Below are 144,179 nucleotides of genomic sequence, written 5' to 3' on the forward strand. Positions count from 1 at the left end.
AGATTGATGGAGCTGAGGTGGGTTTTCCAAGGCAAAGACAAGTTAGAAAGCCTAAAGGAGAAGGGCTGTTTATTCATAAATCCAAATGGAATTAACTGAAACAATTTAGTGGCAGTTTAAAAACAATGGCACCCATCGGAAGTGCTGTGATTGTCTTTCACAGTGGATTTATTAGCCAGAACTATATTTTGATTACTCTTATTCAGGGACCAGCTTTAGTCAATTAAAAATGATTTATGATTCTGGGTGTATTTTGTAGTCATTTTGGGGGGAGAGTTCATTCATCTGCATAGTAACATATCCATCTCACTTTGGACTGAAAACTTTTCAAAAATTCCATAATCTGACTGATAGACATGGAGAGGTGAAAGAGATTTAAGAGCCTGATATAATCAACATAAATGTTCTGTTGATTCTTAAAGCCAGGAGTACATTCCTTGCTGCCAAGTCTGCAGAACCACAACCCTGCTGCTCACTCTACACATTTGAGCTTCCCCCTGTGGCTCCAGAGCTGTTCCATCAATCTCCTGCTTGTTTGATATCAGGGAGTAGTGACAGACCATTCCGAAATTCAAATTAATCATGTACTTTTTAGTTAATGCTTGAGTGCTTATGGATTACAACATATTCTATATATCCTGCATCTTAAATCTGCCCTTTAAAATGAAATATGGAAAGAAAACACAATTTTTTAACCTAAAAAAAATGTTTTGAACTCAAAACATTTTGCTCTAAAAGAAAAAGAACTAAATGAATGAATGAACTAAAAAGAATTCAGCAAACCAACCCCTAGACACCTGACATCTTTTTTTTTTTAATGAACTTAACTGAATATTTAAGTTATCTCCTTTCCTAACTCTTCACTTTTCACCATCTATCCTCTGCTTAACTGTTCCTTCATATCTGCCTCTTGCTCTGTTTCCACTGCCTAGAGCAGTCCTTCATCAGATCAAGCTTGGGCCTCCATAGTGGACTTGCGACTGGTTGTCACCTGCCTACTCTATCACTCTTTTAGTGCCCCTGGAAGTCAGGACTACAGAAACCATTCAGCGATATACTTCCCTAGTTGACATAACTCCAGTACTCCCCTCGCACACAGCCATTGTTGTCAACCTGGCCCCAGGGCAGAGAGAGCAGCTGAGTAGGGGGATCCATGATGTCCTTGTCACTTTAACTAGAGCGTGTTCACTTTGATCCATTCATAGATTGAGTCTCCCTGTTTAGTGTATTAACACTTTCACTTTTATCTGTTTAATATATTAGCAAAGTATCATTTGAAAAAGCATTCCACAACCTTGAAATCTTTCCAAACCAATGACCTACATACAGAACAAAGACTGAATAAATAAGTATAATTCAAGGCTCTCCATGACCCAATCTTATCCTATTATTAGAGGCAGCCCTGCCGTGGAAGTTGAGTGCAGCTCTGATCTGAGTCAGATGGCGTGTGCTCAAGGCCAGGGTCCATCCTTGCTAGCATTGTGAACTTCATTTAAATTGTTATCATCTCAGAGCCTCTAACAATCTCATATGGAAAACAGGGATGCTGATAAGTACCTAGCTAATAGGCTTTGTATAGATTAAATAAAATTATATAAATAAAGCACTTAGAACAGAGTGGACACAAAATCCAGGGTCGATGGTAGCATCATGATTTCTTTTCAAACCTATTAATAACTCATGTTAAATCTGCTATGAATGAACAACCCTATCACCATTTCTCAGATACCCCTTGGGTTTAAATAGAACATATCTAGGCCTATATCTCCAAACTAGAAATGCCATCATTTCTGGAAGCTGCTGCTTTACAAGCAAGAGTGGAAAGGAAGTGGGAGAGGATATTGAGAAAATACCAATTAAAGCAGCTTATCTTTGAACGGCGTACTCTCCACCAGTCACTGTTCACTCAAGTGTAATACTGAGAAATTGGTGCTTTGCTGCAATGGTGGAGTGCGGGAAGAAAACAAATAAAACTGGAAAATACTCTTATTTTTACTGACAGAATCCCAGTTGCTTAAGAATCCCTAAGCATTATTAACATAAACCATCCCTAAGCTAAGTGCTTACAAAGTCAGTCTGATCTGGAAAATAATTTATATTTTAACATGAATGTTTGTTTTTAACCTGTTTAAACACTGAAGATCCCCAGGCCCCTTTCAAAGAACAGGAGTAGGGTTTCGACTTCTGAGCCAACTTTCTACCCCTTGCTTCCTTCCACTCAGTGTTGGTTTCCTTTACAAGGTAATGTGCTTTAATATTAATATTTTTATATGCTTCCCAGAGCACTCTGAGTAGGAATGTACCTTATGAGCATAAAATAATATATTCCAACAAAGACATCCTGTTTATAACTACCTATGTAGTTTTCCTTACCCTGTGCAATAGCATCCTGAATTTTGATCACTGAGAGAAGCATCATGAACTACAAGAATTGGGAATTTTGCCCTCTCTGGGATTGCATTAAGTACATGTGGGGGTGGGAGGATTTTAATCTTCTCAGATCATAACTACCACACTTAATAAATACATTTCTGTTTCAGGATGTTGACCAGTTAATGAAAGTCTCAATCCCACTTGCCATGCCAGCTTCCTTATTAGATTTTCAATGTTTGTTCCATTTGTGGTTAATCAGACAATCATATCCCTAGATGTAATATTTTTCCAGTTTTCCATTCTTTAGTAATCATGGACATGCCCTATTATGTGTCTGCCAATTCCAAAATTCAGTGCTTAAAGGGAAGGAGGGGTCTTTTGCTTTAGCTCCCCAGAACTGTAACAAGAGCACTATGGATTTCCTATAAATACATGTCTGGCTTCTTGCCTTTGTTATCCAGGACAAATCAGTTCCAGGAGAACATCCATCACTTTGAAATCTTGGCTGCATGCAGAACACCAACTGGGATGGGGTCCTTAGCCCATTCTATACTCAGATGAAAGATCAGGGTAGGACATATTGCCATATTTGTCTTTAGATCTTTCTTAGTGATGCCATACAATTGGTTTAGGATCGGCTGCTACTATATACCAGGCACTGTGCTACATTCTGGGGGATTTGAAAGTACAAGAGTCTTTGTCTTCAAGGAATTCATCACCTACAGAAGGAGACACACTCATAAACAAGCAGATAAACTCACTATGCTTAGTTACCAACTGAGGCAGAGCAAAACCAGAGGAGACATTTACTAAATGGTCAGATATTTTATCTGAAGGGGTTAGAGCACCTCCAAGACCCATGGGTAGGGCCTCCAGACATACAGTATTTGTTTCATGGATCCAGAAAAAATTAATATTCATAATTTACCCGGTTATCTGAGACATTTACAGAGACAGCTCCAAGCCATTTATGAGTATCGAGTCTGAGATGCCTCACCCTTACAAATCCAAGAGAACCAGTGATAAGAAATGCTCCTTGGTCACCAAGGGGTTATATTCCAAAAGAAAGCACTCAGGCTTCCATCTTGTGGAATGTAATATGCGTGCTGCTGATATGCAAGACATGTCACAGCTGATGATAAGACCTGCAGGGACCTTCCAACACGCTCTTAACATCTCATATGCTCCAAAAATGTAAAAAATACAAAATGAATAAAAACCAGCCCTTTGCTTTCATGAACACTGTCCATTTAGTTGTGATCTCTTCACATAGAGGGTTAGAGATAAAGTCAAGAATACTTTAAACTTCCACTGAGAAACCTATTTACTCTACTTGAATTCTTTAAAATGTCCCACGATCCTAACAACAGCATGTCTATGATGAGCTCCCTCAGTTGCTGAAGGATGTTTCCAAGAGAAAAGAGAACTTCTCAGGGAGGTAGCTCTATTGCCCGCTCAGTATGGGCTCTGTAGGTTTGCTTAAAGATGTGTAAAGTTTCATGTAGTTTGACAGTCCCCTGAGGGTTCCCATGTGTGTTGTTTATTCCACTCTGTGTGTGATAGAACATTCACTCACAATTTTCTTCCTGGACAGCCTTAGAGGGTTGGAGAGACTGTAAATATTTAGTTTCGAAAGTCAAAACTATCCACTTTTGTTCAAAATACCTCTCTTTGAGAAAGTCTCAAACATCTGTTTAGAAGATCTTATAGCCAGTTTCTAAACTATCTATAAAACACACACATAGAGTGATATCATCTATAAGGGAATAAGATGCGTAGAAGATATGGAAGTGGGAATGGTCTGGAATCCAGATGTATCAATTAGAATGTTTTGGGCTACAAAGAAAAAAAAACAAAACACTTGACTCAAAATGGCTTAATCAGTTGGGGACATTTATTTTCTCCAAAGTAAGAGGTTTAGAAGTAAGATGGTTCCAGAATTCATACATCAGTTTAACAATATCCTCAAGGATCCAAGTTTTTTCTGCCTTTTTTGATCTGCCCTCCTCAGTGGGCTGTCTTTTTTCCTCAATCTTTTGTGCTCTCGGTTCGAAGATGGTCACAGCCACCTCCAGTTTTCAGATCCTGTCCCTCAGTGTTCAGAAGGGGAAGCCAGAATGCATCTCTTTCTTGTCCCTTTTTGTCAGAGCAAAGTACACTAGTCTAAAAATCATTATGTAGAATTATCTTTATATCTTTCTTTTTTTTTTTTTTTGACTGAGCAGGAAGTTTAATTTTTTTTAATCCCACCACATCTTTGGAAGAAAATAAAGACGTAAACCTACTCCTGCTGCCCCTTCAGTCATCACCACCAAATTAACCTTTCTATAATTATGATAACCAAACACATATAGAAATTATATATGTTATATACATAGTCACATATATTTTAATCTGAATGCAGTTATGCTATATCTTTCTGCAACTTCCTTTCTTTTCTTTTAGTTTTAGTTGACATGGAATAATTGTACATATTTGTGGGCTATAGAGTGATATTTTGATGCCTGTATACAATATGTAATTATAAAATCATGATAATTAGCATATACATCACCTCAAACATTTACTGTTTATTTGTGTTAGAAACATTCAAAATCATCTCTTCTGGCTTTTGAAAATATACAATAAATTATTGTTAACTATAGTCACCCTACAGTGCTATGGAACACTAGAAATTATTCCTTTTATCTACCTGTAATTTTGTATCCAACCTCTCCCTTCCTCCCTCCCCACTACCCTTACCAGCCTCTAACAACCACAATTTTACTCCCTACTTCTATGAGCTCAACTTTTTTTTAGCTCCCACATATGAGTGAGAACCTGTGGTATATATCTTTCTGTGCCTGGCTTATTTCACTTAATATAATGTCCTCCAGGCTCATCCATGTTGCCATATATGACAGGATTTCTTTCTTTTTTATGATTAAATAGTATTACACACACACACACACACACACACACACACACACACACACACACATATATATAGATTCCATATCTTGGCTATTGTGAATAGTGCTAAGATGAACACGTAGGTGCAGAAGTCCTTTTGAGACCCTCCATACTGTTTTTCAAAATGGTTGTCCTAAATTTGCATCCCTAGCAATAGTGTATAATATTCTCTTTTCTTCAAGTCCTCTTTATGTTCTTATTGACAAGAATTGTGTCACAAGGCCATTCCTAAACCAATTAGTAGCAAACTAATGAAATTGCAGGCTTGGTTTAGACTAATCACAATTTAAATTCCTGACACTGGAGAAGTACTTAAAGTTCTTGGCTACCTAATACCCAAACAAAAGTGGAAGGAAGTGGAAATGGTTATCAGTAAACAACCAAGTGTCCATCACACCAGAAAATACAAGTGCTTTTCACTTTGCTTTTGATCCAGCTTCCCTAATGACTGTTTTACTGGGCAGAAAGGAAGGTACTATAGGGCAGTAGTTAAGACCATAGTTTCACAGTCATTAAGCCTAGGTTCAAATCCCAACTCTGCCATTTATAACCTGCAAGACTTTAGGTAAGTGACTTAACCTTTCTGAGCCTAAAGTTCCACATATGTACAATGTAAGAAAAAAAATAGTTCCTAAGCCATAGGGTAGCTATGTAAATTAAATAATGAGTATACAATGCTTAGCCAACCATCTGGCACCTGGTTTCAATAAGATTAGTAATTGTTATTAACATAATTTTACTCCAGAAACTCGCTCTCAATGCCTAAAATTTAAGAATCCCCCTTTTTATGCTGCATTAAAAAACAAAAAAGCAAAAATAACAATAACAAAAAAACCCTGAAAAATACAAGGCCACTAAAAAAGTCTGGAAGTGGGAAGGGAAGATAGCAGTTTAATCGTGTCAATAAAAGCACACCAGTGCCTAAGCAACCACTTGACTTTTAAGTTCATGTTTGACTCTTGGGCACTTAACCATTTCATCTATTTTGGTAAACAAAAAGAAAAGCATATTAGGCAATGATGAAAGAAAAGTATATTTGACATGAACTCAAGAATAAGTTAGCTATCTGTTCCAAAAATACAGAAGGGCAATGTTTTATGTTTTAAATCAAATGTACCATGTTCACAGTCCATCTCTCTCACTGCACTCTCTCTGGCTGTAATTCCTCTTTATTTATTTGGTGACTGTACCGTATAAAAATGCTTAAAATCAAAATCCTTGTGTTTTTCCCTTTCCTTCTCAGAAACACATTTGCCAAGAGACTTAAACAAGAGACCAGTTTATAAATCCAGCTTTAAAATCAGTTACACCTAAGTAAGACACTGGATGCTCAATTAGACGCTGTTTTCAAATTCCAGCTTTGTTAATTCTCAAAATTAAAGGTTCCCTAAGATATATTTAGGTGCCTTTAGACCATCATCTTCTCAATCTTTGCCACACACTAGATGCAATTAATTATTATAAAGAATGTCTAATTTACTTGGCTAGATGTTTTTGTTCTACTGTTAAATGAATTTGGCAACCTAGGAAAGAAAGCCAAACTGGATCAAAACGAAAAGATGCACAGTAACTGCTTACCGGTTGCTCTTTGCTTCTAGCACCAGCACTCTACCATCTCTTTGTTGTGTGACCAACATCAATTAGAATTTTAAATGACATTTGTAAATTTTATTTGTACTCCTCCATTTGAAATCTGCTCTGAGAAATTTTCAGTCCAACGCTAAGCTATTAGAACTTCAGTATGTTTCTGGTTTGAATATGACAAATGAAATAGTAAATCTCCCCTCACATTTTTATAAATCCCTGAAGCCATTTTTGAAGCTTTAAAAAAAATGATTTTGGAGTTAGCTCCTTATGAAACTTATTCTGTGAGTTTCCTCAGTACCAAAAGGGGCTCTTCAGCCAGATGGATAGAAAGAAAATCTAGGAAGAAAGCATACAAAATCTAAAACAAAAGTATAAATCTCTGAATCATATAATACAACATCTAGTTCTCTTTTTAGTTGTGACTTTGCCATATGAGGATAATAAGGAGGAAATTCCAAATACAATCTCCATGGATTCTTTGTCTCTGGGGGCCTAAGATGTTAGTCCATCCTTACAAAAAGAAAAACACCAAAAATAACTAATAGCATACATAAAGTTAGTTGTTAATAAAACTCAGAAGAAGAAAAATAATATTTCTTATATGAAATAGACAGTTAAGAAACCTTAGTTGTTCAATGTAGAGGTAGTACTCACCCAACACACAAACAAAATTGGAAAAAAATTCAGGGCAATATAAAAAAAATCAAACAATACTAGTTAGGGCAAGAATTGAAAATGACACCATCTAGGCCTGTTCTTGTTTAGGAATGTCAAAAGAAAAGAGCTATAATAATTCTTTGGCTTTTCTTTAAGAGAAATTTTTTTTTTACTTCTTTGTTCTGCAGGGAAAAAAAAAAACAATAATTAGAAAACCACACATAAGAGTGAGTTCTCTCATTTAGCACACCAAATATGCCACCCAAGACCACAATTGCTGCCATCTCCACTCTGCATGCCCAGTTTTTCCCTTGCTTTTTTAAAACTGTAAACCTCAAGGAAGGTGCAGTGGGTTGTCACTTGAAGTGCTTTAGGGAACCAACTAAATGAGACCAACTAACAGACTTTGAAGGGTATTATCAAATTACTCCATCCAGAGAGGCAATAAATACCTATTGTGCATCAACTCTGTGCAAGAGTCTTGGCTATACTCTGGAGAATGAAAAGTATATGAGCTAAGCCCTTGCTCCTACAGGAATTTACAAACAAGTAGGGGAAATAATGACTATATATAAAAACAAATCACGTGTGTAAATAATGAAACAAAGTTGTTTAGAAGTGCATAGTTTCAGTGGGGCTTATTATTTCTTTTTAATGAAAATAGTTTTTGTTTCCATTTGGTTATAACTATCCACTCTCACATACACCAACAGTGGAGGTGAAGAAGAATCCTGCATAGGAGATGGTAGAAGCCTAGAAAATCTCAGCACTAACAAGGCCCCCTGGATGCACGTGGAAGACTTCACCTTCATTGTTGCATTCATTGGAATAAACAATACAAAAATATTTCTAATAAGTAGTTAGAAAATCTGTTTCAAAGCATCCAATTCACAATAGCAACAAAATTTATGAACTTAACAAAAAATTGTCAATAGCAATTAGAAGAAAGCGTTACTAAAAGAAAAGACCAGAATAAATGGAAAGAGATACCATACTACCGGGAGTTGGAAAAAAAACTCCATATTTTAAAATGATCAATTGTCTCATGATAATCTATTGTTTGAATATAATTTTGATCAAAATATAACCGAATAGTTTTCATATCTGATAAACACTATCATTCATCTATCTGGAAGACTACATGCTAAGAAAGAGCCAAGAACTAATTTAAAAAAAAAAAAAAGAGTGAGTAGGAAATTTAACATACTTTAAATTATTAAAATATTATTGGTACAATAATAAATAGATGAAAAAACAACAGAGAGCAATAGGAATGACATCAGCAAGATGGGAAATAGGAGATTCTAGCCTTCACACTCCCACAGAAACATTAACTTTGAAAAACATCCACAGACAGGACTTTCTCTGTGAAAGTCCAGGAGTCCAGTAGAGAGATTCCAGCACCCCACTGGAGCAAAGCACTTTAAGGAGATGGAGTAAGGGAGGGAGGAAGAATAGTTTCACTTTATTCGCATCACCCTTCCCCCAAGGAAGAACAGCTCAATGCCAAGAGAGATCTCAGCCTGCAATTTCTCCCATTGGGGAAAGTGAAAGCAAAGTAAGGGCCTGGTTTTCCCAGCCTTGCAGGACACTGACGAAGAGGCCAACTTCTGCCTCATCCCATCCAGATCACTGAGAGGATCAGCACAGCTAAACAGTCTGGGGAGAGATACGAGCAGGAAAAAGGAGCTAGAGTTCACAGTAACCACTGAATAGATCTCAAGACAGGCCACAAATCCTACTAACCAGTTTGTAGGCTCCACCAAGAGGCCTGCCCACAAACCCCATGGATGGCCTCACCTCTGGCCCCCACATATGGCCAAAACATGTCTCCAACAGTCCACATGTACCCCTCAGATGGTTCACACAAGCCTCCACAGATAGCATGTACACGCTTCCACAAAAAGAGCCCAAGCCACCACAGAGAGCAAATGCAAGCCTCTGCAGATGGTGCAAGCGAATCCCCACAGACAGCACACAGTCATCAGCAACTATTACAGCTCAACTCATGAGATTGGGAAAAGGAGCACAACCTTGAATACTGCTGGGCAATGCCCAAGGGAAAATAAACAGGACACTCTGAGCACCCAATCTGATTTTGCAGAATTAAGAGAAGGCATTTAACCTTAAGACTTCTTACCCAAGAGGGAAAAAGGGGAGAAAAGACTTGCAGGAACCCTAAAATATCTAGCTGGGATGACTGGTGAATGTCTTTCTCCCCCAAAGCCAGTCAGTAAAAGACTAGAGGAAAAGATAGCTTCTTTAAATGTGAAGATAGTAATGCAAAACTATAAGGAACATGAAGAATCAAAGCACCATAACAACACCAAAGGAGCAAAATAAAGCTCCAGTAGCTGACTTCAAATTAATGGAGATCTATGAAATGCCTCATAAAGAATTCCAGGTAATCATCTTAAAGAAGCTTAATGAGCTACAAGAAAACACTTATAGACATATAAATAAAATTCAGAAAAAAATACATGAAAAAATTCAAGAAAAAGAAAACATAAAAAAGAACCAAATAGAAATTCTGGAGTTGAAGAATATGAACTGAAAAAAATTCAATAGATAGCTCCAATAGCAGACATGCTCAAGCAAAAGAAAGAGACACAGTGAACTCAAAGACCATCTAAATTATCCAGTCAGAGGAACAAAAACCAAAAATAATGAAAAAAAGTAAAGAATTCCTACATGACTTACAAGACATCATCAAGAGAAATAATGTATACACGATAAAAGTACCAGAAGTAGCAGAGAAGGAGGAATGGTCAGAAAGCTAAATTAAAGAAATAATTAAAAACTTCTAAAATCAGGGGAGGAAAATGAACACCCAGATCCATGGCACCCAAAGAACATCAAATAAGCTGAACATTAAAAGATATTCACAATAACCCATTAAAATTAAATTGTCAAAACTTAAAGACAAGGAGAAAATTTTGAAAACAAGAGAAAACTGATTCATATACAAGGGAACTTCCATAAGACCAAGAACTTATTTCTCAGCAGAGAGTATGCAAGCCAAAAGAGAATAAATGAAAAATTTACAATGCATAAAGGAAAAAGAACCTTCCAATCAAGAATAGTTTACCCAGCAAAGCTGTCATTCAGAATTGAAGAAAAGGAAGACTGTCCCAGAGAAACAAAACCTGAGGAGTTCATCACCACTAGAACTGCTCTACAAGAAATGCTAAAGGAGTTCTTCAGTTGAAACAAAAGGACACTCACTAAAGACCAACATCAAAATATATGAAAATATAAAACTTACTGGTAAAGGTAAGTATATGGTCAAATTCAGAATACTCTAATACTGGAATGGTTGTGCTTAGATCATTTTAAACACTAGAATAAAAGTTAAAAGGAAAACGTATTAAAAATAACTATAGCTATAATAATTCCATAAAAAATACACACTATAAAAATTTGTAAATAGTGATATAAATAACATAAAATGGGGGAGTAAAAATGTAGTTTTTGTATGCAAAATTAAGTTGTTATCAACTGTAAATGGATTGCTATAACTATAGGATGTTTTATGTAAGCCTCATGGTAATCACAAAGAAAAACTCCATAATAGTTATACAAAAGATAAAGAGAAAAAGAATCAAAACATAAAACTTCAAAAAAATCATCAAATCACAAAGGAAGACAAAAAAGAGAGGAAGAACAAAACAATCTACAAAAGAGTCAGAAAATATTAATGAAATGGTAGTAGGAAGTTTTTACCGATCAATAGTAACTTTAAATGGATTAAATTCTCCAATCAAAAGACACAGTGTGTCTGGTTAGATTAAAAAACAAGACCAAACTATATGCTCCCTACAAGAGACTCGCCTTAGCTTTAAAGACACACATAGGCTGAAAGTGAGAAGATGGGAAAAGATATCACATGCAAATGAAAACCAAATGGAGTGGCTATCCTTACATCAGACAAAATAGACTTTAAGTCAAAACTATAACAAGAGATAACTAAGGTAATGATATAATGAAAAATTGGTCAATTCATCAAGAGAATATAACAATTATGAATATGTATGCTGCCAACATTGAATTATCTAACCATTTAAAGCAAATATTAACAGAACTAAAAGGAAAAATAATACAGTAATAGTATAATACTTCAATACCCCACTTTCAACATTGGATAGATCAACCAGACAGAAAATCAATTAAAAAAATACTGTGACTTTAGTGGAACAACATTATAAACCAAAGGGACTTAACAGACATACAAAAAACATTCAATCCAACAGAAGCAGAATGCACATATTTCTCAAGGGCACATGGAACATTCTCCAGGATAGGAGACGTTAGGCTACAAAAGAAGTCTGAACAAATTTAAGAAAATTGAAATCATAACAAGTATCTTTTTCAATCACAATGGCATGAAACCAAAAATCAATAACAGGAGAAATTCTGAAAAATTTATAAATATGTAGAAATTAAATAACACTCTCCTGAACAACCAATCGGAAAAAAGAAATCAGAAGTAAAATTAAAAATATCTTGAAACAAAAAGGAAAACACAACATACTAAAATTATGAGATGCAGCCAAAGCAGTTCTTTCTACATTAAATAGAAAGAAAAATCTCAAATAAATAACCTACTTTGCACCTCAAATAATGAGAAAAATAAAAACAAACTAGCCCCAAAGTTAGCAGAAGGAAAGAAATAATACTGATAGGAACAGAGAGTAGAAAAAGAATAGAAAGATTATTGAAACTAAGAATTTTTGAAAAGGTAAATAAAAGATAAATAAAATTGACAAAACATCAGCTAGACAAAGAAAAAGAGAAATGATGCAAATAAATAAAATTATAAATGAAAGAGGAGACAACTAACCCTGCAGAAATACAAAGGATCACAAGAGAATATATGAACAATTATATTCCAACAAGTTGGATAATCTAGAAGTGAATAAACTTCTAGACATGTACAATCTACTAAGACTGATGAAGAAGTAGAAAATATGAACAGACCAATAACAAATAAGTAAATTTAAGCAGTAATAAAAAATCTCTCAACAAAGAAAAGCCCAGGACCAAATAACCTTTCTGGTGAATTCTATCAAACATTTAAAGAATTAATGCCAATCTTTCTCAAACTCTTCTGAAAAATTGAAGATTAGGAAACACACTCAAACTCATTATATGAGGCCAGAATTATCCGGATACCAAACGCAGAACATAACTCAACAAGAAAAGAAAATTACAGGCCAGTATCTCTGATGAACACAGAAGCAAAAATACTAGTAAAGTGAATTCAGCAACACACTAAAAAGATTATTCATCATAATCAAGTGGTATTCATCCCAGGGATGCAAGGATGGTTCAACATATGCAAATCAATGTGATACATCATATTAACAGAACAAAGGACAAAAACCAGATGATCGTTTCAACTGATGGTGAAAAAGCATTCAATAAAATTCAATATCCTTTCATGCTTAGAAACCCTCATAAAACTGGGTATAGAAGGAACTTAACCTCAACACAATAAAAGCCATATATGATAGACCCACAGCTAGTGTCATACTGAATGGGGAAAAACTGAAAACCTTTCCTCTAAGATGCCCACTTTCACAAATGTTATTCAAGATCATACTGGAAATTCTAGCTAGAGCAATCAGACCAGAGAAAGAAAGAAAGGGCATCCAAATAGGAAAGGAAGAAATCTAAGTATCCTTTGATCCTATAATCCATGGATTATATCATCCATGATAGATGATATAATCTGATATGTAGAGAAACCTAAAGACTCCACACAAAAACTCTTAGAATTGATAAACAAATTCACTCAAGTTGCAGAATACAAAATCAATATACAAAAATCAGTAGCATTTCTATATGCCAACAACAAACAATCTGAAAAAGAAACCAAGAAAGTAATCCCATTTACAGTAGCTATAGATGAAATAAAATTCCTAGGAATAAACTTATCCAAAGAAGTGAAAGATCTCTATAATGAAAACTATAAAACATTGATGAGAGAAATTGAAGAGGATACAAAAAAGTGGAAACATATTTCATGCTAATGGATTGGAAGATTCAATAGTGTTAAAATGTCCATACTACCAATCTACAGAATGAATGCAATCCCCATAGAAATACCAATGACATTCTTAACAGAAACAAACAAAAAAAATAATCCTAAAATTTACATGGAACCACAAAAGGCTCAGAATAGCCAAAGCCATCCTGAGCAAAAAGAATAAAACCAGAGGAATCACATTGCTGAATTCAAATATACCAGAAAGCTGTGGTAACCAAAAACACGTGGTGTTGGCATAAAAACAGACACATAGACCAATGGAACAGAATAGAGAACCAAGAAATAAATCCGCACATCTATGGTGAACTTATCTTCAACAAAGTTGCCAAGAAAATACAGCGGGGAAATGACAGTCTCTTCAGTAAATGGTACAGGAAAACTGAATATCCACACGCAAAAGAATAAAACTAGACTCTTGTCTCTAACCATATACAAAAATTAAGTCAAAATGGATTAAAGACTTAAATCTAAGACCAACCTGAATCTGTGAAACTACTAAAAGAAAACATTAGGGAAAACTTTCAGGACATTGGTCTAGACAAGGACTTGTTGAGTAATACCCACAAAGCACAGATAACCAAAGCAAAATTGGACAAATAGGATCACATCAAGCCAAAAACCTTATGCACAGCAAAGGAAACAATCAACAAAGTGAACAGACAACCCACATAATGGGGACAAATATTTACAAACTATCCATCTGACAAGGGATTAATAACCACAATATATAAGAACTCCAACAACGCAATAGGAAACATCAAATAATTTGATTTAAAATGGGCAAAGGATCTGAATAGACGTTTCTTAAAAGAAGACATACAAATGGCCAACAGGTATACGAAAAAATGTTCAACATCATTAGTCATCAGAGAAATGCAAATCAAAACTACAATGAGATATCATCTCACCCCAGTTAAAATGGCTTTTATCAAGAAGACAGGCAAAAATGAATGCTGGCAAGGATATAGAGAAAGGAGAACCCACGTACACTGTTGGTAGGAATGTAAATTAGTGCAACCACTATGGAGAACAGTATGGACATTTCTCAAAAACCTAAAAATAGAACTACCATATGACCCAGCAATGCCAATGCCAGGACTATATCCAAAAGAAGGGAATTCAATACATCGACAAGATATCTGCACCCCCATGTTTATTGCAGCACTATTCACAGTAGCCAAGATTTGAATCAACCTAAATGTCCATCAGTGGATGAATGGATAAAGAAATTGTGGTACTACTTTGATCCTTGAATGTATTTAAACTTCTGTCTTTGATATAGTTGAGATTGCAGGCTACATAGAAATCAGGTATGTTCCCAAGTCAGTGGGAAAGGCAAAAATTTGTACAGTCAAATTTTCTTTTGACTATTTCCTATGAAAAAGCTAGTGGATTCCAACATTTTCATCTTTCAATAAGCCCAATCCAGTCATAATCTTCTCCAGCATTGGGACACACACCTTTAATTTAATTCAAAAACAATGGGTTTTTAAATACTGGAATTATATTCATTATGACAAGAAACTTAGACCAGGAGAGCCTGAGCTGTCAAATAGGCTCTTTCCTTTCCTCCTGATTAGGGACTGTGTAGGTCTTAGGATCTCAAGCAAAAGACATTCTAGTGGGTTAATCCTTGCTCCACCACTTACTACTGGAGGGCCCTTGGGCAGTTTATTTAATTCCTATACCTGAATTTCCTTTTCTATAAAATAAGGACAATAATAGCATCTGTACCCAAAATTGCTATGAGACCAAAAGAGAATAATGTAGATAAGTGTTTCTAACACTGTGCCCAGATCATATCACATGGTCAATAATTATGTTTGGAGATAAGAGTCAAGTAGCCCAGCTTGGTAAAAGAGTTTTTAAATGGAAAAAGAGAGAAGAAGAGCACTGCTGTCCACTCCCCCAAAAAAATATCTGGCAGAGGGTTTTCAGGGAAAAAATTCAATCAAGAATTATAATAGATTTACTTAAAACTAGAATTTTATCTTGGGTTAGTTAAAACTAGAGAACAAGAACACCAGAAAGAAAGGCCCTTGTTTAAAGTGTTTTACTCTTTAAACTCCTATGAGAAGGCTAAGCCCCTTTTCTCCAAAAGTGTCTAATTACAGAATTCTGTGCTCAGCACTTTATTCTGAAATATTCTGGGCCTGATATTTTTACTCTAACTAAATAGAAGATATTCTGGAATATATTCGATCCCCCTTCTTCTTGAGACATTAAAATACAATGCCAGACTATGTGCTTGGGCATCTAACACAGATGAATAAAGAATTCTGACCAAAAATGCTTGTCCTGTTCTACTGCATGATTAGTTTTCTGGAATTTACATAATGAGAAACAAAAAAGAAAACAAAATGAGAGGAAATGGAAAATCATTATATTGTATCTTTGTTCCTAAATGTAGCTTGGCTGGGATTTCCAACCCCCTGCTGGATCCCAAGACAGATGGAAGGAAACCACCAACATATGTTGGAGCCTCATCATTATAAAGATGCCAGTAGAGAAAAGTCACGTCAAGGCCTGGCACCTTGGATCCCATCTGAGAAAGAAGATAGCAAAATTCCAAAAGGCCCTTCCTATGAAATAGTTTGCCTCTGAAGGTCTCCTTCCTCGTAAACCTCAAAGATGGCATTTAGACAAGTGGTGTTCCTGAGTTAAAGAAAATGAATATTGTTAATCATCAAAGATGGAAGCCTTTGTACAGCTAAGTAGATGTGCACAATTGGAAAAATGCAATGATTCGCCGAATTGGCATATATGTGTACCCTTAAATATAAAAATTTAAGATCCAGGGTGACAAAGACAGTATCTGTGCAACATGGTCACTTTACAAGTTCAATGGGTTCAGTTGTCCAGTCTGCCTTCCTCAGAGTGTTAAGGGTGAGAGAAAAGCAATAGAGTCCTTGTTCTAGTAATTATTTTCCAGGAAAAGAGAAAATGAGCATATTGTTGGGTCACAATCTTTAATAATAATAAATATTTATAGTGTTTACATTTTTACCATATTTTCATATATATTATCTCATTTGACCCCATGTTATGACTTTCAGGAAACTGAGCCTCAGAGAAGTTAAGTGACTCACGCAAGGTCACACAGCTAGAAAGTAATGAAGTAATGAAGAAGATACTCACATCTAGATCCAACTGACTTCACATCCTATTCGTGTGATTCTATATATTGTACTACTTCCCAGAATCTTCTCTTCCATTCAAGAAATAAAGAGGGAGAGAGAAGGACAAAGAGACCTGTCTCACTTGAGAAGCTGCCCGCAACCTTTTTACTGTACCCTCAGGAAGAGAAAATTTTCTGGCCTCCCACATTTCACCATCACCATGGAAGGTCTTCACAATATGATCCAGCATTCTCATTCCTGAATGTTCTCACCACTCTCGTTCACACAGGGAATTCTGCTTTCTGAAGGTTATCTGAGAAATTATTTTATATCACCCTGTCATGTCTAGTTCATAATGTTGCACTCCAAAATTAAACAACTTAAGTTGTCTTCTTAGTCTTCATTTGCACTTAGGTCAAATTGGGGGATAAAAATTTTTGACTTATGTCTATGTAGTTATTTGAAAAGTAACTCTTTAATGTTACCCAGGATGAATAGATAAATAGATAGACAGGACAGTATTCAGCTTTGGAAAGAAATGGGGGGGGGGGGGGGCGCGCGCGCGTGCACGCGCACGCACGCGTACGCACACACATCTGTGTGTACAAAGAAAAAGAGAGAGGATTCAAACTACTTTAAAGATGCAAAACTATTTTAGAATGTAAACATGAATTCCAAAGTTCAAAGTGAAAAATCACTTGTTTCTAGTAATGACAAATCTTTGACATGCCAATTACCACAAATAAGTTAAGAATTTATCATTACAGTGTGTATTTATTTAGAATAATTTTTCTTTATTGAAGTTACATTTAAATCTTTAAGGTATGTTCATAGTTTCCTTTGGTGTTGAATAATAAAATAAATATGTGTAATTATAAGCAATGGCAGAGCTACATATTGTAATTGTTATGGGTAATGACAGATTCATAATCTTTGACATAACAATTTTTATGACTTCAATGGCAACATTTACCTCCAAAACATTTCATAAACATTAGATAATTGATATTTTTAAAAATTCCTCACAGACCATATCAACAATTAAATTCCTGAAGCCCTAATGACACTTTATATATGTTCCATTAACTGACTAATTTCTTTTTAAATAACTTGAGAAACAACTGAGACCTTGTCTAGCATAAAAATAAAATCAGAAGATTATTTTTTCTGGCTTTGGGAAGGCAGCTTCTTTGTTTATTATTCTTTGCTTGAATCATCTCTATTATTTGGGAGTGTGCTATACAGACCCATCTTTTATTCTCCTCATTGTTTGGACTTGTATTATTTAAAAAAAGAATCATTAGCCTTCAACAGCCAAAGGGAGAGGTGAATTGCCATAGTGAAATGAGACATAAGCTACCAGTCCAAGTGCTCCCAAACCCACATCCCCATAAAATGAGTCATGTGGGTTAAGAGAAATAAGAAACTTTGGTATTATATCTTAATAAATTGGAAATTATTTTCCCACTTTCCATTTCTTATCTATTTATAGATAAGAATATTATAATAATAATTATTATCTTTCACACAAAATGCTAAGGATTCTATATATATTAGATTAATAAATATAAAACTCTATAAAATAGGTATTTTTATTCTCTTGATCATTGTTATGATAGCTTCATCATTATTAATATCTCCATTTTATAAATGAGGAAATTAAGGCTCAGGGAAGTTAAATAAATTACAAAAGATGAGAAAGAGCCAAGAGAGAAAACCTGGTCCATCTGATCATGAAGTCCATTATTCTAACCACAGCACCAGTTGTTCCTAAACTTTGACAAGCATCTTGAGGACCAGCCCACTCAGCAGTCTCAGCTTCAGCAACACTGTCCCTGTCACTAACAGAATTGTCATGCTTTGCATACACCCCACAGGACCTAAGTACCAGCCCACCCAACAGCACTGCCCCCAGCAAAACCACACCACCACCTCCACAAATACCCACAGACCAGGTGACTGAAGCACTGACAGACACTGCTGTTGTTGAAGAGAGCTGAAGAAACCACACAGAGACTACACTGCTGCACCCACTCGGAACCAAAGCCAAATCCTCCTACCCAAGCAACAACCTAGGGCTCATCTACATGAAAAAATCTTTCCCTGCAAAAGCTACTTCATAAAATTGGAAGAGGTGATTGTTCCACCAGATGTGCAGATATCAACATAACGACAGAAGAAACACAGAAAAGCAAAGAAACATGACACCTCCAAAGGAGTACATTAATTCTCCAGTATTCTGGAGAAAACACTAAAAAAGAGGAAATTTATGAAATGCATGTAAAGGAATTCAAAATAATGATCTTAAGGAAACTCAGTGAAATACAAGAGAATGCAGATAGACAATTCATGAAATCAGGAAAACAATTCATCTTCTGAGTGAGGAGCTCAACAGAGATAGATATCATTTTTAACAAAGAAAACCAAATAGAAATCTTGGAGCTGAAAAATTCATTGAAGGAAATAAAAAATATAATTGAGAACTTCAATGACTATATCAAGCAGAAGAAAGAATTTCTGAACTTGAAAACAGGTCTTTTGAAATACACCAGTCAGAATAGAAGGAAAAGAAAAATAATTTTAAAAGAATGAAGAAAGATTATGGGACTGATGGGACACCATTAAGTGAACAAATATTCTCATTATAGGAGTTCCAGAAGGAAAAGAGATGGAAAAGTCATGGAAAACCTATTTAACAAAACAATAGTTGAAAACTATAATACCACTAAAAGAAAACATAGGGAAATGCTTCACGACATTGGTCTGGGCAAGGATTTTTTGAATAAAAACTCAAAATCACAAGCAACAAAAGCAAAACTAGATGAATTAGATTTCATTAAACTGAAAAGCTTCTGCACAACAAAGTAAATAATTAACAGTACGAAAAGACAACCTACAGAAGGGGAGAAAATACTTGAAAACTATACATCTGACAAGGGACAAATATACAGAATATGTAAGGAACTCAAAAAACTCAATAGCAAAAAAGCAAATAATATGATTTTAAAATGGGCAAATGATCTGAATAAACATTTCTCAAAAACAGATATAACAATGGCCAACACACACCAAAAAATGCTCAACATCACTAGTCATCATGGAAATGCAAATCAAAACCACAATGAGATATTACCTCACCCCATTTAAATGGCTATCATCAAAAAGACAAAACATAACAAATGCTAGTGTGGAAAAGAGAATCCTTACACACTATTGGTGGGAATGTAAATTGTTATAACCACTATGAAAAACAATATGAGGTTTCCTCAAAAAACTAAAAATAGAACTACCGTATGATCCAGCAATTCCACTACTGGGTATTTATATATAGGAAATGAAATCAGTATGTGAAAGAGATACCTGCACCACTGATTGCAGCACAATTCACAATAGCTAAGATATAGAATCAACCTAAGCTGATGATAGCTAACTAAGACAAATGGTTAAAGAAATGTGGTATGTATATATACAGTGAACTACTACTTAGCCATAAAAAAAGAATGAAATCCTGACATTCACAGCAACATGCATGAACTGGAAGACATTATGTCAAGCAAAATGAGCCAGATATAGACAAATATTGCATGATCTCACTCATTTGTGGAATCTAAAAAAGCTGATCTCATAGGAGTACAGAGTAGAATAATATAGAATAATGTAGTAGAATTCCAGAGCCTGGGGTGGGTAAAGGGGAGGGATTGATTGGGAGAGGCTGGTCGACAGGTACAAAATTACAGTTAGATAGGAGGAGTAAGTTCCGGCATTCTATAACACAGTAGGGTGACTATAGTAAACAATATTATAGTATATATTTCAAAATAACTAGAAGAGAAAATTCTGAAAGTTCTCACCACAAAGAAATGATAAATGTTTGAGATAATGGATATGCTAAATACTATGATTTGATTATTACACAATGTATCAAAACATCACACTCTACCCCACACATATGTACAATTATTGTGTGTCAATTAAAAATAAAATAAATAAATAGTAAAAATTAAAAGTTAAAAATAAACTTTGACAGGCATCAGAATCACTGATAAAACCACAGATTTCTGGGTGCTTCAAGAATTTACATTTCTAATGAGTTCCCAAGTAACACGAATGCTGCTCAGGGACTACACTTTGAGAATCAATACAGGACACCATACTCCCTTCCATTGATGGTTCTGTCAAACAAGTAATTTGAAATAAGAATGTTTATTTATTTTAGTGGATGTTCGCCAATGTCCTTCTTGTAGGGGTGCAGAGTTGGGGGAGCCAGGGAACAGGTGCTGCTACTTCTAACAGACGTGTTTCATCACAAAAAAATGCCAGTCTTACGTAAGAATGTTTTCAGAGAGCCTCCTGTCTTCACTTATCAAACTTATAAGAGAGACATACCCTCATATTTGTGTCATTTTTAATCTTTTCCTTAAGAAATCTTTAAACATTTGTTATTCCCCTGAGGACAAGAACATCACTTATGAGTCCATTTTCTGAATCCCTTCTTTGGACTTCCCTAATTCAGATCTGTCACTAGTGTTGTGCAGCGTGTATGCAAAACCAGCAGCTGCAAGTGTGCTGCCACCCTCACAGAAACCTGCAGGGGCTTTTGCCTGTCAATTAGCATGAGTTTGCTCTTCATCTCATAAGTTTGAAAATTGAGTTTGTGATTTATCGCTATGGTAAATGTGCTTATGCTAAAAACTACGCCAAGGCTAAGCTTGGAACAAGATTTTATGGGCCAAGTAGTAAACCCCGTAAAATCAGGGTTTAAAATGGAAAATGTTATTCAGACTAATTATGGGTCATGCAATTTGGCATTGGTATAGCAAGCTTTATTTAAATGTTATCCCAAATGAGGCCATCAGAACACATGTGCTACAGACACAGCCCAAATCCTTGGTCAGTAAAGTGGAAGAAGGCTGCAGTGTGGCAAAGGGGTATGACTGCCACCACCATCCCTGTGGCAATTCTCTCATTAGACAGCCGTGTAGTGAGCCTTCTCAAGCTGTAGACAAAGGACAAAGGGTAATAATGTTTAGTGTGGAGTGAAAGGAGAGTGGGGAAAAACAGAAGAAATAACTCCAAAGTCAGGAAAAAGGGTGTCTGGTGGAAAATCTTTTAAAACCCATTTTGAACAAAAACCAATTTGCTATGAATTCAAGAGCTGAAAGAATTTAATTTCTGGGATGCAAATAAATTAAATGTATGAAAACTATTTACTGTAATGACTACAATTGATGTAATTATAATGATAGGCTATTATATTTGCTCAACTTCATTTCAATTGAAATAATATCTCCATGAACAAATGCTAAAGTCCAAGATGACTGATTACTTTCTACTCTGGGACATGAAATGAGTTCTAAATTTGAAATGCTCTCTCTTTCTTAAATTGTACAGGTGGTGTTTTTGATGATAATTCTCAATACTCATAACAAATCGGTCTAAATTTCTCCATTTTATGGTATTATGAAAGGGCTGCACTGAACATGGGGAGGGGAGTTTTGTTAAAAATAAAATGATTTAAGGGCCAAAGTAAAATCCTGATATTCAAGGCAAACTATATGAAGAAACAAAGCATTAAGGCTGTGGTCCCCAAACCCTGGGCTGCGGACTGGTACCAGTCTGTGGCCTGTTAGGAACCAGGCCACACAGCAGGAGGTGAGCAGCAGGTGAGCAAACAAAGCTTCATCTGTATTTACAGCTGTTCCCCATCACTCACATCACCGCCTGAGCTCTGCCTCCTATCAGCTCAGTGGTGGCATTAGATTCTCATAGGACCTCAAACACTACTATAAACTGTGTATGCAAGGGATCTAGGTTGTGCACTCCTTATGAGAATCTAATGCCTGATAATCTGAGGTGGAGCTGAGATGGTGATGCTAGCACTAGGGAGTGGCTGCAAATACAGATTATCATTAGCAGAGAGGTTTGACTCACAGAGACTATAATAAATCAATTGCTGGTAGACTCATATCAAAACCCTATCAGTGAGTGGCAAGTGACAATTAACCTGCATCTGGTGGCAGGATTTATAGTAGCAAGTGAGCATCTTACTTCAGTTGTACAGCTGCATCTGGTGGCAGGCTTTAAGTCAGAATCTGACACTTATTTTACCCCATATGTGGCCTGCCCATTATTTTATTTACCAGTTCCATCTGCACCTATTTCCCGCACTGCACACTTGTCTCGGTTACAGTTTTGGTAAGCCCACAAGCTAACCCTAGCAAAAATGAGTAAAAACCAAACATCCCTGGAGAGCTTCTTTGAAAAGAGGGAAAGGCCCAATGATGAGACAGCAGAAGACTCTAAGACTGCCAACAAAATGAAAATATGCATTTAAAAGAAAATATCAAGAGTTCTGCTTAAATTACAGGTTCATTGCAATAGGCGATTCACATTGTCCAAGGCCACTTTGTATAACATGTGGCCACCGGCTATCCAATGAAGCCATGAAACCTTCAAAACCATTTCTCCACAAGGAGACCAAGCACCCTGGATTAAAAGACAAGCCTTTGGAGTTTTTCAAAGGAAAAAAAACATGAAGATGAAGAACAGAAGCAATTATTGAAGGCCACGACTTCATCAAATGTGTCTGTACTGAGAGCATCATTCTTAGTGGATAACGGCATTGCTAAAGCTAAGAAACCCGTTACTATTGGCGAAGAGCTGATCCTCAGGGAGGAAAATAACGGATTAATGGTGACCTCCTGGCTCTCTGCTCCCAGAGTAGGAGGTGAAGAACATGGACAGCTACACACGAGGGCGTCGCTCTCCCCCAAGAACAGCATCATGGATCTGCAGAGAAGCAGCGCGGGACAAGCCGCGCTGGGAAAAAAAAAAAGGTGAATTGGAGAATCCACCACAAAATCTGGAGAGTGCAAGATATACGACAGGAAACAGAGCATGGGACGGCCAGGGCAGTGCGCTCTGACCCACAGGAGGACGACCCTTCCTCCACCGACCTCCTCATCCTCTCAGGCGGAGAAGCGCCTAAAGTCAGTGCCAAGGTGTGGCACGGGGTGACAGGCTACGTGAAGAGACAAAAGCGGGAACCATTTTGAACTCTCGGGTGCTGTGTGCTAGGTCCGCACTGGGCGGGGGACGGACTGGTCTGAGTGGACACTTCCGGGGTCCGCAGGTGGGAGTTTGGGGACAGGCACCTGCCTCTGGCGGTCAGCGGGACCAGAACAAAGGAGGTGAACCGAAAGGGAGTCTCCGCCCCTGGAAACCGCGGAAGAAGATTGGGCTGGCGCACGGGGGGACAGAGTGCAGGACTCCCTCCTGGACCGACGCGAGACAGTGGGTCAGGGAAGAAGCGGGGACAGCCGGCGGCTTGTTGAGACAGCCTGCCCAACCCAGCACCCGCGGCCCCCAAGCAGTTGCCTCCAGCGCCGGCTCGCTGTGGGGGGCAGCCGCCATTCTGGGAGTCGGCAGCCCAGAAACGCTGTGGCGCTTTGCGGTCCCGACGCCACCCCTTCTCCAGCCCAGCCCCTGCCCCGCCCAGCAGAGCAGGCCCCGCCCTGGGAGGAGGGCGGTAACAGCCACTTGCCTTTTTGTGCCCGCAGGACGAACCCCATCCTCGGAGGGAGGAGCGGAGTAGGGAGAGAAGCAGCTCTCTGGGCTGAGTCAAGCGGCGGCCTCAGGCGGCGCTGCTCCCCCTGCCGGCCGCTTGTGTTTCCCGCCAACAGGGCGAGCCCCGCCCACCCGCAGAGGTGCGGAGAGGCAAGAGAGGCCGCTTTCGGGGCTGGGATGCACAATGGCCTGAGGCGGCGTTCCTTCCCTGGCCCGGACCCTTGTCTACCGTGTTGCTGGGGTGAAACTCCACCCTTGGAGGTGGGGAGTAATGAGAGAAGCTGCTTTCTGGGCTGAGTCGCTTGGCAGTCTCAGGCAATGCCCCTCCCCAAGTCTGGCAGGGCAGACTCCGCCCTTGGAGGCGGGGAGAAGGGAGAAAAGTCACTTTCTCTGTGTGACTGGCATGAAGCTATGGGACCTTAGAACTAAGCAAAAGGGGAAAGACTGTTGATTCAGTCCAGTGGGCTGGCTTCTGATAAGATCATAACACTAGGGCTCACCCTTGACACCCAGGCCACTGCCCGCTTTGGGGCTTGTGGTCCGGGATGGAAAATCCTGGCCAGAGTCCTTAGCAATTGCACCATTTGACACCCCCCACCTGCAGCTGTCTCGGAAGTATGGCGAAAGAGCCCTGAATAACATATTAGCAGTTCTCCCTTAGCAGCAGATCAAGCAACCTCAGAAGTATATGCCCTCAGGCTCTCAGGTACCTGCTGCTGTTACCCCACCTAAATCAGGAACAAGGCTCAAGTAACTCTTGGGAGTGACAAGACATTTCCCAAAGATCGGGGCACTTGTATACCCCATTCAGGGGGTTAGAGCCCAACACAAAGGCATTGGAATACCTTGATAATCAACTCCTCCATGCAAACTACAAGCAACAAAAGAGAGGGTAACCCCATAGCTCAACACTGTGCCTTTCATCTCAAAGTAGTGGACAGCAGTGAAGTCACATACAAGAGTGATTCACCACCTAGGAGCTGAAGCAAGGGGTCCAAACTCCCTAATCTCCTTTGGCAAGACATGAAGACAACAGGACAGAGATAACCCAACAGGCTAAAACACCTCTAAGGCAACACAGGACCTGAGCACATCTCGCCAGCACTGTCAATGAATGTCCCTTTGGGGACTTGGAGATAAGGCCATAAACCACCCCCAGCATCCCCAGTTCTCAACAAAGTAGCCTGATGAGAAAGAATCAGAGAAAGAACACAGGAAACATGAAAGATCAGAGAGAAAAGTCACCCCCAAAAGAAAACATTCCATCTCCATCAATAGATACCAACTTACAGGATATGATTAAACTGACAGAGAAAGAATTCCAAATACAGATTGTAAGAAAACTCAATGGACTTGAAGAGAAAATAGAAACCCAACATAAAGAAGCCACAAGAACAATACAGGAAATGAATGAAAAATTCTCTAAAGAAATTGAAATACTATGGAAAACCCAAACAGAAATCTTGGAATGAAGAAGGCATTCAAGGAACTTCAAAACACAGTGGAAAGCATCACGAACAGAATGGATCACACAGAGGAAAGAATCTCAGAGCTTGAAGATAATACCTACATGCTAAACAAATCAGATGAAGAAAAAGAACACAGAAACGAGACAAGAACAGAATATATAAGAAATGTGGGATTATGTAAAGAAGCCAAATACAAGAATCATAGACATCTCAGAGAGAGAAGAAAATACACAAGGGCTAGAAAACTTATTTCACAGAATACTGGAGGAAAATATGCCTGGTCTGGCCAGATATCTAGATATCCAAATACAAGAAGCACACAGAACTCCTGGGAGACTCAATGTGAAAGGGCAATCACCACGTCACATTGTTATTAGGCTGATCAAAGTAAACACAAAAGAAGCAATCTTTTGAGCAGTGAGACAAAAACAGCAGATAACCTAAAAGGAAAACCTATCAGACTAACTGCAGACTTCTCAACTGAAACTTTACAAGCCAGAAGGGACTAGGTGCCTATCCTTAATCTTCTAAACCAGAATAATGGCCAACCTAGAATTCTCTACTCAGAAAAACTAAGCTTCATCTATGAGGAGAAATAAAGACCTTCCCAGACAAGCAATCACTGATGGAATTTGAGAGGACCAGAACAGCCCTACAGGAAGTACTCAGACCTGCATTACACACTGAGCAGCACAATAGACACTCTCCAAAGTAAAAATCACTCAAGAGTTAAAATCTAGAATCTGTATTCCACAATGGCTCAAGGAGTAAAACAAAACAATAGGAATTAACCCAATAATATGAATGGAAATCTACCCCAAATATCAATCCTCTCAATAAATGTTAATGGCTTGAATTGTCCTCTGAAGAGACATAGACTGGCAGGGTGGATAAAAATCCACAAGCCTAGTATCTGCTGTCTACAGGAAATGCATCTAACCCACAAAGATCCTTTCAGGCTCAAGGCCAAGGGATGGAAAACAATCCTCCAGGGAAATGGAAGCCCAAAGAAAGCAGGGGTAGCTATACTTATTTCAGATAACATAAGCTTTAAAATGGCAAAAGTAAGAAAGGACAAAGACAGCCACTATATAATGGTGAAAGGGAAGATCCAACAAGAAGACATAACAATTCTTAATATTTATTCACCCAACTCAGGAGCACCCAGATACATAAAGCAAGCCCTGTCCAATCTAAATAGCATGATAAACAGTAACGCCATAGTAGCCGGGGATTTCAATACCCCACTGAATGAACTGGACAGATCTTCCAAACAGAAAATAAGCAAAGAAATAATGGACTTAAACAGAGCCCTAGAACAAAAGGGTCTAATAGACCTCTACAGAACATTCCACCCCACATGCCCGCCAATCCATGAGTGGATTAACAAAATATGGTACATGTATGCAATGGAATATTACTCAATTATAAAAAACAATGGGGATCTAGCACCTCTTATATTTTCCTGGATAGAGCTTGAGCCCATCCTCCGAAGTGAGGTATCACAAGAATGCAAGAATAAGCATCACATGTACTTGCCATCAAATTGGCACTGACTGATCAACACTAAGGTGCTCACACAGTAGGAATATTCTCCAGGGATTAGGCGGTTGGGGGTGGGTAAACTCACAACTAATGGACACAGTGAGCATTGTAGGGGAGACAGGGCACACCTCAAATCATGGTTTGGGTGTGGCAAAGTCATAACATGTAACCAAAATGTTACATGTTATGTAACATTTATCCTGAAATTAAAAAAAAAAAAAAGTTGATCCTGCCTTCTGGTAACGACATTTGCCGTGAACTTTTAGGAGAGGCTGAGGTTCAAGAAGTGGCACATGTGCCTCTTTTAGCTAGCACCATAACTAGATGAATTGATGAAATAGCAGAAGATATCGAGGCACAGTTGTTGGAGAGGATAAATGAGTCACTGTGGTACGCAATCCAGGTTGATGAGTCTACCGAGATTGACAAGGCAACAATGCTTGCTTCTGTGCGATATATTTTTCAGGAGGATGTGTATGAGGATATGTTATGTGCTCTTTTGCTGCCAACCAACACCACAGCTGCAGACCTATTCTAGTCATTGAATGATTACATATCAGGAAAACTGAATTGGTCATTTTGTGTCACTACATGCACAGACAGAGCGGCTGCCATGACTGGATGGTTTTCTGGTTTCACTATTCAGGTCAAGGAGGTCACTTCTGAATGTGAGTCTAAGCACTGTGTCATCCACAGAGAAATACTGGTTAGCCAAAAAATGTCACCTGAACTAAACAACATTTTGCAGGATGTGATTAAAATTATCAACCACATTAAAGTACATGCCCTTAACTCACATCTGTTCACGCAGCTCTGTGAGGAAATGGACGTAGAGCACACATGTCTTCTCTTTTACACCGAAGTGAGGTGACTTTCTAAAGGTAGATCACTGGCCAGAGTTTTTTGAGTTATGAGAGCCACTCCACAGATTTCTTTTAGAAAAACAGTCATCACTGGGAAACACATTTCAGTGACACAGAATGGGTCACAAAACTTGCTTACATGTGTGACTTATTCAACCTGCTCAATGAACCCAATCTTTCACTTCAGGGGAGAACGACAACTGTGTTCAAGTCGGCAGGTAAAGTGGCTGCATTCAGAGCCAAACTGGAATTATGGAGGCAAAAGTGGACATTGGGATTTTTGATATATTTCAAACATTAGCAGAGATTTTGAAAGAGACTGAGCCAGGGCCTTCTTTCTCCCAGCTGGTGCATGATCACCTATCTCAGCTTTCAAAAGAGGTGAGCATTACTTCCCAACCACAAAAGACCCCCAAATTGGGAAGGAATGGATCTGTGACCCATTTGTGAATAAACCAGGTGAATCGACTTTGTGCTAGAAGAGGACCAACTGCTTAAGAGCACAAATGACAGTGGCCTCAAAAGTGGGTTGGAGACAACTTCAAATCTCCATACGTTCTGGATTAAAGTCAAGGCAGAATATCCTGCGATTGTGACAAAAGCACTGGAAAGCCTGCTTCTATTTCCAATATCCTATCTTCGTGAAGCAGAGTTTTTTGCAGTGACAGCAACCAAAACAAGATTATAGAGTAGACTGGATGTAAGCAATACACTTCAGGTGTCACTGGTTCCCATCACCACCAGATGGGACCATCTAGTTGCAAGAAAACAAGCTCATGGTTCCACTGATTCTGTATTATGGTGAGTTGTATAATTATTTCATTATATATTACTATGTAACAATAATAGAAATAAAGTGCACAAGAAATGTAATGTGCTTGAATCATCCTGAAACCATCCCCCGCACTCCCCAGTTCATGGAAAAATTATCTTCCATGAAACTGGTCCCTGGTGCCAAAAAGGTTGGAGACCACTGCATTAAGGCATTTCATTCAACAGACTTATATCATTAAACTTTATTTCTTTCCATATCCATTTTTTAAACAAGAATTAGTATGAGCCTCAATCTTCATCCTCTCATTGCACATCTTAACAACAAAAGAATACATACTAAAATAAAATAAAGTTAATATGCACTTGGAAACAATGAAATTAAAGTTATCACAACATTTGACTTCAATACATAATAATACACACTTAATAGAAAGTGAAAACCACATCCAGAAACACGGCACAATCTACCACAAACACATTCAAGGTTCAAATAAGAACTCAAAATGGAGGTGGTAAGACATTTAGTATTTGGCTAAAACCCTAAATCTAAACTTTAAAAAAATGAATTTTGATGCTATTAATTTTGCAAAGACAAATCACTTAACCATTTTTTTGGAAGGTGTCCACTTTTTCCATTTTATATAAAAATATTGGTAATATGAAATAAAGCACTATTAAAATGCAGGAAAAAAAATATTAACCCAAAGAATCATCATTAAGTCAACCATATACCCAAGAGCCACAAATCTATTTTTTTTCAACAGATATGTTTGATCGCTACTAGGTGCCCAGCACAGTGCAAGAATAATAAGATTTAATACATGCCCTTAATAAATGTAAAATCTAGTAAATGGATAGAGTGACATACACAGTAGAAGTAATGAAGTGATGTAGCATTGATGACAGAAGTTGATGCAGTGAAATACAAAGGTGGGAATAGTTAATTCTTCCAGATAATGGATGAGGAAGGTGAAGAAATGTTCCAGGAATTTTCAGCTTCACAAAGAAGGGGACCTTTGAACTAACCAAGATGTGTAGGTGTTCACCAGGGAAGCAGGATGTTCTCCAGGTAAGGAAGGAGAGGAAGGTTGATGGGCAGCATAAAAAGGCAAAAAGCATGAAATGGAATGATTTATTTAATTAATTCCAAATAGTTCAGTGCAACTACATCACAGTACACAAGAAAGGACACAGCAAGGGATGAGACTGGAGAGGTAAGCTGGGGCCAGGGTGCAGCATAGTCTATGATAGGAATTTGGGGCCGGGCGCGGTGGCTCACGGCTGTAATCCTAGCACTCTGGGAGGCCGAGGCGGGTGGATCGGTTGAGGTCAGGAGTTCGAGACCAGCCTGAGCAAGAGTGAGACTCCATCTCTACTAAAAATAGAAAGAAATTATCTGGCCAGCTAAAATTATATACAGAAAAAAATTAGCCGGGCATGGTGGCGCATGCCTGTAGTCCCAGCTTCTCAGGAGGCTGAGGCAGTAGGATCGCTCAAGCCCATGAGTTTGAGGTTGCTGTGAGCTAGGCTGATGCCACGGCACTCATTCTAGCCTGGGCAACAAAGCAAGACTCTGTCTCAAAAAAAAAAAGGAATTTGGGTGTTTATCTTAAGGACATCGGGTAGTCATTGAAAGGTTTTAAGCAAGGAGAAGACATGATCAGATCCAGGTTTTATAAATATCCTTCTAGCATCTTTTGGAGGCTGGATTGGAGAAATCAAATCTAGAGGCAGGGAGGCCAAAGGAGGGTGTTGGAATAACCCAGGTTGGAGACAACGGGAGAAAACAAGAGCCAATCCAGGGCAGTAGTTTGAGAACAGGGACTAGAAGAAGGTCCAAGAAATTGATTTTAGCATTTGATCAGCTAAAGGAAATGAGGACTAAGGAAAGGCAGGGTCAAGAACAACTCCCAAGTTCCCAAGCAGATGGTGGTTCTGTTTCCTAAGATGTGGACTTCGAGAGGAGGACAAGCTTTGCAGTAAAATGCAAGGGGGTTAGGTTTGGCCATCTCAAGTTTGAGAAGGTTGTATCTTAGGAGGCTGAGGTTGGGCATCATTACCTCTAGGCTACACTGTACCTCAAATGTCAGGCATAATCATTCACAGTTAAGATGCCAGGGTTAAGCTGGTCAGCCCAACCCCACTAAAACCAGAGTTTCTTCTATCTTACTATTGAAAGAAGATGGATAGCTAAATTCACTGAAGCTGAAGAGTAAGGAGGTCTTGCTCAAGAGCAGGTGAGGCAGAATGGAAAATATGGCCAAAACGTTCCACAAACAGACCGTTACTCCTATATTCTTTCCTTGGCTGATGTAGTCACCTATTAGTTACTTTAATAAGGGTTGGGGAACCTGCAGCCTCAAGGCCACATGTGGCCCTCCTGATCCCCAAGGGCAGCCCCTCCACTGAATCCAAACTTCACAGAACAAATCCCTTTATTAAAAGTATTGATTCTGTAAAATATGGATTCTGTCAAAAGGACACACTCAAGGATCCAGAAGTTCACACATGGCCCCAAGGTTACAGAACCCCATCCCTTCCCCACCCTCACGCTTTAGCTGGGTAACTTGACTTTCCCAAACCAGTCATCTGCCCACCAAAGCCCTTTGTCCAGCACCACTCACGAGCTTAACATAACCAGCATATTTCATCATTAAAAACACCTCTTGGCCGGGCGCAGTGGCTCAAGCCTGTAATCCTAGCACTCTGGGAGGCCGAGGCGGGCGGATCGTTTGAGCTCAGGAGTTCAAGACCAGCCTGAGCAAGAGAGAGACCCCGTCTCTACTAAATGTAGAAAGAAATTATACGGATAGCTAAAAAAATATATAGAAAAATTAGCTGGGCATGGTGGCGCATGCGTGTAGTCCCAGCTACTCGGGAGGCTGTGGCAGTAGGATTGCTTGAGCCCAGGAGCCTGAGGTTGCTGTGAGCAAGGCTGACACCACAGCACTCTAGCCAGGGCAACACAGTGAGACTCTGTCTTGAAAAAAAAAAAAAAAAAACACCTCTTAAAGGCCATAGCACAAGCTAGTTGTGCTCCATCAGTAGAAAAGCAAGCTAACTCTGATACCGTCCATTAGAAGTTTGTAGACAGATGCAGCACATGTAGGCAAATGAAGCAGCATTAATCAAATATATACATTAACTGTGTACAATAAAAATTGCTAAGGGGACCACCTATATCCAAAGACCACCTTCCAAAATAGGTAATGGCTCTGAGTATGTAGTTTATTTCCCATCAGAGTAATGTGTTTTGAGCCTGCCTTACGAGACCACCTGCCTAACATGAATGCAGGCCCTTCACCCAGTACATTAGGCTATTTAAAAAAAAAAAAAAACCTTTTAAGAAAGAGTTATGCAAAATGTATAGCCCAGCCAGCTCCAGCTTCACATATGCCTGTCTCTATAAGCAATGCTTCCCTTGAAACCACCCAACATGGGGTTTTAAGCTTCCCTACTGAGTTCTTAGACCTCTGAGTACTGAGACAACAGGCTTCCAGCTATTCCACAAGCTGAACTTGCCCAGCAATGGTCCTACTTAATGGTTAATGATTCATGGAGAGGCTATGTCCAACCTTGTTGCAGGTTTCCTGAGATCAACTATGGAGACCCCACTCTGTACAAGATCATTCCAGAAAATCTTTGGGATAATTTGGGGGATGTTCAGGGCCAACTACATTGACTCCAGCATAATTATAGGTTATGAGGCCCCAAAGAATCATTCTACGTGTGTTAGCAGCATAAACTATAGAGAGCACTGTTAAACTGAAGACCACCTGCCAGAAAGACCACTTAATTTTAGAACCCAGGGTGGTCTCCATATGCAGATTTCATAGTTTTATATTATGAGCAACAAAAGGTTAAATACATTGTGCTGGGTGGTAAGTTCAGAGTGGAGCATTTTGAATAAAAGTGGGGCCAGGAAGAAAATTCCACTTAATTATTTAGAGAAAGAGACTACAAGCAATGCACAGCAGCAGGCAAGAGCAGTAAGCAAGCCTATGAACCACCAAAAATCAGAGTTTCTGTAGAGCGAGTGAATTAGGCGGGAAAAAGGTGCAGGTACTAGAACAAGAAACATGGCAGGCCTTGCCTGCCCGAGCATCACTTGTTGAAGAGAAGCATCTCTGTGCAGTCACCCTTCTGACAATTCTCTCTCAGGCCAATGGAATGCCACAAAAATGCACACGTAAATGCTGAATAGGCTGTCACCTTTAAAGGCAAAGACAAATATGGCTGCAGGTACATACAATAGTAATAAGCCATTATAAGTCAATTTAAATTAATAATAGGCAAATGGGCAAGAGGTGTCTGTTGGTGGTCCTCTTGAATCTGGAATGTGTACACTACAAAAATTTTTTTTAAAAAGAATCTTACTAGGTTCTTAACAAGGCTTCTTTTCCTAGTTTCTTTCTGCAGTTATCAAAGCTTACACAGCCTGCACCAAAGGAATGAAGAAAACCATTCCTCCCAGGCTGCTAGAATAAAAGGAGCAGAATTATCCTCTACAGGTTGCAGGAAGGTTTATCATTGCTCCTTCGTGCATGCTGCCTGGGCTCTATAATGAGCATGTGGTGAAAAGGTTTTGTTGTGGCTAGGATGACATACCTAAAGGCCCAACACATTAGGTTTTATAGCTGATCTTTGCACATTGTTAACAAATACTGTGAAATCCAGGAACTCTACTTTTAAACAGCTGTGAGAATTCACTGACTTCCAATATCTCATCCTAAAAGAGGAGAATGGTTAATGAGATCCAAGCTGAGCACTTTCTGAAAACCTAATTTTGAAGTTATGGACCCTAATAAAGATATATTAGCACCTACTTGATACACTGTCTAAATTTTGCTTTCAACAGTCGAAATTGCATATCTTAACTTTCAGCCTGAGACCAGGTGGCTTATTTTGGTAAATTGATGGTTTTAAAGAGTTTTAAAACATACCATAACCTTTTTAGCTTCATTTGGGATGTTCTTTGTTCAACATTAATTGGCTAATAAAACTCAATTCTTTTGAATTCACCTTTTAAAAATGGCCCTATTTTCTGATAGAAATGACAAGCCACTATTAAATGCTTACAGCCTAGTGTCCTAGAGACGTGAGATATTCCAACTTTTGTTCGCTTGAAAACAATCACCAAAAACAAAAAAACCCTAAATTGCCTGCAAAGTACATGTTAGTGATCAAAGTCCCAAATGCTGTAAGGCATATTGCAGGGTCAATGAAACCAGTGATTTTGGTATTAGCAGTTGCTGTTTCTGAAGCATTACCCAAGTTCTCTCTGGGAAGACCAGATCGTAACAGTGGTTTGGGTTTTTACAAATCCCTGGAAACCTCGAAATAAGTTTTAGAGTCTATAAAAATTTAGTTTAATGTTCTCAGGTCAGGGATGAGAGAAATCAAGGCCTTACTAGATAAATGACTTGCCTAAAATCAAACTAATACTGTTAAGTAACCAATACTTTGTATGTGTATCATGTGCTGAGTACTTGACATGGATTGTCTCATGTGTACCTCAGAACAACACTAGGAAAAAGTGTACTTATCATTCTGAATTAGTTTTCTATTGCTGCATAACTAATTACCACAAACTTAGTGGCTTAACAAAACTCAAATTTATTATCTCATGGCGTCCATGGGTCAGGATTCTCTGCTGAAGATTGAAGTCAAAGGCTGAAATCAAAGTGTCAGCTGGCTGCATCAGTATCCCAAGGGTCACTTAGGGCAAGATCCACTTCCACACTGAGGGAACTGAGGCCCCCATTTTCTTGCTGGCTGTTTTCACATTGAGTAGAAATTGGAAATTTTTAAAGACCTAAATTTTATTTTCATTTTTTTCTAAATGCAAAGATGAAAGCCTACACAAACTCTAAGTTGGAGCATGATCTATGAATATGGTTGTATGAGTCTATTTTCTTTTTAAACATCTATTTTTCATGTGTAAGACACTTCTATTTCCTGCTAATGCTGCTATTGTTTAGATGCATATGCTCATTTCTAATGTAATAGGAAGTTACTGGCCTCATCATTTAGTCAGCATCCAATTCCACATTGCCCTGAAGAACTGGATGGGATAGACCTCAATAGTTTATGGAAACATGGAACATATGTTAAATAAACAGCAAAATAAAGCTGTAAAATCATTATGTGAATTAATGTAATACATGCTTTTAATTATGACAGTCTTAAGAATAAGCCATGTTAAGGTTGAGAAGCAGAGAAAGTACACCAGAGGTATTTCCTTATCCTGGAACATGCTTGCCTGATCCTTACCTATCCACCCAACTCCTGCAGTCTAACTCTATTCACCTCTCAGATCCCAGTTTAGGTATTATCCCTTCCACAAAGACTTCTCTTACCCTAGTCTAGGATAAATGCACTCCCCCAAGTATCCATACTCATCCTATCATAGGATTTACCACACTCTATGGTAACTACCTATTTTTAAATAGATTTTCCTAAATTTCCAAATATATACACTGCAAAAAAGATCCCCATGAGGGGTTTCTATCTTGTTCTCCATTACATCCTCAGCACCTAGTAAGTGTCTGGCATATAGTAGATAAAAATTAAACATATACCCAATAATTGAATTAATTTGGGCCTGGTACCCAGGGGAAATTTGTGATCTGATAGAGTGGGAAGTAAACAATCAGTTCTTTGATCAATCCAGAAACTCCTAAGAGTAGAGATGGGGCTCCAGAAATTGCCACTGGCAGTGTTCTATTTGATTAACACATTCAATGCGAGTCATTGTGATACACATTCACTGAGCACCTGCCACCTGATGGCAGAGACTACGTCAGGCAATGGAGCTCAACAGAAGTGGTCTGGGACCCACAGTGCTGCTGATGAGGTCAAACCTCCATCTGGTCTCTATAGCAGTCATCACAGTCCCTTGCACTCCCCTGACCTCACCCTGACCTCAAAAGAGAACATTCCTGCAGTAATCTCACGCCTTCTTGATGAATACTTGGGACTATAGCCTAATTGCTTACCTATGTCTAAACAATTTTAAACCTACACCCATCGTGTCTCCCAGCTCTGTCACCACCAGATTCCAAGTCTCCAAGGTCATCCATCAGCACAAACCATCCCCACCACCACCAAACTCCACTTCAGCCACCCACTGCCAAGGTCATGGCCTTCATTTTATCTCAAACAATCGCAACCCCTCTGAGATCACAGTTTCAAGCATCTCACTCTGACAACCATCTCCAAACTTCCCATCTCACTTATCTATTAATCCCATTCCAGTAATTCTTCAAACATATGAAGAGCTTTAATCCATCACCACTTTATTACTATCCATTGCTCCTTCTCCTATCTTCCCAGACCTAAAATTAAGTTTTAGTATTATGTGCTGGCTTGACATCTGGGAACAATCTGGAGGGTCTTGAATGGCCCAACTGCAAATTTCCCTCCCCACTCTGCTCTCACAGATAAAGTCCCCTAGCCAAACAACCCTCCTTATGAGCACCAGGAACAGTTTCTACTTATCCCTGAATAGGAGACTTTTCCCTGTTAGCCCACAGAATTATTAAAATAAGCCAATCACATCCTCTGGTGGGAACCAGAGGGTACCACTACCCTCTTGAAATTACAAAGTCTGCTTCCTACAATCCTGGTTGTTTGCTCTGTTCCTGAGTGCAAACCCTGCATGGCCCAGCATGGCACCTGGTGTCCTTCTCCCTCGGGCCATAAGTACATGTGACTAATAAACTACCATCAATCCTATCTGCCCAGTATTGGGTGTCATGTGTCCAGCCATTCTACAGCCCTAGGGCAGGAATCCCTCCCTCACCAACAGGATAAAAAGATGATGGAAATACAGGCCCTGGTAACCCATCCCAGATCCCACGGTTGATGGTTACAATCATTACTTAACACTTGTAGCCCCCTCACCCCACATTTCGACCATCAAACCCTTGGGGAAAGCACAGCTGGTGAAGCCCACCTGTCGGCTCCACATCTACAGCAAGAATGCTTTACTGAAGGAAATGAAACAACAATATTTCCTGATCTTAATTTTAAAAACATGAGCACAAATTTTAAATGCATACCCACTTAGTAAATCACTTAGTAATGTCCCACTCTCTGAGATTAGTATTTCATGCTCATAGCCTACGGTCCCCACCCCCCACCACCCTCAACTCACTACACTCCAGCCAGACCAACCATGTTGTTTCCTGAACTCATTAACAGTGTTTCCACCTCTAGGTCTTTCCACTGGCTGCTCTCTCTACCAAGAATGCTCTTCCTCAAAATATTTACATGGCTATTGGCCATAACTTGTCTCAAATGTTATCTACTCAGAGAGAAGACCTACCCTAAACACACCAGCTGCAGGAGCCCCCTATATACCAGTTCACTCTACCACATTATCCTATTTTATTGTTTTCAAATCACAATCTGAAATTATCCATTTAGTTGGTTTTTTTATAGTCTGCCTCTATCCCACCAAAATGAAAGCTTTATGGAAGTCAGACATTTTTCACCATTCTCTTCCATGAATCTAAAACAATTCCAGGTACACAGTAGGTGCTCGATAAATATTTGTTGAATTAATGACTAGGAATTTATTTTTACATGGAAGAAAGAGAGCGTAAAATACTAATATTTCACATTACGTCATGGCAACTATTTTTTAAATGGACTTTCTTATAATTTTCAATCATTTACAAACTAAGAGAACTTAATTTAAGCAAACTGTCAGGCCAAACTACTAATCATTTATATCTCCTTAAAATTCACTGATCTTTCAGAGCTACTATACATGACCAATGGCAAAGCCTAATCAAGAATTTGAATCCAGACCTTCATATCAGTAAAACCAGATACGTCCCATACCTTCAATCACTTGTGTTATACTGATTTGGCTTAATGATGATTAGCATATTCACAATAAGAGGAAGTAATTAAAGTTTTCTAACATAAATTAGTTTTCTTTTAATATCTTGGTCTCAGATGTTACCTAGAACCAATATTCTCAGCTCCATGGATTCCTTATATTACTCTAAACCTACCACTCTACCACTGTATTCCGTTATAATCCACTCAAATTCATGGCATGTGGTTAAACCTAAGGGAGACTCTGCAGCAGGAAACAGTATTGAAAACCCATTTAATTCCATGAGCATTTCATGGTGGCAGTCCCTGTGCCAGGTGCTGCAGGAGACTCAAAGGAGAGGGACGTGCAGCACCTGCTCTCAAGGCGCTTACAGCCACCAGCAGCTGTGGTTTGACAGATACAAAGGACATCACTGAACAATTCCTTCCACTGGGGTTATCAGATGGACTAAAACCACCAACCATTTGATTTAAAAGTTATGTATCTGATGACAGAAACTTGTAACAGCCAAAGGTTAAGTGTAGCTTGACACCCATAATTTACCGACTAAAATTACCTTGTCTTTTTATATGTTCTTTTAAAGAACTTCAAGAGAATAACCATCTTTGGTGTGGGTTTAGACCCTGGATGACTCTGAATATTGTTCTGCAGCATTTATAAATTTTTCTAATGTTATTTTTCTACATTACATTCTCCAAGAAAGATGATTGTAATACATTATAAGTTATATTATAGCCATTTGTATTATAATAATATACATTATTACATTATATGCTTATTTAGTTATAAATATAACCAAGTAAAATCAATTTCTGAAATGCAATTTTGGCCTAAATCTTAGTTTGATGTGCCCAATAATTCAAGTTGCCTCCAAAGCCAGCTACCAGCAGACCATAGTTGACAGGCTAGACATCACGTCAAATTCCTCCTAAAGCTCTTCAACTATTAGTAGCTAAAAGTATTTTGCAAATATTCTTCAATATTCTTCAAATATTTTGTTAAATTGTTTGGGAACAACATGCAAAGAGAGAAAGGCCTTTTGCAGAGTTAGGTCAGAGGACCGACAATAAAGGCAAGATCTGTTGCTTTGACTCTGTGATGCGATATTGCATTTACATAATTGTGTCAGGAATGATTTATCCTACACAGCAACCTCAGCCAGGTCCTTGGTCCCCAGATTTTGCAAGTCTGTCTGTGTTGGATCTATATCCCCACTTATGGAAAATCAGGAGGATGGTGGCACCCACTAGCTCACCAATAATGCAGACTTTAATTCTAAGATGCTTTAATGTATTAACATAAAACATATATGTTATTTGCACAACACAGGTGTTTACTTAAAGCTGGATATATTTCTCACTGCTTTTCCTTAATGGGAGTGGAGGGATCTAAGAGGCTAAGGATGAGTGAGATAGACCTTTTCCAAAGGGAGAGGATTTTTCTTCCTTTACTTCTCTATTTCCCACATGTAAATCTCTATAGCTAAGGGGAAGTGTCCGAGAAAGTCAGCAATTAGAATGGCAAATAGATTTCAACGCTGATGCTAAGACACTGGGAGTAGCTGCTGGAAACAGTGTGCTGAGAAACACAGTTGCCATCACAGAACTGGGCTCTGCTCAACCCATACAAATCTTGACTCAAGTCAGCATTTAACAAAGGAAGCACCTTGGCCCCACCTGGCAGGAGGAGCCTCTGGGCCCCATAGTCTCACTCTTGGTCCTCCCTTCTCTCCTCTCTGCCTGTGTATTCCCTGTTTATCTTTTAAGGGCCAACCCAGACTCCAGCTTTCCCAGAAGCCTCCCTGACTCTACACATTATTCTTTCCTCATAACATTTATTACATATAGTATATGTTACACAAGTGTTTTATTAGATATTGTTTTCTAGCAAAAGCTTAACTTTAGAAAAATAGACATGGCTTTGTATTTTTTTCTTTATGCATTATAGGGTCCAGTACACTGTTAGCCACACAAGATATGCTTTTTAAATGTTTTATCTTATTATTGAAAGAAAGGTCTTGAATGCCAAGCTGTTGGCAAACTGCTCTCAGAATGATCAAAATCCGGTTCATCTTAATATGGTCATTCATAGAGGAACCCATAGACAAGTTGTTATAAAAAGAATAACATGGCTTATCTTCTCAAAGGGGTTCATTCAGCAAAGTACTGATAAAGCAAAGTAATCTTACTTTTAAGTTAGGACCACATTTTCCAAATGACGTCAAAGGCTTTGGTTACAGGCTCTCTTCCTTCTTCTCCTGCAACCTCTTGTCTCACAGAGAACCCCACAGTCGGCTGATCACTTTCCTTGTGACACGGTCCCCCTGGCTACCCCATCTGTTATTGATGGATGCAAACGAGACTTGCCTTTGGGCTCATTGAATGCAGAAATTAGGACTAAGCTTTATCTCCAGCAGGGAGGAGGCAAGTCCTTCTCAGGACTGGAAGTCACTGCAAAGTGTGGGTAAAAATATCCATCCCATAGGCTTCTAGGAGGCTTAACCATGGTGATCAGGGGTGATGGGCCCCTAGTTGGGCCCCTAATACTATCAGGTCGTCACTCCATACCTGGAGATCTTGTTGCCATTTTTATAGTCGTGATTTATTTGTCCTTTCTTAACCTCAGCTTAGAGTTTTGGGAATCCAATTTGTTCTGCTAGTTCTTACCATTTTTTGTACAGGCACTTTTCTTGTCATTGCCATTCTCTACCCCTATAAATCCCTCTCCAGATGATTCAGAGCCCATCCTATCAGTGTTCCAAGGCTGATGGTTCACACCTAACGAGGCAACTCTCAGATCATGTCCAATTTCCATATCCTTATTTGTCCTTCTTTCTCATAAGCTGCTTTTGGGTCTCTGTGCATCTTTTAAAAACCACATCACTTTGAAATAAAGAGCTGAAAATCAAAATTATGTTCATGAGCTGTTTGCTGCAATTCTGATAAAACACCAGGTAGGATGAGGGTGATTAGAATGAATGGATGAAATGAAGTAATGAGGCTTGGAAATTACTTGTTGGTACCAATTATCTATATTCTTTCATGCTCTCCTCCCCACACATTGTCCTTTTCCCATTACTGTGGATAATTAAAAAATGAAATTTGCGAATTCTATGTTATCTAATTCGGAAAAAAAAAAGAAGAGTTGTACTAAGAAGTTATATTATGACAAGGGAAAATGTCCTGAAGGCGTTATTTTCTCACTCTAGAATATCGTTTTTTTCCCCCTCTCCCTCTGCCTATCATCACTTCTTATCCAGATGCTCTGTCAAGAAAGAGATTTTTTTCCTTGTGTTTGACTTCTGTCTCAATCTATGTGCCACTTAAGGATGAAGGGACATTTACTCAAGGACCAGTTTGTGTCTAATGTCAATAGTATGAGTAACTTTTTCTGATGCCAAATAAAGAACAGAACTTCAACCTAAAAAAATTGAAAATGTTCTATCTTGACAGTTTAGTCAAATTGAATTTCAATTCTGAGTTTGCTCCACTTTCTAAGGCTTGTGTATTCCCTGTATGATTTCCCAGAGTGTCACCATGCTTTACCTCTCCTTGCTCCTTCAATTTACCTAATAATTGAGAAATACAATATTGTCAACTTCAGCTAAATACAAGACAGCCCCTTGATAATTTTTTTTTGTTATATTGCATGTGGCTTTCTCCAGAGAATCAAACAAATAAACAAACATAATCGATAAGTTGGAATTTACTAAACTTAATTTATGCTCACTTCATGATTTCTCTTTAGCCCTCCATCATTCAAGTGCAATCGGCACTTTGATGAGCCCTACACTACACCCCAGCATGCATCAAGGAAAATGAAAACCATTCCTAACCATCACAAGCAATAGCATAGCTGGGATTTATTTTGTTTCTGCCATGTGCAAAGCACTATACTAAGTGTGTTCACATTATATTAAGTTATATAACAGTATACAACAGAATAGTAGGGTTTAAAAGAAATGACTTCAGATTCAGTCCCATCTATATTCATTCAAAGACAGTCATCAGTCACTTTACCTGCCATACCCAATATCCTCTTCCAGTTTTCTAACTTAACTGATTCCATCCATGTCTCATGAAAGGCACAGCCCTACTTTACGGCATGATTCCACCTGCCTCCAACAAGAACTGATTGGCTCAGTAGAGGACACTTGACCTTGACCAGTAGAAGCAATCTATAAACTAGGGGGAGCCAATCGTCCATGTCTCTCTCTCTCTCTCTTTCTCTCTCTCTCTCTCTCTCTCTCTCTCTCTCTCTCTCTCTCTCTAAGAGATAAAGAGACCACAGTCAAATAGTCAAATTGTAGTAGGCACTGGACTTGTGAGTAATTCACTTATAGTCAAGACAAAGCCAAGTGTGAGGAGGAGGCAAACAGAATGAGCATTGTGTTACATTGCAAAAACAGCCAAGATTCTTCCCTCCCCTGTAGGCAAGCACCTTTGCAAGAGCAATGTGACTTTGCAGCTCCTCACGTCAAGATGAAGTTTATTTCTCTATCCATTGAATCTAGACTTGGTCATGTGACTTGCTTTGGCCAAGTGACACAGCTTTCTTTTTTTGGATATAACACACAAAATTCTTCACATAGATATTTATAACAGCTTTTTTCATAATTGCCAAAACTTGGAAGCGACCAAATGTCCTTCAGTAGGTGAATGAATAAATTGTGGTATATCCAAGAAAAAAAAAAGAAAGAAAGCAAAGCTAAGAGATAGGAAAAAAAGAGAAAAGAGAGAGATCAATTTTTTATAACATGATGTGAACTCCTGGATCCAACCACACCTGAAGTTCCTGAACTTCCAGTTACTACTATGTTTAAGCAGGTTTTAGTTGGTTTCTGACTCTTACAACTCAAAGCACCCTAATGTACTATGTCACCTCAATCTGGTTAAAGTGCATGATCTGTATATGATCTCCTCTCCCTCCATTTCACAGAGGTGGAAGATGTAGTCGCTTGTGTTTCTCTCTCAAAAGATCAAGGCATCAAAGAAAATGTCATGACAGCACTTGGATACCCATGGAGAGAGAAGCTCCATGGGCAGTGGAGTCATTAAGAAAGATAACAATTTATGATCTCTGAAGAACAACAATAAGAAAATGAATACACGGTGATGATTATAAAAGCAGTTACAATATTGTCTGACTTTGCAGAAATCTGTCATACTTTCAAAAAGTTACAGTTTCCAATCTAATATTCATCATACTTGGTAAATGGTGATCTTCATGATATGAAAATTGGCTTTATTTTCCTTTCTTACCTTAAAATTGGCATCTGCCGTGGAAGATGGGGAATGGACATTTGCTACTTTGGCTGCTTTGAATTTGTTCCATTTTCTTTGGTTACTGAATGTTTTCCTTTGAGGAGTGATCTCTGGATATGGTGTGAGGACGAAGCAAATGACCCAAGCTAAATTAGTCAAATATTCCTCCTGGAAATTTGAATATTGAACAGAAGTACAAAAGAATTTGTTAAAAATTTTGTTTTCTTATTTTGGAAGCCTCATCTTGACAAAATCTGTGGGTAGTTTCTGCATGCAGCTTCACCCCACAAATGTTCTCATTTGTTCTTAGAGGCCTCCTAATAAATTCATTTTACTGTCAAAGTTCACCAGAATCAGTTTCTATTGCTTACATTAAAGACTGTTGTAACAGAGCAGCCTAACTCTCTAGCAATTATCTGTGCTCCCCTTACAGAGTACAAAGTTATTTCTGGGAGGCACTACCAGCCAGGACTCTATGTCCATGTGTCCTGCCACCCTTGTGAGTTCATGTAACTCGTTCTCATTTATAGACTATGAATGGCAGTGATCAGTGTCATTTGCAAAACCAAGTGGTTGAGAAATAAGTGTACCCTCCCTACCCTCTCTCTCTTTGCATGGATAGACTAGATGTTGTCACCCAGGGCGACCTTGGATGTCATATGTTGAAAATGGTAGAAGCTTCTTCAGCTTGGGTCCCTGAATAACAGTGTGGACAAGACAGCCACATCCTTACCACCTCCCCTCCCATGACCCCTATTCTCCACCACCTCTTGGACTTGACAAGAAACTTCCATTATGTTAAGCCATGGAGATTTCAAATTTTACCTATTATAGCAACTGACATTACTTTTACTAATACAATCCCAGCTAATACAAATGAAAATGCAAAAGCATTTTATTAGCATTTTGAAGACTGAAACAACTGGAGAAAGTCTATTTGGCAGGGGCAAGAGTCATCCGACACTTCTCCCAGGGATCCAGCTGTCCAGCCGCCAGACACTGACCCTCTCACTCTCCGTCCCTGACTCCATTCTCTCCTTACCAGCAGAAAATGACATTTTCTCTCTCCTCAGTAAGAAGAGAACACGCTGCTTGATACGTATGCTGCTCAAGATGAATTAAGTTCTGAAGTCTGCGTTGCCTTATTAATGACATCATGGAGAAATCTTAACACTGCTGCCTTCTGACTACTTTCGGAGCCTTCAAAGGGACTCTGAGCCAGAAAGATGCAGGTTGGACAGGCTTAAACAAAGAAGCCAGTAATATGTCCTCTGAGACAAAGAGCTTGGAAAGAGGCTGGAGAGCTATGGTTTTTATTAGCGTGTATAATCATGCTTTCACAAGACTAAGAACTTTGAGACATATTCTTCAAAAGTTCTAAATTTTCCACAGCTGACTACATTAACTACATTAAGTGAAATGGTTGTCCTCATTTTTTTGCCTACAGTTCTTTCAATAATAGTAAATTATCCTATAGAAATGTGCAGCCTTGAGAGGGTGTTTGTGTGTTGTGTGTGTGTATGTGCAGTATGTCCAGAATCAAAATGAGTGTGAAATGTTCACCTAAAGACCTTTGCAGTGTTGTCTGGGCACCTTGTCAGTAACCCTCCCTCAACCTGACCCTCAGGCCTGGGCCCCACTCTCTGGCATTCTTCAGAGGATGTCTCTTTGAGGGAAGGCTGTGGGATGTGGGTTAACAGGCTGCAGTGGAGCACAATGTCCCTCAAACCACAGCTCTGCAATTAACCATATATGAAACCATAACCTCCCTGTGGACACTTTCCTAGCTGGAAAATGGTGCTATAATATTTTCCCTGCCTCCCCTAACAGAGATTAGGAAAGATTATACTAAAATCCAGAAGTGAAAATTCATCTTATTCCAAAAGGCAGAGCTGTGAGGGACTTGGAGTGAGAGTACTCTCACTCTCCTCATTTTATATGCCCATGTAATCATTGCCCTAAAGCTTACATCTTCTTACCAACTTGTAGCTGGATGTTGAATCCAAAAGTGAATCTACTTCTCCCCATTTTCTCAACTATAAACTAAGGAAAATAATAAACCCCTGGCTGTTTGTTGAACCCCTGGCTAGTTTATTGTACTCAGTTGAGTCTAAGGTACTTAGCACAGTGCCATATACATAATACCTCCAGAGCAATTGCAAATATTATATTTTGCCTAAGGCCAAGAAACATCTTCATGAGTCTAAGTGCAGAGGATGTCCATATTTCTAACAAGGTTTTTCACTGTCTTATACACTCCAATTTCATTTGTCAACTCTAATACCTCAAGATTTTGTGGGGTGTGGTGTTATTTTAGACTGAAGTGAGGGAATTACCAACATGGCCCCATTACCTTCCCTCCAGAGTGGCTGAAAAGTACACTCTTATAAGCCCAAGCTAATCAAGTCCTAGTGCTGGAATAACCACGTTCATAATCATAATTGTTCTCCCTCAAGTATTGTTTACCTTTACATAGTTCTTTGCAAATATTTTTCTCTTCAGAGTAAGATACTCTCTGGCGGACTTTTTCTTTTGCACTGATTTTTCCTACTTTTTCCATAGAGTGAAACCTAACTATTTACAGTTAGTTCTATATTCCAGTACCAGAGATTTGTAAGTCTCTGAGTTTGTCTATTTTATAACTTTCTATCAGCATGGAAAATGGTATTTGAAAAATTCCTTCTTGTGAAGTTGGTATTTAGAGTTATCTAAGACATGTTGGGAAAAGATTATTAGCAACATGCAAAAGTAAAGTGACTTACCTTAACTATGTGTAATTATGTGTTTGATTTTGGATAGATCTTAAGATATTAGGTCCTTAAGAGATCTTAAGCTGACATGTAAGGGGGATCTAAGAAAAAAAGAGAGACCTTAAGAAATATTATCTGATGTTAACTTTGATGATTTTGAGGTCAATTACACAGTCTAAGAACAAAAGGTAAATTCTCGTCCCATAGATGCCATATGTCTCCCTTTAAGCCACCTTGTCAGGATTCATTTATAACCTTCTTACTAAATTCATAACACCTTCTTGCTACTTGGAGATTTCCTACCCATTAGAGACCATAAATTAAAGTACACCGAGATAACCATTTGAAGAACATACCTCTATTACGAAAGTTTCTTGGATAATACCCAGGATCCTTGTCCCGGATTTTTATACAGTTCTTTTCCTTCTCTAAAACCTCAAGGCCCCAGTTCACCTAACTGGTCAATGCCCTACACATTTTTCCATTTTCTAACACAATTCTCCTTTCAAATTATAAGGTTAAAAATCACATATATTAATATAGTTTCTCCTTCAATTTCAAAAGTTAAAGTTCTGTGTGATGTTTAATATTATATAGTACAAGGTTTTAACACAAGTCATCGCTAGCCTAAGAGATCATGACCTTGAAAGGGCCAAGGCTTAATCTTAAAGGAATTTACTTTGAATTTAAGTTACAAACCTCAAAAGAAAAATACACTGAAAGACTGCTATGACATATATACCCTGCTTTGTCTGACCATTTGCGTCATATCTCTATCAATAATATGTGGAAGGGGAGAGGTAGGGAAGGCAGGAGAGGGAGAGAGAGATTGAGAGGGAGAGGAGAGAAAGAAGGGAGGGAAGAAAGGGGAAAAATGGAAGGAAGGGACAGAAGGAACAATGAGAGAAAGAGAAGGAGGGACAGAGAGAGGAAGGAAGGAAGAAGATGAAGATTATTATCTAATTTGTCAGAAAAGTGACCTGTTCATCTCTCAGTAGATGAGTGGGCAAGCTCATTCCCATAGTTTCTAGTGCTGCTCAGGGCCTTGGAGTCCATGCAGTAATATTACTACAGCACAGTTTCCCAGCTGTAGAGCAGTTGCTTCCAAATCTCCACTTTGGGGAAGAAAAATTGAAATTCTTTTGTTCTATAGGGGAAAAAAATATGTTGTAGGAGTTCACAAGTCTATTCTTCCCTCCATATATATGGAATATGATTCTCTCAACCTAGATGGGGGATTTTAGCTGCTCTGATTCAATAATATAAAATGAAAGACACTACCCACACTATACTCTGGAGTTGGACAGTCAGTAATCTGCCGTTTTTGTGCTTTTGTCAACATACACTATCTAGCTCTAAAGTACACTCAGAGAGTGGAATTTAGTTAAGCAAAATCTTCATTTGTTTTTGTTGCAATAATAATGTAATAAGCCCAATTTCCACAAGCCAGGCAAGAAGAAGAATCTTACATCTTAGTCATTCTATTCCGTGCAGATACCACATAAGTGGCTAGGTTGAATTTTTCACTGTGAGCTTGTAACATAACCCTTGTAATTCTTCCTGGAGTACGTTTGTTCCAATGCACAGGCACACTGAGGACATCGACATTTCCTCACAGAAAAGACCATTTGCTCTGCCACTGAGATCTGTTTCTCCATATCGCCAGAAGAAGGGGGAATGGAGAGACCCTATAAACGTATTCATAATGTTTATCAGGGTGTATAGGAATGGATTTGTTGAGAGGTCACTGACTTTTCCGTTCCTACTTGCCAGCCTGACTAAACCAACAAATTCCTCTCCTCTCCTTCAAATGCATTCCTCATGTTGCCTAGACTTTGAAAAGTCAGTGGATATTAATATGTTTGGCTCTATTTTTCTGGCAAAGTAGACTCTCTGAGCTCAACTCTGGAAGAAACCTCTTTTTCTTGCCTTCTGACAGTCTGTAAGTAAGTTAAATCAACGCATACATTTTTTAAAAGTCAATGTTCAACTGATATTCTGAGATCCTGATTTTTAGAGCTGTAGTGGAAAATATATTAATTTCTCAAATCAAAAAAAGGTAATTTTTTACATTTTAAGAAAACACCTTTAAGATACAGTAAAAACATAATTTCAGTTATGATACTTGAGCTTTCAGCTATGTTATATTAATAAGAAATTTTAAAGTTTAAGAATCTCACTGAAGTAGAAAATAAATTTTTAATGGGAATAAAAAGATTACAAGAATCTAACAGAAGATATACATAGATTTTGTAAACATCAATAATTATAAATAACACAAAAACAAATGTTCTCTAAGTCACAAAAAAAAATGGTATCCATGTAATATTTTCAAAATTATCAACTTTTTTCCCTTTTCTTCCCAACTGTAGTCCAACATTACAGCTACTTCTTTCCCTCAGTAGCTATTAATATTTTCTATCTGTTTTCTAGGTTATTGATGCCCATCTCTTACAAACAGAAGCAACTACATCTTCAATCTGGTTGAGAATTAATAGGGCCTTACCTCCGAGCTGTGCGGAGAATGCAGGAAGTGTGAACAGTGGCTCAGGTCAAATCACTGCAGGCATTACGGCACCGGAACAGAAAATTACATGATGAAACAAGGTAAGGCACACAATTAGCCATCCTTTAGAACTTTTAATATAAGACCATTGTAAACCTTGTGCCAAAGAGGTCAGAGGTGATGCTTATTCCACCTCTTCACTGGGGAAAAAATAAGAGAAAGAAAAATAACCACCAAAGGAGAAAGAAATACAATGCTCACTTTGCCTGCTTTTCCCACATTCTGAGAGGATCTAGGAGTATTCTTTCTTTCCACTCTGTAGGATGCTTTCTTTCTCTAGATCAGTTGACTGATTTCATGACTTGTCTTGAAATGTTTTCTCCACTCTCAACACCCAGCTCCATTTTTTCTGACTTCTCCTTAGCCTTCCTTTTTTTTTTTGTTAAATTTATACCATGCTGTGCAATATATCTCAAAAAACATATTCCTTTTGTGTAACTGAAACTTTGTACCCTTTGACCAACATCTTGCCATTTCTCCCACTACCTGCAGCCTCTGTAACCACCATTCTACTCTCTGCTTCTATGAGTTTTATTGTCTTAGATTCCACATGTACATGAGAACATGCAGGATTCCTTTTTCTGTGCCTGGCTATTTCATGTAGCATAATGTTCTGTAATTCCCTCCATGTTGTCATAAATGACAGAATTTCCTTCTTTTTTAAGGCTGAATAGTATTCCATTGTGTATACAGTATAGACCACATTTTCTCTATCCATTCATCTGTTGATGGACACTTAGGTTGATTCCATAACTTGGCTATTGAGTATAGTGTTTCAATGAACATTCAAGTGCAGACATCTCTTCAACAAACTGATTTTAAATCTTTTTCATTAAAAACTACAAGTGGGATTGCTGGATCAGATGGTAGTTCTATTTTTAGTTTTTTGAGGAACTTCCATACAATTTTCCACAATGGCTGTACTCATTTACATTCCCACCAACAGTGTACAAGTGTTCTTTTTTTTTCTACATCCTTACCAACATTTGTTATCTTTTGTCTTTTTGATAATAACCATTTTGCAAGTATGAGATGATGTCTCAGTTGTATTCTCCTAATGATTAATGATGTTGCCCATTTGTTAATTGAGTTATCTGTTTTCTTGCTATTGCTTGAATTCCTTAGATATTTTGTATATTAACTCCTTATCAGATGTATGGCGTACAAATATTTTCTCCCAATCTGTAGGTTGTCTCTTTACTCTGTTAATTGTTTCCTTTGCTGTACAGAAGCTTTTTGTTTGATGTAACCCCATTTATCTATTTTGGCTTTTGTTGCCCGTACTTTCAGAGTCAAATCCAAAAAAATCATTGCCCAGATCATGTATTTTTCCCCTATGTATTCATCTAATAGTTTTACAGTTCATGATCTTAGCTTTAAGTCTTTAACTCATTTTAAGTTGATTTTTATATATGGTGAGAGATAAGGTTCCAATTTTATTTTTCTGCTTGTGAATATCCAATTTTTTTCAACACCATTCATTGAAGAGACTATGCTTTTCCCATTGTGTATTCTTGGCACATTTGTCAAAAATCAATTGACCTTACATGCATGGGTTCATTTCTGGGCTCGCTAATCTCTACCATTGTTAATGCATTTATTTTTTTTAAGTCAGTACCCTGCTGTTTTAACTATTATAGCTTTGTAGTGCAGTTTAAAATCAAATCATATGATGCCTCTAGCTTTGTTTTTTCTGTCCATGACTGCCTTCCTTGGCTGTTTGGAGTTTTTTGTGTTACCATATGAATTTAAGGATTGCCTTTTCTATTTCTGTGAAAAATGACATTGGAATTTTCATAGGGATTACACTGAATCTGTAGATCACTTTGGGTAGTATGGACATTTTAATAATATTACATCTTCCAATCTATGAATGTGTGATATCTTTCCATTTATCCCTATCTTCAATTTCTGTCATCAGCATTTTATAGTTTTCAGTGTACAGGTCTTTTACCTCCTTCATTAAATTTATTCCTAAGTATCATGTTTTTTAAGTTATTGTAAATGGGATTGTTTTCTTGATGTCTTTTTTAGATAGTTTGTTAGTATATAGAAATATTATGGATTATTGTGTATTGATTTTGCATCCTGAAATTTTACTATATTCAGTTATTAGTAGGATCTCTCAAGTTTTTGGTGGAGCCTTTAGGGTTTTCCATCTATAAGATTATGTTATCAGCAAACAACAATAATTTCACTTTTTCCTTTCTTCTTTGGTAACCTTTCTTTCTTTCTCTTGCCTAATTGCTTTTGCAAGGTCTTTTAGTGCTGTGTTGAATAGAAGCGGCAAAAGTGGGCATCTTTGTCTTGTTCCTGATCTTAGAAGAAAAGTTTTCAATGTTTTGTCATTGAGTATAATGTTAGCTGTGGGCTTGTCAAATATGGCCTTTATTGTATTGAGGTACATACCTTCTATTCCTAATTTGTTGATAGTTTTTATCATAAAAGATGTTGAATTTTGTCAAATGCTTTTTTTTGCATGTGATGAGATGATCATATGTTTTCTTTTCCTTCATTCTGTTAATGTGATACATCACTTTATTGATTTGCATATGTTGAACCATCCTTTGATCCCCAGAATAAATCTCTCTTGATCATGGTGAATGAGCCTTTTTAATGTGTTGTTAAATTTGGTTTGCTCACTGTTTGTTAGCCTGTAATTTGCTTTTCTTATAATGATTTTGTCTGGCTTTGGTATTAGGCTAATTCTGGCCTTATAAAATGAGTTTGGAAGTATATTTCCTCTTTCATTTTTTGGAGGAGTTTGAGAAGAATTGGTGTTAGTTCTTCTTTAAATGTTTGGTAGAATTCACTCATGAAGCCATCTAGCTGGATGTGGTGGCTCAAGCCTGTAATCCTAGCACTTTGTGGGGCTGAGGCAGGAGGATTGCTTGAGGCCAGGATCTCAAGACCAGCCCAAGCAAGAGCGAGACCCCATCCCTACAAAATATACCAGAATTAGACAGGCATGGTAGCACATGCCTGTAGTTCCAGCTACTTGGGAGGCTGAGGCAGGAGGATCTCTCAAGCCCAGTAGTTTGAGGTTGCAAGTGAGCTAGGCTGACATCACTGCACTCTAGCCTAGGAGACAAAGCAAGACCCTGTCTCAAAAAAAAAAAAAAAAAAAAAACCATCTAAAGAGATTCAAGATTCAACTAATGCATTATGACCGCATGAGAGAAGGAGTCAGTTTCTACTCAGGACCAAGTAGAGAAGGCTTTACAGAGCAGGTTAATTTGAGCTAGGCCTTGAAGAGGAGCTAAGAGAGATTAAGTTCTATGCAAAGCAAAACTATGAGCAAAGGAACAGGGCCCATTTGGAGAATGATGAGTGGCTTAGCATACAGTGTGGAAGAATGCAGTAAGACTTTAACCTGACAAAATTAAATTAAAGTCAAACAGAAGTTTCTTATGGCCATGAAATATACACAATTATTTTGCTAAGATGGTAAACATAGCCCTAAAATAAACTGAAGGGGTTGTAAAATGTTGCTGAATAGTCATTCATTCAATACGTATTTATGGAGCAACTGTAATTGGGACTGTGCCAGGGGCTGGAAATAGAGCGGGAAGCAGGGAAGAGGCTCTAGTGATGAGACTGATTGACGGGATAAACGGGTAATCACAACACGGTGTGGCAGTGGTACACATAGGGTGCTAGCCCAGTGGGAAGTCAGTAAGGGAGGGGAGGAACAATCCAGAAACTATGCTCCATGAGGAAAAAAAAAAACTGGTTTGTCTTATTCGTCTATCTCTAGTGATAGGAAAGGACCTAATTCATTGTAGATATTAGATAAATATATCGATTGAATGAATGATGAATGACTATAACATGAAGTCCTATGTGTCTTGAACCATAAGAATGAATAGAAATAGCCAGATGGGATATTACGAGAAGGTAGCCTATTTAAAACTTTCATAAATATATACGAGTGAATTTTTTTCAGTCCAAATTCATTAATTTTCCATTTACCCACACCAATTTACTCTTGTAATTTGCGGACCCTCCATTGTTGCCAGTAGGACCAATCCAATAATGCCTTTTCTTCTGTAAGACACAGGTCCTGGCACAGAACTTGATATAAAGTACTCAGTAAGAATGTATTAGATGAATCAGTGGGAGGACAGATGGATGGATGAATGGAGGAATGAAGGAGTGTGTAAGTGAATGAGTCATTCACACCCAAGGAGCCTGGACATATTGAAATACCTTTATATAATGTTACTTCACTTCATACATTCTTCTGGTCCATTGAGGTGACTAGGAAAATGTAGTCAACAAAATTTCAACTTCATTTTAAACAAAGATATACAAATGTTAATGATGTGGACACTTGTCCAAGATTTACTGCTCTTATTAAAAGAAAAGGGCAAAAATGCAAATTATACCATTAAAATACAACTAAATATATTACATAATAGTACCATAAATGAATAGTGTTAAATAATTCAAGTACCATTAGGAAAGAACACCCCACTAAAAATTAACTATCAAAACCACGTGAAGGATTCTTTTCCTTTAAACATACGCCTTCTTGTTAAAAAAAAATATTCTCAAAGATACTAGTCTTATCTACATAGTTGAACACTCCAAATACATAATTTAACTGTTATCAATATAAGGCATCTGTTTTCCACATATGCCAATTTTTTTAAAGTTCTTCAAATATCAGATTTTAGTGATATCTAAGCTTTCCACATGTTCAACACTTAGGCTGGCGGTCAATGAATTTGCATGACATTCAACTAGACTCTCAAAAGAGTGTGGATTTCAATGATAATAATTATATTAGTAACAATATATAACATGTATTCACATCTAATATGCTTTAGTCGAGGCTAACCACACAGCAAACATTACTTCTAAAATTCACAACCTGCAATTCATAGTTGTCACCAAAAATACTTCCTCAGAATTTCCAAGCTAATCTCAGCCCATATATACCAATAACAAGGGTGTAAATTGGTAACTTCTCTAGAGGACACTATATACTGTGTTTCAAAAGTCTCCAAATCCACATTCCCTTTAATCTAGAAATTATAAAAATAGGAACTTAACCTAAGAAAATAAGGATAAGTTCAAAGTTTTCCTAAAAGGAAAATTATCCTAGAGTTTTCATAATAGCAAAATGTTGAAAAAAAAAAATCTTGTATGTCCAACTACAGCCATGAAAAATTATGTCATATTGGATGTTACTATCATAGTCACAGTATACAATTAAGTAGAAAAAGCATGTTACAAAATAGCATGTTGAATGATCTTACTGTGTGTTTGTGTGTACACATGTACACTGAGGACCTGGGAGTACATACCCCAAGGTATTAATCACGGCTATCTCCAGGTTGTGGGATAATAAACGACTCTTAATTCCTCCTTTTCATTTATTTGTATTTTCTATTTTACTTTTTCACAATGAGCATCACTTTTACAACTAAAAAAAAAGGTTATTTTGGTTTTTTAAATTATAGTTTTAGCTTTTAAAAAATTTACTCATACCTTAAAAGGGGGAGCCCACAATTTAGGTCTGCTGCCATCAGGTGGTGGGATGCTTTACCCATCTTGTTTGAATAAAGAGACCCTAGCCAGGCGTGGGGGTGCACCCATAGTCCCAGCTACTCAGGAGGCTGAGGTGGGAGGATCACTTAAGCTCATGAATTCGAGACCAGCATGGGCAACATAGTGAGATCTCATCTCTTTAAAAAAAAAGAAAAAAGACCAAGGGTTTCCTACCTCCATATTGTATATCTCTGCAAATTCACAATGTGTGTTTTAAAAAAATGAGCTCAAAATATTCGTATCTTGAAAAATTATAATATTCCTTCCCTTCTTTCTATTTTTCTTGGTCCTGTCCCTCTTATATTTGTAATTGTTTGAAGAGAGTTGGGCTAGCTGGACTCTGAAATCTGCCAACTCTCCAAAGCCTCACACACACTCTCTCTCTCTCTCTCTCTCTCTGTTTATAATTGGGATTTTTCCCACACATTATTTAATAAAATCATTTCTAACTAAATATTTGAGCTCAGTTTACAATATCTAACTATCAGTTTCCAGAGTAATATTTGCCACCTTAAAAAAAATCCAATATTTTCTAATATTTAGGTTGTATCTTTCTTATTTTTCTATAATTGTCATCTCCCATTCAAAAGAAACAGATGATGCCTCAACATATCTACATGTAAATCCATTTTAAGAGCAAACTTTTCAAGTAACAAAACTTTCATAAATGTTCATTCCACCCTCTTTTTTAGTTTAGAGGGTTGTGTTTCCCAGAAAATGAAGAATATTGGAAGTTCAAGAGAGACCAGGACAGTGTTACTATATGTCATACACTTTTAAATGGAGTTCAGCTTCCAAGTATTTCTATTTTGAACCTTTTAGTTTGTTGTTTCCTTAGATATATAACTAAGATCTCTCCAAAACGATACCACAATGAGAGAGGCATCTTTGATCTGTTTGCAGATAGGACAATCAACCTCACTGTTAAGATCTCATTTTTTTGTTTTTGAGTCAGACCATTTATTTGCCTAAGGCTGAGATGAAAATTATAGCCACATGAAGTTTCAATCTATAAAAATACTGAAATAACAGAAGTAGGGGGAAAATCATAGGTATGTATGCACAAGAATTCCATCTAGCATAATGGTAAAGAATATGGCCTCTGGGTCAGAGAGAAGTAGGTTCATAATCCTTAATTGACCAATTTCTAGCATTGTCAAGTTGGGCTATATACTTAACCCCTGAAAAGCCTCAGTATCCAAGGCAGTTAAAAAGGCCTATAAATTGACCTACCCCACGGGGTCGCCATGAGGATTAAATGAGATAATCTATGTACAACCCTTGGCAGAGTGCCTGGCACACGGTCAGCACCCCGCAAATGCAGGTCACCATCCTTTCTAAGACATCGCCACCTGTTGTGCAGGCTGGTTATTATGAATATACTGGATATAGTTATAAGACATGGAAAAGACGGCAATTCCAATTAATTGCGTAATATATTTGGTGGTGAAATAAAGTGCTGTTCTGCCCTCTCTGTACCAGAGGCTGACCTTGAAACTGTTTTCCAGCTTCCAGAGAAAGTCACAGGAGCTCAGGTCCGCAGCAACAAAAGGAATGTGGCTCTTAAAAGCTTAGGACAGACCACAGATATGGGGCTGTTAACTTATCAAGAGGAAATGGGCTCTGGTTTTCTTTGCAGTCCTCAGATTCAGGAGCTGCAAAGTTGAGTCACCAGCTTGCTATCTGACCCCAGGCCGGCCACTTAACCTCTCCCCGACCCCATTTCCTTACTTAAAATCAACTCTCTGCTCATGTTCCATTGGAGTCATTATCTCTCCCCACAAAAATTCACAGTGAGTAAGGAAGGTATCCTGTAGATTTTGAAAATTAATTATTTGGTGTGGTGGGTTTACAAAATAGAACTGTGAAAGGTTTGGAAATGAGTAAATCCAGCTATGCTTTTTGGTGTTTTTTGGTATTATTTTAAGACCTCTCTTCCTGGAATAAAATCACCAACCCAGACAATAAGCTTTGTCTGACACTGTGACCCTGGTTCCTGATGAAGCTTTCTTGTGTTGGTATTTCTGGGAGTGACAGAATGGAAGAGAACAGGAGCCCCTTTGTCAGGAGGTAGTCAAGAGGGAAATAAATTTTAGTTATTTAAAGACAGTTTAGGACAAGCAAGGCGGCGTCATTTGTTAGAGAACTAAACCAGGAGCTTGGAATAATTAGGTTTTACACTCAGCCACTGTCTCTCTACTTGAACTAATGAACCGTTCCAACTACCCACTTGTACAACATAACTGCACTCACACACCCGGAAATACTCAAGCAGACAAACTACTCACAGTCCTGAGATCTACTGTGGACACCTTGAATGCAGAGGTGTACCGTGCGTGTCCTCATTCACACACTGCTTCACTCAGTGAATCCTGATGCCAGTGGTGGTCGTGAGGAAATGAAGGGGTTAAAGTGTCAAGTCCAAAAGCCCCTGAAGTTTGCCTTGTCAGATTTTTAAAATTTTAACCATGTTCAATTAAAAAACTTTATGAAATATTCTACAGTCTACACCTTTCCCTGTCTTCTTGTTGACATGAAGTCAGCCACATCACCATTAATTGACTCTCTGGCCTACAATACTTTTTCTGTTTCTTCACTGGCAATCAGAAGCAGCCCTTCCTGATTCTAATTTGGTGCTTTTAAGCTACTGAGAAATCAAATTAGGAAGGGGTATCAGTTAGGGTTAGGTTCAGCTGTGAGTAACAGAAACCCAACTGCAGTAGCTTAAGCACAAAGGTGTGTTGGCTCGTGGAAAGGAAATGCAGAGGTAAGCAATCCAGGTAAGAGGACGCCATGGGACTATGGGGCCCCTTATGTCTTTGCTCTGCTATGTGACTGTGACTTTTTCATAGTCTGAGAACCCTGCTGGACCTCTAACCATCACAACCACGTTCCAAGCAGTAGAACAAGGAAGGGAAGAATAACAAAAGCAAAGTCTCCTCTTTTTACACCACTGTGGGGAGGGGCCTCTGCAGCTAGCGAGTGCATCAGAGCAGGTTTCGGAAATTGAGAGAAGAGGCGAGAGGCAGCAGGTAGATGAGACGTAGTCTTTATTGTCAGGAGGGCGCCACACGCAGCAGCAAGAACATGGCGGGCGCTTATATATGGCTCACAACAATAGTGGCAACATGCCAAGCGAAAGCGTGATCACATGGGTTCACACAGGAGATAACACCTTGGTTACATGAGTGTGTTGACTCATGTTTTACTGGAAGGCCAGCTTGCCAGAGGGCCGGGCCGGAAAAAAACACTCGGGCAGTCATCTTAGTTTGGCCTAAGAAACTTATTGCCTATACAAATGAATTTTCCCTTACACCACTGTCCTATTAGTACTGCCAACATCTTGTGGGCCAACACTGAGCCACATGACCACACCTGCTGAAATGGAAGCTGGGAAATATCTCACTTTGTAGCTGATGAATACATTGCCACCCCAAATAAAATTTGACTTACATGTCTAAAGGGAAGGGGAAAATGAATATTGAGGATAGCCAGTGGTTCTCAAAGCATGATTCTCCAGACCAGCACTGCCTGAGAGATTGTTAGACATGCAAATTACCAAGCCCCACCCAGACATAAAATTTGATAATCACGGGTTAGATAATAGCAGATCCTGTCCCACTAGGTTGTTGGAATTTTGTACAACATTAGAGTTAATGGGCTCTGTATGAACACAAGCAGAGTATGGAGTAAAATTTTGCCTCACTAGCTTTAATACATGTATTCCAGAGACTCTAAAGGCTCCTCTTTGTTTTTTCTTCAATTATTTCCTGTTTTCAAGATGTAGAGATTGCTGGAAATCTCAACTGATAAACAACAAAGTTACTGATTTATCAGAAATGCATCATTAAAAGTAGCATGTTACCACTGTACGACAGTGCTAGGTGACATCTGTAATGCAGGCCAGATCTCACCCTCTCTCTCTAAATTCCAAGGCTGTATTTTGCAACCTCTTAAAATGCATCCCTTTTTTTTACAAACATAAAGGTCATATGCCTTCCTTGGATGTTATATGAAATAATCAAATTAAATATTAAGATTAGAAATGTCAGACAATAATAATTTTAGAACATACTTTTCAAAATATACACTCACATGAGCCACACCACCACCACCTGCTTTGAGAATCACCATTCAAAGGCAGAAGCTATAACAAGCAAAGGATAGACACAAAATGTTAGTAGATGGTTTCACAAGAGGCTTAGGAAGACTGAGAAGATGAATGGACTGATGTCTCTGGATTCACATCTGGATATTTGGCCTGCTGATTCTTTGGTCACCAAATTAGAGGGGTAAACTGAAGATCTGATCCAAATTAACTCGTGTTTTATTGATTCAGCCTGACTAAAATAGACATTAAGGCTAATGAGTCACCATTAAATAGATAACACATTCAAACCAAATGCAAGAAGACAGCTTATTTACTGGAGAAGAGAGTTGTGGGAATGCATATTTAGAGCTTCCAATTACATATAGTCAGCTCCTTGTGCTTCAAGGGTCCCATAACTTTGTTGAATGAATAAGTAGACTGGACATACCGGTGGGCAGAAACCAGGAGATGGTCAGGAGGGAACATCAAATGCTTTGTTGCTTTCCAATCTGCAGATAGAAGATCCCAGAGGAAGATATTATTGCATATGTCTTCAACTCCTTATGTGCAATGAGCACTCTGCTATACATTAAATAAAGTACAACCACTATCATGGCAGGGTATTAGGGGGTGCCCAAAAATGCCTAAGTCCATAATGCTACTGCAAGGAAATCTCACAAAAGAAAATCTTCCCAATCTCCCAGGAAAACATTCAGACTCTAGTAGGAAGGGGATAGCTTCAGGCTTCTTGTTCTATGGAGCATTCCCCGTGCACAGTACTCTCCAAAGGTTTCTACCAAAGTAGGCTTTAAAACAGAGAAGAGAGATTGCCAGGCCCTGGAAGGTTTGCTAGCATATCCCAAAGCAGTGCCTGATGTCAAATTTGGAATTTCTTTGAAGTTTTCACTTAAACATGTATTCAAATTGCATTTTACCCCATAGATAGTGTTTCCTTTCATTTTCTAATTTTCACCAACATTAAAACGTGATTGCTATGTCCTCTATCTTCTTATATCCTTCATATCTCCTAGTATCCTGGGAGTACACATAGCCCAAATTAAAAACTGAAAATCTGACCTACAAAGAACCCAGAGGGTTACTGTGCTTAACCTTGTTTAAATGTTTTCATGTGCCACTTAGATAATTTTTAATGGGGTTAAAAAACACTCAGCCCTTGGGTATTTCTAAATTACATTCTGCCAACACGCTTAGCTGGACTCTCCCCTCCTCACTTCAGGAGCTGAGGATGAAAATACAGGAAATCTTAACCTGTTAGATGACAGTTTCCACCAACACAAAGGAATCGAAGGAAAAGGGATTTTATAGAATAGCTTCCCTGAAAGATTACTGACATAGAACCAGAACTGTCTCAAATACAAGTAATGTAGAAACTCCTTTTAAAGGAAAATTATCCTATAATTTTAACAAAAAGTACAGACCTCTCCCACTTTTGACTTCAATGGCTTTTACCATAATGCTACTAAATGTAAATAATAAAAGCATAAAATTTGATGTTAACTATTTCTGCTGATGTTCATATACCACTACACAACCAAAACAAATGTTCAGGCCAGGCCCAGTGACTCACGCCTGTAATCCTAGCACTCTGAGAGGCCAAGGAGGGAGGATTGCTTGAGGTGAGGAGTTCAAGACCAGCCTGAGCAAGAGCGAGACCCCGGCTCTACTAAAAATAAAAAGAAATTATATAGACAGCTAAAAATATATACAGAAAAAACTAGCCAGGCATGGTGGCGCATGCCTGTAGTCCCAGCTACTTGGGAGGCTGAGGCAGAAGGATTGCTTGAGCCCAGGAGTTTGAGGTTGCTGTGAGCTAGGCTGACGCCACGGCACTCTAGCCTGGGCAACAGAGTGAGACTCTGTCTCAAAAAAAAAAAATAATAATAATGTTTATATTAGATAAAATTGACCTTCTAGACAACAAAACCAACGAATTGTGATTCATACCTTTAAAATAATATGACTAATGATATTGTTGTACTGAAAATAAATCTCTCAATGTGATAAGATTCTGTTTATCATAACTGATTTCTTGAATAAACATAGATGCACACTAGAACACAGAAATTATAGGATGTCAGTTATAAAGGAGTTATCAAGATGACCAAGATGCTTGAAAACTTTTTTAATTATCATCAAAGTGAATTTAAAATTTTTAAATTACCATAGAAAATACAGACTTCAAAGAGTAAATTCATAGACTACCACTTCCCTGCCCCAGTTTTAGATGCATTGATCTAGCGGGAAGAATAAAGAAATACAAATGTGATGAGAGTTCTTACCATGCCGTATTGTGCTGTTTATTTGCCTGTCTCCACCACTAAACAGAATGTCCCATAAAGAAATGAACAACCTGGTTCATCATTGTATTACTAGGTCCTGTGTAGTGCCTGGCACATGGCAGGGCCTAAAAAATTTATTTATCAAGTGAATGACATTCATCAAATGCTATGAAAGTGTTATGATCTAGGTGCTAATTCAAAGAGTAAGGAAAAGCTATTCTAGAAGTCAAAGAAAGAATGTGCAATGATCAAAACTTTGAGTATTATCAATAGGGACTTGTCACTTTTCCAGGAGGACAACCTGTTGCTAGATGATGATTAGTATGTAGGAAAGGTCTGGGAAATGACTGGAGTTAATTGTGTTGTCAGAAGAATCGGAGAAAATTATGGTCCTGAAGACTGAGGCTACCAGTTACTTGGATTGGTTTATCTACTATTTTCTTAAAAAGCTCTTTCTGAACCCAAGGAGATCTATTAAACTTTAAAGGAAGATGAACTAGTCATTTAAGTCCATCATTAAGGTATGAATAATAGCATAATTATGAAATATGATGATCATATGGGACTTATGATACTAATTTCATTTCCCTGCCAACTGAAGAGTAGCTGAGAAAGGCATTAATTAACCAGGATGGCAGAAACTATTTTTTTCTTTTTTTGTCAAAATTTCTTGAACATGGAAATAATCCTATATTTTTCTAGGCGTGAATTATAAAAATAAGTGAAAAAACTCTCTCCTTTTAAGGAAGGTAAAAGGTAAGTTATTGTGTGTACTAAAAAAAATTAGAATTCAATGTGTATTTTGCAGTCTTTTCCCCACCTCCTAAAAGATAAATAGTAATCCATTCTCCATGCAAAACTCTAACAACTGACAGCACGGCTCTTTTTATCTGTCCTCAGGGCCAGATGTGACAAGAGAGACTGATCATATGGTCTGCTAAGAATGGAGGAAATTACATAAAAATACTTTCCTTCTCTATGTAATTTAAGATACAAAGGAGAATTTGTTTTAACTAAAAGCTTTTCATATTGAGGGTTTATGATTTAAATATTACTGTATTTCATGTTACACCTTTCTCAAATTCCCCTTTTCTTTTCATAAAATGTGACCTAATTACACCGGTACATGCCTAAAGTGGAAACTCAGAGATCTAGGGTGAGGTGACTGAGCCATAATTTTCTTGTTGGGTTGCTACTTGATCAATCAATCAAAAATTGTTTTTGAGTACTTACTATGTGACTGACATGTTCTTGTCTATATTTTCTCTGATTCTGAAATTTTTATTTTTAATTTAACATTTCAATAGAGTATGACCTGTAAATTCCCTCCTATCCTTGGAGGAATAATGTAGAGAATGAGTGGATAGATGGGTGAATGGGTCGGTGGATGCAAGAATGGATCCAAGTATGGATGGATGGACAGACAGATGAATGAGTGGATGGCTATACAGAGAGAGAAAACCAAAATACTGTTAGCATATAAAGCAACAAAGAATATACGACAACATATAAAAAAGTATAAAAGTGTACAACACAGACAGCTTTTAGTGCAGCAGGAATTCAGAAGAGTTCAATAATAGATGAGATTGACAAGAAAGTGTTTGCCTTTTAGTCTCACACACTCCAAAAGACTCCAAAACCACATCAATCATCTAGATTTTTCTTCCCTATGTCAAGGTTATAGCTGTAGAAAAATTGCATGATCTCTGCCTGCCCTTCCCCTCAGTGAGTCATCAGACTTTTTACCACTTTTTTCCGGCCCTCTGCCCTCCCTGCTCACTCTCAGAAGACAGCATCTCCTACTTCACAGAGAAATTTGCAGAAATCAGATATGAATTTCATCGATCTCTTTGTTGTTAAATCCAATGAATGTGTTGTGATCCTTGACTTTCTTGACCTCTCTGAGGCATCCAACGCTGCTGACGACTTCTTCCCTGTTGAAATACTCTCTTAGCACCCACAACACTCCTTGCTCCTGAGTTCTCCCTCGCCTACGTGGCCCTTCCTTCTCAGATCCTTTCATAGGTTCTTCTTCAGTTTACATTTGCTGTTTGTAATAGTCAGCAATTGCTACAAGAGCGCTGCCTAACAAACAATCCCAAAACTCGGAAGCTTACAAGAACAAGCATTTATTCTCGTGCTTTTCAAGTCCCCAGGTGAACTGTAGTTCAGCCAAACCAGGGTGGGCTCAGCTTCAGCCTGTGTGTCAGCTGGGCTTCACTCCAGGTTGCAAAGTGGGCTCAGGTCCACTTTACCTGCTTCTTATTTTGGGCCCAGACTGAAGGAACAGCAGTCATTGGGGGTACGTTTCTCTCACAGCAGGTCACCAGATCATAAGAGGGGAAGTCCAACTAAGCACACTTCAAACCTCTGCTCACACCATGTCCACTAAGATTCCATTAGACAGAGTAAGTCATGTAGCCCAGGCTGACATCAAGCTGTAGCTGCACACCTCATCCATCATGAAGCCATGTGAAGGTGTGGATGTATAATTCAATTACCAAAAAGTAAAGGGTTTGGTATAATAATTCAATTTTGTTTTCCAAGGTTCTTTCCTCAGCCCTTCCCCTACTTACCACTTCCTGATTTTTTTATCCATATCTAATCTATATTAATGGTTCCCAAATTTACATAGCTTCCACTAGATTGCTCTGCTGATCTCCGGACCTGTGGAACCACTTGTCAAATCTCAAACATCTAGTTGGAAGTCCAGTAGGCATCTGAAATGCAAGATAAAATCAAAATGTAAGGAACTGTATATCTTATCTCTCCTTATCTATAGATAAGGAGCCCAAACTTGTGACTCTATCCATTTAATATTTAGTGAGGGGTTATTATGTGTCAAGCACTATTCTGGGGACAGAAAATAGAGCAGTGAAAAAAATATTGCTACCCTACCGATTTTTACATTGTAACAATTATTATAATAAGCGTGCTTACGCTCTCGCGCTCTCTCTCTCTCTCTCTCTCTCTCTCTGGCGTACTGTGTTTAAGGAATTACCATCTCTTTCCAGAAATGGTTTGAATAACGTCTTCTTGGAAACCCTCACGTAGTTTACATTTCACATGCTTGTTAATAAATCTAAATTTCTATGTATTTGTCCAGGTTACACAGTCATTACCATATCACTACAAATAATATAGAAAAAGGCTTTATTATAGATGTTAGGCCATATGCCATCGTGGGAGCAGTATATGCAGGCTGATGGAGGGGTCTATACAGGCTGTGATCTCTGTGACGAGGGATGATCCACTATAGTCAACTCATCATAGTTCAGCCACACTGGCAGCTGGGAGGGAAAGTTGACATGGATGAGAACAAGGACAAACTGGAAACCCTGAGGATGAGCTGGGATCTCTGTCTGTCGCTCACCCTCTCAGCCCTGATGCCCTAGGTGACCTGCCGGTGCCCTTCCCCAGGGAGCTGCACATCTACTTGCCTCAGCACCTGGGGAAGCTGATGGGGCCATCTCATGAGAGCTGCAGGAGCCACAGGTCTGGGAGCTGCCCTCCACCCGCCAGGCGGGCCAGCAGACTGCCACGGAGAGTGCGAGCTGCCACAGTGCCTGGGGCCCGCCACCCACCTCTGCAATGGCGTAGAGCTGCAATGTCACTTTGACTTTCCAAACCTTGGGCAAAATGCTGTGCCCAATGTTAGCCCAAAACCATATGGAGAAAAGGATTCTGGGAAACATAGTTACAGAGAAGCCAAGTTGACACAGTACAAAGCCATCATCAAGTTCATTAAAAATATGTATGTATGCATGAGATATGACTTAAATGGGACCCAAATGGTGTATAGAATTGGGAAAATCCTAGAGCTGAGCAGATTCACCCGAAAGACAAAAATAAGTATAACAATTTTTCATAGTAAACAGTGTGTCCTAGCTTCAGCGGTTTATCCTTTAGAAAAATGTGATTAATAATGCACCCGCCTGCTACGGACCTTACAAAGATCTTATGGAATCGGATGAAAAGATGCTGGTAAACCAATAAATAAATCCTAAGTGTTATTATTTTTAATCATTATTATTTGGAGGAAAGATATTACATAGAGACAAGGGAAGCCATTCTGTACATGTACAATGACTTCAGGCCACACAGGGGCAATTTCAAATGTACTCTACTGGCCTAAAAAAAAAAAACACGAATGCACCAACCTATGACTAACTTACATGCAGGTAATAATTCACTCTCCTGGAAGCATCTGGCTCTCCACTTCTACTACAGTTTCCACACATACTCTGAACAGGGTGCCAATCACTTGACTATCTGGGTACAGTTGACATAATTTAGAACAGATGTCACATCTCAACAATGGAAAGAAGGTTCTATCTGCAGAACTGAAGGGTGCAGGCCTTGCTGCTGCTGGCAGGCCCTGAGGCAGAGCCCACAGGCGTGACCCCAGCCTGGTAGTTTTCAAGCAGACATAGTTGACCTGCAGTACACCCCAAATACTCACCTTCTTTACCCTTTTCCCCTTCTGCCCTCTCTCCCATCATCTACTCATTATTCTCCCTTGTTCTCAGGAAAGAAGCCAATAAACTAATTCACACTAAGGTGTAAAAACCTGATAAGACAGCTACAGGGTACTCACAAGGCCATAAGCCAAGGAAAAACACCCTAGCAATGGGATTTCAGGGAATCTTGAGCCAGTAAGGGAGGAAATAACCTCATCCAGGTTCCCTACGATTAATGTCTGCTCGTTTAGAGCTTGCCTTACCCTCTGTCTACCACAGAGGACTCACAGATGGTGAGGATGACGACTGTTCCTCCTCGGTGCCAGCGCTTCACCGTGGACTCCAGATGTAGGCGAAACTTCAGCCCACAACTTGTGCTTGTTTCTTATGAACAATTTAGGTGTTCTAACTACTAACAGGCCAGCACTGTGTCCTCCCGTACACTGCTTTTTCTACTGACTGAAACTCCTAAGCAGAATGCTCAAAATAGCTTTCTCAATGTGTCTTCCTCTCTCTCACTACTGAAATCTCTCTCCAAAACTAAATGATAGAATAGAAGATAGATAGACAGCTAGATAAAAACCTATCATAAGGGGGAAAGTGAATTTTCAAACAAAAGAACAAAAGGAAATGAAATACAAAGTAGCCTGGAAAGATTTCTATTGCTAATACCAGAGAGGCTTCCAAACCCATGCTCTGGATTACACGCTGAGCAGAACTGTACCTCTAGTCTTCAAGCTTCCTAAAGAAGTATCTACCTCGCTGAGGACACCCCTCCTACCCTGTTGTCTGCCCGCCCTCACTGCGCCAACCCTCCTCCTCATCCCCAGCCCCTGAGCAGCTCAGATCATTTTAATGCCAAGAGAGCGCTGCATGGGGGCCCCAGTTTACCGGAGCCACGGGCAAAAATAAAGCTATGAAATTGTTTGCTTAAAATAACTAGTCTGGCAAAGCTAAGCTACACTTTGGGAGAGACAGCAGAGCTGCGGAAGAGAGAATTCTAACCATCCAGCTGCCCATAAATGACCTCCCTGCTTTGCCCAGCGGGGCACTTCCTTCCTATGAGAACATCTGCCCCAAGGCAGTGACAGTCATTCAGCTTTTTATCTTTCACCCACCTATCATCTTTTTAAATGTCTAGCTGAATAGTAAAAGACTCATGGCAATGAGAGAAACGCTTTTAATGTAATTTAATATGACTTCAGAAAGCACAGCCAGGAGACAAATACATCAGTGGATGCAGGTTCCTTTTAGAATGACCAAAATTTACTCATCGTGAAATGCTATGTTGTAAGCATGTCCCAGAGGATTGCAAAACAAAAGCTAGATTCACCAGCTTCTTTCTTGCTAAACAAGATTCACCCTGTCCCCTGGGGCAGCCGGCAACCCAAAAGGGTTTGTGCCCTGCCCCACAGAGCAACTGACTGAGAGCAAGAAGTGACCTAAAGAGGGGAAGTCTGGGCAGAGGAGGTACCGGCACCAGGCAGGGCACTGAATCAAGCCACTTGGATGGAGGTCTAACATTTGGATGCATGTTAATCAACACCAAGCTTGGTGTTTCCCTGCAGTAGGCACAGAACCAACATGATGCACCAGCAGGAGCACAGACATTTGCGTTTCTGCCAAACCCTTGGGCAAGCTGGATCCAGTCTCCATTGTCTAACTTGATTCTGGGCCCCTGGCTACAACGGTGGATGAGGGCTAACCCCTAGTAAATCTCCATGCCCTCAGTGGTTCCCAGGAACTTGAGTTCTAGCACCTTCACAGAGGCACTGCTCAGACTACATACCCACCCCCTCTCCTCCACTAGCAAACAAGCAGCTTCCAAGCTGGGCCCCGGAGGTTTCCAAACTGGAGCTAGCCAGGAAGGAGGCAGCAGATTCTTAAGCAAACCTGAGCAGAAGCTGGCATTAGCAGCAAGCCAGGATTTCTGAGGTGCAGGGAGCACCAGCATATTTCCTAAGTATGCAGACTCCCAGGTTAATTACAAAAGTTTCAAAGTTTTATATATCTTCCTTACATGGTCATATTAAAGATTAAACTTGTCTTAAATAAGTAAAGTTCATCCATTTATTTAGCCATCACCCATCACAAGACATTTTTTTTTATTTCAGCTTATTATGGGGGTACAAAAGTTCAGGTTATATATATTGCCCATGCCCCCCCATCTCCCCAAGTCAGAGCTTCAAGCGTGTCCATTCCCCAGACAACACGCATCACACTCATCATGTAGGTATACACCCATCCCCTCCCGCCTCCCCCCATCGCCCCGAGTCAAGACTTTTTTTAATCGTAACTCTGGCTATCTGATAAATATTGAGGGATTAGAATCAATTTTTGGTTCACCTTAGAATCCCCATAACCCAGTACTGAGTCTGGCACACAAAGCACAAGCAACAAAACTTTGCAAGGAATTGTCCTTGCTGGTGATAAGTAAGGTACATGTCACGGACAACATATCCCTTGTGTTAAAAGTACTTGTGTGTTGCATTCACTTTTATACCATATGATTAGCTTGTAGAGGACTGGAGGCATAGTAGAGGACCAAAAAAATATGTGTTCATCAAATACATGAAGTCAGAGAAATTATAAATTTCTCAAAACCAGAATGTTTTTTTCAAAAACTAATTTGGGTTTATTATTTCAAAATTATCTACCATCAATTTTTTTATCAGCATTGCTAAGAAGTTGCAGAATGAGATATACTGACTTTAACCACCTCTTCTAATCAATTATAATGGGCACAAAGGGGAAAGGAATGACAGTTCTCCCAAACCCCCAAAAAAGTCAAAGTCTTAGTTTAAGAGCTGAAGAATCATTGTCTGGCTAATTAAGTATTTTCTGTAGTGGCAAGGCTACTTAGTAAGCTCTCTGCAATGGGAAAGGTTCTTGTGGTGTTAGTAGTAGCTCATTGTCATATCTGGTCTGTGGGGTTTGTTGCCCAGCAGTCTGGAGCTAGGGACAGTCCCATCTCAAAGCGACTTTACCTCTCTCTCCCAAACACACGAGGCATTTAGCCGATTGGGCCAAATGGTTCCCATGGATACTTCTCATATCACCTGCAATTGATGTGCAAATCAACTTCCTACGAGATACAGATCATGATGCGATTCATTAAATAAAGAGTATTCTTCAGTGAGTCTAGAAAAATAGAACTCGGATGACATCTTAAATACATACCATTCTAATTTTACCCAAGCTAAATAATTGTATGTTATTATAATAATACACACTATTACTAGGTAATAATAGGGTTGCATTCATGTACTAAGGACTCTACAAACTACAAGTACAATGGTATTTGCAGTAATGGCTATCATCAAGTTTGCGAAAAGTTTATTGCCTCCATTTTCACATGTTCATGTGCCTTAGTACAATCGAATTTTCCAAAATCCCTAGGGATAAAAGTCACAAAGGGATGAGATAAGTGAATAGAAGAGAAAAGTGAGTGAAGTGTTTGCTATTTGCAAAGGATCTTGGTTTATTTTAAAAATAAATAAATAAAGCATGAATTTGGGAGAGCATCTACTGTGGATTTGAATCTTGGCTCTTATTTATAAGCTGTGTGACTTTGGGCAAGTAACCCTCTTTCCTAATCTGTAAAAATGGTGATAATAATACCCCCTCAAAAAGCTAATGCAAAGATTAAGCCAGATAATGCATGTGAAAATGCCTTGCATCATGCATGGAAGATAGTACATGTTTGTAAGTATCTAGTTTTCTTCTTTACGTGGAATTAATTATTTGCTTAAAATTCGCAGCTGACCCTGGGAAGCACGAATAGTTTTTCCCCTCTCCCCGCCATTTTCCCCACATTCTCCTAGGTTTTCAGGCCCCTTCTCACATTTTTTGCCCTCCATTCTCCCCTCATTCTTCAGCTCAAATGAAATTCATGATCTCAGATAACAGAGGGTTCAATGAGTTAAAATGGTGCCTTCCTACAGACAGGGGAAGTTTTTTAAGAGGGTCTAGATTTTTGTTCAACATGGTATCCTAAAGCACCATCAGGTAAAGGAAATGGTCTGTGAGGTCTTTAATCTAGAAAAACAATAAAATAAAACACAAGCTGAAAAATCCGAGTTGCCCTGTTCTGGAGACAGGCATGGTAACCGGTTCAGTGGATGCTGTGAGGAAACTTTTGTATATTAACCTTACTAGGTAATAGCACAGGGTGTCTGTCTTCCTTCCAGAGAACTCAGAGCCCTTTAATATCAAAAGTTCCTCCCGTGCCGAGAATAGGTTTGCCCTACTTTAGAAGTTCTGGAACTCTCTCAGGCCCCTGAAGGGAACAAAAACTTTAAAACTGAAAGGTTTTCATATGGTTTCCCTTTAGGATATGTTTAGTTCAATTGGGGAAATGTAATTTACCTGGAAGATTTATTAGGCATTTCCCAAAGGTAGACATTTACTCTCTCCTCATCACCAGGATTAGGCACAATTATGTCATTAACCTTCCAAAACATTCCTTTTGGATGGTGGTGAATTTTCTAATAACCATTATGGTCAAGCTGAGGTCAGAGGTAAAGAAAAGGTTAAGTATCACAGAGTCTAGGGTCATATGACTTCAAAGGCAAAAACCCTGATTGAAATCCTCTGGCTGGCTGCCTTGCTACCATCCAGGCTGGTGTGCTCCTCCGATGTCTACAGAGACTTTTTGTGCCTGATGTTCACAGATCATGAGGAAAGCCCAAAAGAGATGAAAAAATGGTCAAGTAACTGTGGACAGAAGGAGAGACTTTTCAGCCTGCTTGCACGTGGTTGTGGCCAGTGTATCCGGGATGAGGCTTCACACAGCTAGAGCTCTACAGAGAAAAAGATCTAGAAAAAATGAGTGGGTATATTCAACAAAGTTCAACCAGCCTGGACCAGAGCAGCATCCACCAGCGCAGACACAAAACTGGGTTCTTGCGACTGAACTTTTTCCTGCACTCCTAGGAAATAAACAGAAAATTCCTCTCTTATTATTATGTGAATCATCCAGTTTGCAGCTCAGATCCTAAGTTCACAAAGTCAAAACAACTGAAATATCCTGAAACTCTACTGCATGCTATATACTATGCTAGGCATTTTGCGTATATTTTCTTATTTAATTTTTATAATAACCCGCAAGTTATGTATTATGCTTCCATTTTACCAAGGAGAACACTGAGGCTCCAAGAGACCAAGTCATTTACCTAAGTGAAGTAACAGAGCTGGGACTCTTACTTAGCAAAGTTTAGCAGACTCCAAAGTCTTTATGTTTTGTTTTAACTTTCTGGAAAAGAAACTCTCTGTAAAGCCTGATCACAACGTTCCTCTCTCTCTGCACCACTCATCTACAACTTCTGACAACCTTCGTTAGCTGGCATTGATTTCTTTGAAGTGAAATCAGTTTAACCTCCATAATCAATTTGCCTCCTGCTATACATGTCAAGGAAAGACTACGTAGATATTGACCACAATACCTGGTTGACCATAGCATCCACAGGAGATACCCAAATTATGAACTTTCATAAAAGGAAAACGGTGGTTATATGGCTGCGTGGAATGGCCATATTCCTGTGCTCCCTCGGATATAGCATTTAATGTTATACTTACTAGAAATGTAACAAAAGCATAAATTCTAAACTTTAAAATGAGCAGGACTCCTGTCACATCCTTCTCTTGTTACTTTTTTTCCTATATTCCTGCTTTGGGACCTGCCTTTTCTCTCTAGAATGTAGAGACTTCTCTACGTCAACACTATTGACATTTGGGGCCTCAAAATTTTTTATTAGGGGGCAAGGGGGAAGGCAATCTGTTCTGTGTGTTGTAAAATGTTTAGCATCAAGCCTGGCCTGTACCCACTAGATGCCAAGAGCAAACCCCCTCCCCAGTCACGAAAATCAGAAATGTCTCCAGATGTGGCTGAATGTCCTATGGAGGACAAAATTGCCCCTAGTTAAGAATTACTGGTCTCAATCATGAATTTAGTTACAAAAAAGCTCTAGAAAGCCGTAAGTAGAGTGCTGTTACTGCAGCTCTGAGATCATTTCCAGGAAGCTACTAGTCTTGCTCATCTTAAAAGGCTGGTAATCCAGACTCAGACAAAAGTAGATGATATTCTCTAGGTGTCGTCTGTGGAGGAGGAGAATAAAGAAGTTCCAACCTTACAGAATTTTACAGGAAATAGCCATCCATTTCCTAGGTGGTGAGTGGACCAAAAAAAGAAAAAAAAATCTCTAAAATGGAAAGGATCAGTAATTAAAATGTATGTTTGTGTGTGTACATTTTCAATTTAATCTTAACAGAGAATATATTATGGTAATGGGAACAATACTACTTTCCATTTCTACCTACTCATAGAGCTATTTGGTTTTTTTTTTGGTGCAAATAGATCAGAGAATAAAACTTGATATGCAGATGGCTTCTCTTCTCAATTGTACTTAGCACCAATGTGAAAGAAATGATTTTCTGAAAAAGAAAGAAGGAAATGTCTATTGGTAATACACTATTTGAGTCTTGCAAAACTGTTTAAATTCTGCAAAGTTTTTGTCTTTGTTCCTTGGCTTGAATAAAGTTATACAAAATGAGGAACTAGCTGTACAACATAGCAATATAAATATCAGTTTAGGTATATTTGGTCTTCTTTCTCACCTTTTTCTAATTTAAAAAATTGTTTTAATCTGGCTAGAGTCAGTTACACCAGGGACTAATCAATGAGGTCTTTGTTTGGCTGTTGGATTTGTCTGTGACTAAACACTATGTTAGAAGTGAAATGCAAGCAAATGTTTCCACATTTTAGTGCAAGACCAGCAAGGGGAGGGTTGGATTGGGAGGAGCTGGAGATGGAATGATCTTAGGTAACAGAAGACATAAACTATGCAATCACCAGAGGAGTCATTTCCTATTGTCACATTTCATACTGGGACCCTAGACATATTAAAATAGAGACAGAATGTTCTAAATGCTTGGAAAAGATACAGAGGAAAGCAGTGTATGTAGCTATAAGCATACACATACATATTGATTTAACACTCACAATAGCCCTAAGAGGTAGATTCTGCAACTGTCTCCATTTTGGGATGAGAAACTGAGGCACAACGAGGTTAAGCAGCTCACAGCCAAATATTTAGCAAGAGGCAGAGCTGGGATTTGAACCCTGGCAGCCTGACTCCCAAGCTCGCATTCAGCTATTATACAGAACTGCCTCTTTAAAAGGTTAGAAGCAAGGATATCTAGGCAAAAAATGGGATCATTTGGTCCAAAGTACAAAGTGATACATCATTTAAAATACAGCCACATTGGAGAAAAACCTGGCAATTATTCAGTTAATTTGGTCCCTATAGAGAGAAATTCCTTAGGGGTTGAAGACAGAAGTTACTGAAATGTCCCTTTCTGCTCTCTATACTCATTAAATTAACCGTGTAGTTGCCAAATGCCAAACCCATTTGGTGGAAAGAGCCCATAAAGTTATTCTTTGAGGATAAACAATTTTGTAAATAAGCATCTTCCCGCTCTCACTCCCACTGAGGACCAAACAGCAGCCGTGTGTGGAAGGCTGAGGAATCCCTTCAGACTTGGAGTGAGGTACTCCAGACTCACCAAGAAACTCTCCATGCTCACCTCAGAAATGCCGCTGGGGTGGGCACTGCCCCGCTCCCGCCTGCTGCTGCCATTTCTCTCTCCTCGAGTCTTCAAGGCACGCTTGCTTTCTCCTCTCTCCCCTCCGCTGTCTCCCCTTCCTCCACCTACCCTGTCAGCACAGGTGTTCCCAAGATTCTGTCCTCAGCCATCACCACAGATCCCAACATGTCTCCCAGAGCAATTCTAAAGCTCGCCTCCAGCCTGCCCCCCCCCTAGATTCCAGAGCCACCTTCCTAACTTCCTGCTGGACAGCCCATTTATTTGTCCAGAACAGGACTCACATGTGTCCCCCTCCAAAAAAAGAAAAAACCTCCATGTCAATGATTGCAGCTAATGGCCATTGTCTCTGTCACCCAGGTCTCCCTACCACTTCCCACCACATCCCGCCATTTACCCAATGTGACTCCAAGTCAGCACCAGGTACTTGAAATGTGCCTAACCTGCAACAAGATGTGCTGCAAAGCCAACACTCCATTCAAAGACTCAGTAGGAAATTATATATATATATATTTATATAAAATTAATAACATGCATATCGATTACATGTTAAAATTATAATACTTTATATATTGAGTTGAAGCATTAAATCATTGCACCTGTCTCATTTTAGATTTTTTAAACGTGGCTGAATAATGACCTCCCAAAGATACTGACAACCAAAGCCTGAAACCTGTGAATATGCTACCTTAGATGGCAACAGGGAGTTCGTATGTGTGAGTAAGTGAAGGATGTCGAGATGGGGAGGTTACTCTGGATGACGGGGATGGGCACGATGTAATCCCAAGGGTCCTTCTGAGATGGAGGCAGAGGGAGCTAGAACTGCAGAAGATATGAGTCTGCTGGCTTCCCAGATGGAGGAAAGAGCCACACACCAAGGAATGTAAGTGGCTTCCAAAAACTGGAGTTGGCAAGGAAACGGATTCTCCCCTGGAGACTCCAAAGGGAAAACAGCTGAGCCAACATCTTGATTTTAGACTTTTGACCTCCAAAACTGTAAAGGAATAAATTTGTGTTGTTTTAATCCACTAAATTTGTGGAGACTCATTACAATAGCAATAGGCAACAAATAACGTGGCTACTGGGAAATTTGAAATTACATGTGGCTCACATTTGTAGCTCACATTCTATTTTATAGCACAGCACTGCTCTAGAATCTTCTCCCTGTCAGTCCATTCCCCTGAGTGATCTTATGCTGTTGTTTCCCTGCTCAGCTGCTGTCAATAGCAACACAGGTGGATGAAATGGAGCCCAAATTCCCTTTCAAATCTGTCTCCATTACTTCACTATTTCTAGCCTTTGCAGTCTCGTCAGCACTGCACCAACACTACCCTCAAAAAGTACTATCTTTTAACCAATCTGACCTACCTCTGCTTCCACAAATACTACTCATTTTTCTGTTTTTGTCCTTTTTCCCAAGGTGTTCCCTCTATCCTAAATGCATTTTATTTTCATTTATTCCACATATTTTCATTTTTTAAATCCTGTCCATCCTTCAAAATTGAGTTTAAGTCTCAATTCTTCCAGGTAGCCTTCCACAGCTCCCAACAGGAGTTAATAGAGCTCTCTTCTACATCTGCTACTGCATGTTATCACTTGTATCATAGCATCACCGAAATCTGATGGAGTAGAGATGCTGCTGCACTAGGGGCTTCCAAAGGCAGGGGCCTGCCACACTTTTCCTGGTTCTGTGACTTGCATCCCCATCAAAGTGCACATGGTGAAGCCCTAACCCCCAATGTGATTGATATGGTCTTTAATTAAGGTCAAATGGGGTCATAGGGTGGAGCCCTAATCCAATGGGACCATGGTCCTATAAGAAGAGGAAGGTCTCTTTCTCTCTGTCTCTCTTTCTCCTTCTCCCCCAACCCCTATGCCCCACTCCCCACTTCCTACCATGTGAGAACATAAAGAGAAGGTGGCCATCTCCAAGCCAGGAAGAGAGCCCTGCTGGCACCTTGATCTCAAACTCTCCTGACTCCAGAACTATGAGAACACAAATTTCTGTTGTTTAAGCCACCCAGTCTATGATATTTTGTTACGGCCAAAACGTTGGGCCTCTAGGGGCAACTCTCGGTTTCTGCTTCACTGGGGTAGTGTGGATGCTGAGGACTGACCTGCGGGCACCATGGAACTATTGAAAACAGGACTCAGGAAAATGCTGGACTTCCTTTGTATGCAGGTGGTGACTCAGAGCCAGTGAGATTGGTGATTAACTCATGAGACTACCTCAATCGTGCTGACAGGCTGCTGAAAGCTGGAATAGACTGGAGTCAAAGAGATAGGCAAGAGAATCCATGACACCAAATACAAAGTTTTAAACAGAAAGGATGTGCTTCTCAAAGGGCTTAGATGTTATTTACACCAACTCCTCATTTATGACAGAATCACAACCAGAGCACAGGTCTCAAGGCTCCTCATCTAGCATCTATCCACACAGTCTACCTTGCATAGCCACTGTTCTGCAATGCAGCCTTCGAGATTTTTCTGTTTCCATGAATAAAATAGTTTAATAAACATTAGCTTCAAACCATTCATTTAAAAATATAAATTGGGAAAAAAAGGCAAGATGAAAACTGTTATGCAACCCCAATATGAAAGGTCCCTTGATTATATTTGTAAGTGATGAAAGTTCTCTATTTTTAGTTCCCTGAGTGTCACCAGCTGTCTACCATAAGAACTCTGGAACATCTCCCCAAAGAACAATGTGTTAAATTATGCCACTTTTACCACCTTGTGAGAGAGTCGTATTAGCCCCAATGCTCATGGTTTAAAATATGTCCAGTGATTCAATTCAATTCTGACATTATTATTTCAGAGTTAGCCCAGACCCTACAGGTTGAGGGCTCAGTTCCACAGGATGGCCCCCACTTCAGACGCCAGCTGCAAATGGGGTGCCCACCCCTACCCACATCTCTACCTGGTCAACTGCAAATCCAGAGGTTCCCAAGACCCCTCCCTCAGGTTCAACAGTTTGCTAGAACAACTCATGGAACTCAGAAAGCACTTTACTTCCTATTACCATTTACTGTAAAGAATACAACTCAGAAACACCACGTGGAAGAGGTGCATAGGGCAAGGCGTGGGGGAAGGGGCACGGAGCTTCTGTGCTCTCTCTCTGCCATGCCACCCTCCCAGCACCTTGATGTGTTCACCAGCCCAGAAGCTCTCCAAACTCTATGGTTTAGGGGTTTTTATGGAAGTTTCATGACATAAGCATGATTGATTGAATCACTGACCACTGGTGATTGAACTAAATCTCCATCCCGTTGCCCTTCCCTGAAGGTCGGGGAGTGGGAATGGAAGTTCCAAGCTTCAAATCAAAACTTGCCCTTTCTAGTGACTGGCTCCCACCCTGCAGTTATCTAGAGGCCTGCCCAAAGTCCCCTCAGTAGAACAAAAGAAGATCCTTGCACCCCAATCCCTCAGGCAATTCCTTGGGTTTTAGGAGCTCTGTACCAGGTTCTGGGGACAAAGACCGAATATATACTTACCATTACACCACAACAACAAAAGTGTCTTTCACCCACGGAGTGATATACAGGCCATATTATTTTGGCCAATCCACACAGTAACTTTGGAAGATTGGTAAAAGAGATATTTGTATCCCTATTTCATAGATGAGGAAGTTCCTAAAGCCCTAGCTTTGGGATCCTAATCGTGATAGAGGGGAAATTCACACTCATGTTTTCACACATGATCAGAAAACATATTCTAAAATGCAGACAACTCATGGACTGTTAGATTTAAAAAGAAATGAAGGAATCATCTAGTTCAACAACCTAGTTTTCGGACAGATGCAAGACTAGGAAGTCCTTGTTTTCTCTCATCACTGTGTTTTGGCCTTGCTGGTCCCACTTTCTAAAAATGCTTTGCCATCTACCTCTCTGCCCCAGCCCAAATCCTCACATACAGGTTTGTTCTTATCCAGGAAGCCTCCACTGACCTCCCTGACTGAGCTAGATTTCCCCATTCAATGCCATCCCCACACCGACTTCTCCATAGCACTTACCACTCTGGTAATTTTACATTGTTTATGTAATTCTTTAATTACATGAGGTGGTATAATCAATTTTAATATCTCTCTTCCCCACTAGTCCATAAGCATCATGAAGGCACCACTGTAGCCCCAGCATCTAGGAGAGTGCTAAATGTGAACAAATATTTCCTGAATAGATTCGTTTATCTTGAACTCGTCTCCTGACTCTAGTCCAATTATTTTTATCTACTACACAATGGAAACCAGATTTAATCCTTCTCCACTTATATTCACAAACTGGTTAGAATCTTAAGGGAGGATTCTGTTCAATGTGGAGTTTCTTAATTAAAAGGAAGTGAAAATTCCACATAAATGCTAAAAGTGGATGCCTTCCCTCCCGCAGCCTCAGGCCCCTATGCCTAATAGAACCTGCCTGTGGAGAAACTCTGGCTCATTAATCTTGTTACCCTAGTTGTCTAACCCAAGAGTCTCAGGCTTCACTAAATGGTGAATACAGCACCAATAGCTAATTGTCCTTGATTCCAAAAGGTGTGTAAACATTTAGAACGTCCTCCTTCTGCCACAAATATGTCAAGGACTCTTCAGGACAAAGCTACCTGACCGTTGTTTCCCACCACTCTCAGGTGACTCAGGACCACACCACTCCAGCACCACTACCCCCAAATCTCACAGAAGTCAACTGTGGATCAGAAATTCTGCCTCTGTGACATTGCTCCTCAAAAATTCTCTGCCAGTGAAACTGGGGTACTACATGAGAGTTGAGTCAGAAGAGATGATTCTTTCTGCATCACCTTCCCTTGGGTCCACAGCCCTGTGGCTTGATGGCAGTCTTCCCCTCCCTAGGTGGCCCTTTTTCACAGGGTGTTTCATTGGAATGAATCCCATGACAGATAGCTGTCATGCTTCTCACTCTGACCTCCAGGAGGAGGCTGGGCCCAACTCCCTGGGCCAGCCTCCCTATTCCACTATGGTGAGCCCTCCCCAGAGGTCTCTGGTGTCTCTAACTGGCTCAAACTTGAACTCCACTTGGGTTACACTAGTCCACCAGACATATTTTTATCAGTCTGGCTGCTCAACATTTCTTCCCAGTGGAGTCTTTGTACCCTGTACAAAACAAGGCAGGCAAACATGTCTGAGAAAAGAGCTTACCCCTAAATCCAGTCACCAGAAAGATCCACACATCAGCTTCTATGCCACTAAAACACCTTGTTGGAATTAGAATGAACAACTAAGTCTTCCGGCTATTAGAGACGCTTGAAAAGCTATCTAGAGTAGTGGGTTACATCCTAAGATTTCAGTAACAGAGACCTTTCCTTAAATTTTAACTACCTCATTTATTATCTGGGTTACCTCAGGAAATTTCTCATCCTCTCTGGGTCTTGATTATCTTATCCATAAATCAAGATCAAAAAAACCTATCTCACATGGCTGGTGTGAATATGAAAAATGAAATAGCGTATGTAAAAGGGTCTGGCACAGAGAAAGTGAAAGTAAAAGTTACTGCCCTGCCACCTTCCTTTCAAATGCATGGAAACTAGAGTGAAGAGAGAGGGATGGAGACCTGTTTACAGATGTAAAAGAGCAGGAGATTGAGTCTAGGCCTCAATACTAATGTCCATTAATTTTCTCAGTACAAGAATTATTTCTTCCAAAATCATTCACATCTCACCATCAATTCAGCATTTCTGCTTCCCCAAGAAATTGGTTAATGATTATCTACCAGTTCTGGAGAAAATTGAGGCACCAAGGAGGTGACCTTCAAGGTTCATCCAGAAAGTCAATAGAAGAAGTATAAAATAAAATCAAATTAATCCAAAAGTAAGAGAAAAAATATACAAAAGAGCTACATTTTTAAATTTTTTGGTATTGTAAAAGATCAATCTACTAGCTAGTACTTAGTACCTAGTGCATGTCAGACAATCTGCTAGGTGTGCAGTATTTTTACTCAACAAATGTTTGTGAAGCATCTTCTATAAGCTAGACACTATCCTAGATGCTGAGAATATAATGTTAAGCAAAAAGAAATATACTTCTGATCTCACCGAGTCCTGTGCAAGAGCCAGACACCAATCAAACAGTTGCACAAGTAAATGAATAATTACACAATGTGATAAGCACAGTGGAAGAAAGTCATACAGCGTGAATAGAGCGTACAACCGTGTGTAAGGGACAGCTTCCCGGCAGAAGTGCCATTTGAGCTGAAATCTAAACAATGAAAAGCTGTGGCCTAGGGCACCGAGAAAGAGGGAGAGAAGTTTCTGGACACGGGAAATAGCAAAGGCAAAGACCCTGGACCGGGACAGAGCAGATAACATTGGAGAAACCAAGTCCAGCATGCCTAGTTTCCGGAAAGAGAGGGAAGAATGAGGCCAGATGTGACCAGAGAGACCCTGAAGTCTCTAGTAGTCTATATTGGAAACTTGAGGCTTTATCCTAAAACAACAAGAAGTCATTGAATCAACCAATTGACTCATTCATCTAGTAAGTATGTGGGGATTTTTCAGGGATATCATCCTACCACAAACATCTACATAATATCTAGCATAGAATTCAAATCCACTAAACCACTAAATAAATACTTTCTGCATCTGATTCAGAATCCAATAGCTTTTGTGAATGAATAGCTGACAGATAGGCCTAAACTTTTTGATCCATAAGCTCCATTACAGACTTTTAGAACCAAGCAGGTGTAATGTTACATCTGCTCTGTCACTCAACACATGGGTTCGGCAGAGACAGAAAACTTATTCAAGATGCTCAGACAGATCACTGCTTCTCGTATATGTTATTATAAGAGCAAGATGTTTTGAGGTAAAAGCTGTATTTTGGCTTCAAAGGTTCTCAAGACAGCTACATCTGCACCACTCAACATAGCAATCTGGAAGTTCACATGGTGAGAATTAAGCATTTCTCGCTCAATATAAACTGTGAAATGCATTTGAAAATAGAGTTTTTTATTAAAATTAGCACTTTTTCATACCTCGCCGGCAGCAGCCATCTTGTTATCGAGGTACTTTATTTATAGCTTGAAGATTATTGAGGTGGGATGGTGCTCTGATCTCCATGAGCTGTCACAAGCTTAGGGAGGCACACAAAATGAGGACAAGCTCACCTCGGCTCTCAGTACAACAGGTGAAATGACATAAAAGCAGAACATAGTCCATCAGAAGACTGCTTTAAGACAAGGTTTGGAAAAATAGACATTTAGGATAAAGTTTCCAGATGCAAAAATACTCCACAATGAGTCCATAATTCCTCAAAACTTTTCATCATCCTACCCCATATGCCAGGGATTGCAAAGGCAAGCCCAGTTATCATTTGTTACATTTAATAGCATCTCTCCTTTTCTATTAAATTTATTTGAGGCCAGAAGAAGAACATGGTGTGCTCACATAGACCCATCTATTCGGTAGGCTGAGGTGGGAAGATTGCTTGAGCCCAGGAGTTTGAGGCTGCAGTGAGCTATGATCCCACCACTGCTGACTCCTTGGAATAACAGAGTACCGGGGAAACGATAGTATGTGACTTCCAAACTAGTTTATAAGACAATCCAGCTTCCACCTGGCTCTCTCTCAGAACACTTGCTCTTAGAAGGCAGCTCCCATTTTGTGAGGAAGCCCAAATGGCATGGAGAAGGCCACAAGGGAGGAAGCCAAGCCCACAGTCCTCAATCCCATCCAAGCTCCCAGCCAACCTCTCATGCCTATTTGCCAGGCACGTGTGTCACCTTGAAGCAGGTCCTCCAGCCTTCAATCAGCTATTCTAGCTGACACTATGGAGCAGAGACAAGCTTTCCTTTCTGAGCTCTGCCCAAATTACAGATTCATGAGCAAAATAAATGATTGTTGTTGTTTTAAGCCACTAGGTTTTCAAGTGGTCTGTTACACAGCAAAAGGTAATTGAAACAGTAAATGCTATGGTGAGAACAAACCAGAAGGGCTAATTTGGTTTTTCAATTAATGCAAAATGAAACCTGAGATCCACATACATTTAAACACTTCACATCTTAAAAATGTTTGTGATAATTAAAAAAGAAAAAAAACCAACCTGACTATAGGTTTACTTTTTAATGGAGTCTTTGTTATGCAAAAACATTTCCTATCTTATTTCCTGCTATTTGGGGTCCTAATGTAGCAAAGTTTTCTAATTTTATCAGTCCCTATATTTCTGAACTCTATTCCTTTTTATTTCCTTTTATAAACAAGGCAATGTTTGCCTGGGTTTTATCTCTTATTTTCTAATACTTTTTAATTTCAGCCAGTAATAACCAACACAAACTACTACCATTCTGTTTGCCTGCCACTTCCCCAAGAGGTACAGGCTACATGGGCACTTAGTCTGCCTTTCAAATTATCACAGACAACGTTTTACCAAATGTGCCAATGCACAACATGAGTCTCTGTTTTCCTGTCTCTGATATCTGTCTCCTTGACGCCCACCCCTTGCCACCTTCTACCCAACCACTAAACCAATTTCACATCTTTTAGGCTATGTTAAGGCAGAACATCACTTCATGTCACGGTATATATATAAATTATGATAATGCCACCTGTATATAAATATTGATAAAATTTACAGTGGCTTAATCAGTGACATGCTGGTAAAATGACTTCCTGAAATAAAAGCTCTGATTTGTAGCATCTGGAAATTTCTGTATTGTGAGTGCTCTAGTCATGCTGATCCCAAGCTATCAACTTGATGTCAACTGGCCTATGTAATTCCTGAAAATTTAACAGTCAGCTCCGGCCAGCCAGTATGAGCCAGACGCAGCTCACCAGTGGGCTTAAGCAGTGTATGAAATCCAATCAACAGTGGGAGGGACTGAGAAGGGAAGTTTGCTTCACAGGGAGCCAGGGTGATGAAGGCTCTGCCACGTTCAACACATGGTTTCCAAGGTCATTTTGATGCCAAAATCCATCCAGCAGACAGGGAGGAAGGAGAATGGAGAGGTCCAAAGGGAGGATATTTTTAGGCCAGGCCTGGAAGTGGCGTACATAACTTTCAGTCACATCCCATTTGCCAAAATTCAGTTTATGGTTACACCTAACAGCAAGAGAGACCAGGAAATGTAGTCTAGTCCTGGTGGGAAGAGAAACAGGTTTGTCCAACACCTGGCCAGTCTCTGCCACTCACCTTAGACCCAGTTCCAGCCCATCACCGTACCATGAATATCTTATCAGGTGATCCTGTACAACACAGGTTCATTAGCCACAGAGGAGGAAATTAAGGTCATCACAGTGTAAAGCATGGCCTAGTGTTGCCAGGAATTATATAATAATTGTAGCTGCAAGCACTAAGCAGACATAGCTCTGACTGGCATGTTCTACCAGGTTCTTGGTAAAGGTGACTTGTCCAAGTCACAGTAACAGAACTACCAGCCTTTGGATCAGCTCATGTGACCTTGGACACCCAGGATGACAGGGAAAATATTGAATTTGGAATCCAGAGGAAGCTTCCTAATGAGTTCCAATCTTTAAAAAGAGGCAGTTTTGGTTCAAGTGGTCAGAGAGTCCTATCCCAGCTTTGTCTCTGTCAGCTCTCTCTGATGTAGGTTCCTTTTGTGAAAATTGAATAATTATACCTAATTCACAGAGTAGTGATGAGTAAGCTAGATAATTATTACAAAATGCTGGCACATAGTAGGTACTCAATAAATGTTACTTCTTTCTCCCCTCCCCACCCAATAGGGAACACATTCAGCCAAGTTCTAGGAGGCAAAGTCAGTTGCTGGTGCTCCACCACCAGCACCTCTACATTTTTAGCACCTCTACATCTTGACATGGTCTACCACATGCTCTCTTTTCCCACGAAAATTTCTGTGACCTTTCCATCTGGTTCATGCATGGCTCTCTACTAACCTGGTTAATGTGTTTAGTAATTTTTGAGCATTTTGGAGGCATTGTTGCTGCCAAAATAACTGGGGAAGAGAGTCGGAGATGCTAAACATCCTGCAATACCCAGGGAATAACATATAAGAAAAAAATTACCCTGCCCATGATATCAATAAGTGCCTTCCACTGTAAGGAATTATTTAATGGTGGAAATTTGAAAAGACTGATAGTGGGGAAATGGAGGGAAAAGACATCATACAGTGGCCATTCTTCTGCCCATGTCTAGTCTTTGACTCACCCATTTCCCCTGGAGTGTTTCTACAAGAAAGAGAAAGTCTTGTGCTTTTCTCTTTCCCCAAGTGGCTGGATTGCTCTTCACCCCAACCTCACCCCAGGAGTACTCTGACCACTTTTTCTATGCATCTGACCTCATGATCCAACTGCATATAATAAACTCTGTGGGAATCATCTCATGGGTTAAGGCCATTTCTTTCCACTTAAAATGGTGATGATTGACCTGGGAAACAATCATTAAGTCTGGGTCTAGATAAACAATACGCAAGCTTGCACAACCAAATTCCTCATTACAATCAGGTCAAAGTTAAAACTAATGACAAGTTGTGTCAAAAATAATGACACACAAAAACCCCTTGCTCCAGTGTGTTTCGTTCAAAGACAGTCACTTATAAGTAAAAAACAGGCCTCCTATTCACTTGGATTCACTTTGAAATTACAAAGTTTATACTGTTTCATTTGGAAAACTGTTAGCCGGTGCATATTTATATTTCTGTTTAAAAACCAGAGTGTTAAATCTCTTCCCCTAAAGAGACTTTGAATTGGTCAAAGATACAGGATTGTCCTAATTCTTTTCAAATGTAGACTATCTTTTAAAAGTTAGAGCATGGAACATGACTATGATTAAATAAAATCAGGACTCTTATGATGCTTGCAATTTAAGATTCTTATCTTTTTGATGGGACTAATCTCAAAGCATTTTATTGCTGGGTCAAGTCCCTTTTTCCATAGCATGGGTGCTGAGTCCCGGACCCAGCAGGTCACAAGTTTGCCTTTTCCAATATACATCTTATGGAATAAAACTCCTCCTGAAAAGCACAGAAGGCTCTCAAGTGCAGCAGTCTGTTTTAAATCCTGTGTATTCACAGGCACTGGGCATCTGGCCCTCTGGCTCCAAATCAAGGAAGTTGCTCAAGACAGAACTGGTTCATCCCTGGGGTCATTTAACCTTCACTCCTCAGACAGAGCTTATTTAAGTGTTTTGCTCTTCAGATCCAGTTTTTGGCCCGTGGTTCTTGAGGGGCTTTCTAAACCCCTGGTTTCTTGTCTTATGACCCACAGAGGACCTCTCTGATTAGAATGGAAGAAGCAGATGAAGTTGGACCTAAGCACTTTTCCATGAGCCTGAAATCTCTGTTGACATCTCCTCTACCTCTCAGCCAGGACATTTTGAATCAGTCAGAACTGATCTGACTTCCCCATTTGATGTGATTCCCTGAACACAGTGTATCAGGAGACCTAGACAAAGATGCACAGGGTAGTTGGGAAGTAAAAATCTCCTCACTCCTTGAAATGAAGAGATACGTGGTAATTCTGCTGCCCGAGGCCTGAAGCATCAAATTTCTCTCAGTGCAGACTTCCCCCAAATTGGAAGGGAACTGTCACTAAAAACATTATTAAAGATCGTCTATTTCCCAAAGGGGTCCAATGCCCCCTCAGTCAGAAATACGTGCTTTTCTGCTTCCTGGAAGCCCTTTCTTTTAGAATTTAGATACCATCTCCAGGCAAAGGAATATCTCTGGTCATACATAGGCTCACTGGGTCCCTTCCTAACATAAACTCCCACCACGATGCCCGGTAAAGCGTTGGCAAACATCAGTCTTCTCTTCCGTACCAATGACTTGATCACGAAGAGCATTGTCTCAAACCTTATCTGCCTCACACCTCACGATTGGCTAAGGGATTTACATTATTTCTTTCATTTTCTAGACAAGAAAACTGGGGTCCAGCTTCCTTAAGTGACCAAGGCTCTAAGGAAGAGGACGAGCCAAGCGAAGGGTGTCACCCAAATTGTCTGGCTCTGAGACCAGTGTTCCTGGCGTGCCCACACCCCGCCTGGCTTCTCTCGAAGCCTCCATGTCTGCAGCAGCGGAGAGCACTCAGCCATGCCTGACTTCTTGTTGACTGAGCGGTGCTGGTGAGTTGACTGCAAGAAAGAAGCCAGCAAGCATTAACTTGCAACTAACGTGGGTCTCGTCAGCTTTGCATGTTGAGTTTTTTAATCGGGCAAATCTAAATAGGACACTAGTGTGGGTATTTATTTTAATTCAGCCTCCAGACCACAACTGGAGAGCAAGTTGCTGCCGGTTCTTAGCAGGTCAATTAGTGGGTGGATGCTGGCATCCTCCGGGAACCATATCCTGCTTTACAATATTTAGCCTACACATATGCCTTTCAATTATAGGAATTGAAATATAACATATTATATGCCCAGGTCCACACAATCAAAGGGAACCACCCTAATTATGCTCAGTCAAAAATGGCCCAGCTCGATCCTGAATTGTTTAGGTAATTAAGGGCAAGCCAAAACTATTTGTCGGAATTAACCAGTTGCATGCGATTTTTCTGTGCTCTATGGACAAACCCTATAAACTTAAGTCATCCTTTTGTATCCTTTGTATACTTTCATATATGTTTATCTTTACAGGTTTATGTGAATTTTCATATTTTACAGGCTAAGTTATTGCCATGGATATTTTCGGTCTTAAATGCTTATTGCACAAACCACAATTTCAACAATTACAAGGTACATCATTAACGTATCTTATACTTTAAACAACTTGAAAATAAATAAAGTTGTCAGTTCACTCTTCTGCCTGGAATATTAACTCCACACCCAACCAGCAGCATGTGCAGACTGTGTGAGGCGAGCGTGAGACACACAGCAGCCCCTCCAACGGCAGAGGGAGGAGACCCTAATGGCTATTTCAGGGGTCTTGGCCGTTCATTTCATGTCATTACTCTCGCCACCAAGTCTCAATTTCCTCCTTTCCCTGCAACTAAATCATTCTGAATATGTTAACTCTAAGACACTAATTTCTTTTACATCCAGTGGAAGGGAGAAATATACTAAGGTAGAAGTGAATGGACCTGCTCTTCCCTTCTATAGGAATGCAACAATGGGATGTGTTAGATATTACTCTTTGACTCTTTTTGTTGTAATGTTTTCCTGCATCTAGTCATTTTTCCTTCTGCTACCTGCAGCATAACAGACAGCTGGAAATCAGCTGCATAGCGTCTAGTGTAATCAGTTTTTAAATGTTTCACTGCCTGTTAATTGTGTGACATTGTCCCTCATTCTGTTTTGTGAAAGGACTGTGCTGTATGCTAGAGCTAAGCAGACAGCTCAGCAATTGCCATCATTGCTTTACTAGAGAGGAGCAAACTTTGCCTCTGTTATCCCTGCAGTCAAGGTTAGAAAACCAGGCAGCAGAAAGTTGAGAGAAATCCCAACTTTCAGGATCTCCCAGAGCTGAAGTTCTAAGTGCCTCCGTCCCAAACCATCAGAGCTCTCTGCAAACCCAATGTCCAGTCTTGTCCTCATTAATTGTTTTGATCACCCACAGGAATTCTTTTTATTGCCCCTTCCAAAAAAAAAGGTCTCCATTTTTATGATTTTATAACCCAGTCATTAGAAATGTTTGAAACAGCATCACACCCTCAGGTCACATTGTGTGGCTATGAACTTCGTTTGATCACTGTTCCGCCAATTCCACGTTAACTGCTGCAATTTACAACTGCTGCAGCTTTCTGCTTATTATGGTACCTTCTAAAAGAGGAAAAGGAAAAAAAGGGGGGGGTGGTTAGGGGAGACCTTTGCTGCCCAGGGGAAGTTTAAAAGAATGTGATGGCTTGTTAAAATCTGACAGGACAATGGAAGGGAGGGGGATCTCTGCAGACAGCAAACCAAAGCGTGGTAATGAATAATGCCTCGCGCCCCGCTGTGAGCACCAGCGACCTGCGTGTCCAGCAAGGCAGAGGAGTGAATAATTCACTGTAGGAGTCATAGGCCCCCTGGTAGTCTACAGCATTGCTTTGTCTTACAAATATGTTCTCCCACAGAATCAGACCTGACAGGCAGGTTAGTTTGAGAAATGTTTAAACAAAAGCCTTGTGTGACAGAAAGAGCACCTTGTGATTTTGGCCCACAGCTCCCAGCGCTGAGGTGCCCGGTGAGCACTTGGCTGGCTAATAAATCCGCCAGCATCAAAGCAAAGGTAATCAGAAACGCAACAGGTCAGAAGACGCTGAGGCCCCGCTCGTGTCTGATGAAAGTGTGACGAAGTCAGACAAGAATCCATTTTCACCACACACGCAAATTGAAGTCACATTAATTGTCTGACTTGAACCCACAAAATGAAGGAAGTATAATGCAGCTGGGAATTCCAGATGACTTCTTAACCTTGACTCTTGCGATTTAATTTAAAATAGAAAAAAATACATATATTACTCCTTGAAGGAAGAACAAGATAGGCATCAAGATTGTTTGAATTTACTCTTTTTGGTGGCTTGAAAGTAGACTACAGAGGTTTGGGAGATTTTTCTGGAGAGCAGGGCAATTGGTTGGTTCTCTTGGCTTATGGAAGAAGCAGATTGTCTGTGTTAGGCCAAAGAATAAGTACTCAGATCCTCTTTGTCCTGTTTGGGGATCAGGCATGAAATGGGAAGAAGTTAGAGCCAGCCTCAGGAAAGAACATTCCATAGACTTACCCATTCATGAGGTTTCCCTTTCTACTGATCTGAGGAGGTGAAATTCACAAAGAACTGGTAAAATACTGAGAGGTTGCCCCCAGAAGGCTTCTGATACCCACTTCCTAAATATCAGTGTGTGCAGGTACTTCAGCTGATTTCTAAGTACAGGACTGGGAGTATATCCTGTATAAACAAAGTTTTACTCAGTTTTGAATTGAAACATGACCATAACTAAATTGCCCATTGGTATGCATGGTAAACTACAAACTGAGCTAAACCAGCCTTAAAGCACAGACTCCACAGGCAAAGCTCTGGAACTTAGAGCAGAGATTCAGATCCAACTTGTGGGAAAGGGCTCTAAAAATCGTGACAGAAGGATAACGCGTGCTTGGCATGAACACCTCACCCCTCCTTACCTCCCTCAGTCAGCTCCAGTACGGAAGTGTCATGAATTAGCACTGGGAATCTTTCCTGCTGTTCAGAGTGTCAGAGTTAGTATTGGCCCACATCTTTGCCAACCTTTGGCATTGCCAGTCTTCTTAATTCTGCTGTGTAGTGGTTTCTCACTGCAATTTTAATTTGTATTTCCCTGATAAGTAGGGCAACCATAAAATGTATCATCTCAACCAGAAGTGAAAGGTGTGCTTTTAATAATTTAGCAACCAAAGCCAGGTAAACTAGGGCTTTTACAAGAAAACTGGAATTTGTGGTCCCTCTACTGCTGACTAATGAGGTTAAGCACTTTTGCACAGGTTTATTGGCTATTTGGTTTTCCTATTTGAGATTTTTCTCTATTGGGTTGTCTGTCTTTTTCTTACTGATAATAGGAGTTTTTTACATACTCTCCTTGCATTTATGTATGTATGTGTATATAGATATTTTATATATACTCATATATATTTCATAAAGAAAATATATCCTTATGAAATAAACTATATTAATAAAATACCACTCATCTGTTTTATATATTGAGGTTTGGCATACTGTATTGCTAAACTACTTGAAAATCAGTGCTTTAGAATGTTAAACACACTCTTACTTTGCTTCTAGAACACATGGGGAACCTATCAGTCCATGGTATGACATATTAAGACTTCAATTAAATCTCATTCAAAGACTTTCTAATAATGTTTGCCTGTTTTGTTGTTATACTTTGCTTTGTTTGGAATGAAAACATTACAGATATAGTTGAAAATTCCAGCATGTCATTCCCCAATCCCATTCCATTCCTTCCCTTTCAGAGAAAACCTCTATAATGAATTCTATGTTTACCATTTTCATACAGCTTTTATAATAATACAACTTATATATATAGTTACATATAGTAATGTTTTACTATGTATAGATATATAAATATAACATACATATTACATGCTTTTTATGTAATAATCATCCTGTACTTTTTCTTCTAACTCATCTGGTTTTTTGAGATCTATCTATATTGATACATGTGGCTGTAATTATTTTTAAACTGATGAGTATAAACTGTATGAATATATCACAATTTATTCACTCTCATATTGATAGAAATTGAGGTCATCTGTCTCCTCTGTTTAAAAAAATGCAACAATCACTGTAGTGGTTCACACCTGTAACCTCAACATTTGGGGAGGCTAAGTCAGGAGGATCATTTGAGGCCAGGAGTGTAAGACAAGCCTGGGCAACAAAGCAAGACCCTGCCTCTACAAAAAATTTTTTAAAAATTTGCCAGGCATGGTGGCATGCGTGCCTCTGGTCCTAGCTACTCAGGAGGCTGAGATGGGTGAGGGGGGCTTGAGTCCAGGAGTTCAAGGCTGCAGTGAGCTGTGATTGCACCACTGCACTGCAGCCTGGGCAACAGAGTGAAACTCTGTCTCTAATAAAAAATATAAAATTTTAATACACCAATAAATGGGACTCCTTGTTCAAAAGCATAAGGTTTTCTAAGGAATATATCCATTCTAATAATAGAAGTGGAATAACTACTTCATAGAAGATACATATTCAGACACAAAATTACAAGATGTTATGGAAAGTACTCTTCAAAATGCTCTTCCTAACAGTATGTTCTTCTCCTCATTGTATGAGAGTTACAATTGCTCTACATCTTCAATAGTACTTTGCATTGTTAATTTTCGCCAATCCGAAGCAGGTGAAATCGTATCTCACTTTTATTTTGTTTCCCCTATTACTAGTTAGTTTGAACAGCATTTCATTTGCTTATTATCCATTTTAATTCCTTCTTCTTAGAATTACCTTTTAGTTTCTTTTTCCCATTTTCTTCTGGGTTATGTCTTTTTTTCTCATTAATTGTAAGAGTATCTTATGTAATCTCTTTAATAATTTTTTATCAGTCATGTGCATAACAAATATCTCTTTCCATTCTGTCATTTGTCTTTTAACTTTCATATAGTACCTTCTGTTGAACATTTATCTTAATGTAGTCCAATATATCAACCTATTTTTTTTACTTTTTTATTGATATATAATAGTAGATATTTGGGGAATGCAGGTGATATTTTGATACCTGTATTGAATGTGTAATGATCAGATCAGAGTAATTGAGACAACTATCACCTCAAACATTTATCTTTTCTGTGTGTTGGGACCAGTACAATTCTTAGCTTCTAGCTTGAAATATACTAATAAATTATTATTAAATATAATATCCCTGCTGTGCTATCAAATACTAGAACTTATTCCATCTAACTGTATTTTTGTGCCCCTTAACTAACTTCTTTTCATCCTGCCCCCTAAATATATCAATCTATTCTTTCATGCTTTTTGTGACATTTCTAAAAATTCCTTACCTACTTTAAGATTTTACAGGTATTTTCTACATTTTCATATAAAACTTGATTTTTTTTTTTTAATCTCAGAGTTAAGTCTTTCTTGTGCCTGGAATTATTTCTGTATAGCTTGAGATAAGAATTTACTTTCTACATGAAACTAACCAATTGTCTCAGCATCATTTATTGAATTGAATGTTCTCTTCTTCCTTCTACTGGTGCAAAATGTAACCCCTGTCACATGTGCCCTTGGGTCCATTTCTGGGCTCTTTCTTCTTTTGATTGGTCAAATTGTTCATTGTTACTGTGTATAATAGGCTTTGAGATTTGATAGGACAAGTCCCTCACACTGTTATTCTTCACAATTTTCTCATTCTTCACAGTTTTAGAATCCAGTATGACAAAACATTCTTATAATTTATTATTTGATTAGAATTACACTGTGTGTATGGATTAATTTGGGAAGAATTGCCCTCTTTACAATATTGAATTGTCTTAGTCAGGTAGATTGTCTGTCTCTCCATTTATTGTTTTCTTTTATGTCCTTCAATGTTTTGTAATTTTCTCCTTGAAGATTCTGCACATACTTTACTAGATTTATTTCTAACTACCTTCTATTTTTGGTTCTTCTTGTAGAAAGGATACTTTGATTTATTCCATTTCTTATTTGTTATACAAATGTTATCAATATTTTTATGTTGATCTTACAGCCAACAACCTTGCTAAACTCTTTTATTATTTCTATGAATTTACTTATAAATTCTCTTTGTTCTTCTAGGTAGTCAGTCCTATAATCTGCAAGTAAGAATAGTTTTAATCTCTTCTTTTTAATTCATCTCTCTTTTACATGTCTTATTTCATTGACTAGAACCACTACAAGGTTGAAAAGAAATGTTGACTAAGGGCACCCTGAATTCTTCTTGACTTTAATCACCATGTTCCAAAGCCTTACCATTAAGTATGATATTTAATGCAAATGTCTGATAGATATATCCTATGGGGAAAGGAAATATCCTTCTATCCCTATTTTATAATATTTATAATCAAAAATTATTATTGAATTTTATCAAATGCTTTTTTTGCATCTTTTGAAGGTCATTTTGATTTTTTCATGTAATCTATTAATTTATATATTTTATAAAAGATTTTTAGATAAAAAATGATCTTTATATTTTGGGCCACGGCTTTGGTTTAATTTTTACTACTGAAATCAGCTTATTCAGGGTTTTCTTTAAATTTGAACTTTTGTACATAAATAAAAGTGATATAAAACTTTCTTTTTTATGCTGCTCTTGTTCTGACTTAAGTGTCAAAATTCTACAAGGGTCAAGTTATGGGCAAAGTAGGTTTTCTCTTTTTTTTATTCCCTGAAACTATTTATGTGATATAAAAGTATCTGTTCTTGAACATTTTGTTACAAATTGTCAGCAAAATCATCTGGACCTCTTTACTTTTGAGAAGAGACTTTTGACTTTGATTGAACATCTATAGTAATTAAAATTTAATCAGGTTTTCTATTTCCTTTTACATCAGTGTTAATAATTTATATGTATATGTGTGTGTGTATTGTGTGTGTGTGTGTGTGTGTGTGTATATATATATATATATTTTTTTTTTTTTTTTTTTTTCCAGTAGAGACAAGGTCTCTCTATGTTGCTCAAGCTGGTCTCAAACTCCTGGTCTCAAGTGATCCTCCTACCTTGGCCTCCCAGAGTGCTGGGATTACAGGCATGAGCCACCTGCACCTTGTCCTATATTTTTTTAAAAAAATTGTAATTTTGCCAAAATTTTCAAACTCACTGACACAAACTTGTTCATGGATATTTCCTTGAAATAATACAATAATTGTGATTATGTCCCTTTTTGTTCCTAATAGCATAATGGTTAAAAGCTCAGGTCCTGGAGTCAGACTGCCAGAAATCAAAGGCTGGCCCTACTATTTATTAATGTTGTGGCCTTCAGAAAATTATTTAACTATGCTTCATTTTTCAATGACATTCTAGCTTAGTTTTAAATACAAATAATAGAGAGTTACTGTCCCTCTCTCTTGCTCCCTTGGCTTCTGGCATCTGTTGTTGCTGAGGTAAAGCCAGACTTTGTTACCAGACTTTGTTTCATAATTTCTTGCCCTTTTAAAAGAAAATCATTCCTTTATCTATCTCTTCAAGCATTCTAAACATATTTATGTGAATATCTTATTCAGACTCCTCCATGGAACAAACTCATGTTCAATTTGTTACTTTTGTACCTGTATTACTGAACTTTTAATTTTTTTACTTCTAATGGAAATTCGGTTTGCAGGCTCCCTTTGGGTGGGTGGAGATCTGCCCCCTCCCACCTCTCCCCTTCTATCTCAGTGTTTGTTACGTATCCAGTAAAGAGGGCGTGTATCAAAGCTTCACTACACTAGAATTTATAAAATACATTTATAGCACTAGAAATATTTTTAACAAGTTATAAGATCTCTGCAAAATGTTTATGCCAAAAAGAAGTATTTTATTACAAAAGAAAAATGTTTTAAAACAACCACTATAGTTGGCTAGAATCTCCAGTCCCAGAAAATACAAATTTTCCTGCAAGAACTCTCTCTAAGAATGCCATAGTTCGTATTTTAGACACATTCCAGCTACTAAGAGAAGCTGAAAGTCTCTCCCACCTGGACTCACTACCTCCTGAGGAGGGAGTATGCCAACATTGATATGGTTCGATGCAAAGCAAGGTCCATAGGAGAAGCTGGAGATTTCTACAAGGCCAATCTCATGCCCTTTCTCATTCATGTCCACTCATGAATGTATCATGTCTGGAAGACATAACATTTTGTGGGGAACAGAAGTCTGGTACATTCTCACTTTCAAGTTAGTCTTTAGGACTGCATTCACATCTCAGCAAGGGGCTCACCGCTGACAAGCACAACCACCGTGGGAAAGTTACTCAACCTCTTGGAGCCTCAGTTTATCCACTTGGAAATGGAGCTATCAATAATATCTACTTTATAGCATATCTGTGAACATCAAGAAGGATGATGTACATAAAGCACAGTGCCTGGCACATAGTAAGTACTTAATAAATGTTAGCTACTATCTTTCATTGCCATTATCGTTATCATCATTATTAATCAGGGCTTCTGCCACCTGTCTGTGATGAATGAAAGGCTCCAGGCACTGGAAAGAAAACCAGCAGGAGCAGGAGAGGACTCAGCTGAAGAGGGGGTAGGGCTGTAAGTGACCCTGAGTAGGAGTCAGGCACCTGGGGACAAGAAGGAAGGGGAATGCAGAGACTGGATGAGGAAACAAGGGCAGAGTATCAGAAGCCCAGTTTTCAGAGCTGGGGCACAAAGTCTCAGTTAGACTCAAAGCCAGACCATCAGAAACAGGGACAAGCTGCTGAGCCTCAGACTCTGGGGTGGAGCTCCTTAATGGGCCAGCTTAGAGATGAGACAGGACTGGGCTTGCAGGGGACAGGGAACAGCTAGAGAAGACAATAGAGGGGAGAGATCAAAGCAGATCCACCTCTAGGGGAACCTGAGAGACAGGCACACTCTGGGCTGTTGCTTCCTCTCCTGCACAAGGCGCTCATCGTGCAACTGGACTCAATTACCCACGAGTGATAGAACAATGGATGTTCAGTATTTTTTTCCCTGGGGACACGTGTCACAGGATTTCAGATCAAGTTTTACACTAATGAAGCAACTACGAAAATGTGGTTGTACCAGACTTCTGTTCCCCCCAAAATGTTATGTCTTCCAGACATGATACATTCATGAGTGGACATCAGAAATTCATTTTAAAGTGTGTATTTACTTGATTCCATGCCCACAGGAAAGCCTGTGATTTGCTTTAAAAGGTTTTGAAGAGTTCCAAGGACATAAGCATTTCTCTTAGAAGGTCCTGTGTCTCTAATAGATGGGGTTTGTAAACAGCCCCAGGCAAATGCCTGGTGCTGGTGAATCCTGAGGCTTTCCTTACAAAGTGTCAGCCTGCTTGTGTCAAGTCCTCAAGACAGACTTCAACATAATTATCTCTGGCATGATGCTATTTCATTCCAATACCATATATAGCTTTGGGTTTAGGCTTAGAAGCGAACACGCAATGGTTTGAGGCCCAAAAAGAGCGTGTGATTACAAAAACCACTCCCTTACACCTTTTAACTTTTTTACAATTCCCCAGAATAAATATATACTGGTTTTCTGGCTGTTTAGCAAGAAACCTGGTGCCCCCTAAGCTATCCTGGCACAGCCTCTGAAAATGTTTAAGATGAGCTGAAGTCAAGGAAAAACTGATCTGGGTAATTAAAAGACACATAAACAAAAGATCACTTATCAAAATGACTTGAAACCCTTTAGCAAAACCATTGTAAATTGTGCTTTGGGAAGAACAAAACAACAAAATATTACAGCAAGTAAATGCTCTATTGCATTAAAAGTAATCTCAGAGCTGTGGACTTTCCCGGTTCTACTTCTATTTCTTGTAATCTTTGCTATTTTTAGCTTGACATAAGCTTCGAGAAGCCAGTCCTCAAAACAATGATCCTGTAGGGACAATGACATAATGCAACCAGTTAAAACAGCAGCCAATACAAAGTCCAGTGAGAAAACTCTCTTTGTTGTACGCCATGTACATACATACATGCACGCACGCACGCACACATACACACAATCACGTAATCTCCCCTGCATTTTCCACTGAGCTGAGTATATTGGTTTGGCTAACAGGGACAAGCTCTTGAGCAGGAAGGGAGGATGTGGTCTTTGTGGGACAAAGGAAGAAGCAAGAGGCATGGCAAGAGAGAACAGCAAGGGGGCCTGGCCAGGAGCTGGAGGACATACTCAAATATCGGAAAACGGAGAGACACACAAAAGCCTGTTGCCCCCACCCACTCATGGGCTGTTGCCCCCTCACCCTTCATGGACCTTGCAAAAATCATCCTTTAGATCCAGCATTGCCCAGGGTCACCACTGGCTTTCAATCCACCATTGGGTAGACTAAAGCCAACACAAGATTTAGAAGCGTGAGGCCAAATTGGATCTCACTGATGGAGAGAACCCTTTTTTTATATGGAGAGAACCCTTCCCAAATCATTAACATCCTCAGTGAGAAGTCCGATGGCAAAATCACCAGGAACAGAAACACTAAGCTGGGTTTGGGAGGCTTGCGAAGGGGGTGGTAAAACCAGCCTTCGTGAGACTCGATGTGAGCCATAGACTATGCTGTGCTGGCCCCTTTACACAGCTGTGTTATTTAATGGCTACGTTGTTCTATAGTTGTGTTATTTAACTCTGAAAGGGGGACCAGATCCCTGTATTCCATTAGAAAAGGACAAAAAAAACGTACAGGTTTCCTCAAGAGGAAGCTAACCCCAAGCCCTGCTCAGGAAATGCCAACCCCAATAACATGTTGGCACAGTCAAATCATGTGCCAAGATCCCCTGTATGTAAGTTATAAATATTCCCCATCTGCCTTTTTGTGGGGTCAGAAGTAAATACAGGAAGTCAGAGCATGCCCAAGATCAAGGAATTTCTAGTACCATCAAATTAAAGAACCAGACTTCATAGATAAAATCATTTAACGTAACAATTCCTTACATTTGCATTATGTAATTCTATTCATTCAGTAAATATTTATTAAGTGGGATACAAAAGAAAGCAAGCTATTCTCCTGCCCCTCCCAGAACCATTGGCTTGATGTGAAATGTTACACACAGAAGAGAAAGCAGAAAACGACAATATTGTGCAAAAGAGGAAGGAGAGGCTGGTGGGAAAAAACATTGGCGAGTACCCAACCCAGACTTCCCAGGGGGCTCCCTATGAACTTCCAAAAACCTTTTTAGCAGCAGGTGTCATTGTCAATTTTACAGATGAGGAAACCAAGAACTAGAGAAGCTAAGTGCCTTGCCCAAGTCAAACACATTATTCAAAAAGGGAGTCTTGATCACATTACACCATACAGCATCTAGGCATGAAATTTTTTATCCCTAAAGCAATAATTTATTGAACAAAACACAGAAGACTGGAAAGAGCTGATGTAGTTTTCAAAGGTCCCTAACTTAATCTCAGGGACTAGTTTTAAAACTGAAAGAATTTGGTTCAATAATTTTAAGTCTCTATTTTAGTCTTACCTTTTAACCCCACAACATTATGAGCCTGGTTCAAATTCCCTTTGAAGAAACTGCTGGGGACTCGGCCTCCTTATCTGAGGATTTTTTTCTATTAATACAAACTAGAGTTGACCCTTAACATTCACAAAGGTTAACATCATGAGAAATTTTGAATACTCATATTTGCAAATGCCTCTGCAGCAAATAATTTTCTCTATAAAATATAGTCTATTATTCACTCTTTCATTTAAGAAACATTTTATTGAGAGCCTGTTACATAAGCCAGGCAGTAAAATATAATCAGACAATTTAAGCAACCACTTTACAGCAGAAAACAAGACAGCGAGGCTGAGATTAGATACCAAGTGGTCAATTAGGCTCATTCACCAGTAAGGCGACTCATCGCAATGTATCAGCATCACTTCACATGCATTCAAATCCCTGCTTCAGCAAAATTACAAATACTACATGTCACGGATTTTAGGTCATTGGTATGTAATTGAGACCACAATGTTAAATCTATAAGTGCCATGGGTCCTACACCCACTCCTGGAGACTTGGATTCTAGTGCTGTTTGGCTGTGTGGCACTGGGTCAATCACCTGACCTCTCCGTGTCTTAGTTTACTCATTGGAAAAACTAGAGTTAAGGAAATGCTCTCTAAGATTTCTCCTGGATCTAAATATTGATGCTATATTGTCTAATTGCAGTTTTGGAGTTGTGAATTTTAATTTTAAGGGCCCTTATTTGTTAGAAGTAATGTGCACATTATCACCTCAATTCATTTTCATAAACCATATATTTTTATTCTCTTCAGGAAATAATCTCTTGAACTTTGTCTCTATTATGCAATTATAAAATCTAGAAAGCAAGTGCTTATGATTGTGTATAATAGAGAAGCAACAGCTGCAGCAGCCATTACCAATCAAGCCAATAAACGCCACTGCTTCTATGAAACCAAGTAGCCAAAACATATATTTTTATAATCAAACCATACTAGGGCTTCATGGAGTGCAAGTTACTCAGTACTTCAGTCTATAGAAACTCAAAAACTATTTTAAAATAGCCTGGCCTTTTGACCATGGTATAATCATATTTCTCTCTTACTGCTTTATAATTGCTTTTAAGTGTGTGAGTGAAATCTAATTCTATATCATCATTTTCCAAAGTAGTCCCATGATTACTGTTGCAGGTTTGCTACTCACTGCTCTGTGGTGCCTTTCTCAAGCTTGCATAATGGTGGTGATAAAACTGCTGCTAATGATTAATATTCATTGGCTGCCCACAATATGTCTGTAAAACCATATGTGCAATGCAAGCCTTCCAGCATCACTGGAGACAATATGTTTCACATAGCAGGACAGCCAACTACAAATGCTGCAATCACATTCAAAGGTTACTTGAAAGCATCCGTGACAAACTGAGCCTTCTGCAAACTGAGTGCAGCTCACAGACGTGGGCCTTACATTTTTTTTGGGTTTTTTTTGGTTTTTTTTTTTGTGTTTTTTTTTTACTTAGTTGCCAACATTTACAAACTGGGATGTGCAACATTTTAAAAATCTGGATTTCTTGCTGTATTTTAATCAGAAAATCTAGCAACAGTAATACCCATGTTTTTACATGCCAACAATTGACCTGACTTTGCTAGCCCCTCAGATGGGCTTCCCCAGGTCCTTATTTCAAATTTGGACCATTTTAGATCCCTCATATAAGTGAAATCACGCAGTGTTTGTCCTTCTGTGGCTGGCTTATTTCACTCAGCATAATGTCCTCAAAGCTCATCCATGTTGTCCACTATTGCAGAATTTTCTTCTTTTTTAAAGCTGCATAGTATTCGTTGTATGCATACACCATATTTTCTTTAGCCCTTTATCTGTTGATGGACGCATCTTTGCTGTTGTAAATAATGCTGCAGTGAACATAGGTGTGCTAATATCTCTTTGAAATGCTGATTTCAATTCTTTTGGGAAAATACCCAGATGTGGGATTGCCGGATCCTACAGAAGTTCTATTTTTAATTTGTTTTAGGAACCTTCATACTGTGTTCCATAGCAGCTACACCATTTTACATTCCCATCAACAGTGTGAAACTATTTTTAAGTAATCTTTTAGGAAGAAATATGAACATCATGGCCTGAGTTAATTCAGAGGAGCATTTCCTTCACATATGGTTTATAGCCTGGCCTGGCATGGAATAGGCATGCAGAAATGTCTGGCGGAACAAACTGAACTGAATACAATATACGAGAGGGAAATTGGATGCCCATGGTTAGCATTTTGTGGCCTTCGGAAACAAAGTTGGAAATAGCCAATTTCTAGTTAGACTGTAACCATGGGTGTGGACTCCTTTGCCCTGCTGGTATCGGGTGGCAGTGTCTTGTTGCCCTCCCTGCCCCCCCATCTGACATGCTGTGCACCAAAGGGCCCGGGTACAACACCTAGGACAGAGTACTCCCATTAATCTAGTGGCTTCCCCCAAACATCCAAAGTTCTTCAATCAACAGCAGTTTCAGAACCATATTGGTAGCAGCAGGAGCCCAGGGGTTTGGGATTGTATTTATCATCTGCTCCCTACAGCAAGCAGCACCTGCCATGTCACAGAAAACCAAGGGAAGTATTCCAAGCACTGTCGCCCTAGCTACTGATGGGACCCACTTGATCTCCAAGTTCTAGAGACTTGTCGCTTTCATGGGTTCCTCCAGCCTAGTGCAAGCAAGCACGAGTGTGTTTGCACACACACATTCACACCCACTGAGGTATGCACTTGTGAGAGTGAAATGATGGCACAGAAATGGGCCATATAGATGCTCTGCTCCTATCTTTCCAGCCATAAAGCTTCGAGAAAGAGGGTAGTATGTTTATTACATACTGTATAAGCCAGAAATGTAAGTCTAGGTAAAATCTCCATATTTGCAAGCAAAAATTGAATAAAGACACAACATCTCTCTGGGGCTCTATTTCCTCATCTGTAAAAAGATGGGACGAGTGGTTTTCAAACATTTTAGTGGGAAAAAAAAATGGCAGAACGCTTGTTCCCTAAAGAAATCCTACTCAGAACCACAATATATGAAACAGATGTGATCAGTTCTTGTTGCGAGAAGTTGAGCCTTCCTTCCTGTTCCCTTCCCCAACACCCATACCATGGGAAACTCTGAAACCTACCGCATTAAATAAGCTCAAAGGCTCCTTTTGGCCCTAGCCTTCTAGGACTCTACAAGCTAAACTTGTTTGTATATATTTGTAGCTCACATAATACAGGATGTGATATGGCTAAACAGTAATATCTTTTAGCTGCTGCAGTCAGGTGTTAGCAGGAGGCTTCTTATGACTTTTCATAGAAAGTGTTAGAGCTTTGAGGCTTTTGTCCAATGGGGGACATATTTCAGCTCACTTATCCTACTGCCAAAAACAGGGCATCACGAGCCTTCCTACCACCAGAGCACAGGGACAATGGAGAACTGACAGAGCAGGATTCGCAGCTGGGCAGAGCACAAGGAGACTAGAGAGCAGAGCCCAGAATGGGCCACACAAGGAGACAACATGTCACATAAAATATTACTTTATCAAGACATTTCTGTCTTTATCTCTGCCACTCACACATTCACCTATTTTCTGTGAAAACTAAGACAATGTAAGGGGCGTCCATACATATGCTCGATGCTCAATAAATAGTATTCCAATCTGAATCTCCCACCTTTGGAGTCAGGGTAGAAGTGGCATGCTTTCATTGTCATAGGAAAACCTAAAAATGTTGCCATCTGTTTGCTCAAACGTGTAGAGAATCAAAGGTCAGCTGAGCATACCACATGAACATAAAGACTCCAATATTTTTTTCTGCAAATGGAAAAACTGCTCTTGGAATACCACTGAATACTCCCTTCTTCTGACAATAGCTTCGACGTGCAAAAAAGGGATAGCTGAATGTATTCTTTTTGAGAACACGCTTGAGTAGAGACTTTTAAATACAAAACCATCTTCAAGTCAAAAATGAATTCTGCATAAAATATTCATTCCACATTCTGAAATGTATTATAAATGCAAAGCGGAATATTTTTAAGTAATTATATTCCAGATATTCCTTTCTATACTCAGATACCGTTTTCTGAGATCCCCTGTAATCAGCTGAAAACTAAAATATGAATTTCTAAAGATAAAAATGTTGGAGTGTAATTTTCACCATCATTCAAAACATGCTTTGAGCCCTAAAAACTAAGAGAAATGTAAATTGTACTGTATATTGCAGTGGACTAATAATCAAAATAATTTAACTGCAAATATTGTAATTAAAGTAATAGCAGATTCTCCCATCTTGAAATTGCACTGTGGTCTTTACATTGCTGCTCTGCTTATCTGCTTGATAAGAATTCCTAATCATTCACTTTGAAAAATGCTGTACTTTAAAAGAATAACAAATAGAGGAGATCATTAATGATGAAAAGAAAACAGGGAAATTTTGAAGATGCTCTCTGACTTTGAAGTATAATTACAGAGACCTAAAAAGCAATAACATTAGTTTTATGAAGATTCCCAGGCAGTTATTTTCTTCTCTCTTTTCCCCTAATTTAATCCAATCACTTCTTTTACGTCCTCTCAAACTTATTTGTTATAACTTTCAAAAAGTTGCCCTGAAATAGGTTCCAGTGCTGTGATTTTCAAGGTTATGGATTTGTGGGACACCCCTAGGCACATGGCGTAGAGTTTGGAGGTTGTTGTCACAATCAACAGACTGGAGGCACCACGCTAGGTCCCCACCCTGCTGCCTGCTGGCTCTGCCCTTCCAGCCTCAGTGGCCAGGACCAGCATTAATCGTCTCTGCTAATGGTACTTGCTATTAAAGAAAGCTTTCAAACTCACAAAAATAATACTATGAAACATATTATCCAGAAACAACTGTTCCGTGCTCCCCACGTTGCCTGGATGGAAAGCAGCACATGTGTCCTGCGTAAATACGACCAGTCTAGAGCAATTCCAGAGAACAGGTGGGTTAATGGCACTTGGTTGAACTTAATGCTGTGAATTAATTCCTTCCAGCTGGTCACTTATCCTCAGGAAATGTCCTGATTCTCAGTCACTATTTTCTAAATCTTGGAACAGATTATCTCTCCTAAAATCTTTGAGCTGTCAATGCATGGACGTTTTTATATGGTTTTTGGAGAAGCGTTGCCAGATTTTTCCAGATCTAGGAAAAAAATCTGTTTCTCCTCCAATCTTGTTGGCACCAACCAAGATTCACAGCAAATCTCATCAGTTATATTTGATAACTCCAGAAGAATACATGTCCAGTCTAATAGTTATTTGTTTCTGGAGATTTTTTTGCCAAGGTGATTGATCACATGGATATTATTCCCAACAATATGCATAGCTTTCCTTATGCAGGACCCATGTGATAAGATTTTCCTTCTCACAGGATAATGTTAGGGAAGCTCATGAATCCTTACCACTTCTAATCAGGACTTACAAGAATCCATTTTGGGGCAAATTCAGGAGCCTAAAAAAAAATTAGGGAAAATTTAATAAAGAACAAGTTAAGACTTTTCCAAGATGCCTGAAAACAAATCAAACTTCATGTCAGAAAATTTGACAGTTGCTACTCTGTAATTTTTTAAATATTTACTATAAACAGCATTAAGAATAGACTTCTCTTCTTTTTCCTCTAAAGGCACATTGTGTTTTTGGTAAATGTCATTAGCACCAATCAGCAGGTTCTGTTACTGATGCGCTTTAGGTGTTGTGATGTTAGGGTTTGAGAATACGGAGAAGATGGATTTCTAGGAAGCCAAAAATATCTTAGAAGAATATGATAATATCATCCCTGGAGTCTACCCCATTAAGAAACCCCATTGAAGGGCCTCCTCACTACCGCTTCCTATTCAAGCCTCACTGACAAATTCTTATTAGACCTGTCTTTTCTGAGATAATTCTGTCTTGCTCAGATCTAGAAAATAAACAGTGGCCTTGTTTTATATAAATCCTTAATTTTTATGTCTATACACATTAATGTGTATTTACTATTTGCCTCATTTGCTAAACGTTTCATCATCATGATGCCCACATTTGTCCCACAGGGAAGCAGCAGACAGTATCCCTAACTTTCTTCCAAGTCCACGCAGAGGAGGAAGAGTTTTTCCTGAGAAGACAAGAGGCTTACAGGATTAGCAGGAAAAAGATTTTCCTTCTAAAGGGTCCTCAGAAGAATCCAAACCTGAAGCCCAGCAGCAAGCTTGTCCTCATCAAATGGTGCCTTGATTGGAATTCCCAAGCACAGTTGTCTAGCCCTTTTGCATAATAGGACTGCCTGCAAGGAGAGGAAGGCCAGGTAAAAGCTGTCAGTGAATGGTAAGGAATCTTCCTTGAGCACCAGAATAAACCTCATGCTGATTAGCTACTTTGGTGTTGGGCCAGCTGACTCTGCCACAGAACATGCTGGGGCTGACTGTCGCGTGCTGTCGCCTGCATGCCTGAAAGAGAGGAGACTGTTCTGTTCGTCTAGTGGTTTTTTGGAGACACTGTAGCCAAGAGGTAAAGTGTCAGAATACCTTCCCAAAATAGATGGTGCCCCTGCCAAGGATAAATGCTTGCAAACCAAGGCTGCAGTGCCGGGGCTCTAGACAGTTGTTGGAAGCATCTGCTCACATCTTAAAGAGGAATGAATATCAATCCTGATGTGTGAGTGTTCTGGGGAGCCATCCTATGACAGGAGCACACAAGTTAATCATAGTTATCAGAGATTATTCTATATTAGCACAACAGCAAACCTGTTAGCCTGGTATTTAGCTCTGCTAGTCACAGAGAAAGTAGTCCCCGAATGTATCACGGTTGTGCGAACGCACGAAGCTTGCCAGAAACACTTTAAAGACAAAGTTCAGTGTGTAAAGCTGGCTGATTTTTGATATCTGGGTCTAAAGCTTCAACAAAGCCTCTACTAATAAGAAAAGATTATGTTCAAAGTTGCAATTTGAAAACCTGAAGAGGAGACAATGTCCTACCGTTTGAAAGACGAAACCTTTTCACCCCAGTGTGGCACAACAATAATCAGAGCCTAAAGTATAAATAGCGTGCTGAACTCTGAATGCATAGCAAAGATTGCCCTCATGATTGAAAAATAAGGATAAAAACTACGTATTAGAATGCTAAAACACCCAGAGTCGAGTCGTGCCTCTGACAGTGACCCAAAGGGACAATTGGTGGAAGTCAAGGTTCGTTTTCATGAAAAAATAATGGTGGTGGGATGGGCACTTAGGAGTCAGATACTGCAGCCTCCTGTCTTCCACCTTCACCCCAGCCTTACTTTGAGGAAACTGAGGCACGAAGAGCCAAGGGATTTGCCGCTGTCATATAGCTAGCTGGGGCCAAAGCAAGAGCCAGAACCCAGGTCCACTGACTCCTGGCTTACTGCTCTGATCACCCCCCAGACAGCAGAGAGGCCACCAATACTGTCCTAGCTTTTACGGAGACTTCTTACAAATAAAACTGTTCTGTAAAATATGACACAAACCCAGTTTCAATCCTTTTCCAACAATGAATCCATTAACAGTTTTAACGTGTATAATATGGATAACTAGTTATTACACACGGTTAGCCTGAAGAGAAAAGAAAATGGAACACTGATGCCAAAATATTTTTTTCACACAAAACTCCAAGATTAAGGTGAAGCTAAAAGCAACCCGTTGAATATTATAAAATCCTACCATTTTTCCAGCTTTAAGTTTGAAAAGATAAAAGGAATTTCAAAAAGTGTGACCACGTGGCAGGTGTCGAAATCACGGTAGTACAGACCTGAAAATTTAGGGATGGTGGATCGGGAATGAGGGCCAGTTTTCCTTCCAAACCCAGTGCAGCTCAACCCCAAATCACAGGGAATGAAGCCATATCCCACTAATGCCAACCCAAATCAACCCAGAGGGTGAAAGGAACAGTGCCAGGTCATCCCCCCACATGCAACCAGATTCAAGCCACAGAAGAGCCCAAGCGGAACAGGTCAAAAACTCTAAAAGTAGCAGATTTGGCAGAAATGAAGCAAGCTCAGATTTTAACCAAAATTGAAAAGTGAATTGACAACATGGAATTGCAAACCTGGAATTCACTGCCCTCTGATGCTATCATTGCTGTGATACAGAGAAGTACAACACGGACTGGGCCTATTGTGGTGCCATCATGGATTCAGCATGAACATGAACATGAAAGGGCTGCTCTAAGCAAAACTGTGAAGTTTGCTTTGGTTCTCACCCGCCTTCCATTCTAAGGGCCCTCTTTCCTTCTCAGGGAAATTGCAATTCCTGGGCGTCTCCACCTTCATCTCCAGCCTGGTTTTCCCAAGTCCTTGGGAAGGCTCTGCCTCGAGCCTACCACAGTCTCTGAACCAGGTCCAGCATCCTCCTCAGTGTCACTTCTTAGCTTCTCTGTGTCCTGCTTGCTGCACCCCCCACACCTATGGAAAGATGGTGACAGATATCTTAATTAATGATTAATCTTGACTAATGATTAAAGGTGATTTAGTGCTGGGTTGACAACATTCTAAAGATAGAAAAATGTGGCAAATTCTCCTGTGAAATCCCCAGGTACTTGCCAATAACTGTCAACTCTCAAAAATCAGAATGGAAGTGCTGGGCTCGGTGGCTCACACCTGTAATCCCAGCACTCCGGGAGGCTGAGGCGGGAGGATTGCTTGAGGTCAGGAGCTCGAGACCAGCCTGAGCAAGAGCGAGACCCCGTCTCTACAAAAAATAGAAAAATGAGCCGGGCGTGGTGGAGCACCCCTATAGTCCCAGCTACTTGGGAGGTTGAGACGAGAGGATCACTTGAGCTCAGGAGTTTGAGGTTGCAGTGAACTATGATTACACCACTGCACTGTAGCCTGGATGATAGAGCAAGACTCTCTCTCAAAAAAAGAAAAAATAAATAAAAAGAGGAAGAAAAGCACAGCCATTTTGTAGCAAGTGTCCCAGAAGTCAAAAACAGAAGGTCACACAAATCAGAAACCAGGCCAGAAACAAAAGAGATGGAGGAATGTAGATTATTTTGACCTTTCCCATGTTTAATTGTGTCTAAGGCATTGCACAGGCATTAGCTCCTTTCAGCAGGGAAGCAGAAGAGCAGGGAGTGAAAGGTTCAAAATCAGACCTCGTGAGTGTGAATCTGGTTGTACCCTTACCAGTTGATTGCCCTTCACCAAACTGCTTAGCCCCTCTAAGCCCCAATTTCCTCATAGGATTATTTTGGGAACCACATGAGCTAATGAATATAAGGTGCTTTGTGCAGTGCCTTGCATAGAGTGGATGCCCACTCGTGTTAAATCATTACTACCATGCTTTTTAGCCTGAGCCATCCTTGTCATTGCAGCAAGCCTGTGCACTTGCTATCCTGCCATGCTTCCTCCACAGACAGCAGTAGGAGCCTTATGCCACCAAAGAGGGAAATCATGTGGTGCAGGCTTTGCCGTCACACGAGCTAAGTGTAATTGCCCACTCTGCCACTGACTGTGTGTCCCTGAACAAGTCACTTAACCTCTCTGAGATTCCTCAGTTTCCTCATCTGAAAGTGGAAGTCATAACATCTACCTCCTAGGTTTCCTGCAAAGATTGAATACAATCAAGCATGCAAAATGCTTAACACACAGTCTGGTACACAGGAAATCTCAATAATTACCATAGCTCTTAGTAGTAGCAGTAGTAGTGCTCACAGGCATGTGTGCCTCAAATGACTCATCGCTCTGCCCCAGTTCCAGTCATGACCCAAAGACCTTCATCCATCAATTCTCAGCTCGAACATCACCTCATGCAGCAGCTTTGCCTGCCCTCCCCCTTTGAAGTCAGCCTCTCCACACATTACTTTGTTTATTTACTTCATTGCAATTGTCACAATCTGTAATGAACTTGGGGATTTTGGTTTACTTGTTTTCTTTTTCTCTTTACTGAAATGTAACCTCTATGAGAAGAGAGAGCTCTTTATCTGTCTTGTTCATCCTAGAACAGAGTCTGGCTAATAGAAGATAGTCATAAAACATCTGAGGAATAAAAAAAGGAAAATAAAGAGAAGATGCTGATGGAGGAACTCTTTCCAGGTTCCTTTAACTGTATGATTAGACTGTGTGATCCACAGGGGCAGGAACTGTGTCTGTCTACATAACTCCCTGTCATATACCTGTGCCCAGCAGAGTGAACTCATAATTAATGTTTGTTAAGTGAATGGATGTAAGAATTCCACATCTGGCCCCTGTGGCCCATGAGGAACTGTTCTGACGGTATCCCTGCGGCATCAGTGGCAGGTTGTGCAGGCCAATCATGAGCATCTGTTTTGTGCCTATAAGGCTGTGGTTCTCAAAATTTAGTGTGCATAGGGATCACCTAGGGACGTTGTTAAACACCATATTCTTGGTTCCCAGCACATCCAATCCACGATTAGTTAAGATTTCCCAAATGTTTCTGCTGTAGGACCACACTTTGAGAAAGACTCTTTGAAGCATCCACCTCCAGAGATGGCATTTACGACTTAGTCTCTTCTCTCGAAGGAGATGAGATGATCTGGTTGGGGAGATAAGACGGGAAGCCCTTAGAGAGCAATGCAAGGCATACGCAAGGGTTAAAACGAGTGTAGGAACGCATTAGTACTTTGGAAATACATAGGTTCTAGGTTTACTCTTGTGTTTGAGAAGAGGGGAAAAGGCCATTCCCCTATTGGGCCAGAAAACTAGAACTAAAAAAGTTTCCCCTGCATATCAAGCCACTTAACTGAGCAGCGAGTTACCAGTACTATTGATATACTCAACATCTCAGAAAAAAAGTATCCTGATACAGATTTTGCAAAACAGCACAGGGTTAAATATTCTGCAGATCTCAAAGGGAGGCAAAGGTTATTAGGAGCCCACTAAGGCTCTGGTGACCGTTGCTTTCTGCCCAGTGCCATTGCCTTTGTTAGACAGTTTTGTTCAGTTCTGAAGTCTACCATGGTGCATGAGATATGCAGTTTAAAGGGCTTTGGGGGAGAAAGGGGCATGAAAAAGTACTGAATGAAGAATAAGGAGGCTGGAGTCCCCATTTGTCACAGTAAGCTTTGTGACCTTGGGCAGGTCCCTAATAAACATGATTTTTATGATTATTCATTGGGTGTACACCTATGGCAAGTGCTTTTCTGTATGTAAAAAATGAGTTCAATGAGAAGAAAAATACCACTCAGGGGAAAAAAATAAAATAAAATAGAAAATATATCCTGATTTCAGAAGTGTGAGACAGAGGTGCAGCTAAAGGAGTTTCTGGAGAAATTAGTGGATGGTGACTTTTTTTTTTTTTTTTTTTTTTGGAGCTAGGGTCCCACTCTGTCACCCAGGCTGCTGGAGTACAGTAGCATGATCATAACTCACTGCATCCTTGATCTCCGGGGCTGCAGGGCTCCTCCAGGGTGGTGTATTCTTTAAAAACATAAGTGATAAAGCAAAACAACTTCAAAAATCCCATTTTATAGCTTGCTTTCAAGAGCTGGTTGAATGTGGGAGACATGGAATCAGGATGGATACTTAAGAATTACATAAAGAGAATATGACAGATTTGAGGGGGAGAAGTTCTTACTTCATTAGAACAGAAACTGTCAGTTCAATTAGTATTTATTTCATTTCCGCAGGAGGTAGGACATTGCTCTATGCAATCAACATACTGAAGAAGAGGTTTTTATTTCATACATTAAGTAAATTCAAGCTAATTAGCGATTGTATTCACTTCCTTCCAAAACTGTACCATACTATGGCACATAATATATTACAAAATATGTCATATTCCACAATTGGAAAGTCCCTTGTCAGCTCCAAGAATTATGTTGCCACCCAACCTCAATGCTTTTACTTACAGGAAAAATCACTTTCAAAATCATAGTCAAATCTTTTTCTCTGTGTATAATCATTGTACTTCATTTTGCACAATGAAAATTTGAAGCATGACTAGGATGAGGGTGGTCTTTCTCATTCTGTAGTTTTTTAGTAGGTTATTTTAAAGATATGTAATCCACATAAGAGAAAGGAAATAGACAATGTTGAAAGTTTGCCTGGTCAATGTGAAATGTTGGCAAAATTCCACTCTCGGCTCTGCAGGATTCTAAAAAGATGAGCTCATGTATTTAGTGTAAGATTCAACCTGCACTTCTGTCCCCTAAGGGATTCTTCCATTCATGGAGTTCCTTCTGAAATCAGGACAACAGATGAGTTTGGGCAACAATCCCTAAGAATGTATTCAGGTGAAAGTGGGTGGTATTGAATAATCAGCTTGTTAGGTATTCTCGGGATTGTACTAAAGCTAGTTAAGTCTGGCTTGATGGAACGTTGGGTTAAAACAGGTCAGATTAGACAACTTCACATAATTGCCTTGTGCTTTAAAAATAATGTCAGTCTCCATGCTGGATGCCTGGGAAGCAGAGGAGGAACAAGTAGATTTGCCACTCCGTACATGACTCCAATCAACACGTAGGAACTAGTTAGCGACGTGGAACAAAAACAAAGAAAGGAGGAATATAGACATGTGTGTTTTCCTGGACTCTAGATGAGATGCTTAAAAATCAGAGAAGAGAACCCATGGAGGACAGAAACTATAAAAAGAAATGCATCTCAAGAAACTCTAAAAATCATAATCTCTGCTAAAAATAAAACAACTGAGTGATCTTGAATTGAGGTACAGGAAGCACTGAATTAAAGATGGTGACTGCACAGGCTGCTGTGTGATGAGCTCCAGGTTTAGAAGAACTTGAATCTGAGCAGTCTGGCTGACTCCACAGCCTGGCGCGTGCCCGGCCTGCCAGAAGGCCCCTGGTGTCCCACATCCTCACTACACAGCTAAGGACTTTTACTAATTCAGCAGGGCAAGGTGTTAACCACTTCTACATGTCATTTCATCCTCACCATAGCCTAAAGGTAAGACAGCTAAGGTTCAGAAAGATCAAGTAAATTGCTTAAATCACATAGTTAATGAGCAGCAGAGCTGGGATTCCTCTAAATGGGTTTACATTGTATTTTAAATAACCCATGAGGAAGGTATGATGGGGAGATGACATAATCTTTGCAGAGGGCAACAATAATGATGAGAATTAAGTCTTACAGTGCATTTACTCTATATGTTTCATCTCTACGTATCTAATCTATGTCTATTTCTCTATATATGTTATCTCACTTAATCCTGCCAACAACTCTATGCAGTAGGAATTCTTATTACCCCATTTACACAGGGGGAAACAGATTAAATAACTTACACAGGGTTACACAGGCAGAATTTTGAGCCCATGCTTTTAAGCAGAAGGTTATAAAGCCTTGTAGAAAAAAGCAGTACTGGCCAATTCTTCTTTACCTTCAATTAGTCATTCAATAAATATTTGTTAACCACCTGCTAGGGGCCCTGCACTTTTCTGAGCACTAGAGACACAGCAGTGAGCAAAACAAACAACACAGACAAGTAAGAACTCCTACTGTCATGGAGCTTAAATTTTTGTGGGAGAGTCAGATACAAAACAAGATAATATAAAATAGATAGCATGTTATTAATAGATAGTGATAAGTAACACTAAGGAGAAAAATAAAGCAAAGAAGCAAACAGAAAGTGTGTATAGATGAATGCACTGGTGACCTGGACAAGAACAGTGGAGTGGAGAGGTGAAAGACTGACCACAGCCATGGAGGCCTCAAGAATAGACAACACTTTCGAGGAGTCTTCCTATGAAAGAAAAATGGAGCAGTAACCGAAGAGGGAAATGGGGTCTAAGGAGGACTCTGTTTAAGATGAAGGAAATAATGCCTATATTCTAATGGGGATGATCCAATGGAAAGGCATTATTTGGTGATAAAGAAGAGAAGAGGGAGAATTCCTGCAGCAATGTCCTCGAGTTGGCGAGAGCAGTGAGATCCAGGGCCCAAGTGGAGGGAGCACAAGCAAACAGAAGGCGCAGCACAGGGACACAGACACAGCGGGCGATTAGGTGGGCTGGGAGGAACTACGGAAGCTCCCTTGTGATGGCTTCAATTTCTTTGGCGAAATGGAAAGCAAGGTCATCAGCCGAAATGAGTGAGGGAAGAAGGAAGAGGAAATGAAATCATTGTCTAGGAGAATAGAGAACTGTAGGCAATAAGGAAATATGGTATAACTGCTGTGCAGAATTATGGCTCACTTAAGGCTAGCGATTGTGCATTTAAAGTGAGAACAGGCAGCACAGTTAAATGTTTTTTTCCTTAGCTGTGTCTGAAAGGGGTAAAAGGGGCTGAAACCTCCTCTCAGAGAGGTCACCTTTTCCTAATGCCTCCACCCCAAGGGGTTGCCTCTGGTGTTTGACTAGTGGAGACATCAGATGCAAGGTCCCAATGGGGCTGAAGGATTGTTGCAGTTAGGCTACTGCAGGAAGTGGGCTAGAAAGATGGAAAAGGTGGTCCGAGAACTGAATGTTTGAAATGAAGATTCTGATGAGGTTCAAGTTAAAGGGTAAGAGCAAAGTCTACTGGGGTGTGATGATGTGAAAGTTGTCAGAATCAAAATGGAGTCACTACTGTTCAAAAAAAAAAAAAAAACCCTGACACATAGAGCCAGGGAAGGCCATGGAGAGAGGTTTCTCCCACCTATATGCATCAAGAACTATCATAAAAGACTCTGTAAAAACCACAACTTTGCACAAAGGCCATCTCAATCCTACACACACAAAAAACATACTTCTTCAAGGACATCTGCCTAACAACTGCCTGTCCAACCTCAGACTGGCATCACCCTTATTGTTGGTCTTTGTAGCCAAAGATAATTATTTCAAAACAATTATTTTATCCTATTCATTTTTTCCTTTAAAAACCTTTGTTTTTTGGATTGCTTGAGAACACAGGAGTTCAAGGCCAGCTACATAGCAAGATCCTGTCTCAGAAAACAAAAACAAAAAACCACCTTTGTCTTCCTTTACCTTACCTCCCTGAATATGCACACAGTTTATTGTGGCCCATGGATTCCTACTGCAATGCTATATTCTCAAATAGATATCATATTTTTTTAGAAAGCCTCTCTGTTATTTAGGTTGACAACTGATTATGAGAGGGAGTTACTGAGATAAAACAGAGGACAAGATAATTGGAGGAGAGAAAGTCAAGAATCGGCTACATGTATACTTAAATTGCTAACAAGAAGGAAATAATGATGAGGGAATGGGAGTGAGCCACCAGCTAAAGTCTTCGAGAGATGAGGCAGAGTGATCAAGGTGTGCTGATCACAACAAGGGAGTGGGGAACGCAGAGTGATCTAAGTCAATAACATGAGATTTATAACTGAGTGATTTTAGGGAGGAGAGAGAGGGAGAAAGGTTTAGAGGTGGAAATGAGGAGGAAAAGGATTCACCCACCTCCCCTTCAGGTCCAGCAGTAGCAAGAGAAAGGGAGGGAAAATGGCAATCTCTCCGCAGAGCTTCAGAGGAAGCTATGTCTTGGGAAGAGAAGATTCGGTGAAGCAGTGAGGATTGGGGGATGGGGGACTATGCTGACAATTGACTTTAAATTCCAAAGGGCCAGAGAAGTCCTTTAAGAGAAGTACAGAGTCACAGGGCAATTCAAGTCTGGGCATGAAGATAAATGGTTGAGCAGTCCTGGGCTTCATATGATGAAGGGATGAGAATGGTCCTGTGGTCCCAAGGCAGCAGAGGAGGCAGAGAAGACCTAACTGTCGACATGAGAATTGTCTTTACAGGAGCCTGAGGATGTCTACCCTCTTGACTTCTACTAATGGAGACCTCCAGGCCAGACAGCCAAGGGTGGTCCTAGTCTTTTAACTACCTAACACAGATCTAACACACTCCCCAGAGTTTTCCGTGATGATGGAAATGTTCTATACCTACACTGTCCAATATGGTAGCCATTAGCCATGTGTGGATGGGCACAGATCCAACTCTAATCATTTCTCCGGGTTTTTTGACCATTCTCTTCATTACTAACAGGAAACCTACTCTTTATTTGTTCACCAAAGAAAATGTTCTTCAAATTTAAAAGCACAGAATGAGCCACACAAAGCAAACTAAAAACCCAAGGCAGCAAACACATATTCCCTTTGAATAAATTGAGGTCTACAGTTCAGAAAATTATTAGAGGTGACAATTACAAATCAGCACACATTATCATAAAGCTTAAGCTTAACTAAGTTCTAGAACAGATTATTACAGAGCTGATTTCTGCCACCTAGAATGCTCTCCAGAAGCCAGCATTGGTGCACTGAGACAATGTCCTGGGAACCTCTCTAGGGACCATTTCATAATCACTCAGTAAATGTTCTCTGCTGATGTTGAGAGTATAGTTTCTCCACAACCACAAACACTTATTATCCCAGAAACAGCCTGGAGTCCAGGGAGTCACAAAAGAGGAAAGGTGGCCTGTGCCTGGGGAACTGCCACCAGCTGGGCTGCATGGACACTAGGTACCTCCTAACCCAGTAAGCAAAGAATTGAAGCACATAAGAAGGGATTATGAATAATGCAGTCACATATACCAGATGGAATAACTTCCATTCGCATCACTGCATACATGGGACACCAGAGAGAGAAAGGAGAAAATAAAACCAGTTATTTCAAATGCTTCATTGAAAGAGACAAAAACATCCTTTTTCCTCCTTCCCCAGCGGGTTTCATTTCTGTCCCAGCAGTGGTCCCAGGAGCATTGCGTGCAGGATGCTCACCATCCTAGATACTGGATCCAAAAACTGCTTTTCAGCAAATAGGCAAAATTCAAGAACAGGGGTAGAATTTTGAGATCTCCTATCAATAAGTCACACAGAAAAAAGCAAGAGGTTTTCTTTCCTAATCCTTTAAGAAAACACATATTTTTCCTCATCCCCAGGGACCAGGGCTACCTGAGCTTGGCATGAGTGTTGCGTCACCCGTCTTTCTCTCTATGTGGCGTCTCCCTTTGCAAAGCTCTGGTGACAACTTGCTTGCCAGGGTTAACACAGCATCTCCACTTGTGACCCCAGGCAGACACAGCTTAATGAGTCAGTAAGGTCTAACCTTCAGGAGCTATTAAGTCCCAGAGAACGGAGGCTGAGAAACATCTGTCTCCACTGCTTGATGGCGGTGTCACATGTGGGACACGTTTTCCTGGTTCCAGGAGTTAGCCATGCAGCTAATAAGCTGAATTCCGGTGAAAGGAAAGTCTGCAAGACTCGATAGAAAGCACTCTCTTTCTGTCACTCAGTCACAGGGTTATACCCATAAGTGAAAAAAAGTAAGTATTCATATATTCTGCCCGCTCTGGGAAAGGCACCGGTTAAGATTTTCAGCGGTGTTCTACTGGCAGTTTCTTTGTGAAATTTTCTCTTAGCATAATTAAATTCATGGCTACCATTTATTGAGTTCTTACTATGAACAAGGAACCATAATAAGCACTTCTGATGCACTTTCTCCCATAATCCTCAAACTGCCAAATACATGCGAAATATTCTTGACACCATTTAAGTGATGAGCCAGCTGAGATTCAGCCCAAGGTTCCAGCTGTGTCCTTACCCAAGCTGGTAAATGGGGTACCCCATTTGGTCTGATCCCAGAACCTCTTAGTCATTATGATACTACTGCATAAGGGATGTCCAAGGTGAAGACAACTTTCAACCACCCTAATCTCAGCAGCAACCCCTGCTTCATGCTGAATGTTCTGTCATCAACTCTAATAAAAAATGTCTTGTATAGTCTTCCATTTCTGTACACTACGTGTTTAACTTAAAAAAAAAAAAAACTATTGTCTGACTTTCAGGTTTGATTCTCAGCTCTTATGGAGTCCCTCTCCCCAGCACCCAACTTAACGATATTATTTGCATTTGCCACTAGGCTAATCTTGTGCTCTACAGGAAGTCATAATTGCTCTCAGTTACTACTTTAAACAAATTTCTAGGCTCATTTCAAGATCATTGCCAATTCACTCTTAAGAAGTCTTCAAAATAAGGAAAACTCCAGAAGACCAAAGATAGGAAAATATTGAAACTAAGATAATGCAATTTCAGATCAACTTTTGACAGACTTTGTGATAGTTAGTGGATAAGAAGGATAAATGAAGTAAAATGTTAAATACCTGATGTTTTTTAAATGCTTGCTGTTTGTTTGACACTGTGATAAACCTTTTACGTAATTTATCTTAGCCCTCACTTCTTCAAATCTTGTAGTTGGATATTTCTCTAATTTACAGATGATGAAAGTGAAATTCAGAGAGGTTATATAACTTTTCCAGTGGCACCATGCTAATAAGAGAAGAGCTTCAAACTTGGTGCTATGGGCTAAATGTTTGGGCCCCTCCCAAACTTTGTAGATTGAAGCCTGAATCCCCAACGTGATGGTGTTTGGAGATGGGGTCTTCAGGAGGTTATTAGGTCATGAGGGTGGAGCCATCATTATGGGATTAATGCCCATGTACAAAGAGACACAAGAGCACCCCCCCCCCCGCTCTCTGCCATGTGAGAATACAATAAGAGATGGCCACCTGCAAGCCAAGAAAAGGGTCCTAACCAGGACCTGCAGTGCCTTGATCTTGGACTACCTAGCTCCAGAACTGTGAAAAATAAGTTTCTGTTGTTTAAGTCACCAGTCCATGCCATTGTGTTATAGCAACCCAAACTGACTAAGACACTTGGGTAGTGGCTGTGGATTCTGACTCATAGGCGAAATCAGCCGGTTGAATCCAAAGTAAAAGAGTGTTAATTAGTAGATGAATATATACTAATCTCAGAGTAAAATTTGTGGTGGGGTGCTGGAGCATGTTGTCTTTGCCTTTTCTTATTTGGTCTCATGCTCATCAAAATTACAGATGCCACAAATATCTCTAACTGGCAAATTCAAAATTACATCAGAGGATAGGTGAGCTGAAGTTAAATTAAATTGTTGCAGGTAGATTCCCAAAGTCAATTACATAACTATGGTGTGGGAAAAAAAATGGGTGAATAATGGCTCATTTAAAAATTTCCTTTAAATGCTTTAACCAGTCTTAGGGTCCACTAGTAGGTATAAAGCATCAAGGATACTCTTATTCTACAGGTGGAGTTTTGAGACTAAATCTTTGTGCTGCATTTTAAGGAGATTCCCAGACTGAGGTTCTTCCCAAGCAATTAGAATGTCAGAGGGTATGGAAATCATGTATATGCTGAAATCAAATATATGCTCAATGATCTGAATTTGGAAGAAATGAGTCTGAAAAGGAAAAGATTCAGGAAGGTAATGTATACTGTTACATACATAAGATAGAGATTTGACTTGTTTTTTGCAAAACCTCCTGGTAGAAGTTGGTTGGGTGGATTTACTGTGCTGTTTGGTAGGACAAAGTGATTAAGTCCCATGACTGGTCTAGCCCAGTGAGTGACTGAGTGAACAAATGAATAAAAATGTTAGAGCAGAAGCCAAATGACCAGCTCTCAAGGCATAGTGTTCAGTGATGCCTGAATTGGGGTGAAAGGTTGGATTTTCTGGAGTACATAGTCCTCATTCAGGCAAAGTAACTGGTTACTAAGGGTCATTCTCAGGAGCTAGGGCTCCTTTCACTGATTCTAAGGACCCCCATCCTCATACTGGCATTCTTCTCTAAGGCACCTCTTCCTAAACCAGATGTGTTGGACCCTGGCAGGCCACACATATCAGAAGAAGACCATTTCTTAGAGTTCCCTGTCCCCTACAGTGCCTACCCTACCGCTGCTTTAACCCGTAGCCAAGAGACAGGCTAGGGGTTGACCAAAGGTCATGTATTCTAAGTGCAAGGTTAGGAAGCCACAAAGATGTGGAAGCTAGAAAGTCCCTGCAGATGTAAAGGACACACCCCAATAACAGGCTGGGTAACAATCCCCCCAGTCATCTCCCATCCCACCTGGGAGGAGGACGTGGCATTGGAGAGAAGCTATGGAGCAACAAAGTGGATGTCCCATGTCCCATGTCCCAGGCAGTGCTCCAAATACATTATGTATTTTAACTCATTTAATTCCCCCCGATAACTCTGTGGGGTATTATACCCTTTTTAAAGACTAGGAAACTGAAGCCAAGGGAGAACTCACAACTTCCCCAAGATTATACAATAAGCAATGGTGGAGCCAGGATGAGAATCGACCCAACCCCAGGCTGCTAACCAAGCTCTTTATTGTTTACTGAGATGTGAATTTGTACCTTTATCCCCTGTTCTGAAGGCAAAACTCCTAAGAAGCAGCCCTAGCATTGGGCACATAATATGTTATCAATAAATAATTGTTGAATTCAATTAGAAATTTAAATCACTTGGAACTTGTTGACAGTGACCCAGGTGTTCAGGACTAGAGATGCAGATACACCCTCACGCCCTAGGTCAATCCCTAGCATAAAATCTGCTTGTCCTCCACATTCCACTTCATCTCTGTGGTTTTTATTTTATTGGCATGTTGTTGTTATTTAGCTTGGGACACAGTCATTTATTTGGGCTTAGGCAAAAGGAAGATAAACATTGAAACCTAAGGTTCCCACCCCCTGTGAGTGCCTTGTTTTCTGGAATAAAACACAAGAAAACTTAAATGTGTGAGCTGGTAACTTAGTAAAGGAAGTTAATTTCTTTTACCAAAAAGAACAGAATTTCCCTACTATCTACTCAGTGGTGAAGCCTTTCTTTGAGACCTGGCTGGACCCTCAAAATAGTGTGTTTAGGGGAGTTTAGTTGAAGGTTCTAAATTAAGAAAATCTCAGTTGTAAAGAGTTCAGTGTGGAGGAGGCCTGAAAATTCTGTCAGGAAGATCTGGGATGGGAAGAACCCACCGCTGCAGGCTTCCTCCATCTGGGGTCTGGCCTGCGCTTGGCACAGCACAGTGACGACAGCCTCAGCAGAGCAGCCAGCGGATGTCCCTGGGGGAGCAGCAGTAGACTTCACAGGAATCCGTGCAGCCCTGGCCTTCGCTCTCTGTCCAGCTGGCTCTCGGTTGCAACAAGGCAAATTCCACCAGCTGAATGAATCCCAGCAGCTGTGGTAGCCTGGAGGCTCCATCCCGTGCAATACATCAGGCAGCCAGCCAGCTCTGGGCCGACTGTCTTCTGCGTGATGAATCAGCTCTGGCCCTCAAAAGGGAAGTGGGTCAACATGATGGGGTCTCTACACTGTATATACCCCTTACCAGAGTCATCCCACTTCAACCTTCAACAAGAATGCTCACTGTTGGTCAGGCACTGCTCGGGGCACTGAGAATTCATCAGTAGACAAACCAGACAACACCCCTGCTCTCACTGAAGTTACATTTTAAATCTATCCTAGGAAATAATCAGAAATATACCCCCTAAAAATTGCATATAGTATTCTCATAATAGCAAAATATTGGAAATAATCTCAATAACCAACAGCGATAGACTGGTTAAATAAATTCTAGCACATCCATTTGAAGTCACACAAATAACTATTTTTTAAAATCATATTATACAAGAATAGCAAATGATTTAGAACATTTTTTTAATACATTAAATGGGAAAAATGAAAGGAATACAAAGCAAAGAGTACAGTATGCTTCCAAAGTTGTGAAAGGAAAAACATGTACATATACATATAAAAATAAACTGGAAAGATATATATCTAAACACTAACCATAGTTACCCTTAGGGATTGGTGGTGACTTTATATTCATTTTTGTATGTTCTGAAAAATTCTCCTTTTGCCAAATTTCAACAACAAATACATGTCTCAGTCAAGTTCCAACTAAGAAAACAGCACACGCCAGCTAGCTCAATATTAAGAATTTAATATGGGGAATAAGCTACAAAGCTTTTATGAGAGAGGAGAAGTAACAGGAAATGGCAAGGGAGTCCAGCAATCAGCAGAATTGAGAAGCTAGTACCAAGAAGTGGGAGGGAAAAAAGAGGTGACATTAACAGAGCCAGTAGCCAGAGTCACTCAGTGGAATCTGTCACTCCTAGCAGAGAAGATATGGCTACTTGTGGAACATGGCTTGAAGCAAAGAGAGGGGAGGAAATATCCTGGCTCTTCAGCACTGCACACAGCCCAGTCCCCTGCAGTCCTTCACATTGGCTGAGCCTGAAGCCCACTGGCAAGGGAGCCCGGGAAGGATAGTTTGTAGAGGAGGCCACCAGCAATATAGAGCAATCCAAGGGAATGGCGGGTATGGATTTGAGAGCAAACACACGGGTGACTGGCACATCAGTTCCATAATCATGAAAAAAAAGTAGATGTTAATAAGGCATGTTTCCAAATGTCTTCTTCCTTCCTCTTATAAACTAAGAACTTAAGAGTCAATGAAGCCCTTATTATTTCCATGCCACACAGAGGCATGTACATCGTCTCAATACACATTGTCAGAATGCTGAAGGTGTTAGGGGAAAAATTCATAATCTGGGTCTCCCTTCTTGCTTTTCAGATTCTCACCCCAACCTTGCCAGGCACCTCTCAGCTGAGCACCTTCCCCTATGGTGCCCACTTGGGCAAACTCCACCCTCTCTCCTCCACCCAAGCCCCTGAGCAAGTCCTGCCTATTGTGTAAGCCCAACCATACAGCTTCCAGTTGCTGCCAGAAAGTAGATGCTACTTTGAGAGATTTAGTGTTGAGATTAGGGAAAAGGTGTATTTGAAACAACAAATTAGCTACTTTAGTCATCCCACAGGGCATGTGTTTAGAGGGCTGCAAATCTTTCAATTAAATTTAAATAGTTTTTACCAAAAACTTGAAATTCACCCAAAACTGTACTTGAAACTATGAAACATATGAAGAAAACTAAAACCAGGTCCTTTCTACAGGGAGCAAATAAGAGGTTTTCTGATTAATCAAGACAAAAATTCTGAAGTCTTCCCTGTAATCTGTCAATAAACCCTTCTGGTTCAACATCCAAGATACATACTGAAGATCCTGGCACAGTGCCTCACGCCTGTAGTCCCAGCTCCTCAAGAGGCTGAGGCAGGAGGATTGATTAAGCCCAGGAGTTCGAGGTTATGTGAGCTATGATCGTGCCACTGCACTCCAGCCTGGGTGACACAGCGAGACTCCCGTCCCTGAAAAAAAAAAATGTTTAAAAGATATGTACAGAGTCTGACCACTGCTAACAATCTCCCCTAAAACAACTCTCCCAAACCTGCATCCTCCATCACCTGGATTATTGCAACAGCCTCATACCTAGTTTCCCAGCTTCCAAATTTGTCCTCAACCTCCCGGCTCCCCATAGTCTATCCTCAACATAGCAGCCAGAGCAGTCCTTTCAAAACACAAGAAAACCTATGTCACTCCTCTACTAAAACTCTTCCAGTGCTCTCCCATCTCACTCAGTATAAAAGCCAACATTTCTTTAACACATGGTCTCACTATTTCCCAGGTTGGAGTGTAGTGGCCCAATCATAGCTCACTACAGCCTTGAAGTCTTGGGCTCAAGCCATCCTCCTGCTTCATCCTCCCGAGTCCCTGGGACTGCAGGCATGCTACCACATCCAGCTAATATTTTTTAGTTTTTTTTAGTTTTCTAGAGACAGAATGTTGCTATGTTGCCCAGGCTGGTCTCAAACTCCTGAGTTCAAGCAATCCTCCTACCTCAGCCTCCAGAAGTACTGGGATTACAGGTGTGAGCCACCACACCTGGCCAAAGCCAACATCCTTAAAATGACCAACAAGGCTCTAAACGACCTGCCACCCTGCCCAGCCATTTACTCTCAGCCCTCATCTCCCATGACTCACTCACTCAGCTCCTCAGAGATGCCAAACCTGCTCCTGCCTCAGGGCCTTGGCAGCCACTGTTGCCTCTGCCTAGAATGTTCTTCCTTCAAGCATAGGCAGGACTCTCTCACTCACTTCCCTCATGTCCTTCTCAAATCCCTCTCAGGGAGACCCTTCTTCACTCCTCCTTGCCCTCTCTTTCTCCCTCCTCTTTTGTTTTTCTGCTTAGACCTTACCACCTTCTAACACACTGTGGCATTTACTCAGTTGTTTCATTACCTGCGTCCTCCCACCAGGACAGGTAAACACCTCAAGAGTTGGGATTTTTGTCTGTTTGGACTACAAATGTATCTCCAGTGCTTCCACAAGTGGCTAGCTCAGAGTAGGTACTCAACCAGTACTTAGTAACTGGATGCATAAGTTGTTGGGATGACAACAGTGCAAGGCAGAAGATGCTGTCCTGGAGCTGGCAGGGTCGGGTGGGCAGGGAGCCCAAGTAGGGAAAGAAAATGTTCTCTTTGAGATGAATCTTCTCACGTGGCCTCTGGCCCTTCTTCCCTCTGCCTCCCCAGGAAAGCTCACTTCATCGTCATCCTTCCTTCTTCTTTATTGCAACTTCTCCCTTTCTAGTGGCTTTTGGCCTTAACACTAAAAACTTGCTCAAATGTCTTCAGCTTACAAAAAAAAAGAAAAGGAAAAAGTTCTTTGGATCTCACACCCTCTCCAGATCTACACTGGTCTTACTCCTTCTGTCACAATGAAAGTTCTAGAAAAAAACTTGTCTTTCATTTTTTGGTATTGTTTTTTGTTTGTTTGTTTACTTACTAGCTTTACCTTTGCACCTCCCGTGCATTCCTTAATCCTCTGCAACCTTGATTTCCACTTTCATCTTTTTGTGGTGAAATCCAGTGAATATTTTTTAGTCCTTCACTTACTCGTACTTTCTTATCCATTTCACGTACGTCGACTCTCCTTTCTGCATGAAGCCATGCACTTACTGTTTACACATGTCTGATTTCCTCCTGTCTCTCCTCACACCTCATCTCCTCCAGCTCACACTTTAAGGATGGGTGCTCTCCCTGCTTCTGTCCTTGGTCCTTATCGCTTCCCACTGCACATACTCTTCCTTGCGAATTGCATCCATCCCCATGACCTCTATCATAATCCCCATGCTAACAGTCCCCAAGCCTATCCCCCCTTCCCAGACCTCGCATCAGAGGTTCACGGCTGTGTTCACTGCCTATTTGCAGAATCAAAAGCACCTCACGCTCCATATATTAAAATCTCTTCACCTTTCCTCCAAACCTGCTCTTGTATCATCCATTTCTACAAAGGGCCCTTCCACCAGGTAAAACCAGATACTACAACTCATTCTCGATTCTCCCCTTTCTGTCGGCCACCACCCAATCTATCCTGTCTAACTTTTTCACATCTCGCTTATCTATACCTTTGTCTCCAATCCCACAGCTATTCCTCTAAGTCCAGCACCAGCATTTCCTTACTGCTCCCCCTGTGTCCAGTATGGTCCCCTCTAACCTGTTATCCATCTGTGCCATGGAGATGTTTATAAAAAGCAACCATGGCTAAGACCCTTACCTGGCTTCCCTTTGTCTACACAATACAAAAGCTTGTTGGTGGAACATCAAAGCCATCAGGTTCCATCCTCCCTCTCCATGCCCTTGTACTCTTACCTCCCTCTCTCCTGCACTTCATCCTTTGGTACCTCACTCAGACCCTGAGGAACCACCTGCAATTCCCCAGAGGCACAGACCATCTGTCACCAGCCGGGACTGCCCACTTCACCTTATCTGGTGCATGACAGTTTGAAGATCAGGCTCTGGAGTGAGACAGCCTAGAATTGCTCCACCAGCTTACTAGCTGTGTCACTTTGGGCAAATTATTTAATTACCCCATACCTTTGCTACTTTATCTGTAAAACTGAGGCTAGGTTTATCTATAAAATACTTAGAACAGTTCCTGACACATAACAAATATTCTATGCATAGTGTCAATTGTTGTTATTAATATTCATACACCAGATTATCTAATTTTGCCCCAGCCTTGAGAAAGATTTTTCTGACCTCTTAGGTCTAGGTTAGAAGCTTTCAAACAAATCCATACATTCCTCTATCCTAGCACATCTCATACTCTACTATTTATGTCTCTGTCCCCCCACTCACCCCAAAACGATGAGCCCTGTGATGGCAGGAACTCACTCTTACTAGTCTTAGAATCCCCAACACTAGTTCAATGCTCAAAACATAGTTGGTGGAGAGTAAATGTTTGTAGAGTGATCAGATGAATGCATGAATGAAATAGTCATGGCGTGTTGCTAACATTTGTTCAGGTATTTATAGTGCTCAAAACACCTTCATATATGTCTCTCATTTGTTCTTTACATCAACCCTATACAGTAGGCAAGAAAGATATGATTATTATCTCCACTTTTTTTTTTTTTTTTATTTCAGCTCTTCATGGGGGTACAAAAGCTCAGGCTATATACATTGTCCGTGTCCCGCCCATCCCCCCCGAGTCAGAGCCCCAGGCGTGTCCACTCTCCAGACAGTGCACCTGGCACCGTCTGGGGAATGGTCGTGCCTCTTGAGGGTGCTGACTCAGGGAGGTGGAGGGGGAGGGGATGGAGGTGTGGCTCTACTTTTTAAAAAGGCGCTCAAGTTGAACTATATGAAGTAACTTACTCAAGATTACAAAGCTGATGCATAAAGAAGCCCACCCTAGAAGCTAGATCTTCAAACTCCATGCCTCCTTCTCTACAATAAACAGAAAGGTGCTGCTAGAGGTATCGAAGTTTAGGCCTGGGATGAGTAGAGCTATGAATGGCAAGCAAAAGAGGCTCAAATCCTAAACATGGTATCAGCCAGTGTATACATACCAAAGAAAATGGCCCCAGAGAGAGGAAAAGACTAAATCCTAGAAATATCTTATCCAAGTCTGGCATTGAATCAATTAGAAATTATTTTCAGCTGCTGGTATAAAAGGCCTGAATACAGTGGCTTCAACAAACCAAGAATATGTCTTTTCTCTAAAAGAAGTTCAGAGTTAAGCAGCCTGCGGGTGGCTGGGAGGCTCCACAATTGTTGAGACAGTGGCACTCTCCACCTTTCTGCTCCACCTTCGTACGTGCAGTGGGCAAAACTCCAAGATGGCCCCAAGATCCTGCCCCTGGTGTGCACACCCAGAATGACCCCCTCCCGTCGAGTATGGGCAGGACCGTGAATGTGAAGGTTCTCACTACCACGATTAGGTTACATTATAGGACAAAGGTGAGAGATTCTGCAGATGTAATTAAACTCCCAAATCAGTCGACTTTAATTAAAAAAGAGATTATCTTGGGAGGACCTCATCACCAGGTGAGCCCTTAAAAGGGATTGGGCTCATACTAAAGGAACAGATTCCTAAGTGGCTTTTGAGCCTTTCTGAGAGAGAGACTCCAGCTGGCCTTCAACCAGACAGCAGCCACGTGCACGGGGCCGTGGCTAGAATGGGAGGGTGGCCCCGAGGAGCTGCAAGGACTTCCAGCCTCCAGCCAGCAAGAAAGCAGGACCTCAGTTCCATGGCTGCCAGCAGCTAGATTCTGCCAGAATCTGGGTGGACTTAGAAGAGGAGAGAATCCAGCTGAGCCACATTGAGACTCCAGATCCACAGAAACTGTTAAATAATAAATTAGTGTTGTTTTGGCCACTAAATGTGCAGTAATTGGTTACACAACAGGAAACTCATATACTGTGCACCGTGCACTGATACACTGTAGGTACTATAAACTAATAACACTAATGACACCCTACTTCTATTCCCAAGCACATCACGGTGCAAGTTGGCTGCTGAAATTCCAACATCTGCACACCAGGATGCCAGAAAGAAGGGAGAAAAGGCAAAAAGGGAGATACTCACCTTCGGCTAGCTTCTCTAGTCTCACACAGAACTGCACTTAGATCTCCTAAGCCAGACATGTGTGGCTAACCCTGCCTGCCAGGAGGCTGGGAAAAATGCTTTTTTTAGTGCAGCACTTTGTCACATCAAGAATATAAGAGAGATTGGCCACTCTTGTGCAGAGACCAAAGCCCTAAGATGCTAGTGACTTACTCACTCATGTCTTGGAAACTTCTCATGACCAAGACTAGAATAGCCTAACCCCAAACTAACCCCTGTCACAAGCAGACTTGTGGGAGGCCAGAGGTGTTGACCAGCAGCCTGGTGTCCTGTCCTCTACCTGCTCTACTAGAATCCCTTCCAATTGCCTTTCTTCCCCTTCCTGTCCTGCGACCGCAAACACAAGTAGCAGCAGACCTACTTACATTATTCACACCCTTCTTGGAATGGAGAGCATCACTTGACCACTTTGTAAGAGGATTTTTTTTTTTATTTTTTGCTGATCAGTGGGGGTGGCGGGGGACAAGCCAAAGCAGAAGGATGAACAACGGGGGCTTGAAAGAGAAGAAGTCATAATTCTATAGAAAAGGATATGATTTAGGGCTGTTGAATCTAAGAGATGGACTGAGGAAAAAGATAAGCATGAGAAGAGATTTTAGTAATGGCATAGAGGCAAAAGTAACAAAACTGGGCAGCCACTGGGAGATAGAGCACAAATGGATAAGAGCAGAACTGACCTTAAGACAAAGTAAGCGCAGGACAAAGGAGTTCTGCCGACAGAGACCAGGAAATTGGACGCTGGGAGAGCCTGAGGGGAAATTCAGTCCATCAGTCTTGCTCAGCAGGAGCCAAAAGCCATTTAGTCAGGCAGAGGCATTACAGATGCAGCTGGAAATTCTGCAATGATAGGGAAATTGGGGGTAAGAGGGTAGATCTGGGAGCTGTTCACATATAGAAACATGAACAATATCTGGGGTGCAATAAATACTAATTGCTTAATCACTCTGTGGGTGACAGATTTTGCAAATGGAAATGAGTTATCACTGTTCCATCTATGCAATTACAGAACGGCATTTCCCTCACCACTAATGAGAACTCTGGGTGAGTTTCTAGAAGATTTGCTACATTTCCTGGTCTTTGGTGATCTTGTAACACCAGATCTTCCTTTAACTCCAGGCATTTCCTTCAGAAAGTAAATTCCTTTCACATGACAAAATCTATTACAGTCATGTGCCACAAACAAGGTTTTGTTCAATGACAGACCACATTTACAACAGTGCTCCCATAAGATTTTAATACCGTATGTTTACCATACCTTTTCTATGTTTAGCTATGTTTAGATGCACAAATACTTAGCACTGTGTTACAGTTGTCTACAGTGTTCGGTACAGTGACATGCTGTACAGGTTTGAAACCATATAGCCTAGGTGTGTAGCAGACTGGACCATCTAGGTCTGTGTAAGGACACTCTATCATGTGCACACAATGACAAATTTGCCTAATGATGCATTTCTCAGAATGAATCCCCACCCTAGTGACACATGATTATACATATGAAAGAATAAAATTGTGCCACTTTCATATGAATCTAGTGTGGTATGCTGCAATTTCCAAAAATTAAATAGCCAAACCATGCCTCCATAACCTGTCTCCATAGAAGATTATTATGAGTACACACATCACTTGCTAGGCACCCATAACCAAATATGATATAGAACATAGAAAGGAATTGCAAAGACTAATACAGTCAACACTTTTTAATAACCGTATAACCAGCTCCCCACAACAAAAGCAAAATTAAGAGAAAGGAAAAAAGGGAGTTGTTAGGGATACAGGTTCTGGAGTCAGAGAGCCTGGGTTTGATCTCAGTCTTGGTGCTTAGTAACCTAGTTCAGCAACTTGGCTGATTATTTAACCTCTCTAAACTTCAGTGTCTTTCTCTATAAAATGGGGGTCCTAATAGTACCTGACTCATAAGAGCATTGAGAGGAGTGAATGAAATAATGCATTCCAAGCCTTCAGCACAATGCCTGGCTTAGTAAACGTTAGCTATGATTATTCAGAGAGTTGCCTCAACTCTCTTTTTGCTACGTCCCTGAAGTCCTAACCTGTAATTCCAATCTGCTCACTTCCTTCCGTCTACCTCCACAGGCCACAGCAATATCCAACAGCCCACATACATTTCTGGAACCGGAAGGCAGCTTATAAACTGTGTATCCAGCCAAGGATGCACATCCAAGGATGTTTCAGACCCTCTGGATGCCCATGGTGTTGAAAAAGCACAGCTGGTTGAGAATCACGGAACTGCTCTAAACTTCTCATTCTACAGAAGAGCAAACCGAAGCCCAGGAGCATGAAAGATCCTCTGGGGTCACAAGACCATTTCCAGAATCTGCCACAGATAGACCTGGCTCACAGCTGAGACTGGGAGCCAAGTGTCTTCACTCTGGTTGCACAATTTTGGCACTACCTCAGGCTGCCTTATGGAATTCAGCAAGCATTTCCTGAGAAACCACAGCAGGGGTCATGAAGGAGAACACAGTGGAGACCCTGCCAAGATTGGCATCGCAGCCTAAGCAGGCAAACAGGCATTGGCAGTGCTAAGAATTCTAAAAGAAGTGGCAACAAAGTGCTAAGAAGTCCTAAGTGCTGCTTCTAACTCACGAAACTTTCATGAAGAAGGTGGAATTTCCACTGGACTTTGAAGGCTAGGGAACGAAAGGAGCCATTCTAGGTAGAATAAATCATTTGAGCAAAGGCCCAGAGGTTTAAAGAGAGAGAGGAAAAAAACACGAGAAAGCTTACATCCTTCTTGGACAGATGAGGAGATAAACTATCCAGCTGAAACATCTGGGTTTGGGAAAAGCCACTGTCTAAAGTATCTCATCTTATAGAACTGCAAAGCAGAGAAAATATCTCCTCTGTCCCTTCCCAAATTACCCACAGAGCATCTGCTTTTCTGCCTGCCCCTAGTTCTGAAAGATTGAAGGCCAGAAAGAAGAATAGCAAAAACAGTTCACATGGGGCTTCCACTCTGGAGACATTCAGGGGGGTGAAGAAGCTCACTTCTCATTCCTTGGAGAAGTTGAAACCAACAGGAATACAGCCAGCCTCTCTACGCAAAAGCCAAGGAGATGATGTGGGAGTGATAATGACAATTAGCCTCATTATATTCGATCCTACTTTTTAAAAAAAGTATAAACTTCCAATATTCTTCAATTTTTGTTTTGCTCTGGAGGTCCACTAAGCAGTAACTACAGCTAGCCATCACAATGGAAACCTTTTGAAATAATAGAAATAGCATGGTTGCAATTTTCTTTGCAAACTTATTATCACGTTAAGAATAGGCCTGGAATAGATGAGTCTTTGTTCTTGTTAGCTATAGGTGCATAACACACGACCCCCAAACCTGATGGCTTGAAACAATTAACATTCTCATGGATTCTGGTAGATTAGGAATTTGGGGGGGAAATACCATAGATGGCATGTCTCTGCTCCATGTCATCTGGGGCCTGAGCTGGGGACACTCAAAGTCTGGAGGGATCTTCACTCACTGCTGCTTGAAGCTGATGCCAGCTAGGACCTCAGCTAGTCTATCGGCCAGGACACCCACACGTGGTTTCTCCTCCAAATGAGCTGGGCAGGGCTTCCTCACACATTGAGGCTGGGTTCCAAGTGTGAGGGTCCAAAGCAAGCCAGACAGAAGAGAACATCAGCCAGATCCAAGGGGAGGAAACATAGACTCCCAGCTCCTCCTGTGTCAAGGTCACATTGCAAGAAGAGCATGTGGCATGAGAGTTATCACTGTAGCCTTCTTCAGAACATACAACCTGCCACACTTCCCAAAGAATATCCTACACCCACCTGCCTACATACCTAAAACTTTCACCATAAACGGAGTATTCTGTGCTAATAAAGTGTTCCCTCAGCAGGAGTCATTAGCTAAAAAATAATTCAAATAGCACTTTACACTTTGCCATTTCCCTTCATGATATTCACAATAACCCTATGTGGTTGGTTATTCTGACACCATTTTATGGATGAAAGACTCAAAATTCAGAAAAGTTATATGAGTTTGGCAGAAACACTTAGGAGGGAAAGGAAGACTCAGAATTTGAACTCAGTATTTTGGACTCTAAAGCCTGTATCATATCATACTTCCTTTCAAGTAAGTGAAAATATGCTTCTGCAATAGCAATCAATAAATACCAAATGAATGAACAAATGAATAAACACTAGACCCTAAAATTATTTTAACAGAAATTCCAGTCATTTATCAGAGCCCTGAGGACATGGGACACTAAGACTAGGTTAATTTTGATGAAACAAGAACACCTTTTTAGAGAGTAAGCCAGAGAAATGCCACAGTAGAAAACTCTGGAAGCCAATGGTGACTAAGATAGGGGACACATTTGGTCAAACAAAAGTAAAATTGTGGATACTTCCAAACTTTGCCTGGAAAAGCTTGTGAGGGTAGGAGTTTTTACTTCTATTTTTATTTTCAATAATAACTTAAAGGTGCCATAGACAATTTAAGTAATTCCCAGTTGTGATATAGATAAACTTCTCTAAGAGAGTTAAATATTCTTGGAACACTGAGGGAAAAAAAGTTGGTTTTCATGTTTAGTTCTTGGGACAGTTTTTTCTTCAACTATGCATTGTTAATGAAGGTGTTACTTACCTAATCCAGGATATGAACTACTTCTTATCCTCTCTTCCCAACACTGCTCCCCAGTGTTATTATTATTCTATAATCATCAGATTAAACTTTTGAGGAAAACAATCTGTGTCATTTCTAGAACTAATTAAACCTTTCTCAGAAATTAATTCTCTGAAATTAGTTTTACCTCAATGATATTGCACAATGAAAAGCAAACAAATAAGATTCACTGTTACCTTCAAAACGTGGTTAGGGACTAATAACTGAGGCAGTAAATTCTCAATTCCTCAGATGTTCTAAGAATTGGCACAGGAGGCAGAAAACTAAAAATCTTCAAGTTCTACTTAGAAACAAATCAACATGGAAGAGTAGAGGAATAACTTTTAGATTTCTAGACAACTATTTTCCTTAAAACTTTTCTTTCAATATCCTTGCTTTGCCATTAAAAGTTCTTAAATGTTAAAGGAGCTGAACAACAGTCATTTATATCATTTCAGTATTTATAAATCTGTCCCAGATAGGTACTGGAGCACAGAGGCCAATTCATATTTCACATAATTCAATATGCTTCTTTTTATTTCTCTGCCGAATAGAAAAATATTGTAAGTCCCAGGACTATAATCTCCTTTTTAAAATGGGCCATTAATGATTTACAAGGGTGGTTTGTTATTTTTTTTCCAAAGGGAGGAAAATAAAATGTTGCATGAGTTCTCTTCCAGGCTGGCTTTTTCAGCGCACTGATATGAAAAAGCTATAAAATACTATGAATAAGTGGAACCCAGCCCAACCTCTCCTCTTGGCATCCTGGTCCTTTTATAATCTGTTCTTTACTTACTTTTTCTGTCACTTCTTTTCCCAACACCCCCTATCCTTCCTACTCTGAAGCTTAGGAGAATCCTTCTCCAAACCCTTCCTAGACCCATGTCTGAGTATTTTCCTCTGTCTCTCCATTTGTGGTACCTTTTCCTCCAAAGTCCAAAACAAATGCCATCCTTGGCTGAAGCATCCTCTAATCCACCCAGAGGTTAATAATAACCCTAGCCTCATCACATCTTGTAAATACAACACAACACATTTCATTCTGGTTGAGTTGTAAGTGGTATTTCTTTACACATCTGTGTTCCCAAATGGACTGAGAATTGCAAACTCCCCGAGGAAGGAAGCCATGTATTATTTCATTGTTATATCCCTATACAATGCATAGTACAACGCCTTAAAGTAAGCTCTTGATTTTGTTAATATTTATAATAGCAGGTACTTGTTAATCACATACTATATGTCAGTCTTGGTTAAACATTTTAAAGCATTATTTCAACTAATTTTTACAAGAACATTATTGATAAATACTATTGTTGTCTCTCACACTTTACAAAGGAGGAAATGAGATCACAGGATTTAAGTATCTTTCCCAATGTCATGCAGTTAGTGAAACTGGGATTTGAACAGGAGTGGTTGGATTCCAGAGCCCAAACTCCTACCCTCTAACTTTACCACCCACTTGATAGTTTCTAAATTAATGTAAATGAAATTTAAGAAAAGCATAGACTTTATTTATTGGCTGAAAATGAAGTTTTAGAATGGGCAGAAAAAGTAGCTCCATTTTTGTATGTATTATTTTTGCTGTCTACAGAATAAACTACAACAAGTCTCTGGGATTTGATCTTTCATATGCCAACACCTGGATTTTCTTAAAACAGATTTTTTTCTTATCCATTAATCAGAGTAAATTCAGCTTCCCTTAATATCATGACACTACCAGGAGTACTAGCAAAGCATAAAACTAATCATCTCACTTAGATGTACACTATAGAACATAAAAGAGAAAATAGTCTTCCTTTAAATTTCTTGTAAATCCTAAGTGATAAAAAAGGGAGGGGTAAATATCAGGTCAAAAGAAGGGTTTGGAGGGGAGGGACAAGAGAGCACCCCACTGACAGAGCTGGACAAATCACTGAAGCATAAAATCAATAAGGAAACACTGGGCTTAAATGGGACTCTAGGACAAATGGACCTAACAGACATCTACAGAACATTCTACCCAAAAACTACTGAATGTACATTCTTCTCATCAACACATGAGACATTCTCTAAGACTGATCATATCTTAGGCCATAAAACTTGTGTCACCAATTCAAAAAAATTAAAGTCATACTCTATATTTTCTCAGACCACAGTGGAATAAAACTAGAAATCAATTCCAAGAAAAACACTCAAATCTACACAAAGTCATGAAAATTAAACAACCTGCTGTTCAACAATCCTTGGGTCAATAATAAAATTAAGATGGAAATCAAAACATTCCTCGAACTGAACAACAAAGGGGACACAAGCTATCAAACTGTGGGATACAGAAAAAGGAGTCCTAAGGGGGAAATTTATAGGCTTAAATTCTTACATCAAAAAGACAGAAAGATCACAAATTCACAACCTAATGTCACATCTCCAGGAACTACAAAAGGAAAAGCAAACCAAACCCAAAGCCAGCAGAAGAAAAGAAATAAAACTCAGAGAAGAACTATTAATAAATGAAATGGAAACCAAAAAAAAAAAATCAACACATATGATCAATGAAACAAAGAGTTGGGTCTTTGAAAATATAAACAAACTTTACAGACCTCTAGCTATATTAACCAAAAATAGAACAGAAAGGACCCAAATAAGCTCAATCGGAAATTAAAAAGGAGATATTACAACTGATACCACAGAAATATAAAATATCATCTGTGAATAATACAAAAATCTCTATGCACATAAACTATAAAACATAGGAGAAACAGATAAATTCCTGGAAACACACAACCTCCCAAGACTAAATCAGGAAGAAATGGAAACCCTGAACAGGCCAATAATGAGCAATGAGATTGAAGCTGTAATAAAAAATCTCCCAACAAATAAAAGCCTAGAACAGATGGATTCACAGCCAAATTCTACCAGATCTTCAAAGAAGAACCAGTACCTATCCTATGGAAATTATTCTATAGCATCGAAAAGGAAGGAATCCTCCCTAACTCATTTTATGAAGCCAGTATCACCTTGATATCAAAGCCAGGAAAGGATACAACAAAAAAAAGGAAAACTACAGACTACTATCCCTTATGAATATAGATGCAAAAATCCTCAACAAAATGCTAGCAAACTGAATTCAACAGCACATCAAAAAGATAATTCACCATGGCAAAGTGGGATTCATCCCAGTGATGCAAGGATGATTTAACATATGTAAATTAAATAAATGTGATTCACCACATAAACAGAAGCAAAAACAAAGTTCATATGACCATCTCAATAGATGCAGAAAAAGCATTCAACAAAATCCAGCCCCTTTCATGATAAAAACCCTCAACCAACTATGCATAGAAGGAACATATCCCAAAATTATAAAAGCTACATATCAATATGATAAATCCACAGCCAACATCATACTGAATGGAGAAAAGTTGAAAGCACTCACCCTAAGAACTGAAACAAGACAAGGGTACCCATTGTCACCATTTCTATTCAAAATATTACTGGAAGTCTTAGCCAGAGCAATCAGGCAAGAGGAAGAAATGAAGAAATAAATGCAAATCGGGAAAGAGGTCAAACTATTGCTTTTCGCTGACGATACGATCTTGTATCTAAAAAATCCCGAGGGGCAAGATGGCGGAGTGGAGGTGACCTCCTGGATTTGTGCTCCCGGAAAGGAAGGCATGGATCTCGACCTGCCACAACGCTAGAGGATTGCTCCTCCACAGGAACGGTGGGGTGAACCCACGGAGAATCACCGTGGGACACAGGGAACAAGAAAAAACAGAGGCGAGTGAGAAATCAGACCGAGATAATTTGGAAAGTGCGGGACGGAAAACAGACAGCGGAGTGCGGGACGGTACCTGCCTCACAGGCGAGTGGGGCGGGCTCAGCCCCACAGCAAAGCGGCTTGATCTCCCCACTGACCCCCACATCCACTCGGTCAGAGATCTGACTGAAATCGGTGCAGAATCACCGGGAGAGACGTGGAGCTCTGAGGACAGGTGACATAGGCGGGAGAGAGCTTGGACTCGGGCCGGTCTCCTTGGTGCCCTATCTCTTAAAGGGACAGACGCAGACCTGCACCGAGGCGAGGGGCCGCGAGTGTGAAATATTAAAGCGGGACTTTTTTGCTCTTTTCTTCCCATACGGCGGCTTTCCGGCTGGGGAGCCGCTGTGGGCCCTGGCGCCTGCCGAGCGGATGTGCGGTCGCCATCTTGGTTCCCACAGCTAAGCGGAAAGGACCCTTGCGGGTCTCCGCGGTGCCCTATCTCTTAAAGGGACAGACACGGACCTGCACCGAGGCGAGGGGCCGCGAGCGAGAAATATTAAAGCGGGATTTGTTTTTTTTTTTAATCTCTCTCTTTCTTTCTTTCTTTCTCTTTTCTTTCTTGTTTTCTCTTTCTTCTTCTTGTTATTCATATTGTTTCTCTTTTTTTTTTTTTTTTCCTTTCTTTTTCTTTTCTCCTTTCCGGTGGCCCTCCAGCCCAGGAGCTACTGTATACTCCTGAGTGCTCCAGACCCCCAGGTCTGATTCCTATCGGACCCTGAAAATTGCCCCCCAGTGCCAGTGATCTGTGGGTGGGCAGCAGCAATTGTGCGGGCCAAGGTCTAACTGCTGCAGAGCCATAGGGTGCCAGGCGGCTCCCCAGGAGGCTCGATCCCCTGATCCATAGACCCTCTCCAGGTCCCCTTCCCAGGTGTGAACACTGAGTGCTTCCCCAGACACAAGAGTGTGGAGCCCGGACCTTGGGAACACTGGGACAGGGTAGACCTTTGCCCGTGGGAGCTGCAGCAGCTGGGGCACTGAGTGAGTGAGGGCACCGCCTCCTCCGCCTAGCCAGTGTCTTTCCTGCAGAAAGAGACAGAAACCACACATCCAGAGGAAGAACCAAAAGACGGGGGGGGAAATAAATAAATAAAAAGAGAGGGAGAAGAGGCTTTCTGCTTGCAAATAGTGTGAATCCTGCCTACCTGAAAGTCCACAACACAGTGATTTAACTTGCCAAACTGGTCTTAGGTCAAGCCAACCCTCTGGGGGTGGACCCATCAGAAGCAGTCCCCCAACTGAGATAGAAAAAAACTCTAAACAACACACAACAGTCTCCCCCTCTAGAAAAAGGAAGCAACATACATAGACTGTTTCACAGCCTAAGAACAGAGTACAAGACGTGCTGTTAATTAGACTAAAGCTGTGAGAAAAGATCTAACAATAGAGCCAGATGGGAAGGGCTCAGCGGAAAAATATGGGGAGCACAAAAAACCAAACGGAAACCTCGCCCCCAAAGAGAAATACCAACTCTCCTCCAATTGGCACAAGCCAGTTTCAGAATACCAACATGTTACCAGAAGAATTTCAGTCTTGGGTTATAAATAAGCTGAATGATATACAAGAAAAAATTGATATCCAACGCAAAGAAACCGCAAAAAAATTCCAGGATTTGGAAGAAAAATTCACTAAAGAAATAGAAATATTGAAGAAAACCCAAACTGAACTCCTAGAAATGAGGGATTTATTCAGGGAGCTACAAAACACAGTGGAAAGTCTCAAGAACAGGGTAGATCAAATAGAAGACAGAATCTCAGAGATCGAAGATAACTCTTTCCAATTAAATAAGACAGTCACAGAGATAGAGCAAAGAAATAAGAAAAAAGATCAGAGTCTTCAAGAAATGTGGTATTATGTGAAGAAACCTAACGTGAGAGTTATAGGCATCCCTGAATGTGAAGAAGATAACAAGCAAGGGCTGGATAAACTATTTGAAGACATAATAGGAGAAAATTTCCCAGGCCTTGCTAAAACTTTAGATATACATGTTCAAGAAGCTCAAAGAACCCCTGGTAGATTCATAGCAAACAGGAAAACACCACGCCACGTAGTCGTCAGACTGACCAAAATATCCACTAAAGAGACCCTTCTTCGAGCTGTAAGGAGAAAGAAACAAGTAACATACAAAGGGAGACCCATTAGAATTACGCCAGATTTCTCAACTGAAACTTTACAAGCAAGAAGTAGTTGGGGCCCCATTCTCACTCTTCTGAAACAGAATAATGCCCAGCCTAGAATCTTGTACCCAGCCAAGCTAAGCTTTCTATATGAAGGAGAAATTAAGACATTCTCAGATAAACAAGGACTGAGGGAATTCACCAAGACAAGACCACCCCTCCAAGAAGTACTCAAAAGAGAGTTACACACGGATCATCACAACAAAGACCCATGAATGTAAAACCACCCAAGAGCTAAAGATCAAATTCTAGCCACCACAATGGCTCAAGAGAGAAAACATAGCAATGAAGTTCTACCCAATAAGATAAACAGAAATCTGTCCCAATTATCAGTTCTCTCACTAAATGTCAATGGCCTGAATTCCCCACTCAAGAGACATAGACTGGGCCAATGGATAAAAAAACACAAACCAAGTATCTGCTGCCTTCAGGAAACTCACTTAACCGGCAAAGATGCATTTAGACTGAAAATAAAAGGATGGAAATTGATATTTCAAGCAAATGGTAGCCAAAAGAAAGCTGGTGTGGCAGTTTTAATTTCCAATAACTTAGTCTTTAAACCAACAAAAGTAATAAAAGACAAAGACGGTTACTACATACTGGTGAAAGGCACAATTCAACAAGAAGACATAACCATACTTAATATATATGCACCCAATCTAGGCGCACCCAGATTCATAAAGCAAATCCTACTCAATCTAAACCAAATGATAGACAACAACACTTTAATAGTTGGAGACTTTAACACCCCACTGACAGCACAGGACAGATCCTCCAAGCAGAAAATAAACAAAGACATAGTAGACTTAAACAGAATGCTAGAACAAATGGGCCTGACTGACATCTACAGGACATTCTACCCGAAATCCACTGAATATACATTCTTCTCATCAGCTCATGGGACATGCTCTAAGATTGACCATATCCTAGGTCATAAAGCAAGTCTTAAAAAAATTAAAAAAATAGAAATCATACCCTGCATCTTCTCAGATCACAATGGAATAAAAATAATAATGAACCCTAACAGGAACTCTCATTCCTACTCAAAGTCATGGAAGCTAAACAACCTTCTCCTGAATAACAATTTTGTAAAGGAAGAAATTAAGTCAGAAATCAAAACATTCTTTGAATTAAATGACAAAGGTGACACAACTTATCAAAATCTATGGGATGCAGCTAAAGCAGTCCTGAGAGGAAAATTCATTTCCATAAATGCCTATTTCAAAAAGACAGACAACTTACAAATAGACAACTTAATGAATAGACTCAAAGAGCTGGAGAAAGAAGAACAGACTGACCCCAAACCCAGCAGAAGGCGAGAAATTATTAAGATCAAATCAGAATTAAATGAAAAAGACAACAAAAATACTATAAGGGAAATTAATAACACAAAAAGTTGGTTCTTTGAAAAGATAAATAAAATAGACACACCACTGGCTAGACTAACCAAGAGCAGAAAAGAAAAATCTTTAATAACTTCCATCAGGAACATGAAAGGAGAAATCACAACCGAAGCCACAGAGATACATGACATTATCTATGAATATTACAAAAATCTTTATGCACACAAATTGGAAAATGAGGAGGAAATGGACAAATTTTTAGAAACACACAGCCTTCCCAAGCTCAATCAGGAAGAAATAGAATTCCTGAATAGACCAATATCAAGAACTGAAATTGAAACAGCAATAAAAAACCTTCCCAAAAAGAAAAGCCCTGGTCCAGATGGGTTCACACCTGAATTTTACCATACATACAAAGATGAACTGGTGCCCATCCTACATAAACTATTCTTCAATATTGAGAAGGATGGAATTCTCCCCAACACATTCTACCAAGCCAATATAACATTGATACCAAAACCAGGAAAGGATGCAACAAAGAAAGAAAACTACAGACCAATTTCTCTCATGAACGTAGATGCAAAAATTCTCAATAAAATCCTAGCAAATCGTATCCAAGTGCTGATTAAAAAAATAATTCATCACGACCAAGTAGGCTTCATCCCAGAGATGCAGGGGTGGTTCAACATACGAAAATCTATAAATGTAATTAACCACATAAATAGAAGCAAAAATAAAGACCATATGATCCTCTCAATAGATGCAGAAAAAGCATTTGACAAAATTCAACACCCTTTTATGATAAAAACACTTAACAACATAGGCATAAATGGGACCTACCTAAAAATAATACAAGCCATATATGACAAACCCACAGCCAACATCATACTGAATGGGGAAAAATTGAAAGCATTCCCACTCAGAACTGGAACCAGACAAGGCTGCCCACTGTCCCCATTACTTTTCAACATAGTATTGGAAGTCCTTGCGAGAGCTATCAGACAAGAGAGCAGAATCAAAGGTGTCCAAATAGGGAAAGAAGAGATCAAACTCTCACTCTTCGCTGATGACATGATGTTGTATCTGGAAAACCCCAAGGACTCAACCAAGAGACTCCTGGAATTAACTAACGAATTCAGTAATGTCTCAGGTTACAAAGTCAATACACACAAATCAGAGGCATTCATATATGCCAATACCATTCAATCGAAGAACCAAATTAAGGACTCAATACCTTTCAAAATAGCAACAAAGAAAATTAAATATCTAGGAATATATTTAACTAAAGAGGTAAAGGACCTCTATAAAGAGAACTATGAAACGCTAAGGAAGGAAATTGCAGAACACGTAAATAAGTGGAAATCCATACCATGCTCATGGATTGGAAGAATTAACATCGTTAAAATGTCTATACTACCCAAAGTAATCTATAGATTCAATGCAATTCCTATTAAATTACCAACATCATTTTTCACAGATTTAGAAAAAATAATTATACACTTTGTATGGAATCACAGAAGACCCCGTATAGCAAAAGCAATCTTAAGCAATAAAAACAAAATGGGAGGTATTGATTTGCCAGACTTCAAACTACAAAGCTGTGGTTCTTAAAACTGCTTGGTATTGGCACAAGGGCAGGGACACAGACCAGTGGAACAGAACAGAAAACCCAAATATAAAACCATCCTCATATAGCCATCTAATCTTTGACAAAATAGACAAAAACATACTCTGGGGACAAGAGTCCCTATTCAATAAATGGTGCTGGGAAAACTGGATAGCCACATGTAGAAGACTGAAACAGGACCCACAGATTTCACCTCTCACAAAAATCAAATCACAGTGGATAACAGATTTAAACCTTAAAAGGGAAACGATTAGAATTCTAGAAGAAAATGTAGGAAAGACTCTTACAGACATTGGTCTAGGCAAAGAATTTATGAAGAAAACCCCTAAGGCAATCACAGCAACAACAAAAATAAATGAATGGAACCTGATTAAACTAAAAAGCTTCTGCACAGCCAAAGAAACAGTCATGAAAATAAACAGACAGCCTACAGAATGGGAAAAAATTTTCGCATACTACACATCAGATAAAAGACTGATAACAAGAATCTATTTAGAACTCAGGAAAATCAGCAAGAAAAAATCAAACAATCCTATCAAAAAATGGGCAAAGGACATGAATAGAAATTTTTCAAAAGAAGACATAAGAATGGCCAAAAAACGTATCAAAAAATGCTCAACATCCCTAATCATCAGGGAAATGCAAATCAAAACCACAATGAGATACCACTTAACTCCGGTGAGAATGGCCTTTATCAAAAAATCCCAAAACAACACATGCTGGCGTGGATGCAGAGAGACAGGAACACTCATACACTGCTGGTGGGAATGCAAACTAGTGCAACCCCTGTGGAAAGCAATATGGAGATACCTTAAACAGATTCAAGTAGACCTACCATTTGATCCAGCAATCCCATTATTGGGCATATACCCAGAAGAACAAAAGTCATTCTTTAACAAAGACACCTGTACCCGAATGTTTATAGCAGCACAATTCACAATCGCAAAGATGTGGAAACAACCCAAGTGCCCATCAATCCATGAATGGATTAGTAAACTGTGGTATATGTATACCATGGAGTACTACTCAGCTATAAGAAATAACGATGATACGACATCTCTTTTGTTCTCCTGGAGAGAGCTGGAACCCATTATACTAAGTGAAGTATCCAAAGAATGGAAAAACAAGCATCACATGTACTCACCAGAAAACTGGTTTCCCTGATCATCACCTAAATGTACATCAGGGAAGGATACCAATTGGATATCAGACTGAGACGGGGGGTGGGGGGAGGGGATGGGTGTATGCCTACATGACGAGTGCGTTGCACACCCTCTGGGGAATGGTCATGCTTGAAGGTGCAGACCCGGGGAGGTGGGGGGGGAGGGGATGGAGGTATGACTACATGATGAGTGCCAGGCGCACTGTCTGGAGAATGAGAACAGACGTGCTTGGGACTCTGACTCAGGGGGATGGGCGGGACATGGACAATGTATATGACCTGAACTTATGTACCCCCATGATGAGCTGAAATAAAATAAAAAAAAAAAATCCCAAAGACTCCACCAAAAGACTCCTAAAATTAATAAATAAATTCAGCAAATTCTCAGGTTACAAGATTAATGTATACAAATCAGTATACCGTTTCTATATACTTAAAAACAAGAAAAAAATTCCGTTTGTTTTAGACCAGCATGCAAAGCCCTTCCTGTTCTTGCCCTTCCCTGCCTCCCTAGTTTCTTCTCATTTCCATGCATCAGACAGGCCAAATCACTGTGGCTTTCCAAATACACTTCACTGTATCTCACCTTTCTGCCACTGTGTAGTCCTCCATAAATGTTCTGCCCATCACCTCTTCAGATTTTCTTTCCCTGACACCACCATATGCATCTGAAGCTCCAACCAGGCTGAATGTCTTGCAGGTCCCAAAAATGTGCTAGCCTGTTTCAAACCTCCTTGCCTTTGTGCATGCTCAGTCTCTAATATTCTTTCTGCCCTTTATTTTCTTTTATAAAAGCCTGGTAAACAGTCACTGTCTTTTAAAATTCTCTTTTAATATTACCTCTGAAATTTGTCCTGAAGCTTCCCCCGGAATAATTAGCTCTCCCTTCTTAGGAGACTATGCCATTCATAGACTTCTATCATCACACTTGAAAACACTTGAGGCATTTGTGTTCATATCTATTGTGAGCTCTTTAAAGGCAGAATCCTTCTTAAGCACTTTGCATTGCCACTACCTAGCATATTTCTGGTGTGTTTGATGAATGAATGAAAAACAAATGAACAAACTAATGAGCTAATAAATCTCCTTATCTGGAATAAAACTCTAAACTATCCTTCAAAAGAATGTTCAATATCATCTGAGTTCTGAGCAGCCCACCTCAAGCGCATACTTTGTACTTTTTTGACACTTATAATCTAGCGTACCAATTACCTATTTATTGTACACAATTATGTAAGTAGGTAATTACACTAGTCTGTGAATTCTTCCAGGGACTCACTAAGCTGTAGGTCTCCAGCACCCAGGAGACAACACCCAACTCAAGTAGTTGTTCAATAAACCAGTGTTGGCCTGAGCTTTGCAGATGAGTAGAATTCAGGCCTTCCTCATCTCCTCAGAGTCCAGGGCCTGAGTAGGCTGCCATAATGCCCATAATAGGAAGTGTGGGAAAAGAAGAAAAGTTATATATATAAAGCTCTTAAAGAGAGAAGACAAAAGGGCATACATAATTAAAGTAGAAAGACATCAATAACTCAGTAGTAACGAATGTGGGGAATTAGAAACAACCTTGAACCACATTTTCCTCTGGAACAATAATCCCTCAAAGGAAGTAAGAAAGAAATGAACAATAGTAGTATAAGTAAAACTGCTTATACCAAAAGAATCTTTGGAAGATAAAACATGAAGTGAGCAGACACACAGTATCTCTTTTCGAAATGTGGAATTTGTTTCAGGTCTGCTACTTGGCACCATCTCCCCAGGCGCATCTGCAAGCCATATAGCTTCACCTCAGCTGATGTCTGCATTGTCCCAAGAATGATTTAGAACCTGCAAAAACAACATGATTCCGCTAATGAAGGGGAATGCTCAGTTCAACTTGGCCATGATACACTCTGAATCTAAGTGCAGTAATACATACTCTTTGAACCTCTGAGAGAGTTTCTAAGGATTTGACCAAAATAAATATGTATGTTGCCGAAGAGGATTTTGTGAATATTAAATTTTCCCAAATGTCTCCTGCTGGAATTACACTCACAATTCTTCACTGAGATCATTGGCTAAATACTACTCTCACTCACTCTCTCTCTCTCTCTCTCTCTCTCTCCCCCCCCCCCTCACACACACACACACACACACACACACACACACACACACACAAGCTACCACTGCCTTTTGCCCATTGGAGCTGATTAGTTCATCCCCAAACAGTTACTAAAACACTTCCTGCTTCGTAAACCTGCTCACCCCACTGTGTAACCCCAGACTTGCAGCTCAGCAAGTCCAGTGCCTAAATATAAGAACCGGTTCTCTTGCTACTTATGACAAAATCCCCATTAGTTGTGTGACTATTTTAAAGTACCATAATTTTGCTCTATCCTTTGGCTTTTTCCTATGTGTGTCTGTGCATGTCTGTGTCTACGTTGATTCTTTTACCTCATTGGGTGATTATTAAACTCGGTAAGCAGTAATGCAACACAGACCTAAAATTAGTAGGTACACATGCAGGGCCAGGACTAGGGTGAGGCAAGAGAGGGACAAAAGTTGTGAAATTCAAGGAGGCCTTCACTCTCAGGGTGCCCACACAAAGCTTTTTCACTGCCAGTCTTACTCATCTGAAAATCTGTAAAGCAAAGCCACATGCTGCAGTACTGTGTGAAAAACTTACATTCTGTCATCTAATCCTCTCAAAAAAATGCTGTGACCCCTTCTCACATAGCTGCCTGCTTGTCAACCTTCAGGTTCTAGTTCAGATGTTTCCTCCTTGGAAAGAACGTTCCTAAACACCTTCTCTAAAGTATACATCCCCTCTTGTAATCCGTCACGGCACTCTCTCATATGTCTTCTCCACATCTGTCAAACGTTCCCACTAGAATGTTACCTCCATTAGGCCAGGAACTATGAATGTCTTCTTCAGCATTACAGCCTCATAGCCTAGCACAGTGCCTGGCACATAGTTATCACACAATAAAATATGTGTTGAATGCATGAAACCTTAATAAACAGCTTTGGGATGATTCAAATCCAAGTGTGACCTTTGTTTGCCTTGTGACATTGGATAAGTTACTTAATCTGATGTAAAGAGTAAAGGAATAAATTAAAATTAATGTGTATCTTCCCATTTGGAAGCATAAAAAGTTATATATGATTCAAATTCACATGGCCAGTGTTCTATTTATCTATGACTATATGACATCACACCAAAATTTAGTAGCTTAAAATACTACCATTCACAATTCCTGTGAGTCTGGGATTTGAGAAGCGCCCGCTGGGCAAGTCTGACATGGGACATCTCACCCAGTCAAATGGTGGCTAAAGCAGGAAGAGTGGAAATCTAGAACAGCTGAGGGTTGGCCAGGCATCTCTCTCTTTCTCTCATCCTCTCTCTCTTTCTGTCTCTATCTCTATCTCTCTGTTGTTCCAGGGCTCCTTTATGAAATCTCTCTAGGTGGACCAGTTGAGCTTCCTCACAGCATGGTGGCCTCAGGCAGTCAGACTGCTTACCTGCCAGCATAGGACTCCACTGCAAGCATTTCAGCAAACAAGGCAAAAGTTGCATTGCCATTTATGATCTAGTGTTGGAAATCACATAGCAACCCTCTGCCCTACACTATTGCTCAAAACAGTTTCAAAAGCCCACCCAGTTTCAAAAAAAAAAGAACAAAGAGCCAATCTCTTGACAGGACACCTGGCAAAATACAGGTTGAATATCCCTAATCCAAAAATCTGAAATCTGAAATACTCCAAAATCTGAAACTTTTTGAGCATAGACATGATGCTGAAAGGAAGCATTTCAGCATTGAAGCATTTCAGATCTTGGAATTTCAGATTAGGGATAATTAGCCAGTAAGTATATAATGCAAATATTACAAAATCCAAAAAAATCTGAAATCCAAAACACTTCCTGTCCCAAGCATTTTGGATAAGGGATATTCAACCAGTGTTTGCAGGTATCTTTGAAAATCACTACAACTCATCTTCTGGCCACAAATTATTTAGATTCCCGCCACATGCAAAATACATTCACTCCCTTCCCAAGAGTCTTAGAGTTTCATTTATTAAGATATCAGACTTGAGATTCAGGATCTTATCACATAAATCAAATCCAACTGTGGATGGCATTCTTTGGGTGCAATGCTTTGGAAATGATTCATTGGGTAAAGTTCCTTTCAATCTGAAAACTTATGAAACAGGAACAAGTTATCCATCCCATACACCTAATATATAATGGTGGGATAGGCATAGGAAAACAATCATAGATACTCCCATTCATAAAGGGGGAAAACAAGAAGCACATAGCAGTCACTGGTCCATAGCAATTCTGAGATCCAGTCATGCACATGTTGCTTGCTAGTTCTTTGCTTAAGGCCCAGTCCTATCTCCAAGGAATGATTCTCTGTGGTTCTTGGCTTCACCCTCTATGCTTTCAGTTTCAACCTCTAGGTCAATTTTACTTTTCTGTAAAAACTAGCCTGTTTGCAGCTAAGTAGATTTCTCAGCCTCCCTCCTGCCCACGTGAGTTCCAGGGGAAAAAGTCCCCTTTTCATTTTTCTCTGTCTCTATCCTTTTCAGTTCTAGCTGATATAATTCCTTTAAGATTTTTGTGGGATTTTTGTATAGTAATGTGTAGTCTGTTCAATTAAGCAAAAGTTATACAAAACTCTTTAAGTAAGCCTTCTCTACCTTGGGCTCCCTGGAAGGTTGCTGTTGGAATATTCCCTTAAGAGTCTTAAAAGTCCTGTTGTTTAACACAGAGTGTGTCTGTGATGCACATCCTTAAGATTTTTAGGGAGTTTTCATCTGCTTGAGAGGATCTATGTGGCACAGCCTAACATCTTTCTGAGGTCTTAACAAAGGATCTTACAAGACCACCCCAGATTTGGTCTTTGCCCTGAAACTGATACTTAACTCAAAAACTTTTGCTATCTGGTGAAACTAAGAATGAGAAATAGTTTTATTTTCAAACACAGTCTTGGCAGCTTAATATGTCCTCTAAATTTTTATTGAAACTGCACAATTGCATTTGGGGCTTACCTCGCTATTTGTACCTTAGCACACACACTTAAAAGAAACCAGTTGGCCTTCTCAACATTCTGTCTACAAGTTTTCTGAGACAGATCCATCGGTTCCACACTACTACAAGTAACTATTTGGCTAAACTTTCTACCACTACCTAACAAAGGCCTCCTTTCCTTCAGTTTTCAATAGAAGTTTCCAAACATTTTTTTTAAACTTTTATAACAGATTTTTCAAGGCCTGTCAAGCTTCTGCTAACAATTTCTTCAAGGCTCTTCCAGCATCTGTCTGCTGCTCAGACACAAAGTTAATGCTACAGGTTTTCGGGTTTTGTTATAGCAGCACCCCACTACAAAGTAACAAAATAGGTCCCATTGTTCTACTGATATGTAACAGGTGTACCCAATGCTTAGTGTCTTAAAACAATAACAAACATTTTATTCTCTTATTTTTTCTGTGGGTCAGAAATCTGGGAAGGGCTCTCCCAGGTAATTCTGGCTTAGGGTGTCTCATGTGGTTGCCGTCAGATAGTGGCTGGAGCAGGAACAGTAGGTGGGTTGACGCAGATGGAGGATGGACAGGCATCTCTCTTTCTTCATGTATTCTCAGGGCTTATCCTCGTAGTCTCTTTGCACAGGCTAACTTGGGCTTCCTCCCAACATGGTGCTTGGAGTGCCAGCACAAGTGTTCCATGAAGCAAGGCAGGATGAGCATCACCTTTTATGTCTTAGCTTTGGAAGTCACACAACCATCCCTTCCATTACACTCTATTGGGAAAAATACTCAAAACTCCTGTTTAGTTTCAAGAGAAAGAACACAAACCCACATCTTAATGTGAGGAGTATTAAGAAATGAATGCAGATTAATTTTCAAACCTCCATTTCCAGTAGAAAGCAATGGAACTATTTGCTTTCCATTGTATTAAATGAAATAAATTTATTCACTCATGCAATTATTCATTTATTCATAGTGCCTTAATTCTTTGTGTATATCCTGTTAATAGCAATATCACATTGT

Source organism: Lemur catta, chromosome 6 (genome assembly GCF_020740605.2).
Source record: "Lemur catta isolate mLemCat1 chromosome 6, mLemCat1.pri, whole genome shotgun sequence".
NCBI lineage: Eukaryota > Metazoa > Chordata > Mammalia > Primates > Lemuridae > Lemur > Lemur catta.